We start from the raw sequence: 107106 nt of genomic DNA on the forward strand, positions 1-107106 counted from the left end.
CACCTGCGTCCGTTCAGCCTGACCCCCTTTTGTTGCGGTCCGACCCGCTAACTTCAGCCCCTAATTAACCCAACAGAAACTAATTAAATGCAGCTCCCTCGGACCAGACGCCAGACAAAGGCAGACACGGACATGGGGAAGTCAGCGCTGGAGCGAGAGGAGAGGAAGCCACCGCTGGCGGCCAGGAGCAAGACGGGTATGAAGGATGTAAACACACACACACACACGCATGCATACACACACGCACACACACATATATATGCACACACATTCAAAAACACACATATACACTAACACACAAACAAAAACACAAACACACACACACAACTATACACACACATGTACCACGCATGCACAAATATACACCCAAACACACACACATACACACGCACACACAAACACACACACACACACACACACACACACACACACACACACAGCAACTGACAGTTTAGTGGTTCAGTTGTTCAGTTGACAGTCAGTGACAGCAGAAAATAAGAAATGAAAGAAATGAAGAAAGGATGGAGGAAAAAGGGAAAAAGGAATGAAGGATTTATTTAAGCTTTATTTGAAATGCACCTTTACACACAACGTTAAGGAAGTGCTTTCACACGCACAATATAAATGACTTCAAAGTAAGACAGAAAGAAAGACTTATTTTACCCTTTTTTTTTTTTCATTTCTTAAATGCATGGTGGTGTCATGTCTAACAGTATCAAGGCCCGGTTGCGTATCTCCAACACCCAGACCTTATGCAGATAGACGGTCTACAGTGCCAACTTAAATAATCACACACACTACAGAGTCACATGACGCAACTCAAAGCCCTGAAGACATAGCGGAGAGGGAGAGAGAGCACGAGCCAGAGAACCTCAGAGACGACGAAGACGACGAAGAGGGCGATGACGGCAGTGGAGCAGTTGGGGGAAAAGAAAGCGGGAGGAGAAAAGGTACCTACAGCAGGACAGGGACTCCGAGGAAGAGCAGATATAAATACAGCCATGAACCCAGCCAATTGTCTCTGGCAGGGCGCTGTACGCGCGGCGCAGTCACAGCTCACCGGGCGACGGAGAGTAATTAAGAGGAGCCTGTTCAAGAAGATAGGTCCGCAAAAAGAAGATTTGAAGAGAGGGGGAACTGATTGTGCATGTCTGATTCCAGCTCTTTAGAGAGTTCTCAGCCGCAAGGCTTTAGCTTTCAAATGTCTCTCTCTCTCTCTCTCTCTCTCTCTCTCTCTCTCTCTCTCTCTCTCTCTCTCTCTCTCTCTAGATCTCTCTCTCTCTCTCTTTCTCTCTCTCGATCTCTCTCTCTCTCTATCAGACATGTTTCAAATGAAGCCACCCGTGCCCCCCCCCCAGGTGAAATGTTATTCCATAAGCCTAATATATAATTATACATTATATTAATTAATCATCATCCACGATGCCACAATTGGCATAATATCAATTTAAAACAGCAACAATCATGCATGTCTTTCAATCTGAAGGATTTAGTCAATGCTGTGGATATCCACGTTATCGATCGATGAGAACTATTCTAACTATCTAACTATCTATCTGTCTATCTATCTATCTGTCTATCGATCTATCTGTCTATCTGTCTATCTGTTGATCTATCAGTCTATTGGTCGGCCGGTCTGTCCGTCTGTCTTTTTTTTCTTTCGTTTTTCTGCCTGAACTTGAACGTCGTTACGTCAGATACAGGGCACACGATAGTTCTTGGGAGAGTGACAGTTCGGCACCGAGTAGCTGGAGCTGTTCGTTAATGGTTATAGAGCAACACTGCCCCCTAGGCATTGGCCGTAGCACAGCAGGACGATTGGGTACCAACCATTGTATTATGTCTGGATTACTTTGGGTGGATTGATTTGATTTCGGTGTTGTATATTTAAGGTAATAGAGCTCAGCTTTAAATCAGAATGGTTTTCATTCCATCTATAAAAAGGGTTTCAGTAACAACTTAATTTGAAAAACGGATACCTTACTGGAAGAGTTCACCTTCAATAAAAATTTGATTTTAACAAAAGTGTGGGGTCGGAGGTCCATGTGCAGGGTGTGTGTGTGAGTGTGTGTGTGTGTGTGTGTGTGTGTGGGGGGGGGAGGGGGTACTGCTTAAGAATTCAGTTAACAAGTTGTATCAATCATAGTTGTTTTGCCTCTTTCTCTAGGGCAGCATGTTGTGTGAGCATTTGTGCGTGCGTTATGTGCATGCGTGCATACTTGTGTTTGTTTGTTTTTGTGTGTGTGCATGTCAGTGTGTGTGTGTGTGTGTGAGAGAGAGAGAGCGCGAGTGAGAGAGACAGACAAGAGAGACAGAGAAACAGAGAGAGTTGTATTTGCATGCTAATCTGAAAGACAGCTATACAGCTCACATAATCCTTTCCACCTGCTCTACAAAAACACCCACTCTGGTGACAGGGGACCTCCAGCCCTCTCTTTGTTACTGTGTCACTCGGCTGGGTGCTGGCACCCCCTGCGTCACCCTTAACCTGGGGGTTTCTCAGCCTGCCTCCTCTACACGCCACTCCACATCGCCCAGTCTGCCACCTAGTGGTGGCTTCGGCTTACTTGCTAGCACTGGCTTAAGGCAGAGGAACGATTCAATTTGTCACCAAGTTGGGTAAAAACGATCCCAAACTACACTGAAAATACACAACAGGCCTGTGTTTGCTGCACTGGCGCCATTTGTTTTGTTATGTGTCTTCTTCTTCTCCTACCTGTCTGAAAGATTCCAATACATATCCATCAACAACCACAAATCCCACACCATCCCTGTCTCAGGGAGTCCCCCAAGGCTCAGTGCTTGGCCCCATCCTCTTCATCCTCTACATGCTCCCACTAGGTCACATCATCCGCCGCCATGGTCTTCAATTTCACTGTTACGCCGACGATACCCAATTATACATCCCCACCACAGCCATTACTCCTGCCATCCTATGCACTCACCAACTGTCTCACGGACATCAAAACCTGGATGGACCACAACTTCCTCAAACTCAACAGCAATAAAACTGAAATTATCATCTTCGGCCCAAAAACCATCATCCCCACCTCCCAGAACTTCTCACTTTGCATCGATTGTCCCTCTGTCACTCCCTCCCCCCTGGTTAGAAACCTTGGCATTATCATGGACCCACGCTCTCCTTCAAGTCACGACTATTGCAATAGCATTCTGTATGGCCTCCCCTCCACTATTCTTCAAAAATTGCAATATGTTCAAAACTCCGCTGCCCGACTGCTTACTAACTCCCCCTCCAGAGAACACATTACTCCCATCCTCCGTCAAATTCATTGGCTTCCAATAAAACAACGCATCAATTACAAGATCCTCCTCACCACCTACAAAGCGCTAAACAACTTTGCACCCTCGTACATAACAGATCTCCTCCATCGCCACCCCCCACTCGCCGGCTACTCTCCGCTGATGCCAACCTTCTCACCTCCGTCACCAAGACCAAGTATCGCACCCTGGGGGACAGAGCCTTCGCCATCGCCGCCTCTACCCTCTGGAACTCCCTCCCTCTGGCCATTCGAAACTCTGATACCTTTGTTCATTCAAAAGTCAACTAGGACCACCTACAACATTTGACAAATCATCCTCCGCCATCTTCCACTCTCTCCCGCTCTCTTAATGTGTTGCCTATTGTTGTGGTCTTGTTTATTTATTTGTCCCTTTTGTTTGATTGTCTGTACTGTCTGTATGTATTCCTTTCTCATTTGTAAAGCGTCTTTGAGTACTTAGAAAAGCGCTATAAAAAACTGATCAATTATTATTATTATTCTGTCGCTATTGCTTTCTTTAATTGGTCCATGGTCGCTATCCGCTGATGTGTGGTGCTGAACGAAGGGACTTTCTTCGACATTTAGTGGAAATAGTTCACATACCAGTGTCAAATAAAGCAAGCTTAAAATACCCTGCATAAAAGAGACCTCTAGTGGCTACAATACCACACTATATATAGGTCTGTAAAAAAGATATAGTCGTCGCTCCCGCAATGTCAATTAAAGATAAATTACACAACCTGTTTTTCTTTGTAGATTAAATGGTCAGTTATTCTCGAGATAAACACTACAATACAAAAAAAGATGGTAGGGCGTGGGAATTAGTCTAGTTTGCGAATCGGTATGTTTATGTATTCGTTCCGGCTAGACAAGAACAAATATGGAACTCATAATTAAATAGGATCACATTAAACCATGATTTACGCAATGCATGGCTGGATCAGAATAATGAATTAGAATGACTCTATAATACTGTCAGTAAAAAGGCCCCTAAGCAACTAGTCGGGAGCCTCACCGGCGGCTCCGTATGATGGGTCACCACTGGTGCCGTAAAGCGCTCCGCCTGGTGTCGCAATGGTGTTTGCAGCGACAGCACTTTCCGGCAGCAGGGAAATCGAGGAGAAAGCACTGACAAACGTCGCAAGGGAAACCCTATATTTTCCCGGTAATCGTCGGAGTTACAGGCGGCTCGGCATAGCAACTTTTATCTCGAGTGTAGATGTTTTTACGTGGTGAATGAAATCACATTTGACGTCTTTTCAAGCGTGAATCTCCACCTTAATGCGGTGGGATGGCTACAGTGCCGACCGGGCCTAACAGTTCATTGCCTGCATCCCCGGCTAAAATTACTCCTCTACCCGGGGATCGGAGCCTGGGTCCGGGGGCGGACGCGTGCGGCTGTGGCGCGGTGGATTTGACCATCGGGGAGGATCAGGGGAGGGAGTCGCAGGTCACTGCGGTCAAACGGTCGATCCAGAAAAAGCAGAAAAACATGCTAGCCCACGCTAGCCCGTCAGCGCTGCACCTCAAAGTGCAACACCCGGAGCAGCAGCAGATGAACGGCTTGGTGAGCCCCGCGGGGCCCGCTGACACCCACAGCCCACACCAACACGTAGAGAACCGACCTGACAACCCGAGGCCGTCCGTAGAAAACTGTGACAGCTGCGACGAAGGTACCCCGAGCTACGACAACATCACCGAGCTCTGCCAACACGAAGGCCACAGCCCCTTTTCAAATAACAGCAGCCACCCCCTCTTGAAAAACAGTAGTATGAATGGGATGCCTTCCATCACCCGAACCGGAGCCTGCCCGAACCTCCCTAAGACGATAGATGCCCCCGGGAATCAGAGGAACGAAGGAGAAGACTGCCACCCTTCGACCCCTGGGCCGTCGGCGGACGGGGACGGAGACTACCTGGAGGATGGGACCTGTCCCGGGGGTGGCTCGTCGAGCGAGCCGCCCGTGGCAGAGCTGGCCCGGCTCGATCTGAAAGGGCCACCGTGCCCGGCGATCGAGGACAACCACGGGATTAATTACGTCCGTTACGAGTCCGAGTTACAAATGCCATGGATCATGAGGCTGATCACCAAGGACTTGTCAGAGCCTTATTCCATTTATACATACAGGTACTTCATCCACAACTGGCCGCAGCTTTGTTTTCTGGTGAGTATTTCGCCTAGGTCACTGCTGCCTTGACTTGGCGACTTATTGTGAAATGAGTCGCCATGTTGACACATTGTGTAATAAAGGTTAATATTGTTGAAATGGATGCTTAATGATGTTTAAAATGTGTATTTGCGTACAGTATAACTGCTACAAGGCATTTGGGAATGGCTGTGCGTGCTATAGTTAAAATATAAGCTACACATATACTGGTCACCTGTCATACTGAATCACATGAATCTAGTTATATTACCCGGTCTGGCCACACGTGTTCAAACTTATTTAGCTTGCCCATATTTAAAAATACTCCTGTTAGGACTATTAGGACTACCAGGGAGTTTATAAAGCCTAAAATCTGCTCAGTTGTCAAGATGGTCTCTAAAGGATATGAACCATTTAGGTTCTTTGGAAACCTAAATGGGCACTTTGGAAATAGTTATTTGAATACACTTGGTTCAATGCTTGCTTTGTTGTTCATCCTTGCATTGTGAAGGGTAGCCTCTTCTACCTCTCTTTCTATAACAACATGTGACATCAGAGGAAGTGGCACACGGTATAGATCAGAGAAGGCATTCTCAAAAACAGTTTATCCTCGGTTCTCCCTTGTGTGTGTGTGTGTGTGTGTGTGTGTGTGTGTGTATATTGTGTCCCAATGGCGGTGTTGTCTCTGTGGTTCCCCAGGCCATGGTGGAGCAGGAGTGTGTTGGCGCCATCGTTTGTAAACTGGACATGCACAAGAAGATGTTCCGCCGCGGCTACATCGCCATGCTGGCGGTGGACTCCAAACACAGGAGGAAAAGCATCGGTAAGGCCGCACCATCGTCACCAAAACGTTCAAGGATCTTCTCTCTGGAAGACTCCGCCATAACCCAATGTACAGGGATGGACACAGAATCATGTTGTGGAAATTTCCCATCCCAAAAATGTACACTACAGCCGCCACACTACATTCGGCACACTGTGTGCTTTTCTCAGTTCAAATATTTGTATTATTGAATATTGTGTCGCGCTATATAGGAGGTGGAATCACCCTGCGTATGTTTTCACCTTAAGAATCTTCTTCAGGAGACTCTACACTGCATGAGCATTTGTTTGTACTTTTCCCATTGAATGTTGTCAGGCAAATGTGACGTTTTACATAATGTTGAACACGCCACTCTGCCCGCTTCTCATCTGCCCCTTCTTCCTGATTTAACCGGCCCGCCTTGGCAACCCGTTTCTGCGCCACAGTCCCTTCCCGAAATAGAAAGCGGGAGTTAAAAGTGGAAGTTGACAAACAGGCTTTTTATTATTTTATCCTCCCCTCCCCACTGTCCCACTTAGCGGGCTCCGCTCAGGCTGACTGGTGTCTGATTTGATCGTTCCTCAGGTACCAACCTGGTGAAGAAGGCCATTTACGCCATGGTGGAGGGGGACTGTGACGAGGTAAGACCAGTGGCCTTGGCCATAACGATTCCAAAGAACCCTGATGGCTTTGGCACCGAATGGACACACCAAAAACAGCCTTTATTTTTCTTTGCATGTGAAGGCGGCCAGTCTTATCTATGTTTGTCAGCGATCTTGAGTAAACCGTCAGTAGGCCATTAATTCGCTTTGGGCCGTGTGCCATTCCCCAAATACACACCTAGCTATTATCTGACACGTCCAGTTGCCGCACTTTAAAACTCCCAAATAACTTGTCCACCCAGTTACTCCCCTACGTTTTTAAGTGTAGCGGGGAATCATCAAACGTGTGTGAACGGAGAAGACAGGACTTGGGCGTGATGCAGGCAACAGGCATCGAACCCAGGACCTTTGTGGACCCAGGACCTTTTGAGTGGAACACCATAACCGCTAGACTGAGCCGTCCCCTCACGAAGCGTGCGGTGTCTGTCCTGTCCTGAGCACTGTGACGCGGTACTGAACCTCTGTTCCTCTCCCCCCCCCCCCCCCCCAGGTCGTCCTGGAGACGGAGATCACCAACAAGTCAGCGCTGAAGCTGTACGAGAACCTCGGCTTTGTCCGGGACAAGCGGCTGTTCAGGTACTACCTGAACGGCGTGGACGCTCTGCGGCTCAAACTGTGGCTCCGCTAGACGGACGCTGAGAGGGGGAGAGATGGGGGGGGGGGGGGGGCAGCAGGCATCATTCTTTTTACCGCCTCTCGAAAACCGCGGCCCCACCCGTTCACGTTTAGAACGCACCTACACGCAAGCGCCCCCCCCCTCCGCGCACGGACACACACACACACACACACACACACACACACACACACACACACACACACACACACACACACACACACACACACCGTACATGTACCTGCGTACAGACAGGAATACTATGCACATAGGTATGCATAGATACACGCGCTAGACACACACACACATGCTCTCCCCCCCCCCCCCCCCCCCCCCCCCAGCTGAATTCTTTGTGAACTCGAACTTGTCTGGCGGCCGATCGGACGGAGATCACACGAACGCTTTTTGCCAGAACCGCCCACCGTACCGGCCCCCCAGTACCCCGGCCCTCCCTACCCCGACCCCCCCTAAATAGTTTTTGAACCTTTAAAAAATACAAAAAGGAGAAAAAGGAAGGGGGGTCAAGTTAAAGGGGGTCTGTGACCCAGCCAGGATGGGATATATCCTATATCACTACATGACCTGTGACCCGGAAGAGGAAGTGGGGTGTGTCTGTGTGTGTGTGTGTGTGTGTGTGTGTGTGTGTGTGTGTGTGTGTTTCTGGCACCTTTGGTCTGGAGCGTACAGGACTGGGAGCTGGGGGCGGGGGGGAGGTTCGGCCAAGCTGTGCAACGCCAGAGTCGAACAAACGTCGAAGAACGGGGAAGGAAATAAGTAACGACATCCAGAACACGCAAGGAAGAGGTGGAGGGTAAAATGGCGGACTCAGAATAAAATATTTGGAGTTTATTTTTTGTTGTTTGTTTCGTTTTCTTTTTTCTTTTTTAACCTTGTCCGTTTTAGATGGGTGACTGGAAAGCATTAGTGTGTGTGTGTGCGCGCACTCACTCGTGTGTGTTTATCCATTGTTTTGTTTTTTTTAAAAGAAAGTGTTAACCTGTTGCAGTATGCATCTGTAATGCGTCTGTAATGCGTCACGTGGTTGGCAACACTCTGTGTGCGTGTCCCGGTGAGTATGAGTGTCTATGTACGTACATACGTGCGTGAGTGTGCGTGCGTGCATGCTGGGGTGACTTAACTTTCTCAGTGTATTTCCCAGCCCCCCCCCCCCCCCCCATCTCCCCGTATGATTTCCGAGCTTGTGTTAAACGAGTGCAGCTGTCGCTTGACGGGCTTGGGTTAGGTTGGAGGGGGGGGGGGGGGCGGGGTTGTTGGTCATGTGATCCCGGCCGAACGCGCTCATGCCAGTAAAGATATGCATGCATCTATTTGAACGGTTGGAGAGTGGATGGCTTAAGGGGAAGTATCTACGTATGTTTTAATGTACACAAAGAACAACCACCGCAGCCCTGAATCACAGCTGTGTGTGTGTGTGTGTGTGTGTGTGTGTGTGTGTGTGTGTGTGTGTGTGTGTGTGTGTGTGTGTGTGTGTGTGTGTGTGTGTGTGTCCAGGCTCCGCCCTATGTGCTGCCCTGGCTTCATTCGACTCTGCGGTGGCGTCCTGCTCATATTGTCTCTCAGTAAACCCCCTCCGGTCTCTAAAGCCCCCGTAGGAGTGCGGGTGAGCGGGTTCTCTTATTGTGGTTGGGTTGTTTTCTCCCCAATTGTTCTTTTTTGTCTCTTTTTTTTTCTTCTTTTTTTTTTAAGCTTAAAAATGCACTGCCAGCTCACTGCAGAAATCCTTAGCAGAGGTAAAACAAAATCTGCCGTTTTAGGGTTTGATTTTCGAACGGCGTAGAGAAGTGTGCCCTGGTGATTGGTTCCATCTGATTTATTATTCTGTTGCTCCTGTTGCAAGTGCCACTCAATCAACCCCCCCTCCCCATAGTCCCTCATAGAAACACCGAACCCAGACCTGGACCGGTTCTCTCCTGGTATTACAGTAGCTGGGCTCTTGGAGAAAACCATGCATAGCTAGAGCTCCTCTAGGTCATATTTCGTAGTTTTGTCTTCATTTGCGTTTTTATTCCCACTTAGTTTCGTGGTTGTAAGGACAGCAGTGCGAGCGAACGTCCTCCACAGCGGCTGCCTTGTTTCCCTGGGAGGACGCTCTGCTAACAGTTAACTGCTAATGATCCTCAAGGCCAACATGCTGGCTCAACAGATGCGCCCGGGCGCCCAATCTCAGACCTACGTCGGCTATGGGAGAGAGTTAACATTTTGCAATTCGCTATGTATTTTTTGCAAAGTAACCATGAACAAAAGGCAGTCGCACTTCTCTTGGCTATTGCAGTTAACGTGTATGTGTCCAGGTTCGCACTAAAATGCACTAACTGGGGAGCCATCCTCCCATAGGGTTGTGGGCCCCCTTTACGTGACAATGCCAATAGATTGAATTCCTCATTTATTTTCCAATTGTCTTTGTTTCCCCCGTTGTACGCGCCTGAATGACGATTGGTGCTATAGTATGCAGTTGCGGGACAATCAAGTTTTTTTGTTTTTTTTTGGACAGGAAATGTGTCTTAAGGACACACTAAGGATGCAGTAGGTTCCTTTTTGACACGCGTTCTGCAGGACATGCTTCACCTCGCTTTGGCCCACCTCTCTTAGATGCCTGCTGCTGATTGATAAACAGAGGGATTAACCTTCCTCTATGGGAAGCTCAGGCATGGCATTTTCTTGTTGAAGATGTATAGCCTAGTGAAAGGCAGTATCGAGAGCCCTGCCAGTATCGAGAGCCTCTTGGGTCCCTTGCATGATAGCGGGACACAAAGAGGTGTTAGGTGCAGGCCAATCGTTTTTCAGGGCAGTACTAGTAGGCTTTAGCCCCTGGGTGGTCTGGGGGTCTTAGTGGAGGGTGTGACCTCGCTCGAGACCCTGGTCTCCGCACCGCGTTCCCCAGGCCTACATAGGCTGGATGGATGGCGTGTTGTTGTTGTCATGTCAATGCAGAACCTCTGCTGCCTGCCGGCTTTTGCATTGCTGTCTCGGGAGTTCTCGGTTTTACTAAATTGAGTAAGGTTTAAATTGTGTGTCCAATTATCAGCCCAAAAGCACAGATTTTTCAGCTGAAACACTTTTCCCCTCGTCTCTGAAATCCGCAACCGCAACCTGATTATGCCATACCACGGTACCAGGTGTTGAAAGACCCTTATTTATATCCACGTACAAAGGCAGTGTTGAGCAGGAGATGGCAGGGAAGGAATTGCAGAATAAAGTTTTTGAAGCAGTCTAACCTCTCATCGTTGTTGTGTTGTAGGCCTTTTGGTGTTACCCCTGCTGTGTGTGTGTGTCTGTGTGTGTGTGTGTGTGTGTGTGTGTGTGTGTGTGTGTGTGTGTGTGTGTGTGTGTATGTGTGAAGAAATCAGACCTATTTTAACTTTATCTTTCTCAATTTACTTTTAATTTACCAACCTCAGTAAAAGCGGCAAGTGCATAAACAATTTGACCCGTTAGTCCAGTCATCCAAATGTTAAAGTCAGAATTTCAACTGACTGACTTATTTTCTTTTAGGCTTGTAGTTGGAAGTCGATGCACTTTGATCCTGCCTACATTTCCCATCAAGCACCCTGTTCAAAACAACATGAAAAGTTAAACATGGATGTTTATAGCGGGATGTTTTTGACACACTGTGAAATGGTTTCATTACCTCAAGACGAGTTTAAAAGATGGCATTTTATCCACCTAAAGTAAAATATTAAATAAAACTGTTCAAATTAGTTTTACCTCATTAAACTGTGGTCAATGACCATAGCTTGAAACCCATACAGTAGGTGCATGGACTGAAAATCAGAGTGGATGTTTACTGACCAGCCCATTGAAACCACTGAACAACTCGTCTGACTGTTAGGAGAAAAGAAAGATTGGTTAACTTTTTTAATACCTGATTTTATTATTCTTTGTGTCTTGGTTGTATTGAGCCCTCCTTTTTGTAAGGCTTGAAAATGGGTTTTGGTTTATATTGCTGTGGGTTATATTCCTCCAGCATTGAGGTTTGATTGAGAAGATTTCCAGAAGATGTCTAATTTCAGCAGTGCTCATTTCAAAGCGTTTCCTTTTCAAAAATTCTGTGTTAGTTCACGGCTTCATTGATCCGACTCTTCCTCAGTTTCACGGTGGTTTCCTCCCTAGCTTTTTTCCAATTTTGTTTCCTTCCCCGCTCCTCTTTGTTCCCCATGAGACCCAACCGCTTCCTCGCTCAGTGCAGTTAAATAATTTGAATATCACCTATTGTACCACAAGTTGTGATGTTGGTTAGCCATTATGAGCGAGTTATCAGAATATATATATTAATATATATGTATTTGAGTGTCCACCCAAATGCTAAACAAGGGTTATTTTAATGATGAAGTGAGTTGGCACTGTGTGTTTCATGAGTTCAGTCACGCTTTTATTTTGGTAGCAAAACTTTGAAACTCTTGAAATGAGTTTCAGCATTGGGTGCACACTGTCCATTAAAAAAAAATATATACGCCCGAAGCTAGGCGTGCCAGCTCTGCATTCAGACAAACAAGGGTTCAACACATTGAAGAGGTTTTAAGGCACTTTTTGTTTATGACCATTTACAGCCTTCTTCTTCAGTCGTTTCAGTTGGAATGCCTGACCTGCACGTTTCACCGTCTGCTATTGGCATTAAACAACTACCGCGCCTGATCGGTGGACTGGGATAAGACCAGTTTGGTGTTTGTATCGTCCACTCTGACCCCATGTAGGAAAGCAGCCGTTTCTCTATCTCAGATGGCCAGGAATAAGTTTTGTCTACGATCTGCACTTGTTTTCAGAGACGTTTTTTGATACAGTTTTATCTTGGCCATTCATCTGGATGATGAAAACGTGACGCTATGATGACAGAGGCTAGCTCGCCTTGCGAGTGTGTGTGTGTGTGTGTGCGTCTGTGTGTGTGCGTGCCTGTGAGTGGGTGCGTATTGGGGGGAGGCTTATGTAAAGGTTTGTATTTTCTTTTGTGCATGTTTTAGTTTTCTGTGTTTGTTTCCCATGCCGCTGCGATTCATTTTGATCTGAAGGTTTTCCAGCAACAGGTTTATTTAATGTGGAAAGAACACAGAAATAAATTATTTGATTTTTTTCTATTGTCAAGACGGTGGGTTTTCTTGTCTGCTGGTCGTCTCCCTCCAAGCTGGTTTTCGTGCCAACTGCAAGTTTCAAGAGTCTTTCTTTGCATTTCATCAGACTGGGACTGGAGTAAAGCTTATTACTTCAGTTATATCAGGAAGTGATTTTCACAGCATAGAAATGTAGAATCGAGACAAATATTTATTCAGGATTACATTACTTAGGATATTTGCTGAACAATGAAAAGAAGTCCACTATTTTACAGTACATTCAGGGAAACACGATTGCATTTACACATCCTACGCTTGCTTACAAATCATAAAAGCATTGAAGGAAGTAAAAAAAGAATCCTAAGACTGACATTTATTTGAAATCTGCTGCAAGCAGAACAGAAACCATTTTTGAAGATTCATAGTCCAATATTTATATTTAGTCCCTCAAAAAAACTGAAGCAATTTTCCTCTTGTAAACCTGATCTTTCTGGCAGCAATCTTGCTAACATTTTAGGTCCAATACCCTGTTCTGTGTCACCTCTACTTTGGCAATTGTTTAGGATTACAAAAAACTACAGTTGTTGCTGAAAAGATTTTTATGATGACAAAGCCCAAAGGGATATTTGTAAGTAAATGAAAGACGTTTTTTTTATTTTATTCTCAAGTAAAGACAAACCTTAAAAAATAGGATTAACATTCTTCTTTGCGAACGAAAAATGTGTCTGATATAACATGCGCTGCTGGATGAATTTGAAAGACTTTTTACATAACGTGTACTTGTATGCTTTATCTACACTTATATGCAAAGAAATGCATTGTTTCCTACTGAATCCTATGGAAATCATGGCCGAGAGTGAGGAGATGGAAAGCGTATTCACTAAGTCAACTACTTCGCAATATTTACACTGTTTTGTATGCAGATGGCAGTATGTAATGGATTCTGCTACAGCCCTTCTTGCATGTGATTGACACTCATTGGATAAAATGCTTCCCACACACAGCCTTTTGATTGACAGACAGTGTTTTGGCGCTTCTCTGTGCTAACGAATCTGATCACTGTTCCCCCATCATGAGCTCTTTAGTTTTCATAACACCATCATCTCTAGTTCAGGAAATACTGGGCTTAGCACAGCCTGCATGAACTGGGGCCTACTCAGGTGAAACTAATCTGTAGCTTGGGTGAGTCTTTATGGAGGACAGCCTGGAGTGATGGAAGATGCGGTAGTCATAGCGATGGTGATGCTTTTACTTAGCATTCCGTGACGGGGGAATCGGCTGTCGGGTCAGTGGTTGAGGACATCTCGGGCATGACATCAGAACTCGTCCTCTGAGCTGTCGGCCAATAGCATGGCTTGATCTGGGCGGCCCGGGCCAGTTTCTCTAGGTTGCTAGGGGCAACACAGGGGAGGATCGACACAAGAACAGACGTTGGTGATTGGTAACTGGAGCCACAAAGGAAACACAGGAAATGTCCAACACATCAAATGCATAACTTACATTTTGATGCCTGCAACCATTTGTACTTATTTTGACCTAATTGTAGGTATATCGTATATTTCAGTATTGTTAAATCTATAGTGTAGTCCATAACTTACTTAGAGAATACCCCTTGCAGTTCAGATCCCCCTGACCGTGAAAACGGATTCTCGGTTGTGGTTCAAACACTCTGACAGGAACTCATGAGCCACAGAATAGGAACCAAGATTCACAGACTAACGTGACACACTCCAGCCGTCTCTCCCAATACGACGACTACACTGTTGCGCAGGGGCCTCACATTGGAGCAAGGGGCCCTGCACCGTACGCAGCGATGGATCCAATATTCTTAAATACGACTGATAATAATGCTCAAAGCATCCTTAAAAGTGCAGAGATCTTCACACATTTGATTGTTGTGTTTTTTAAAGCGTTCACAAACCTATTGCTAAGGAAGTGTGACTACTCTAACTGAATAATGTTCGGTACCACTAGCCCGAACTGTACCGAGAATTCGGTACCGATGCTCGGTTTTTGACGGACAAAAACAAAACGATGTGTACGTATATTTATAATCATAGTAACCTGTGTGGGTGTGATATTGACCTCTTGCTGTCGGACCTTCCTCCTCTGGTACTTGAAGCTGTTTCGTCGTCTGCGGTGGATCATGCGGATGCTGTTCAGGGCCCCTACGATCAGGATGGCCCCCGCGATGCCGATTCCCACGGGGACTAGCATCCCCGACACGTATCCCGCCTGGCCGAGGGGGGGGGGGGGGGAGACAGGAGATCAGAGGAACTGAACTTTATAGGAACATAGAAAGACCCCCTCTGGGCTGGGGGAGGTGGCAGCATGTCTGTTCTGTTTGTTAGGGGAAGCAGACATTGATTCAAGTACCATACAACACTGAATAAATGTTGACCATGTAGTTATGTGGCACAGTTGATCAATGAATGAGTTACTTTCCTGCTTAAGTCAAGTACAAGCCAAGGGAACACATGTGGACCATATAGTTTAAATACAATAAAGTATAAATATAATTATACACGTTTTAATGATCAATCAATAAAAAGGACAACTTGGAGAAGGGAACCAATGTTGATTTTGATGTTTGTATTCATCCTGTTTTTGAGGGGAATGTCATATATATCCAGACAGCAGAGGGCAGTGTTACCTTTTCTCTGATCAGCTCCATCCAGCTACGCACTACATTGGAAGAAAGGGGATGACATAGTAAACACTACAGCTTTTGAAATGATACGTGTTTTTTCCTTCAATTTGCATGTAAATATGTAACATATATATATATGGGATCCTCTAGCTGTGGGTTGGTCCATGATTGCGTGCATGTGGGTGAAAATATATGCAAGGGTGTGTTTGTGTGTGTGTGTGTGTGTGCGTGCGTGTCCCTACTCAGGCCCTGGTTCCGCTGGACCCAGACAGGGGGTGGGGGGATCAGGCTGTAGGGGGGCCGGTTGGACGCCGGCGTGTTGGTCTGCTCCTCCTCGCTGTCGTCTTCGTCAGACTCCTCTGTGAGGGAGAGGAAGGAGGCGGTTGAGATTCTACTTCCTGTTGATCCGCCATTCGTAAGAATCCTCCTTCAGGATTACACCGTATTACTTTAATAATAATAATGTTTCCTTTTTGTGTCTTTATTCTTCATGGTCACAATGGTGACAATGCAGAACATATGATGGCACCACGCAGATGTTAAAGGTGATTTATTATACCACCAGGTGTGAGTGTGATTAGCCGTTACAAGCCGTTTCGAAAATCGGCCTCTTCTGACATCACAAGTGGACGTGTCCACCTAGATGTGTGCTTGATAGATGAGCAACGTTTGCTACAGTCCACTGGGCACACTGGTAGGCAGATTTTCAAAACAGCTTGTAAGGACCAATCACACCCACACCTGGTGATATAATATGTCCCCTTTAAGCTACTTTTACTAATTTGCATTGGAAGGGGAAAAGGTAGATTAGCCATTAGTGTCGTATTCCTACTCTAGTCCACGGATTCCACAAAGCCTTACCCTCGGATTCCATCTCCTCTAACCCAGAGGTGGATTTAAAGACATGGTGATGGGTTGCCTTGGTTACCGGTGTTCCAGAGGAGAGGAGGGACGAAGCAGCTTGGCCAGAGATGGAGGAGGGCTCTTCTAGTCTCCCTGCGTTGTCAGAATCTATAGACCAAAACTCAGTCATAATCCAAGTCACATACCAGACACAGGTTATAACCCAAGTCGTAACTTGGGTCAAATCCCAAATCATTAACCAAGATATAGACCAATTTATGACCTATGTCATAACTTAACTGGAGGGGAAAGCAGTGAAATCCAAACTGTGGTTTGACCAATCCCACATAAAGTGACGTCAGGAAGCTGGATCCCCCTCCTCGTCAAGCTCGAGGGCCAAATAGGAGGTTAACGGTCCCATATTATACAACCAGGTGTGAGTGTGATTAGCCTTTACAAGACTTTCTGAAAATCGGCCTCTTCTGACATCACAAGTGGCCGTGTCCACCTAGATGTGCGCTGGATAGATCAGTCTACCAGCCTACCCAGTGGACTGTGGCAAACGTTGCTCGACTATCCGTCATACTCCTTGGTGGACACGCCCACCTAGGATGTCAGAAAAGGCCGATTTTCAAAACGGCTTGTAGCGGCTAATCACGCTCACACCAGTTGGTATAATATGTGACCTTTAACTTATCGTGGTTCCCCGTACCTTTCACGGCGTGATGCTCCAGGGGCCCCACCGGGGAGGTGCTAGGCTCCAGCAGCTCGGTGCCTGACGTCTGCCACGGGGACATCCACTCCCGCGGCAGCATGGGCGGGGAGTGGGAGGGGCCGTCGCCGTCTGTCTCCACGGTGACCGGCCGGTCGAACGCCGCCTCGGACAGGAACGTGCCGCCGGTCGCCACGGCGGTGGCCGACGGCCGGGGCCCACCGGGAGCCGCGGTGGCCCCCTGCGGTGTGACGTCGTCGAAGGGGTCGAAGATGAGGGGGAGGTCCTCTGAAGACATGGTGCCCTCGGTGGACTGGTCCTGGGTCAGGGGGACCTCCGTGTCCGCTGGAATCAGATCCATACGGGCACACTGAGGGACCACGGTTCAACAGCAACATGGAGGTTACATTCTTCTGGATTTCAGTTCAGAATTGGTTTTCGAAAAACAGTTCTGAACTGAATCCGCGAATAATTAGCGTAGAAATTCCAACAGATCAGTTGGAATTATTTTGGATTTCTATGTTAATAATTTTTGGATTCAGTTTGAATTTCATAGAGCTTTAGTTCAAATTTATTTCAAATTAATTTTTGAATCTTGAAATTGTTTTTGGAAATTCTATTGGAATTTCTTCGTAATTCTTTTTTAATTCGCTTGTTCACTAATTCACTTTATTCAACACACAAATGTATTTAGAATTCACGTTGAATTCATTTTGAATCCTTTCGAACCTGGTTTCATGCTAGCATGGTGGGGTCAGACCTTCTAGAAGAGAGACCCAAGGAGAGAGTGTGGCACTTTGGGCTGTCAGTGCTGCTGTCTCCAGCGATGCCACGAGTATCACACTCCATTCCCTATTCAAAGCATCCTTTTCCCTGACACTTAAAATGAAAAATGCATAATCCTTATGCAAGGGACAGAGAGGAGAATGCTGAATATTTATAGTGCTGAAGTATTCATGAAACCGTGCAAGTATCCGGAACGGTTATCTCTTTGGACGTGAAGCCTTCCTCATGAGGAATAGTCCTGGTTGTTCAGAGGATAACAAAGGCAGTTGTAAAACTGCTTTTCTTTTTAGATAAGAGGTAACCACACAATAGCTGTCAGTAGGAGAACCTGTTGGCACATAAAAAGCACATCTTTCCGTATTCGGGTGTCAGAAGACTGAAACCCTTTTACATAATACCCTTTTGGGAAGGACATTTTTTGTGTGTTTCTTTTTTCGTTTGGGGGAGGCTTCATCAAACAGACATTTCACCCGGGATGCTAGGAACACATATTGGCTCAGAAAGAGTTTTTTTTAATCCTGCTCCAGCTACTTATTGCACAGCTCAACACTTGCCTACCTTATTCTGCACTGTGTATGGTTGTGTGTGTGTGTGTCAGTGTGTCAGTCTGGCTTTGCATGTGTGCATCCATCTATCTGTCTGTATGTGTGTGTGCATCTGCATGCATACATCTGCATGCTGGACGTGCATCTGTGTGTGTGTGTGTGTGTGTGTGTGTGTGTGTGTGTGTGTGTGTCTGAATCCTAAACCCAGGCGCCTCTAGTAAGCCCTGCCACCATCTCTCCTGCTGTGCCTGTTACTTTTTCTTCTTACAAATCAGGACAGGAATAGAAAGTAATTAGTCTGCCGCAGCCCCCCCCCCCTCCCCCCCCCCCCCCCCCAGGGGCCAGGAGCCAGGGGCCCCAGGCAGAGTGGGGGAGCGTGCGTCTCGATGTCTCGACGCCGCCGCCCGTCAAACCACATCACAGCCACTTGACATTTGCCCTCCCGCTGCTGCACCTTAAAGGACAAATCCGGTGTAAAATGGATCTGGGATATGTTTAGTATGATAACGAGTTGGGATGTTCGTTTGGGATCCGAAAGGCGCATGTATACGCATTCTTAAGTTATCTGATTTTAGCCGATTCTACCAAAACGCTATAAACTTGGAACGATGGGGGCATGTGTTATGGTAAAAACTAAATTGTTAATTTAAACCACTTAAAAGGCTAGGAGTAGCCTGACACTTCTTTGGTAGTATAATAAGGGTCTTAACATATAAAACGAGACATTGATAACTTTGTAAGTGTACAGATTGTATATTAAAAAGGACATTTTATACACCCAATACCACCAGTAGTTCACCCGTCTACGCCATCTTGTTTTTAAGACTTGATAATTAGATTGACGAACACAGAGATTGTGCCATCCGTCAACAACGCGCAAGCTCTGTGTTCGCCAATCTACTTATCGAGTCTTAAAAACAAGATGGCGTCGACGGTTGAACTACTGATGGTATTTATTGCTCTTGGGACCAGGTCTGGTACTAATCACCTGTTGGCTGGACTCGGGAGGAGGAACCTGCATGAGCTGGGCAACAAGTTCGGTTCTAATAAGAAGCTCAAAACGTCTGTTTGTGGTACCATTAGCACAAACACTTTATATTACCTGCACTGCAGTGGCTGTGGTGTTTGAACCCTGGGTGGGAAGGTTCTGGGTTTCATCCCAAATGACTGCTACCTGTAGGCATCCTTTGGCACGATGCCTAATCCTCGTCCCGTTCCTTAATGGCCTACACCCTTTGGATACAACCTGACTACTAAAATGACTAAATAGTAATGAGTTGGTAATTACATTTAAATTATTTAATTTTGGGCGGGTCCCCAAACTTCGACATTTTCGACCCTACCTTCGCTGTCGCTCGCAGCCTCTGACCAGAGGCTCTCCGGCCCCTCTGGTTTGGGCATCACGTCGGGTCCCGCCTCAGCCAGGAGGAGGTCTGGAACGATGGGGGCGGTCGCTTCATCGGGCCCCCACTCCGCCAGAGGGGGCAACGGAGGGGCCCCCAGAGACGACGCGACAGAAATGGTCGGCCCCGGGACCTGAGGGCTTTGGCCCCCGGCTGAGGCTCCTGGAGGCTCCTGGGAGGACGGGGCCCCTGTGGGGGAGGCGAGGGCGGGGTCCAACGCAGGAGGTCCCGACAGAGTGGATCCCGGTGTGTGGACCACCTCGGCCGGCGCCTCTCCGTCGTCTGGAGACGTGGACGTAGCCCCCCTGGGGATGATCGCCGTCACGTTGAACTCGGTCGCAGGCGAGCCAGGTGTCGTTCTCTCGGAGTCCGGAGAGAGCGTGGTGTACGGCGTCGGTGGGCTTTGATCCTCTCCCGGCTCTGACAGGCTCCCCGGGGTCTCCCCCTCTGCCTCCCCCTCTGCCCACACCTCCCTCCTCTCTCTCCTGAGTACCTCCTCCCTGCCGCCGTTCATCCCCGGCCCAGATCTCCCGGCGCCGAAGACGCCTCCGTTCCTCACACCGCGTGCCTCTCCGGGTCCGGCTTCGCGCACTTCTGGGCCATCGCTGACTCCTCCCCCGACTCCTCCCCCGACTCCTCCTCCGTCTCCTCCTCCACCCGCCGAACCGCCAACCTCCGTAGTGTCCATCACGTGCACCAATGCCCCAGCACCACCACTCGAGGTGACCAACGGCATGTCCGGCACCGGGTCCGGCGTGTCCCGTCGGGGCAGATGGACCGGGCCTCCATCGACGCACCGGCACGCCCCCGCCACCGCCACCAGCAGGGGGAGCAGCAGGCGACGGAGGGTCTGGGGGATCAGCATCTCTCCTCACCAGTGGACACGGGGCGACTGGTCTGCCGACGGGAGGCGGTGGGCGGGCGGGGGCGACGGCGTGAGGAGGCCGGCGAGACGGGTGTAGCGCAGCGTGGGGGTGGGTGGAGGGGAATGGACCTGAGCGGTGTCTGGCAGCCGACTCCTACGCTCCATCAACCGGCAGCCTGCTGTGGGGGGGGGCGACGGGGCTGGTTGTGCCTGCAGGGTTCTGGGTGCTGCGACGCGGCCGTGGGCTGCATTACATTGGCTGAGAGAGCGTCTGAGGGAAAAACCAAAAGGGAAGAGACGAAGGAGTCGTTTGTTTTTTCGTTTTTTTGTTCGTTCAACACCCCCAAGGGGTTTATTATGTAACTTTTGAGGCGAAGCCAGAGGAAATTTTTCATTTGCATTTATGGATGTTCAGCGTTTACTTTAATGGTGTTTGGGAAAATTGTGGTTTTATTGGCATGACGCATTTCCCCTATTCTTATTTTATAAGGAAAATGTTAATAAATGGGTTGCAGCTCAGAGAGAGAGACAGACAGAGAGAGGGAGGGGGGAGAGAGAGAGAGATAGACAGACAGAGAGAGAGGGGTGAGGGGGGAGAGAGGCAGACAGACAGACGGAGAGAGAGAGCGAGAGAGAGAGAGAGAGAGAGGGGGAGAGACAGCAAGCGAATCTGGCAGAGCTATCCGTGCACACTCACGCACTTTCCTAAACTATAAATAGCACCATTGGTTCCTATCTCCCTTCTGTGTTTCTCCAGATAGCAGAATCCAACACTCGAGCAAACAGTTGTTTAATCAACACAAAAAGGTCCACTCCAGGTCACAATCTTATCCGGGAGTATACCTTACATGTTTTAAATCGTATAATCACAATCGTATAATCACAATCTTGTATTAAAATGACACCCACCAAAAAAATGTTACACTAACTTAAAATTTAAAAACATAGCTAGCCCTTATAGTATCCATGATTGATTCAAATAAATTGATCGAAATTGATTATATATTTTTTAATTTTCTATATCTATAGATGACACGTTGAAATGTGACTGCCGCCAAGGGTGACACCCTTCCCTTTTCCCTGAGTCAGACCAGCCTCCCTTCAGAAGCATCAACAAACCCCATCGTCTGGGGCGCGATCGATACCGTGCAACATTGAGCCTGCATACCGTCCTATCACACTTGACGCTATGTGGTGTAGGCGACCACCACTGACGCGCAGTTAACAGTGCCACAGACATGGGTGGCATAGTGCGATCCGTAAACAAAACACACTGCGGTGCTCTGCCTTTTTTTTTTTTTTTTAAGAAACCTAGAAATGGTTGCTCTGTATAGGAAACATTGTGGCAGGCTCCGGCTGGTAGCGGATTCCTCACAACCTGTGGTCAAACGCATCCATCAACGCCATTTAATTTGGGAATAACGCATTTTCCACTAACGCTAAAACATGCATATGTAACTTAGTGATATAAGCTTATTGTCCCGTTACCAGAATGATGTCAGCGTTTCTTACCTGCAGAATGTAACGCATCGCTCCTTTCTGCACATGGAAATAGTGCACAAACGGGAGCTTCGAGTTAGGTAGTGTGTAAAAGCTGTGGAAGACGCTTGTTTTTGTGGTGGAGTCCAACGTCACGGAGAATCAGCAGCAGGCGCACCGTGCACTGAATGCGCGCGCGCGTGCGTGTGTGATCCTGGAGTCCAGTTACCTGATCTTTTATTTATTTATTTATTATTCAGAAAATTGGAGTAGTTGTAATGGAAGCATTTTTTATTTATTATTTGATTTAATTTATTTGCCTAGTAGGCCTAGGTGCTGGTCTGGGCAGCTCCCTTGCAAATAATCTGCACCTGCCTCGCAACTCTATTCATTATATGAATCAGGTTATGAATGTGAATTATACTATATAGTTATTATTTTAATTGTCTTTAGACCCAACAGGTTGTTCCAATAAAATCAATGTCAACTTTTGTATCATGTTCGTGGCAATTAATTTTTTTATTAATGTGAAATGTGAAATTATATGATGAAATATATTGCATAAATTTGAACATACGTTTATTTTATTTATATTGGTAAATGGCTACATTTACCAGGTCAGGTTTCTGAACCAAGTGTAGCTCATTGTTCCACATGTTTGAAATACGTGTTGTGTAATAAAATACATAATTGTGGTTAATTCTTATCAACCTCAAAAGCTCAATGTAGTACTTTATGTATTATGGAGAAAATCACAGATTTCTGTAACGGTAATGCTGGTTCGAGCCTTGGTGGTGGCGGCCTCTACTGGTGAGTAAAGGAATATAACTTTATTTTTCCCAGTCGGAAAAATTAAAGAAAAATACAAATGGAATCGTTCCCACAAAATCTATATCGTTCGGTTTTTCAACTTTGTTCAACTTGATCTTTTAATTGATTCATCGAAAATCAGAAATCAGGGCGACCGGCGGTGACGTCACGGTGTCTGAAGACCCAGCCCGTTCGGTCAAAGGAAATCAACATCTCGTCCGTCAACCACATAACACCACCCAGAGTACAAAACGAGAGATTACTCCTCTCGTTTGCCATAGAAGACAACACAATGCCCTTATTTGAAGGGTTGGGTAGTGGCGGAGAAAAAACTGCGGTCGTCATTGATTTAGGAGCCGCATACACAAAGTAAGTAGCTTTCCCGTTAGCTGTTTGCGCTAACGTGATGCAAGGGTGAGCAGGCTGTCCCTTTATTATGGCTGGCTGCTGCGTTGTTTATTCGCAAAAGCCTCATTTTGTGTACAATTAGTAGTACACCTGTCTATAAGATCAACCCCAACGACAATGTATGCTGTCTCTACATAGATAGTAGAGGAGGGTCGATGCAGTCTGCTGCTGCAGCAGTAGGCTATTAGCTAGTGTTGTGTATAGCCAGAGGAATAGACTAGTCTACTAGTTACTGTAGTTTGAAGCTAGTGCTAGGATACCGCTATCCACCGTGGTGGTTAGCTGCTGCAGCGGTAGATTACTAGCTAGTGTTGGTTTGGCTACTAGTGTAGACTACTAGCTACTGTAGTGTTCATAGCTACTGGGGTAGACTACTAGCTACTGTAGTGTTCATAGCTACTGGTGTAGACTACTAGCTACTGTAGTGTTCATAGCTACTGGTGTAGACTACTAGCTACTGTAGTGTTCATAGCTACTGGTGTAGACCACTAGCTACTGTAGTGTTCATAGCTACTGGTGTAGACCACTAGCTACTGTAGTGTTCATAGCTACTGGTGTAGACCACTAGCTACTGTAGTGTTCATAGCTACTGGTGTAGACCACTAGCTACTGTAGTGTTCATAGCTACTGGTGTAGACTACTAGCTACTGTAGTGTGTATCTAATGTAGTGTGTATCTAATGAAGTGTGTAGTTATGGGAGTAGACTACTAGCTAATGTAGTGTGTAGCTAATGTAGTGTGTAGCTAATGTAGTGTGTATCTAATGTAGTGTGTAGCTATGGGAGTAGACTACTAGCTAATGTAGTGTGTATCTAATGTAGTGTGTAGCTAATGTAGTGTGTATCTACTGTAGTGTCTATCTACTGTAGTGTGTAGCTATGGGAGTAGACTAGGGTGTTATGAATAGAGGTGCTATGCTCTCAGGCTAGAGTCATGTGAACATCAAGTGGTCTGTCTGATTTATTTAATATTTTAAACCAAAACATTATTTCAATAATATATTATATTGGTTTATTTATGTTTTATCTCAGACCTCCAACTATTGTGGAGGTTGATTCCAATGTGTTTTCTTTGTGTGTTGATTTAATAACTTCGTTAGTTATATTATAATGCTGAAATAACTGCCATCAATCACTCTCATGGTGACTTGAAAAATTCACATGTTTTTACCCCCCCTACTGCAACTCATACATATGCCGTGCTGCCTTGTGTTTCAGATGTGGCTTTGCGGGAGAAACGGGGCCAAGGTTTATCATTCCGAGCGAGATCCGGAGAGCAGGCCAGAAACAGGTAGAAACCAGCAGTCTCTCAACGCAAACACAATGTGTGGTATTTACTGGAAGCGACCGCTGACCAGATTTGTGTAATTTCTATAATAATGTGATCTGTTTTAGGCCGTCAAAGTGGTCCAGTACAACATCAACACAGAAGAGCTCTATGTAAACCTCAAAGAGTTTATCCATACACTATACTTCAGGTAAGAAAAATATATACATCTTGGTGTGTATTATATATTGTATATTGTATGTCCGGGCATTTAATGTACGCACTTATTGCATGCTGTACGTCCTTGCACTTAAAAAATTAAAAGAAAGTTAGAAAGTACTTTGTTTTGTGTAGCATCTTATCCTAGCTATCTTTGATGTATGCGGGAATAGATTAACCTAACAATTGTTAGTGCTTGGCACCTGTTTCTATGAACATCATAACTGTACCGACACAGATATATTGTTGTTTCGGTTTCTTCTGACAAATGTACTTATTGTAATTCCCTTTGGAAGTGTCTTCTAAATCCCCTAATATTAAATGTAAATGTGTGTAAGCCAGTCAGCAGCTGATAAATCAACATTTTAAGCCGAATCTGTGTGACTGAGATAACTGGGCTCTTTCTCGTCCAACGAAATGTGATGGATTCCTTTTGTGCAACCAATCAGACACCTGCTGGTGAACCCTCGCGACAGAAGGGTGGTCATCATCGAGTCTGTCCTCTGTCCGTCTAACTTCAGAGAGACCCTGACCAGGGTCTTCTTCAATCAGTTTGAGGTATGGGGAAGACACGCCAATATCACTTCTCATCCACAGAGGACAAAAGTGATATTGTGACTATAATTAAACAATGATGTGATAAGATATTAGAGATCTGCATGTTTACCACTCGTTAACCAATCAAGGTCTCAGTTTCCACTTGAATACATTTCTTAATTACACATTATTGGGTCAATCGTTTCAGTACTGGTGTTTGAGGGATTATTTTGCATCCATTTCGTGTGTTGTATACTAGAAGGATATTAACCAAAATCTCAGCATACTTTTGATTAGTATGCTTAGTGTGTGAGCTCAGGGAGTCTTTACAGTGTGCTGGTTTCGTCCCAGGTGCCTTCAGTGCTGTTTGCCCCCAGTCACCTGATGGCCATCATGACCTTGGGGCTCAGCTCTGCTCTGGTGATGGATTGTGGCTACACAGAGACTCTGGTGCTGCCCGTATCCTTTACCATGGAAAACTGTGACGTCACGCAACAAGACATATTTCATGTTTGAATGGGCTATATTCAGTCACCCACGAAGAGTTGTTGTTGTTTGTCAAAGCGTATGAGCCAGCTTGCATCGCATTTTGACGATGTACTGGAATGAGATGCAAGTGAACATTATACTGAAATATCCATCACTGAATGAAACCCTGACATTACTGAATACATTTTGCTAATTGAAGCAACATTTTTTACTTATTGTTTTCTTTTATTATTATTATTATTATTATTATTATTATTATTATTATTATTATTACTTAACTAAAGCTGGCCTGGTTGTCACTGACCATGTGACTACATGTGACGTCTGCTTTTAAGTCATGGGTTGAAATACTTCTAACAGTAGGCGGTTCATAGTTGTCCTTAAGTAAACAAAGTATATCATGCTACTCATTTAATAGAGAGTACAGCTCATAAATATGAACATCCGAGAGCACGGAACTGTTCTGGAAATCTCCTGACAAATGCTAAGCTAGAGTGTGGACCCTGTTTTAGTTCTACCTTAATTCCCTGGCCAGGTGTATGAGTGTACCCTCATTCTGCCAGCATGGGAGGCCATGCCATTGGGTGGACAGGCCATTCATAAGTAAGTCTGCATCCAGCAATTATATAACGCGGTTGCCAGTGAGGCCTTCGATTGTTGCCAAGTCTCCAACTTATTATTTATGAACATGTTCCCTTTATAGACTTATATTGCTTTTATCATTTTTGTAACGGCTCCAGATTGCTCTTTGAATAACTGCCCACCTCTTTATTAAGTGAGTGTTGTGTGGTTTCCTCTGTAGAGAGTTGGACAGCCTCCTAGTGGATCAGTGCACTGTGGACACAGACTCCGGCGCTGGGCAGAGCTTACCTGCTGTCCTTGGTAAGCCTCTCATCTAACATTGGATTCCCTTAATGTCAACATGAGGGGAATTAATGACTTACTTATTTCTGTATTGTGTATAGAAGATGAATTAACTTATGCACATCTGCCTCGGTGCAGATTGTTTTGAATTAATTATTTGATGAGAGAAAATGTCATTGTAGTATTGACATGATTCATCAAAAGCAACATTGATCAATCGACAATAACAAATAATCAGTAGTTATTAATGACTGATAGCGGATAAATTGCTTTTTCGAGGAAATGATGCCGTGTGTTTGGCTGAGTACTAACTCAACTTGGAAAGTAGAGCCTGCGTGATATTCAGGTCCAAGCCTCTCAGTGTGTGAATTATACATAATGAAGGGGCTTATTTTAGTCTCTGTCCCCCTGCATACCACCGCCTGCAGTATAGTGCGCTATTGCGTATGCTGATTCACGGTTTCCATTAGACCTTTAGCCCCATCAATTATTGACTCGACATACACACCCGACTCTTCTTAACTGTATGGGTGAAGTGGACCTAAGGACTGTGTTTATCTGCACACTCGTCTTGAATTAAATTAATTAAAACGAATGTGAGGGACTTAAATTCTGGTGACTTCAATTTATGTAATGAGTTCATTGATTTATGTCAAAGCATGTGCCACATAAATTCCTTACCAATGAGTTTCCAAACATCTAACTAATGTCTTAACACTAATGTAATGTAACAAAGGCTTGGCAGTCCGTGACTTGTTCCCCGGTCCCTGCACTGTGGCTGCTAGTGATGGGTTACATACTCCTAGTGATGCTAGTGATGGGTTAAATGCTGAAAGTGATGCTAGTGATGGGTTAAATGCTCCTAGTGAGGCTAGTGATGCTAGTGATGGGTTAAATGCTCCTAGTGATGGGTAACATGCTCCTAGTGAGGCTAGTGATGCTAGTGATGGGTTAAATTCTCCTAGTGAGGGGTTAAATGCAGAGTCCTCGGTTTCCTTGGGGATAAAAACAAAGTACAGTAAACAAATAATTAAAAGCAAACCGCCAGCGTTTCTGTTTCAGGAGTGTTTCGCTAGGGCCGCTTTCTTTGTGCCCGCAATGCTGGCAGTGTTTCAAGCTGGAGGTGTTTCATGTCCCCAAGGTGTGACGCAACCTTTTCATAGAAGCAGCGGCTGTGATCACTTCTGTGATTGAAGCGGCTTTGATTTCTGACGGCTAATTAGTGTAAAGCGAAACGTGTTGTGCTCAAGTAAGAGGATGAAGTCTCACTTTATTGTGTTTCTTTTCCTGTACCTCAGGTGCGATCCAAGAGGATATCGTCGAGGACATTAAAGGTGGGTTCAAAGGATCCTTTCAATGAAAGCATTTCTGCTTATTAAAAGCTGTTTTCTCCAGTACCGACTTACGGTTCACACATTGATAAAGAAATCTTGGCAGTGGCAGTGCTACCACACTGCTGAACAACCAGCCCAGTTTTCATGATGACTGGTGGTGGGCTGAGTATCTGTGCGTGCTGAAGTTCTGGTCTTGTGTTTGGCCCGCCGTAGTGAGGACGTGCTTTGTCAGCGACCTGCAGAGAGGCTTCAAGATCCAGGAGGCCAAGTTCAACCTGGAAGGCACGGCGGACGTGAGTGAACTCTGCTCCACATCGCTGTCCAGCACGGCACACAGCACAAAATATACTTCTGTGTGGACGAGCCGCCGTAGGTACAACAAGGGTTTCTACGTCGCCTGTGTGGGCCACTGAGTGCCGCTGTCCTGTCACTACGCGCCAGGGATGGCGGATTAGGCGACGGTTCATTTCGTCGGAGCCACCTTAGCTCAGGAGGTAGAGTGGGTTAGGTTGCGAGTTCAATCCCCGGCTCCTCCCAGCTGAGTGTTGAGGAGTCCCTGAGCAGGGCGCCTAACTCTTACTGTTCCAGACGAGCTGGCTGTCGCCTTCATGGTTGACTCCGCCGTCGGAGTGTGCATGAATGGTTGCAAGTCCCTTTGGATGACGGCGTCTGCTAAATGCCCTGAATGTAAATGTATGATTGACTAGTTGAGGGGGTCACATTCTGTTTAATGGCATGATCTTCACCTTGTAAAGGTCGAAAGATGACCCCGAATCTGAGACCTTTTGCTCTCAGAATCACAGACACAGGGCCATGAATGCAAGCACTGTCGTAGAGACCGACAGTATACCAGCTGTCGGCCACATAAGTATAACCCAGGATTCAGCGCCAGACGTTCTGATTGACACACTGACATACCCTGCCTGCGCAGTGAGGCTGATCCATATATGGTGTTGTGTGTCTGCAGCGCCCCGCCCCTCCCCCTGATGTGGATTACCCATTGGATGGAGAGAAAATTCTGCATATCAAGGGGGCCATCAGGTGTGTATTGGATCAAGCTGGCGGGTGTCTGGGAAAATGCTGTATTAATGTAGGAGGCTTAGGAAAACACAACCAATATGCTTTTTTAGGTCATATATAATCTGGTATTGACCCTAAAGATTCAAATATTATTTTCGTTTCATTATTGTCCTATAAAAAATCTAATAAAATCATCTTTCTTTCCTGTAATCTTTGCATTGAAAACATAATTTCCGGTCTTTAATAAAGTAAATAGTATCTTATGTTCAGTGACTCATTTGTTCAGTAGGGATATTGAGTATAGTCCCCCCTGAGAAGAGAGAGGAGACTGACTCTGTGATGTATTTTGGTACTAAATGGTATCTGGGCTCGTGTTCCTGTCTGTTCCCAGGGACTCTGTGATGGAGATGCTGTTTGAGCAGGACAACGAGGAGAAGAGCATCGCTTCTCTCATCCTGGATACTCTGGTCAAGGTACACCAAACTAGGCCCCGGCTAACCCTCTTATGGATGTGGCTCTGAACTGCATTCCTGCAAAGCAACACCTCATAGGTTCTCTATACTTCGAAATGCAGGAAAGAGAACTTAGTGTATACCATTTAATTAACTACTTTCTCTGTAATTGAAATTGGAATATCACTGACCTGTGTTGCTAGCCGTGTGTATGTCACCGCAACATTCAGAAGCAACTGCAGCAGCCCATAGTGAAACGAGAGCCTGCCAAGCCCTTTAGAGAGACTGCCCCTACTAGACTAGTGCCTACACAATCTAATTAATCTCCCTGGACCTGCCATCTGCCAGGATCCCAAACGCTGCCAACATTGTGTCCGCTCTCTCCGGTCCTATCCGCAAGATTAGCAAATAAACTGCAGTCCAAGCAGTTGCCCCGGCTGCTTGGTGCACCCTCATCGGTCACTTTTATAGTTGTGTTGTTGTTTCCGTTGTTTGTTTTCCCCGTGATTCATGGCACTTCTAGCAAGTAGATCGGTACTTCATCATGAGGGCACCTTTTATAAAACTGTAATGAAGAGATTTTTATAACGGTATGCAGATTGAATGCTGGCAATTTAATTTACTTTTAAATACTACTACTCATTTAAGTAACCGCTTTTCTTTAACGATTTTAGACATACAGTGGGGGCCAGGGTGTCTTGCTCCAAGATACCCGGTGATAGACCCATGGACGTCGGGGACTCGAACCCAGACCCAGCCTCACTCCTGTGTGTCTCCCCCCCCCACCCCCCCCCCCCCCAGTGCCCCATCGACACGAGGAAGGTTCTGTCGGAGAACCTGGTGGTGATCGGAGGCACCGCCATGCTGCCCGGCTTCCAGCACCGGCTGCTGGCCGAGATACGCCACCTGGTGGAGAAGCCCAAGTACAGCGACCTGCTGGCCACCAAGAGCTTCCGGATGCACGCCCCGCCCGCCAAGCCCAACTGCACCGCCTGGCTCGGGGGTAAGGCTCCGGGCCTTAGGCTACAGGCTCGTCTTCATGGGCAGTTGTATACATCAATCCGCATTCTCAGTGCCGTGTTTGATGTGACTGGCTTTGATGTTTGGTCGCTTCACTTGCGTTTTGAAGGTGTTATTCAACCACCAGGTGTGAGTGTGATTAGCCGTTACAAGCCGTTTTGAAAATCCGCCTCTTCTGACATCACAAGTGGGCGTGTCCACCTAGCTGTGTGCTGGATAGATCAGCAGACCAGCCTACCCAGTGGACTGTAGCAAACGTTGCTCGTCTATCCGTCACGCATCTAGGCGGACACGCTTAATTGTGACGCCAGAAGAGGCCGATTTACAAAAACGGCTTGTAGCAGGTAATCACACTCACACCTGGTGGCATAATACGTCTCCTTTTAAAGTGTCTGCGGAATACCATGTAATTGGAACGCCGTTAAGTGTACCCGTCTGTTTCCTGGCCCCTGCTCTGGAGACATGTGGTGCACTACACTAGTATCGGGAGGCGGTTGGCTGCCAGCCTAACTAGACAGACAGACGAGATAACTGGGCACCTGCCAAACATAACTTTAACTGCCTTGTTTATTTTAAATACAGCACGTCGTTATAAATCCTGGAACCCCCCCCCCCCTGATGCACGGAGCTGTTTATTTATCTTCTCGTTTGTTAGTAGAGAGACTGAAATCTGTTTTATTTTCGGTTCGACTGACTTCCTCAAGGCTCAGTTATGGGACCACGCAGACGCTCCGACGCCGTCTTAAACCTGTCTCGGTTCTGCGTCGGGTTTGAGTGAGCGGACCGATCACAGCCCTCGCTGCTGCGTCGCCTCGACGCAAGGTTACCTGTTAATTGTTGGGAGGCGCACGTCAGGCCCTTGCGGCGGACGCAAGGGCGGGTCCGCAGGGACGTCACGGGTCCGTAAACCCCCTTGCGTTACGTCGACGTGGAACCATAGCTAAGCCTTTAAAGAGCTCCGCTCCTTCCGTCCCCTCTTCGCCGGTTCTGTTATCAATTATCAATGTCTGACGGATCCCCCCCCCGCCCCCCAGGTGCCATCTTCGGCTCCCTGCAGGACATCCTGGGCAGTCGCTCGGTGTCCCGGGACCACTACAACCAGACGGGCCGCATCCCTGACTGGTGCTGCCTCAGTACCCCCCCGCCCGAGTCGGTCTACGAGGCCCGCAAGACCCCGCCCCCGCTCATGAAGAGGGCCTTCTCCACCGAGAAGTAGGCCCGGACCCCCGGCCGGCCACTCCGTCACCTCCTGAACCCCCCCCCCGCCCCCCGACTGGGCCAATCAGGACGTCTTAACCACAGTCACATGTTCGAGTGGCTGCCAGGTTGATACTTGCTCCACACAAACTTGAACAGTGCACAAAAGCGTTTAAAATGGAAAACCCATTCCCATCGCGATGAAGCAGCGCTGTTGCATTGACTTTGAATTTAGTCAGCGAACACAACTCTTATTATTGCTGTCTTGCTTGTTTAATTACACTAAATCAAATTAGGACAGTCGCAGATTAGGACAACTGACACAATCCATTTAAAAGCTAATCTGAACTGAAAGTGTTACGGTTAAGCTCTTCTGCATTTATTGAAACCAACAAATGTAATTTCCCAGTTTTGTTTATTTATTGCTTTTCCGTTTCTGTTTGTATATAGTTTGCCCAAATTATGAAGTAATCCCACAGCAAATGCCATCTTTCTGGCCTCACAACTGAAATATTGTAAAAACAAATAAACAGTACTCAAATACTGTTCCATGACGTTTTTTGTGATTGATTTGCAATGAATTCATGAATTCACTGATGAATCAGAAAAGTAAGAAACGTTTTTTATATTTTTCTGATCCACCAAATAAAACAGAATTTGCATCCTACCAATACACATTCACCGATTACACAAAGAGCAACGGATAGTAATTTAACGTAGTTTTTCTTGTTTGTATATTGATGTTGATATGCAAAGCGGGAATGTAAACCATATATACCGAAACCAATAAATCCTTACATTAAAACATCCGTTTTCAGAACGATAATCCTTTTTATCATCCATTCCCTGTTCTTTTTGCGAGATGTATTTTGACTGAAGATGGGGGACTGTTTTTGTTTGGGAAGAAACTGGGTCTCTGTGGGCCGTCGTGCAATCAAACCAATGAGCCGCGAGCCAAGATATATACACATGTTACCGATCACTTCGAAAAGCAGGCGTTTGTTATCATTAACAAGCTCTCTAGGAGTTCCGCTAAAGAAGATCTCATCAAGACAATATTGGTTCAACATTTGAACAAGGGTTTTCTGTGTTATGAGAGCCCTCTGAAGCCTGCCGCAGTTATCAGGATGTGAAAAACCGACTAAAATATAATTCTATATATTGACATTATATAAATGACTTGCGATAGGGGATGATTTTCGTGTGTGTGTGTGCTTGCGTGTTTGCGCGCGCCTTGTGTGTGTGTGAGTGCTTCCAAGATTGGAACAGCAACTGTTTGGCCTGTTGGGTCACATTCATCTCGTTGGTTTCCCCGGATGCTGGACACTTAGGAAACGGTTGCATTACCCACAATGCACCTGGAGCTGCCAACACAAACTTCCAGGTGACTCGAAGGTATACATACACACACACACACACACACACTGGTGTAAACATTCAGTGGCATGAATAACAATGGCCGTGGCCGGCCAGACCCACATCGCTGCCCGCCCCCCGCCAGTGGTATCTCCGACTCAGGCCTGCTATGTCTGAGTTAATAGCTTTTATTCCAGCAGTTCTCCGCAGGGGCTCAAAGGATCAGGCTAAGGCTAGCGATATATCAGCCTTTGAGAAGCATAGGCCCAAATAACCTCAAGTACTACTTTGATCTAAAAAAAAAATACACTCTTAAGGCTTCCCGTTAAGCTTAACTATAGTCTGCAAATGGAAAAGCAGGGTCGGCCGGTCTAACGTTGTGAATTGTACTCAATACAGAGTTTCAATCACATGGACTCCCCCGAGCTGGCCTGGATTCAGGAACCGGCCCCAGGGGGCCCAGAGGGCTAAAGCTCAAGAACCGAAACCGAGGTCAAGGCACTACTTGTATCGGTCTGTGTGTGTAAGTACAGGGAGCCGGGGGGGCCCTTGGGTGTTCTTATCAGGCCAAGGGCCCAGAAGGCTCATGGACTCATGATTGCATTATCTCAACCCTTGACAGATTTACTTTCTTTTTTCTCAGCAGTCAGAGAGCAAAAGGTCTGCTGGATGGTGAAGACGCACACAAATACAAGCACGTATACACACACACACACGCAGACACACATACACGCGGACATACAAATACACACAGACACACAAGTATACACACACACAGACATACACACACAGACATGCAAATACACACACATACATATACACACACGGTTATACACATGCATACACACATACACACACATACATACAAATACACAGACATACACAAACACACACATCCGTACACACACATATACACAAGCTTACACATCCGTACGCACACAAACACACACACACACACACACACACACACACAGGCCGCGCTGTGGCCACCTGTGGCTGCTGGGACAGAGCGGGGGGGAGTGGGACTGGAGCCGGAGAGAGGTTCCCAGAAGCAGGAAACAGCAGCTGTCCGTCTGTCCATCTGACCTCTGTGTGTGTGTGTGTGTGAGTGGGCAGGCAGGGGGACCCCCTGGCCTCCAAAAGGAGGGAGCCGACCCCCCCGGTCCAAAGGAAATGTTTTATTTAGCAGGCTGTTCCTGGAGAGATGGATAGAGAAACAGAGACAAAAACGGAGATGGTCCACACTGCAGGTTAGTGTGTCAACTTGCAAAGGTCCGAGTGTGCACGTGTTCTGTTCACAACGGTTGGGTTGTTGGTGGTAGGATATTGTGTTAATATTAAAGACATGAAAACAGTAGTTCACCACCAGTGTCCCTTTACGCAGGGAGTGATAGTCCTCTATGGTCACCATTCCCACCATGATAGTCCTCTATTGGTCTATATGTCGTCCTCCTGGCTGGAACACACTGGAAGGATATCACAGACAGAACTACAATGTCGGAGAAAATAAGTCATTTCAAATATGTTCTCATATAAGTATGCTGCTGCAGCTCCAAAAGCAGTGAAAACAATTAGAGCACTAATGATAATATTGGTAGTGCCCAATATTTCATAAACATTTATCTGCGTATAAACAGGAGAAAGCCAGAGGAATGAGGAGGAACACACAGAGAGACCGGCCCTCTGCTCCGGTTACCAAAGCAGTTCAGGAGACGAATCGTTAAATCCGCCATCGGTTCGAGATCACAGGGAGTCACGGAGAGGTTGTGTGGGTAAACAAACCAATTGACCATAAACTAGCAGAAGGACACCAAATTTGGCCCTGGAGGAGAATAATGGTGTTAATAGCATGGACCCGACCCCTTCGTCGCATATTAAATCATCTTATTCACTTAAGTGTGCTAAGTGCTCACACAGGCCACAGTGATAGCATCCCTGCATTCCCTAACAAGGAGCCGGAGGAACTCGAAGGCGGCTGGTGTTTGAGATGAACCGACGTCGCAGCTCAATTAGCCTAATCAAATTAGCCTGATAAACGGGTTAGGGCAAGCGTTTACAGAGAGTTTTTGTAGATGGGGTGGTGGGCCCCTGACTCTGACTACGGCCTCTGACCTGAGCACCAGAGGGAGCAAGATAAGCAAACAAATGAGCTGTATTATTCTGTTCTAATGATATTGTACTTTATTCTATTCGTATCTGGATAACTGCCTTCTGACATTGAATGTAATTTAATCGTATATGGGCCTAATGGATGGAGGAATGGGAGGAGAGAGAGAACGAGACTGATGGACTGACAGACAGAGAAAGAGAGAGGGGGAGAGAAAGAGAGAGGGAGTTAACTCCCTCTCTCTTTCTCTTTATGTTTCTCTCTTTATATTTCTCTCTCTGTGTCAAACTCCCTAATTAGAGCGTTTAATGAGGGGGAGAAATAGCTAGAAAAAAGAGAGAGGGAGAGAGGTTGATGAGTGGAAGAAATAGCAAGAGAAAGAGAGGGAGAAATAGCAGGAGACAGAGCGAGAGGGGTAATGAGGGGGAGATATAGCAAGAACGAACGAGAGTGAGAGAGAGGGAGATGTGGGGGAGATAGCAAGAGAGAGAGAGAGAGAGAGAGAGAACAAGGGGGATCTCCCAAATCAGGAGTGGGGATTGGTTATAATAGTATCCCCAGATGAGAGTTCGCCCATCCTCTAAGTTCCGCTCACCAGGCGACAACTCTTTTTTTTTGCGCTCTTTAATTGAAGTGCGGAGTTCGCGTTGACGCAGGCGACGGTTTCACTTCGTAAAATGCAACCTTTCCGCGCTTCGCGTCTCCTGCTGATTCTTCTGATGCAGATACCTGTGCAGGTAACACTTTGTCTCTACGTTTCTGTAGATAGATTGATCGATTGTTCAGTTGTTCGGTTGAAAAATGATATGAAGAAAGGCTACAAATGGTGATTATTAATTAATATAAGTAAAAAATAATACGGAGAAGAAATAAACACTAAGGAATTCTGTTGTTGTTTAACAATACAGCGTATTGACTGTTCTTAATAATCCACTACTCCAATTACTGACCGTGATGGAAAATGACGGCCAGACCAAATCGTTTCTGACGTTACGTTTACAAATATAGGCTATATCAAACACAACGGCCTGCAGGGAAGCCATTGCAACTTTCTAGGGCATTCCTGTTGAAGAAATTAAATAACCGTTTAAATCCGATACTCAGCATTCTGTGTATTTGTTGGGGATGTTGTTGATGTTGTTGTTCATGATGTTGTTTTTGTTTTGTAGTTTCCCTGACATTAATTGTGATTTCGCTAAGCCTCAATTAGCCTTTTATCTTTGTACAAGTAGCTTTGGATTAGTACTATTTAAAATTACAAATTGAAAATGCTAATGTCTTCCTGTCACTTAACCTTGTTATTTATTTATATATTGACTCATTTATTTATTCTTCAATATTAGCGCCACGCCCTTTCAGGACCTCGTGTGTGTACACTGCGCCATGTGCAGAGTATAATCAATCATGCACGGGCCCAGCAGGGGCGGATACAGCCTGTTACTTAGACCCAATTAGACATAACGAGGTCTACTTACCAACGTGCATATCTGAAATCGAAAGCCTGACTGTCTCCAATAGCGAGACTGAGTAAACTCTGCGGAGGCCTCATCAGGGCAGCTTTACAGCATCAATACATTTACAGCCTGCCACTAGCTGAAAAGAACGTAGTGGTCCATGTCGGTAGAAAAAACCCAATGCAATGATTTTATATCATTCACATCGGTCTCGGTTTCTGGTCCATTGGGTGCAATGTGCACACAGTAGCAGTTATTACATTTGACCGTCGTTGCATATTTATCTTTTATGCCTATAGCCCCTGGAGGGATTAAACTAAAGACAGGGCAGTGATGGAAACACACTGTTTAGGCTCCATTGAACCCAGGGGATTCATGTTTGAACCGTGTTGCTGGGTGTAGTGGGCTTAGAAAGCCTGTAGTTACAAGCCTCTATAGGGATACATCTTCGGTGTTTATATTTAGTCCATGGTTCACGAATACCTTCCTGAGTGTTTTAAAGGTTATAAGTTGATTTACATTACATAGGTCTTCATTCATTGATCGCTCTATACATCTAAGTGTGTATAATGTATGCTGTGATTCCAGTACATTTGTATTGATGCATTGACATTTTGTAGATAGGATGTATTGATAGTGCACTAGAGAGAAGGGGAGGCTAATTCCAAGACAGGTTCACCTCGAAATGCTTATAAATTAACATTGCTGTTAAGTGTCAGCAGAGCGATAATCAATTCAGTGAAGAATTAACGTCCGAGAATTAATTTTCAGTTAATTTATGTCAAGTTCTCCAGACAACGCGTGGCAGAATTTCACATTCGTCTTAATTAGAGACCGTGTGAGACAAAGCCAGAGGAGATGCCTGCTTAGCAGAGATTTGAAACCCTAGGAACTATATTATAGCCCAACTTCCGGCACCAACATGAATCATCACTGACAAAGGATTAAAAAACATTGAAAGAACGAGGTGAAACAGTGGGGGGGAGACAGACAGCGTGCGGAGCGACAGATGAGAAAGACTGCAGAGAAGAAAGGAACGGATTCTAGTTGTTTTTTTCAATCTGAAAATAGCCTTGTTCGAAACTTTATTATCCCTGACTTTGTGACAATGGACTCCCCTTGGGGGAATTGCACTTTTTTAACCAATAATAGAAATGCTGTTCGACGAAAATCTCCAACCACATTCTCCGGAAAAGTAGTGTAAGCACATTTCGTTCCGAGTTTTATTGGGTAACCTGTTTTGCAGTTTTTACTCAAATTGGCTAAAAAAAACTACTTTTAGTGAAATACTACATAAAAATATTTTTGGATTGAGAAGACATTGCATCACTCTAAATGCAAGGTGAAATTCGAAATCTGCTTTCCCTGCCACTAGAGGGGGCTCTAGTCTTACGGTATTACTGAACTATAATAAATAACTTCTTTGCCACAAGATGTAATGTGGAGTAGCCAGTACAACACATTACAAAATCGACCCTATGGTTACATTCCACGGTTGAGTGTCCCTGTTGGTGGATGGATCAGCAAACCAGTTTGACCAGACCACCATGACTGGTTGATTGGTGTATTTATCATCTGGGTGGACAATGCCATAGTGATGCTAAAAAGGACCCCTTTAAATGTCAGTTTCAATAAAATGATCGGTCACCAATGAAATTTGTTTACAGCTGCCCCCTAACGTCATGGCTTATCATCATATGTCTGCAATAACAATTCACCTGTATAATCTAAATGAACATTTCCTATTCCCATATCATTATCTTTGCAGAGTTCACAGGCTGAACCCCATCCGAAGGGTGAGAGACACTTTCAACACTACACATGCATGCACGGACACACACGCACACAAGCACACACACACACACACACAAACACAAGCACACACACACACCCATGCACGCACACTCGCACACATTCACACAAACACACACACCCAATGCATACGCATACATACACACACACAGGCACCCACACGCACACACCCATGCACACAAACACAAGCACACACACACACCCATGCACGCACACTCGCACACATTCACACAAACACACACACCCAACGCATACGCATACATACACAGGCACCCACACGCACACACCCATACACATAAACACACACACTGCACGCAAACACGCCACAGACACGCACAAAAGCACACACACACACACACACAAACACACATCCAAGCACACATACACACACACCCATGCAAACCAACACACAAACACACACACACACACCACACACTTAAAACCACATGAACACAACAACTTCCCCTGATCTGACGACGTGTGGCGGGTCCCATTCTGTTTGTGCTGCAGTGCTGTTCCTGGATCTGTGGAACCGGAGCTTGTGTCACCTGATGGAGCAGCTGGTGGAGGTGGGCCAGGAGCACCCAGCCACAGGGATGGGCTACATCTACCACCCCGCCTGCGTCCCGCTCTGGAGGTGCGCCGGTTGCTGTAGCGACGAGAACCTGGAATGTCACCCCTTGGTCACTCAGAACACCACCCTGCAGGTTTGGTCTCCGCCCATGTACTTTGTAATCATTGTTTTGATGGGCATTTTCTCTTAATATTTTTTTTTTATGGTGGTGCTATGTAAATTTACGTTGTTATCGTTAAGATTTGTTTTATGTGAGGGAATAACCGACGAACATTCTTAGTAATTAATTATCGTTTTGTAGCCTATTACACACTTTAGTGCTTATTTCAACATTTAATTTCCCTCTTCAGATGAAATATAGCATTTGCTTCGAGAAATATGCGTAGATACAGGGTTGGTTCAAATAAAATGTTAATGATGATGACACTGGTGTTTCAGCTTTAGCCACAGTGAAATTAAAACGATTTTATTAAATCTCCAACCCAGTTGTTGAGGATTTCTCCCTCAGAGAAAAGCTGGCAGTATGTGGGTCTTTCGTTTACCGAACACCTCCAATGTGAATGCAGGTGAGTCATTAAATACAATGAGGTCACCGTATACAGTATACAGTAGATGAGTTTCCAAAAAATGTGAAAACCAGCTCCCAAATGTTTACCTATTTTTTTCTCACATTTTTAGACCACGCCCGAAGGAACGACACGACAACAGGTGAGTCGACGCCCACTTACTTGGATGTCCTAGAACTGGTGTGCTCCAGCTGTTCAGCACTCTCACTCTATTGGTCCACAGCTACAGTCAATCAATCGTGAGTAGAAGCAGAGGGAGGAAGAAGCGGAAGAGAGCAAAGACCTGCGGCTGGTAAGAGTATTTATTGACCCATCCATCCATCCATCCATCCATCTATACATCCATCCATCCAGCCTTTCAATCCCTCCCTCCCTCCCTCCATCCATCCATCCATCCATCCATCTATACATCCATCCATCCATCCATCCAGCCTTCTTTCAATCCCTCCCTCCCTCCCTCTGTCCATCCGTCCATCCATCCGTCCATCCATCCATCCATCCAGCCTTCTTTCAATCCCTCCCTCCCTCTGTTCATCCATCCATCCATCCATCCATCCGTCCATCCATCCATCCATCCATCCATCCAGCCTTCTTTCAATCCCTCCCTCCCTCCCTCCCTCTGTCCATCCATCCATCCATCCATCCATCCGTCCATCCATCCATCCATCCATCAAGCCTTCTTTCAATCCCTCCCTCCCTCTGTCCATCCATCCATCCATCCATCCATCCATCCATCCAGCCTTCTTTCAATCCCTCCCTCCCTCCCTCTGTCCATCCATCCATCCATCCACCCATCCATCTATCCATCCATCTATACATCCATCCATCCATCCATCCAGCCTTCTTTCAATCCCTCCCTCCATCCATCCATCCATCCATCCATCCATCTAGGGTAAGACTGTGTTCTACCTATGGCGGTTCAACTCTCAGCCAAAAGGGTTCTGGGTTCGATCCCCAATGCAGCTTCGAAATAAAGCACCTGCAAAACGACAAAACACTACTATAGCGATGTCCAATCCATCCATCCATCCATCTAACAGCCCAGAATAGGTTTCCAAGTCAACGCGTGTTGGCACAGCTTGATCCCCAGCCTGAGGGAGCCTCTCACCGGTGAAACAGGACACCGGCGGATTGATCCATGCGGGGAAGGAGTTGGGAGAGCTCCACTCAGCGGCAGCACTCCCAACCCGGAGGGGAACTCGATAGGCTGCGTTGTTTGACACGGTATCGACAGAATAGGCATTTGACACGAAGCACACACACAGGTCACGTCTCTCTGCGCATATAGAGGAGACTGCGTGTCAAACGTTGACCTCTAAACTCGCTGATATGGACGGTTTGGGAATTTAAAATGATCAGCCCGTGCAGGGCGACTGAAATGGTTTTGGTTGTTGTTGTTGTTGTTGTAAAATGGTTATTGTTTTTTTTACTTGTACAAAGAGACAAGCAGAAGATGCATAACAAGCACACATAAACACAAAGTGCATGCATATTCAGTGAGTACATAAATATTTATCATACTTTCTGGTCCAAACGGTATGCGTGGATACGCTTTAGCTGTGACTCTGAAACTCGTGAAGGGCTGTAAACCAGGGGCGATTCTAGGTTCTGACTTTTCGGGGGGCTCAGCCCCAGGAAGCTACGGGGGTATATGAAGTATATAAAGGGGGAATATGAGTTCAACTCATAATCGTTGGTATTATGAGTTAAACTCATAACACCAATGAGTATTTCATCCCAGAGGCATCCCAGTTACTATGCTGTTGCATGTCTAAGCCAGGGTCAGCTAAATAATGCAGTTCTGAACCACTAAAGTGATGAAAGGAAAGAAGGCTGTTTAGATGAGGGAGTAATCAAATGGATGTGAACTGTAATAAGAAATTTTAGTTATATTAAATTTCCTTTGGGTAATTTTCACTCAGATGACCATATATTTTTTTTTCTTTTGTATTTACACAGTTACTGAAACACATTGATTTTTCAAAGTAAACTATACATGATAAATATGGAGAATGGATAATAAAATTGTGGAGACAAAGTAAAATGCAAACTTCCAAAAAAAATATTGTTTCATTGATATCAGATTACTGTATCAACCTAGATTTTTAGAAGACTTGTGATGCAAGAAAATCAACTAGTACAACATGTACTAGATTAATTCTATGAGAAACAGACCACTATTTCGGGAGCACTAAACTATGTCGCCTCACTTTCAGGGACCCATACATTTTTATAAATTGTATCAACATACATTTTTATAAACCTTGTGATGCAAAAAAGTCCACAAGTACAACATGTAGGCCTACTAGCCTAATTCTATGAGAAACAGACTACTATTTTGGGAGCACTAAACTGCGTCGCCTCACTTTCAGTGACCCATACATTGTTATATATCTGAGGGCGTTTTCAGGGCGAGTCTCATAGTATTAGTCTACAACATGTTGTAGGCCTACTTGTTGATTAGCTCACGTTGTTATGGCAATGAAAACGCCCTCAGCTGATAAATCAATGCCAGCGTTTTTTTTAACTGAAAATTAGCACCCATGTCAAGTTTTTCTGCTCCTTGCGCCTTATCATGCTTATCATGCTACGCACCATTATAAGCCTCTGCCGACTGAAACATGAAGCAATTCAAGAAGAGGCATAGATAGAATCCCCTTGTGGTCAACTGTCATTTAATAGACATCTGACAGATTATGTCAAGGTTTTTAAATGAATTACTACCTGGTCATGTTATAACACAGCTGGAAATCGTGGATTTTCTGATAAAGACTAGCTAGCCTCTTTGGCAGACGAAACAGCAGAAACTATGTTAGGTGCGCTGGTGCTGCATTTTTGTTTTGTCAAACAGGAGACGCCCACCCACCAATCAGAGGTTAGAGATTCCTGCAGGAAGGTTGCACTCGATTTCACAAGCCCATTTGAGCCTGTTCATTAGTGTACAGCACCCATCCTCCCATTGCTTGTGTAAAAAAAAAGGAAGAATATAAGATTTGAGGACGAAACGATAGGGTGGGCTTAGGCAAGTTTTGGGTGGGCTTGAGCCCACCCAAAAAAGGTCTAGCTTCGCCACTGCTTTAAATCATCTTGCTCAAGGACCACAAAGCAGTCATAGACTCTCCAGTTCAATGATGACCTCCCTGACCCCTTTGCTGATCTTTCCCCCACAAGAAAAAGCACATAGCAACAGCCACTAGCTAACCTATGGCCTAATGGCTATTGGACACTGGGTGCCAACTAGGTAGTAAAGATATTTCTGTGTGTGCGTGTGTGTGTGAGTCTGTGTCTGGGTGTGTGTGTGTTTGTGAATGTTTGAGTGTGCGTGTGTTTGGTGTGTGTGTGTGTGTGTGTGTGTGCGTGTGCGCGCGCGCACATGCGTCTGTGTGTGTATAGATGGTTTGGGGTGTGTGTGTGTGTGAGTCTGCGTTTGTGTGCGTGTGCATGTGTGTGACCTTGAGGCCATCTCTCTCCCTCTCGTTTGAGAGCCGACCCTGTATGTAGGCGGCGACACTGCCACCGTTCTCCCATCTGAAATCCTCCCACATCCGTGCGCCGAGAAACCGTTTTAATTGCTCCTGTATTTGGATACATGTCTCTATACTTTACATTCCTGGAGCTATGTCCCCACGTGGGAGGGTCCTGTGTTCCACTGCCGTAGTGCCTTCGAGCGACAGACATTCTTATGGTCTGCGAGGGAGCTAGCCGTCCCTATGGTCCTACCAAACACATTCCGGTGACACATGTATTAGCGGTAGAGAGAAGGAGCTGTGGTTTTCTGGAAACGTCACTAAAATATTTGTATTATTCACATATATCGTTTGTATTACACTGTATATCACATCCATTCTAAAAAATCTTTAGAAAAAATGTGATTAGCTCCATACTAGGGGTCAATACCACCGTTACTTTCAAATATTTTTAAATAATTTACGATACTAACAGTTAAATTACAAAAAGCGTAACATTTGTTTGATGAATAGAAACTGATATGGAACGATCGGGATTTTCCAATATCGTTCATCCTGTAGTCTCCGGTATCAACCACAGCAAAGTGTTCAAAGTACATTAAGATTCAGTTCACATTGATTTTCAAACCATTCCTCTGAAAGCACTATTTGCTAAGCCCTGAGAGGAATCTCATCAACACTTCAGTGCAGGGACCGGAGATTCATCTCAGACCGGCGCTATGGAGCTACTACAGTATGTGTGATAAGGAAGATGACAGAAATCACAGTGCGGTTTTATCCGACATTGGGAGAAGAGCTATTTCGCGCGGAGCGATTTCTCGTTTTTGCGATGAACGGTTCTTTTTTTGGATGGACGCTCTGTTTCTGAGATGGGCGCTGTGTCTGTGTCTTCATCAGGTGTCAGGAGGGGAACGAATAGCCCGTCTGCAGTCCTGGGGAACACAGGAATCGACCGGCCCGAGTCAGATTCATCACCTTATATTTCTACTATTGTAAAAAAAACTCTGTAAAGGTTTTGTTAAACATTTTTTACACGTTTTATTTCTGTTCCTTTAGATATTTCCACAGTTTTCACTGTAAAGCTTTTGTTTTACTGTATTTTAATTATTTCTAATGATGGTGTAGGCCTATGCCTTGATGGAAAATAATACATTGCAAATAATGTGTGAGTAAAAACATCAACCCTTATGACCAATAGCCTACAGTTATTTGAGTTGACTGATTAAGCATTAAGAGGAACTAATAGGAGTTAAGAATAAACACAAATATGATGGCAGAAATCTTCCATTGGTCCGGAAACATGATTCCCCTATTATCCGTTGTGTTGAGTTTCCTGTAATCTCCTGCATAGGTCAGTTTATCTGGGTGACGCACTCTGTGACATAAATAACATGAAACTCACTGTTACATCTTCAGTCACATTTTTCCTGTTCGGAGCAAATCAAAAATCACAACCGCGATGTGGGCAGATGATAAATAACGGTTTTCTTATACATACAATTGTTGGTTGTATACTTTGGTTAAGGCTTTATTTAAACTTTACACAGGCCTATCTTCATATACGCCTAACTAAGTGAAGCGTTTAGCCTACATCAAATGAACTACGATTGACCTTTTCCAATGCAATGTGAGCTTATGCTTTTCAGTATCCACACATGTGACAACAATCAGAACACACTACGCCTGTGATGAACATATTTCACTGAAAAACAGCCAACGTGGGCCTAGGGGGGCCGGCGTTTAGTTTCAGCACAGAGTCACACTATTATGTAATCATGTAATGCACGAGTAGGGCTACATTGTGATCGCCAGGGCCCCCGAATTCCCCGACGGTACATCCGAGATGCCTGTGCTCACAGTCTACACACACCTCTGTGTGCCTCTTCCAGCGAACACAATGTCCTCAACTTGCCACACATACGACCGCGGTCACGTTTCTAGGCCTTGTGCCAGCTCGACGGCCAATCAGGAAGGACGGAATCTAAAGGGGGCGGGTACGACGCGCCTAAAGAAAGCAGCGGTTCTACTACTACACCACAAGCCCCGCCCATTGTTTTCCAAATATGGCAAGATAAACTACAAAGCGTCTGGAGCCCGGTGTGTTTCCTCCTGCGATTCTGCGCCCGGAAACATTGTTTGACTGTGTTTTAGAGAGACACATGAAAGCCACAGTCGCTTCTTGGTTCCGACACTGTTACTAAAGGTAGCATTGAGTCGGGTGCACCTCGGGTCGCGATCCGGTGTCACCGGTGGTGTGTGCTGGGGGTCTCGTGGACCGCGCCGCGGAACAACGAGTCCTAGCAGCTGAATGAGAGCGAGCACGGCTGGGATAACAAGGAAGAGAGTTTGCGACGGAAAGGTGTTCTCTTCTGCAACTCCCAAGTAGACATTGGTGTGTAGTGTACCAACCCGTTACATCGGAAGGGCCTTGTAAGTGTTCCGACGTTTCCGTTTGAGCTGTTTTTGAGAGACGTGTTTTGTTTTAACTTTTGCTATTCAGCATTTATATCCGATAATAGTGTGTAGGACGATAGCAAAAACTGTCAATGGAAGTTGAAATTAGACTGGGCAAATTAAGATACCTTTTTCCCCCTATGCATGCTTTTGTTTAAATGTAAAAATATAACTTTCTCATTCAAAGTCGCATTCTAATCTAAAAGTAATTGCATGGCGTGTTTTTGTTACTGCTTGAGCAAACACAACAGCGTAGTCTGTGTCTTGGTATTAGAATTCCAGACTTGACGTGCAAAGATACCAACTCTGACCTGTTTTCTTATCAGGTGTAGCCGTGGGAAACACTGATGTATATCAGTGGTGACCTTTCAAGTGAGTAAAGGAACAGCTGGGCGACAGATCACAGCATGAGCACCAGACGGAAGACGCAAAGCAACCACAGGGCCATCAACAAACTCCGAACCATGTCCGGTAGTTCCCGGGCGGAATCCGAAAGAGACTCGGGATTCTCCGGTATGTGTGGATCTGCTTCTTTAATGACTAATTCCGGGCGTAATACAAAACGCACACCTGCTCACTGTGCACATTTTCTACTGCAGCTGTTTATAGACCACTGTGTGTGTTCATTCTGTTGTCTATGTGATTTTCCTACCGATGTCCGACCTGCTATGTTCCTGTTATGTGCTGTATGTAAATGTGACGTGTGATGTGCGTTGTTCCTTTTTATGTGCTGCAGAACAAGAACCTGCTGGAAATCAGCTCTATGCTGTTACTTTTTTGAACCCTTCTTTGAACCTTTTAATACTTTCCTGTATGATAAATACGACATCATCAGACATCAAAACATTTCTGAACGAGAACGTTTCTAAACACACCGTGTCAACCCACATAGGGAATCTCTCTGCATAAACCCTTTCATCGGTTTGGTCCACTTTTGCAAAGCATATAACTATCAGCCCCTAGAGTCAGCTAATGGGGAAAACTTGCATAGTGTGCAGGTCTAGGCAACACAGATTGCTATAAGCTAACACTTTGCCACTTCCCGATGTGTAGATACGAGCTCCGAGCCCACCAGCACCAGGGGAACCACAGACTCTGAGGACTCGACTCATTGTGCCCCACAGCAAGGGGCAAAGCTTGGGTCGGGCTCTGTGATCTCACAGCTGGCACTGGTGGGAGGGTCGTCCTACCCTAACATGTCCCCCATGATCATCATGAACAACGTCTTGCTCAAGCAGGTAGGCCTACAGCACAACGTCGCCTATAGACAAACCAGTTTTCTGTACAATTATTTCTAATTGAATTGCTGCCTTGCTTTTAAACAGGACTGCGACTACACTGTGGTACATTCTTAAGGAATAATTACATAATGATTTCATCTGAGGGATTATGTGTATCTTTCTGAAAATGGAAATAACTAATAACACGGTCCTAAATGCATGGGTCCAGTCTTTAATTAGTGATGCTATTAATTAGTAAAGGGATTTCTTTTTTTTAATTCAGAATACTTCATATAAAGTTTGAACCCACCCTGTGAGATCAGTGGGGCGCTTTGGGGGCATTATCAAATTAATTAATTAATTAATTTATTAATCTTATTAATCTTAATTAATAATTAATCTGTTTCTCTGGCCCTTGCAGTCTAGCGACGCACCGAAGCCTCTGAAGCCCTGGGGGTTCATGCCCGCGGTGGAGGGGGTCCAGCCGGTGGTCCCGCCCCCCCAGGTGGTCTTCATCCAACCGGTGCTCTCCCACCCAAAGCCCCCTCCCCATAAAGACCCCCACTCCTCCAGACACAGGCGCCCCAAGAAGTACCTCCCCGTTCTCAAGCCCTACCCCAGGATAGCCCCCCACCCTGGAGACAGCAGCTCCAGCTCCTTGGGTAGTAGTGGCACTGCTTCCTCTTCGTCGTCCGCCTCTTCCATGTCTTTGTCATCCTCCTCTTCCTCAAGGTCAAAAAGAGGCACTAAAACGACCTCCGGCCACCGGGAGCACTCTCACCGAGGTAAGCGTCACCATCAGAAGAAGAAGAGCCAGTCTGGAGGTGGCTCTTCCCCGTCGGGGAGCGCCGCTATCCCGCCCGCGTCCTCTAGCGCCCTATCACAGAAGCCCCTCCCCTCGGTGGAGAGCGAGCGACTTGCGCCGGTGGTGACCGTCCCGCCCACCTCAGAGCCCAGGGAGTCACCGCCGGTCGCCCCGACGCCACTCCATGCGCAGACGGTGACCAGCTGCGACCCGAAGCCCACGGGCCCGGGCGCAGACCCGGACCCCGAGACCAAGAGGATGCGCTTCTGCAACACGTACAACATCCTGAGCAAGTCGGGCCTGCTGGACATCACCCTGAAGACTAAGGAGCTGCTGCAGCAGAACCGGCGCACGCAGGGCGAGCTGGACCGCCTCAAGGAGCACACGGAGCTCTTCGTCCAGGCGCTGCTGAGCGGCGACCCCGGAGTCTTCCTCAAGCTGCAGACCCGCCTGCAGGAGGAGGAGGAAGAGGACGCAGAGAGGGGGGGAGACACCGGGGAGCGAGACGCCGCGAAGGACGACTAAGGATTAAGGGGGCTGGGGGGGGGGGGGGGGGGGGAGTAATCCACTAGACAACATGAGAGAGTGGTTGGCTTCACAAGGGAAACAGCTGGACTGGAATAAACGTGTCCCGCGATCCAACACCCGCCCCGTGGCACCTCTGTATACCCCAGACTGCTGTGACCTACATATGGTCGCCCACTGGCTGTTGGAGTGCCGGACGGCTGGAGCCCGTGTTCAAGCTTTGGCACCAATAATTGTTCAAGTGAGGCCTGGAGGGTTTGTGTCACGGGGACCAAAAGATCAAAGAGCACATGAGACTGCACTTATTTCGTTCGACATTGAGCATAGATATAGTCATTAGCATTATGCTATTTCTAAAGGGTTGCCTGTGATCGTGACAAAGTAAGGTAATACGTATTGTAAGATCGGTTTACTGTTGTCGATATGAAGCTCTTGTGTGCTAGTCAATGTAGCTTCCGGATACATTCACCTGTTGACACCAAGACTAACTGTAAAATGTAGGTCAGGTCCTTTTTTGCAGGCCTAATATTTTTTAAATGCCTCAATTCATATTTATATAATAGATGTGTACATTTTTATATCGATCTTGCTGCTGTTTTCAGTGATGAGTCCAGCCTATGCCTTAGTGACTGACTGATGGGATCAGTGACGACTCCAACATCTCTAAACGAGAGCAATGTGTGTCTGTGTGTCTATTTCGTTGCTCTATTTTTGACAGAGTACTTTGTGTGATTAACTGACAATTTGGTGTATAATTTGAATTTTCTTCGTGTTAGGACGGCAGATGCAATACCAGAAAATGGAAACCAGAAAATATCCTTGAGCTCTGAACATACAGTCCCAGGGTTCCTCCATGTGAGATAACATTCAACAATTCATACAGGTCCACAGCTTGTTTTATTCATTCAGTCATAGATCAATGGTGTGAATGAGAGTGTGATTCTACAATCTTTTTTTGAGGTTCGATTTTTGTTGTAGCAACTTGTTTTAGTACTGTATTTTTCCGGTTTCGAGTACATCTTGAAAATGCAAAGAGAATATAACTCCAGGAGGAAATGGCTGCCAAGACAGACAGCTCCGTTGTACTTTGATTTAAAAAATCGGGTTTCATTGCTCACAACAACCATCCATCTGCAAAATGAACTAATCTCAGTTTTGTCTCACAAACAAAGGCTATACTTCCAGAAGGTTGTGGTGTTCTGGCTGAGACCTTTTTATTTTGTTATATTTCAGTATGTGGATTTATCATATCTTATTAACTGGAATAATGTATATGCAAAGCTAATACAAGGAGGATGAACTGCCATATAAGTGTCCATCCCCAAGCAACATCTTCATAGGTATTTGAAATACACTGGGTCCGTAGAGTCTGCAAACCCACAGCTTCAAATACGTAGATATTGAATTATCTTTTGCGCTTCCACGAACATTGAATTTGTCTCTTTTCTTAGATTAAAAGGCTGCGTAGCACCTAGGTCCTTAATGTCCCGGTGATAAAAGAAAGACAGGCTCTATCTTTCTTCTAACCCATGGGCTGGCATTTAGAATAGATTTATAATGATATAATTTACAATGCTATAGTATTAAGGGGTGCTTTGAGGTCTGAAGACCCGGTTTGAAACAGAAGATCTGTGTGAAGGATCATCATGCACATAAGAATTCCTCTAGCACGGACAATCATTTAATTACACCCATTATAATCTAATGTAGATGCTCAATGGATACCCCTCATCCCCTCCTCGATCCTGGAGGACATGTGACTAATCATATGGACAAAAAGACATGAGCAGTAATTATTGGAATGGGACAAATAGATAATGAAGATCATGTGACCCTTCATAAGGCTTTATGTGTACAGTCGTTGCCATACATGAACTATTTTCAAGGTCTTTTTAAATTAATTTTGTGTGTTTGGATAACAAGGTTTTTGTGATATGTGCAGTGCGTATTATGCATTTTGGATAATACTAATGGCTCTATAAAGACTACAAGTAGTAGTTAATTTTTCTATTTATTTTTCATTGTCTAAACTAATGCAATGTGTTTGTGCCTCGAATAAATGGTCCAGATAAACAACTCATTCATCCATAAGGATTGTGGCCTCACTTAAACGTTTGTGCTTTGTTTTTGGTTTATTAGATGAACCCTTCCTATTTCTTATGTACTGTTACTAATGTACTGAAAATTATTTGATTTTGTTTACAGGAATTTCTTAGCTGTCCCCATACAATTCAAAGCCTTGTTTTATGAATATGGCTGTCAAAGAGTCTACCAACTGATCTGCTCAAGAGCCAGATACGTTGCAGATTTCTACTTGTCTATGCAATTTTTCTGTATACTATGTACCTATGTACATTCTTTACTATGTCAAGATGCTGTGTGTGTGTGTGTCTGTTTGTGTCTGTCTGTCTGTCTGTCTGTCTGTCTGTCTGTCTGTCCGTCTGTGCCTACTACTACTTTCAACTCAATATGAAATATTTAAGTCTGATATTCAGAGTAGGACACGAATAAAACAAAAGCATTTTATAACATACAGTACATCGGCAATATCTATCATTGTCCGCTTGTATCATTCTCAACCATTCCGGTTGAATTTTAGCTTCATGAGGATGTTGAAGCTAGGGTACACTGTCTAGACTGGGAGGTGGGGTGGAGGTGCTTTTGATAAGCATTGGCAGACCTTCTGGTTTATTTGCCTATTTTCAGTCTGCCTTTCTTGCCTTTAGAAATACAAGGTTTTGTGTCTTTTTCATGGACACCGGCATTCTAGTGATGATCATTATTATTCCAAAATACATTATGTACCAAATGTGGTGGTGCCTTTTTTATTCTTTAATTTGACTGGTGAGTGGTAGTTACAATTGATTGAAAATCAACATGAAATAGTCATATAAAAAATGTAATAGTAGTGATGTAATAGTAGGATTACGAATTCAGCCCACGCTAATACATTTTTTAAAAGTATTATTATAATGTCATTCTCAGAATATTACAATTACTTAAGCAGGCAATGACACTCAAGCAATGCATACATGTAAAACAAAGGAGAGGCGTGTACGCGTGCAGCCATACTCTCTTCGAGTTAATATAGGTCACACCACTAGATGGCAACAACGTACCCCTTCGACCCGAATTATACACACACGGAAGTGGTATCAAATGTGGACCTTCAGGACTTCCGTAGAACAATTTTGGTCGACTGGTGTTTTGATAAATTTATGTTTTGAATGTTGAAGTTAAACAATTCAAGGTAAGCCGTCCACCCGTTATTTTTTCTATTGATGATATCGATCTAGACACTGGTTTCACCCGGGTTCGAAGCGAGGTGGTGTTGATTCTAGTTCAGGTTTGGATTGCAGCAAGCTAACATCTGACCGGTGGGCTAACCACACTGGTGGGGCTGATAATCAACTAAAACCAGCTCTCTGGAGAGCGGAATCCAGCCTGCTTTGGACAGCTGACACTATGTTATGCGCGGTCTTTGAATGGCAATATCTCGACTCGAAACTATGCATTTAGAGTGAGTTACTATACTGGTGAAATGACATATCATATAATGTGTATTTATGTATATATAGGTCAGTCGTTTATACATTTTAAAACCCAACGTGTGTTCTTACTGTAACGTTAGACGAGACCCTGTACATCCCTCACACATGACCCACTGAGAAGCTATAACCAGAGCCATAACTCTGCAGGAGAAACTTGGGGTAAGGGTATTGTCTGCTGCGAGTTTGTTTGCCTTCCTCATACACCGTTTGGCTCAATACATGTGTTGTTCATTGTCCCTGTTCTAATGGACGTCTTGTTTTTCTAGCTTTCACAAAGTGTGACCCATGCTTTCTGATGAGCTCGACTCCAAACCCGAGGTAAACTCGACGTTACTTTATTAACGTCACAACGATTACTTTTCGCGAGAATCGGTTGAATCCCTCTATGAGCTTTTAAGTACTGTGTAAGTAGTGCTGTAGCGATGAATAATTGGATCCTAGTTCTGATCTGACCCCATTGTTGATCTAAATGTAAGCTCCAACCCACATTGTATAGGCTCTATAAGCTCATTGTCCATGGAGGAGGTATGGTAGCCTCATTGCTATTCTGCTGTCGGTTTCTTCTCAAGCTTTGCTAGATAAATATAACTCCTGCAACGGATCACAATAATTTACCATAATGTTCTCTTGTGGTCTGAACAAATCCTTCAGACCTTTCTTCAGTCGTTTCTGCTCTCTCTTAAGATGTGTGTTTTTCCCATCTCTTTGATCAGCTGCTGGTGCAGTTTGTACAGAACGCATCCATCCCACTGGTCCAAGGTCTGGAGGACTCAGAATCCAAGCACTGCCTTTCCCTGTTGGCGCCCACTGATGTCTCTCTGTGTGGCCCACTGGAGCTCACAGGTCAGCAGTCGGTCGTCTCCTCGGGCTAAAGCGCCGCCGCGCTTTAGTCGGCTGCTGTTATTATCCTGTAGAGTGGGTTCAGCATTAATTTGCTGTGTAACTCGACTAAACGCTAAGGCTGCAATGTGCAAGAGTTGCTGTTTCCGTGCCAGCTTCAGTCAAAATTTGGAAGAAGGAAAAAAAAAAAGTGCTCCTCTCATCATCCCCTCCCGCTGATTTCGCTCGCCCCACCCCGCCCACCCTGAGAGAGAGAGAGAGAGAGAGAGAGAGAGAGAGAGAGAGAGAGAGAGAGAGAGAGAGAGAGAGAGAGAGAGAGAGAGAGAGAGAGAGAGAGAGACTCGCTGAGATTCCTCTATGCTGCTGCCGAGTCTGAGCAATTAACCTAGATCCCCGTTATGTGAGCGTCTACGTGACAGAATGTACTTTAGAGCACATCTCAAACCAATACCATTAGCATATTGTGCCACTAACTTTGATGTGCTTCTTTGATGTGATTAAGAGGTTGTTTCACAATGTTTATTTTTAATTAACACTTGAGTCGTACAAATCTCCCAATTGTGCGTCACACGTGGCGGTGTGTTTAGAAAACGGCCACATCAATAAAGTTTGACCCGACTTGTTGTCGCAGATGGCCGCCTCAGCCACGAACCCGCGCGGTCCCCCACGCTGTCCGACTTCGGGGCCGCGTCGGGTCCCCTGGGGGTCCAGAGCCCACTGGGGGTCCATAGTCCCCTGGGGGTCCGGTCCCACGGCTCCCAGAGTCCCCCTCCCATCCTCCACGAGCTCCAGCAGTCGGACACCCCGTCCTACGTGCTTCTGAACCTCGCTAAAGGTAAGGGCCCAGCCGACCGCGGCCGCCAGACATCACCATTCAGCTGACGCCTTCAAAGGCTGGGGGGGGTTTGAGATGCAAGACGAGAAGGGGCAGGCTGGGGTTAGGCGACCTTCTCACTCACTCAGTCAAGCACGCACACCTCTCTGCCACAACGGTTGGGCGGCATGTATCTCCGGAGGAAGAGCGGGTTGGCTGGTAACTGCAAGGTTGCTAGATCGATCCCCGGCTTGAGTGTCAAGGTGTGCCTGAGCAAGGCACCTAACCCTTACTGCTCCCGACGGGCTGGTTGTCGCCCTGTGTTTCTGATGCCGCCGCCGGCGTGCGAATGTGTGAATGAACGGGGGAATGCTAGGGCAATGTTGTAAAGCGCTTTGGGTGGCCTCTGGTTACAAAGAAGCGCCATATAAATTAGGGCTGAACGATGTGGGGTAATAATCTAATTGCGATTATTTTGACCAATATTGCGATTTAATGCGCGATTCTTATAATTCATTAAGTTCCTCGTGTTGTGTATTATTCACTAAAAAAAAAATAAATCATTCTTTAGTATGACCAACACAACATTGGAAGCAGTCAACATAAAAACTGCTCTTTCCTTTAGGCCAGGCTGATTAATTGATATTATAAACTTCTTTATTTAACTATTGAATTGTTAAATAAAAATAAATATAAATGAATCGTACTGATTTCCAGTCAGTAACGGTAACAAATCACTTTTTTTTTTCTTTTAAATCGCAGCCTTTGCGATATGCATACCGCGTTCTACTACATTGGGATTTCGATTTGAATTCGATTAATCGCTCAGCCCTAATATAAACGCAGTCCGTTCATCCAATGGCCTCTAGAACCGTGCTCTGGTTCCAATGTTTGATCTTGATCTTGCTCCCTCCCTCCCCCCCACCCAGGCCTCTCGGCCTCCTCCGAGCCGCTCATCTTCTCGGCGGACGGGGCGGGCGAGGACGACGACGAGGGCGTGTCGTCGGGGGACTACGGCATCGACGGCAGTGCGCCCTGGTACCTGCGGGTGCAGGAGCTGGCCCACGACAGCCTGATCGCCGCCACGCGCGCCCAGCTGGCCCGGGACGCCAAGGCCAGCCAGGAGGCCAGGGCCGCGGACGTCTTTCACAGTGAGGACCTTTTGGCCCTCATCTCCTCCACCGTTTTCTGTCGTCACGCCCTCTCCCACATCCTATAGAGGGTGATATTAGGGTCCCACCCTCTCCCTCGTAGTTTGCTATAGAGGGTCATATTAGGGTCCCACCCTCTCCCTCGTAGTTTTCTATAGAGGGTGATATTAGGGTCCCACCCTCTCCCTCGTAGTTTGCTATAGAGGGTCATATTAGGGTCCCAACCTCTCCCTTATAGATTTCCAGAGAGGGTGGTGTAATGTTCCCACGGTCCCACCTCCCCAACCTCCCCCTCATCATTTTCTAGAGAGGGAAATATTAGGGTCACCTCCTCCCCCTGAAAGATTTCTAGAGATTGGGGTCCCACCCTCTCCCTGGTCGTTTTCTAGAGAGTATGATATTGGGCTCCCGCCCTCCTCCTCATGGTTTTCTAGAGAAGTCGATATTAGGGTCCAACCGTCTATCTCGTAGTTTTCTAGGGAAGTCGATATTAGGGTCCAACCGTCTATCTCGTAGTTTTCTAGAAAAGTCGATATTAGGGTCCAACTGTCTATCTCGTAGTTTTCTAGGGAAGTCGATATTAGGGTCCAACCGTCTATCTCGTAGTTTTCTAGGGAAGTCGATATTAGGGTCCAACCGTCTATCTCGTAGTTTTCTAGAGAAGTCGATATTAGGGTCCAACCGTCTATCTCGTAGTTTTCTAGAGAGGGCGATATTAAGGTCCCACCCTCTCCCTCGTAGTTTTCTAGAGAGGGAGATATTAGGGTTACACCCTCTCCCCTCGTAGTTTTCTAGAGAGTGAGATATTAGGGTTACACCCTCTCCCCTCGTAGTTTTCTAGAGAGGGAGATATTAGGGTTACACCCTCTCCCCTCGTAGTTTTCTAGAGAGGGCGATATTAAGGTCCCACCCTCTCCCTCGTAGTTTTCTAGAGAGGGAGATGTAAGGGTTACACCCTCTCCCCTCGTAGTTTTCTAGAGAGGGAGATGTAAGGGTCCCAACCTCCCCCTCATACTTTTCTAGAGAGGGCAATATTAGGGTCCCCTCATAGTCTGCTTGAGACGGGGACGTCAGCGTCCCACCCTCCCCCCTCTTGGTTTTCTAGTGGGCGGGTGGGAGATAGTTGGTGTGTCTTTAACTGAATTAGGTTTCCTTACCAGTAATGCCTCATCGTTATCCGGGGTCGGGTCGGGGGGGCAGCAGCCCAGGCAGGTGGCCCCAGACTTCCCTTTCCCGGGCCACATTGTTTCCGTACCGGTAATGCCTTTAACGGTTAATGTTCCCCCACCTCGTTTCCTAGAGGTTTCAATGCCCTAACGTTTTCTAGAGTGGTTGATGCCAGTGTGCCCAAAGCATTAATACTATGCCCGTTTCTCTGTGTTTAATACCCCAGAATCCTGTACTTAGTAAGTCATTGTTAAAAAGATGCATTGGTTTCATATCATTGAAGGACATTTGTTTTAACAAGGACAAACCTTGAAAGCGGCGTAATTTGACGTGAGTCATTGAGAATTTATTGACGTTAATATTCTGAAGTTAATATTTTACCTCTAATTCACGTCAAAGCGGCTGTGTGGTTTCATCCTTCATCCAACTGCAATATCTGACCACTCCAACTCCTCATCAACACTGGAACAAAGTGGGATATTAGGGTCCCACTCCATCCCTTTCAGTTTTCTAGAGAGGTTTATATAAGGTTCACCACTCATTGTTTTCTAGAGCGATGTAAGGGCCAAACCCTCCTTATAGTCTTCTAGAGAAGGTGGTTTTAGTTTGTCTTTAACTGAAATGAGCTCTCCTTAACAGTAATGCCTTTAATAGTAATGATCTCCCACATAGTTTCCTAGAGGTGGTGATATTTAAGGGAAATGATTTGTCTTTTCAATCCCCTAACGTTTTCTAGAGAGATTGATGCCAGTGTGCCCTGAGCGGTAATACTAAGTCAGTTTCTTTGTGTTTCATACCCCAGACTCCTGAAGTAATAACGTCATTGTTAAAAAGATGTATTGGCTTCATATCGTTGAAGGACATTGGTTTGAACAAAGAAAAATCTTGAAAGTAGCGAAATGCGATGCGAATCATTGAGAATTTATTAACGTTAATATTATGAAGCCATTATCTTACCTCTAATTCACATCAAAACGGCTGTGTGTCTTCATCCATCATCCAACTGCAATATCTGACCACTCCAGTCTCCTCATCAACACTGGAACAAAGTTTGCCACGTCTCAGCTCAACCCTCAGTGAGTCCCACTGTGTCGGGTTACAATCTGAAAAGAGCCATAATTGCCCTCCCATTATACTTCATTAGGTTATACACGGTCCATTTAGCCGCGGGGGGGGGGGGGTCGCTCAGAGACACATTAACGGAGTACGTGCCCCTCTCGTCGCACGGAGGCCGACAAATGCCTTGGCGGCAGGGGGTCCGGGGCAGGTTAAAGCGGGGACTGATTGCATTCAAATGCGTTTATGAGTGTGAGTCACAACCCCCCCGTTCATAGCCAAGCCATCAGACCGGACCCAAGGCCGCTGATTAACCTCCACGCCGCCACAAGGGCCTGCTCCAATTCCCGCCCCTAACACTCGTTCTCTCCATCCCTCCCCCTCTCTCATTTTCCTCCCTCTCCCTCTCCACCTCGTTTTCTCCCTCTCCCCCTCGCCGTTTTTTTCGTGCGTTCCATCGCTCCATAATTTCTTCCCTCGTTCCCTCTCTCGTTCTCTCCCTATCCCTCTCTTTCTCTCTCACTTCTCCTCTCCCCTCCCCCCCCCCGTCTCCCCATCGTACCTCTGTTGCCTAGGCGACCACGCGCACAGCTTCGCGTCGGACGAGGAGCAGCGGGAGGCGGCGTCGCTCCGCCCATCGCTCTCCAAGCAGATGCTGCGCTGCTCGTTCGAGGGCTGCTGCCGCACCTTCACCTGGCCCGCGCACCTCAAGTACCACCTCAAGACCCACAGGTGAGGGGCCGTCTGGGGGGTACAAATAAAAAAAGGTTGGAAATTAATGTACAAATATGAACCCAGCTGTTCTGCAATTTCTATAAAACGTTTCATGAATCCATGCCCCACACCCCTCTTACACAGTTATTGTATGTTGTACGTCCTGGCACTTAATGTACGATCTTATTGTATGTTTATTAACCGATTAACCGATGTAAGTCGCTTTGGATAAAAGCGTCTGCTAAATGCCCTAATTGTAATTGTAATTGTTTTACTTCCTGGCACTTAATGTACGCTCTTATTGTATGTTTTACGTCCTGGCACTTAATGTATGCTCTTATTGTATGTTTTACGTCCTGGCACTTAAAAATAGTACTTAGCATTGTGTAGCATCTTATCCTAGCTATCTTTTTTTGTGTACGGAGAAGGGGTTAACCTGGCGAATGTGAGTGATTGACACTTGTTTCTTTGAACATCCTACGCACAGCGATATATATTGTTGTTTCTCGTTCTTCTGACCAATGTACTTAAAGTAAGTTGCTTTGGATAAAAGCGTCTGCTAAATGCCCTAAATGGAAATGCCTCGTCGCCACCCCAGGGTTCCACTGTTACCTGTGATCCCTTGCTGTGAAGCGTATGTCTTTCCTCTCCCTCTGTATACCGACTCTCCTCTCGTGTCTCTGTACGCTCAGACCCCGCATGTGCTTTAAAAAAAAAAAACTTCTTATCTTTTCATTAAAATTACTGTGTCGCATCAAATTAAATCGAGAGTGACACGGCTATTTGGAAAGCCATGTTTTATGAAATTGTTTCAGGATTGCTCTTGCAAGCCTTCCTGCTTCGGGTTTCCCCGGTGTCAGTGTTGATTTTTACAGACGTCGTCGTGATCCTCTGTTAATACAGACGAAACGGCGGTATTAACACTTTTCCTGAATAGCTCGAGGTGGGGTAGGTGTTAGTGCACGGATCCGCAGTGTTATGTTGGAAGGAGCTTTGGTATGGATCAGCATTAGGCCTCACCTCGATGCCATGTAAACCCAGGAACAAATGAAACAAGCGCTGTGCCTGAAGTTTTGCACTTGTTCACTCCTTCCCTAATCCCCCAAAAGTGAAAATATCGCACATTATTTAGGTAGCACAGCGCCGCCGGGGAGTAAGGGTAATACTGACACTAATTATGCGCCTTTTGTCTTTGTGGTGCGTCTTGGTGACACTAACAAGCCGCCGCGCGTTGGAACCCGATTAAAATAAAAACTGCTCTGCGTCATTGCGATTAAAGTGCAGCTCAGGAGTACACCTCTTCCACGGCAATGTGGGTCTGAAGTACTGCCCTATAGTACTATAGTGGTGTAACCTCCTTCGTGCACTCATCGTTCAAACGGCACTACACATAAAACGGCGGTAACACTTAAATCACCTAAACACTGCACTACACAGAGGGAACGCGTGACTAACTTCAGTCGCAGGGTTTGGTCTAGGGCTCCACGTCGACTCAACGCAATGGGGTTTACGGACCCATTACGTCCTTGCGGACCCCCATTGCGTCCACCGCAAGGGCCTGACGTGCGCCTCCCAAAAAAATGTAACCTTGCGTCGAGGCGACGCAGCAGCGAGGGCTGTGATTGGTCCGCTAAAGGCGGGATTATGGCGCCACGTTGACGCAACGCAAGGGGGGTTTACGGACCCGTTACATCCTTGCTGAGTCTGACCCTCCTTGCGTCCACCGCAAGGGCCTGACGTGCCCCCCCAAATAACATTCCGTGCGTGGTGTTCATTGGCGCTTTTGTGGTTCCCCCCCCCCCCCCCCCCCCCCCCCCGGCCAGGAACGACCGGACGTTCCGGTGCGGCGCGGAGGGCTGCGGGAAGAGCTTCTACGTGCTGCAGCGGCTGCAGGTCCACCAGCGCACCCACAGCGGGGACAAGCCCTTCATCTGCAAGGACTGCGGCAAGAAGTTCAGCACGGCCGGCAACCTCAAGAACCACCGCCGCACGCACACCGGTAAGGGGGCCGGCGGACAATAGGCAGGACACACTGATTATGTCATGATGTTTAGGAGAATAACAGTAGGAACAGGGCGAGGGTGATATCATTATGTTTATTAGAATTATAGTAGGAACACACTAAGGATGATGTCAGGATGTTTATTAGAATTATAGTAGGAACACATTGATGATGATGTCATGATGTTTATTAGAATTATTGTAGGAACACACTAAGGATGATGTCATGATGTTTATTAGAATTATAGTAGGAACACATTGATGATGATGTCATGATGTTTATTAGAATTATAGTAGGAACACACTGAAGATGATGTCATGATGTTTATTAGAATTATAGTAGGAACACGATGATGTTTAGAAGACTTATAGTGAAGATGATGATGTGATGGTAAGGATGTTTAGAATGATTGTAAGGACACATTGATCATGATGTCGTATGATTTCATGATGATGACGCTCATGGATAACGAAAGAATAAAACACAATAATGACCGTGTTGACAATTATACATTTTAATTGTTAATGACGATACATTATCTGAATAATAGAACGATAATAATAAGGATCTGGTCATTATAATAATAATTATAATTCATATCACAGAACAATTGAACGATCTGATGTTTCTGTCACGCACGGGCTACATCGCCTGCCTCTCTCGGGCCATCCCATAATACGAAAGTGATGTCTACTGTACCCCTGTTTTCACAGGCAATGATCTTGCCGCTGCATTACGTGTTCAAATGAGCCTTTCATCATTGTGTTTAGGACCACCGCCTCCGTCGCATAGTGGACACAATCCCACCGCAGTCTGAGCAGTTCAGCCAAGTGGCTCCTCCCCAGAGCTTTAGAGCGCTCCTTTATCGGGTTCCAGGCAGATGTAACAGGGCCGGACCGAGCCGCGCGCGTCGGTTGGGCGGCCATTAAAACTATAAAAGTTGTTTGTGCAAGCGGTGCAACTCTGCCTAAATCAGCACATTCCCTCCCCAAAAGACACCTCCCACGTTCATGTAAATGTTGGGATCTGGGGGGGAGGGCGGGGGGGCTGAAGGAAGGGAAAGAAAACAAACATGTGTCTCTCTTCGTTTGTGTGCGGCTCTCTGCGTGTGTGTGTGTGTGTGAATGTGTCTCTCTGCGTGTTTTTCTCTCTGCGCTCGTGTCACTCTGTCGCTGCGTGTGTGTATGTGCTTGTGTCTGTTTGTGCGCATCTCTGTTTGTGTGTGTGTGTCTGTCTGTGTGTGTGTGTGTTTGTGTGCGTGTCTCTTTGTGTGCGTGTCTCTCCGTGTGTGTGTGTGTGTCTGTTTGTGTCCGTGTCTGTGTGTGTGCGTGTGCGTGTGTTTGTGTGTGTGTCTCTGTGTGTGTGTGTGTCTCTCTGTGTGTGTGTGTCTCTGTGTGTGTGTGTGTGTGTGTGTGTGTGGTGGGCGGTGGCGGGCTGTCAGGGGAGAAGCCGTTCCTGTGTGAAGCAGATGGCTGCGGGCGGTCCTTCGCCGAATACTCCAGCCTCCGGAAGCATATGCTGGTGCACTCAGGTGAGCGGCGTCCAGGCACCACCAACCCAAACACTCCGACGACGGCCTCCTCGTTACCACGGCGGCCGGCCCTCACCGTGTGTGTGTGTGTGTGTACCAGGTGAGAAGCCCCATCAGTGTGGGATCTGTGGGAAGATGTTCTCCCAGTCGGGAAGCCGGAACGTCCACATGCGGAAGAGACACGGCGAGGAAGGGCCCCCCTGTGAAGGAACGGAAACAGGTCTGCTTCCCCTCCCTCCGTCTCTCTCACCCCCCTCGTGTTGAGTTGTCTCTCTCCCCCCCGGTCTCTTCCTCAGCTTCTGCCTCTCTCTCTTTGCTCTCCCTCCCTCCATCTCTCCCTTCTTCCCCATCTCTCTTTCTCACTATCTAGCTTTCTCCCTCCCTTCCTCCCCCGTCTCTCCCTCCCTCACTCTCTCTACCCTCCCACCCTCTGTCTCTCTCTCTTCCTCATGGCTTCTCCCTTGCCATTGCGTTGTTATCTGCTAGTTGTTGCCTCTTCACAGCTCTGTTCAGAGAGGATTCATGGGGCTCACACATACACGTGAATATATGACACTATTGGTTGGTATTGCTTGGACTCTATACATGTGAAATCAGAGATTCAGGGACAAAAGTTTTTTGTGGAATAACTCGCACACAATATGCGCTAACCTCAATCTCCTAATGTAATATTTTTTTTATTTGACACGGTGATGTTATACACAGACTACGCCAAAAAATGAAATCAATTTCATTTGAAGTTTTACATTAATTGGAACGGTTCCACAACCTCTCAAGCTTTAAGGTAAACAAACCCAGCCTTGAGGCTAGTTCATTATCCAAGGATCAAATCACGCTTTCTATCAGCGTCTTCACACGGCGAAGCATCGAACAACAGACCTAATCCACACCTTTCGCCTGCTATCTTTAACCTGCCGATTGCCTGGTCTCTATCTCGCCACATCTGTGCTTATTCCTGCTAATGGTGAAGGTCACATCCGAGCCGGAACCCTCGGCTGCCGCTCCGGTTCCTTTTTGGATTCGCCCTTTGGTGGTTCAAAAGTGTTCCTTCGCCACCCGAGTGACCTTTCCGGCTGCGCTCGCAGGAAGCTACAAATGTAGGAGCGGTGTACCCCTGACGGCTCCGTCTGCTACGACGGGGGACGTAATTGAGGCGCGTGTGTGTGCGTGTGACCGACAGGCGAGGCGCTGACCCACAGCAGCCTGCTGGAGGCCGACAGCGAGACCGGCAACGGCATGGTCCCCATGACGACGGCGACAGCGGGGAACCTCCATCACCACGCCATGCTGAGAGCTCAAGGTATCTGGGGGGGTTGGGTGCACCTTACCCGTGTCTGGTAGCGGAGACCGTAGCAGTCTTTGATGACTGTGTTATACCTGGGAGCGAGTCAAAACTCTGTCCCTTCTTAAAGGTTACGAATTTTTCACCGTCCCGTCTTTAAAAGTGATGAAAGGAAGAAGTAGAAAATAAAACGTCCACCTTCTACTTGGGGATGGTTTGGCCGTGACCGTTGCAGTGATTGCCTCCGCTGATGGACCCTCCAGAGGTCGTTCCTGGCTGGCGACGGTCCACTGCTTGCCGCCAGCCTGAGTGTATGTTTGTCCGGTTCCCGCTCTGCTGTTTGCTTCTGCTGCGCCGTAAATCCTTAGATCCTTCACTTGCTCGTTTTATAGGCAATTTTATGGAGCGATCGCCGCGCTAAGATTCACGCACCGGAAAATTGGGGATCCGATAGGTGAACGCGTCATATCTGAATACGCGGCATCACAGCAGGTGTACTGCTGTGATGGGTCCATAGACCTGTTGTATTAATACATTTATTTGCATAATACCGGGGGAAATTACCTTGGGGGAGGGTCACACACACACACACACTAATTCCATCCCCCTTCTTTTCCAGCCTCCGCAGACTCTGTGGTGGTTCTGACCCAACCACATGACCTGGTGACCATGACAACGGCGGGGCATCCATACCCCGAAGATGTGGTCGCGTTGCTATAGATAGTGGGGGGCTCTTTCGTTATTTTTCTATCCTCGAGAATTCCCCTAACGGTTTACCGCCCACTTGTCTTTGCAAACAGGACTGGACTCAATGAATAAATCTATATTTTTTGTAAATATGCTAATAACCCATGGCTGTAGATATTTGTAACTCACCTGACCTGGTGTTTTTTTGGTTGTTTTTTTTTGTGCAAAGGAAGAAGTGTGAATGCAAGAAGTTTATACAACCGATTTTTCCTCAAGTTCTGACTTTTGTTTTTCTTCAAAGACTCCCCAAAGATAGACTGGACACGGATGTAGTAGCCATGACTGATCTTTATGAGGACTCTGTCGTGGTCGTTGGACATTTTCAGTACAGAGGTCCACTGAACCAATGTTTTTATTTTTTACAACTTTAAATGACCCCAGCATCATTGCTCCGGAACAACTTTCAATAACGGGGTATGTGTTACAAAAGAACGCCAACAGTTTAAAAACCAACCTCTATATGCCAAGCTCCGACGTGACATTTCAGAAAAGGTGATGAGATTTTCTGGAGAAAATGAATTACGTTTTGCTCTTTGAAAGGAATATCTGATTCAATACCGTTTTCAGATTGCATCTGCCCTCGGTATCAGACAACGTTTAGTCGCTTCAATCGGCTTTGGCGGGTGAAACAAATAGAATCAGTGCTTTTTCTAATTTACATAAAGACAAAAGTGTGTCCCCAGACACCTCCGATTTCCTCCTCCACTCTTTAACTCAAATATAATGCTACAAACTGAAAAAGGCACACATTAGGGTAATCGAATTCTAGCATGGAAAAACATGTTCAAAACAGACCAGCTCAGATTCCTTTGGCAGTCTACCCTGAGAGAGCGGGGGGGGGGGGGGCGCTCCCCTGAACGACTCGGGGCTCGTGCACAGCGGAGTGTCCGCGGTCAGGCAGGGGGAGCCCGGCACACGCGGGGGGCAACGGGTCCTGCATTTACCGCTCGATATGTTAACACGAGTCATTTCTGGTAAAAAGCCATTAAGGAACGCTCTGGAGGTCGGCAACGCCACTTAGGAAATAAAATAAAGCAAAGCACAGACGTCTGGACGGTCGACCACCACCACTCGTACTCCTGTACATTAGTTACCAAACACCACCGCCAGCTCAAGAGGCTGGGGGTGGGGAGAGGAGAGGCTCCTGGTCCCTGCAGGCCCCTCTCTCACACACACACACACACACACACACACACACACACACACCTCAGCGTATCTTCAGGTTGTAGAAGTGGTCCAACATGGCGCCCAGAGACCAGCTGGCCTCAGCGTGGTTCACCTTCTTGGTCAGCTAGGAGGGAGGAGGGATGCAAACAGAGACCAAATCACACATTTGCCTTTTTCTATCTACTGTAATAAAACATTAGAGGTGACGTGATTCGTTTGTCTTTTGGTGTCATTCTTTACTCTTGCAGAACAGCATACGGTTTGTTACTATATCTCTTAACAAACCATCCATGATGACTATTGACACCTTTTTAAGGTGCAAAAAAGAAATCTATGTTTATATAACAATAGGCCTTTTTTATTTTTTTTATTTTTTTACACACAAACCATAACCTGCTAGAGCAGAGCGAACGAGCCTGGGAACATTTCATTGTTCGCTCTCTCTCTCTCATTACGGCTGTATTAAACCCCCTCGCCCGCCCTGGCTCTTACAAGAGCGGTAATGGAGGCTGCAAATGGAAGGCACTCACGCCTTAATCCTCCCCATTCAACGGCCGAGGTACACGGTGCAAGTGCAAAATGATTCAGAGTGCGCCCGGCATTGATTTTCCAAACCCAGATCTTGGTTCTTGTTTACAGTGCGCAGAGTTAACCGCGGCCGCCTCACCTGTAGCACGGTGCTCTCCTTGAAGCCGAAGCCCTCCTTCAGCAGGCAGGTGATGTAGGTCAGGTCCAGGCACAGGAAGGGCCTGGCAACGCCCGGGCCCCCGTCAGCCATCTTGTTGCACACTGAGAAAGAAAAAACACCTTTGAGGGCCGTGTTCCTTGTTAGCCGAGCTAATAGGTCTATCTGCATGCAGCTGTGGGGAATGAGGCAGGGGTAGTGGGGGTGGCCCGATTGAGATGCAGGGGGGCGTCTCTGGAGCAGCTGCGGAGAGCTGGTTGTGTAATAAGGTGTCGACCGGGGGCGTTCCACTCACCCTCCTTAGCGCGCTTCTTGAAGTCTCTGACCTCCAGCGTGCCCCCGCGAACACCGTCTGTGGGGGAGGGGGGGAGAGAGAGAGAGGAGAGGGAAGGGAGAAGGATGGAAGGAAGGAAGGAATGAGGGGCAATAGAGGGAGAGGGATGGGAGGAAGAGAGGCAATAGAGGGAGAGGTATGGGAGGAAGAGAGGCAATAGAGGGAGAGGGATGGGAGGAAGAGAGGCAATAGAGGGAGAGGGATGGGAGGAAGAGAGGCATTAGAGGGAGAGAGAATAGATGGATGGGAGGGAGGGGGGAATGGAGGCAAGCAGGATGAAGAGAGGCAATGGAGGGATTGTGAGGGAAGGGGGGGTGGGCGGAGAGGGAGGGAAGATGAAGAGATGGCAGGGAGGAGGGAATGAGCGGGAAGGGAATAAGGAGAGAGGCGGGGGAAGAGCAAAGAGAACGGCGGTGAGAATGGGGTGAACTGGGTGGGGGGGGGGGGGGTGTCCTACGACTCAGCCCGACCGCTGCCCCCCTTCATCATAATGAGAGGCGCGGCCGTTGCGTGTGCGGATCTCCATAATTCCAAGAATAGCTGTGTGGCCTTTCAGCCTCGGCCGGGCCGCTAGCACGAGAGTGGCCATTTCTCTAATAACTACACACACCTATATCTTGTCGACTCCCCCCCCCCCCCCCCCCCGCCCTACACCCCTGTGAGACGGGGGCTTGTGACTCACACATCTCCCGTCTCGATTTAGAAGCGAGAGCCGCAGCGCCCTGCTGGGTGGCTGTAATTATGTAAGGCTGGCGCGAGCGCACGTGTGCGCGCGCGAGTACTCTCACGGTTTGTGTGGGCGTGCGCGCACCCACACACAGCACCCACCGATGAGGCCGGCGTCCACGGCGCGGTCGAAGTAGTAGGAGAAGGCGTAGAAGGCGGTGCCGTCGCAGCGCTCCGAGGGCTGGTGGACCACTCCCTTCACCACCTTCAGCACCTCCTGGTGGCACGGCCGGTAGCCCACGTTGCCTGGGAAACACAAGGCTGTATTTACTTATATATATATATATATATATATATGCACATGGGTTGTGCAGTCCATATTGAACGATTGACTGCCGAGGGATTCGTCCGTCGCTTTGGACCCTAGGGACTCCCAGTGGATTTAGATTACTGGTCTTCAAGGAGCCCGGTGGTGGTGGGGCTTAGTGGGGGGCTTACTTTGCTCAAGGGCGCCTTTGTACGGCAGGCAGCGGACGTCGGCGATCGAACCCTGAACCTTTCGTCCGGGAGTCGGACGCACTGGCCACTACCCCACCCCCCACTCTAGTCTACGCTCCGATTATGTTCATTTTTTGATACAATTTAGTAAATCATTATACAATTTAGAAAATAATGTGTTCGTGAGTGGAATGATAAATAAAACGGTCCTTGGAAAGCCAGAAAAAATATTCTGGTAAAAAATAAATAAATATGAATTCCATCATAGCTCGGGGCCCTCTCACCGTCTTGGGCCCCTCGGAGGTGGTAGGTGAGCCCCCCGAAGCTCCACTGGTCGCTGAACCGGTTGGGCAGACAGGCGCTGGTGAAGACCTTCCCCTCCAGCCCTGCAGGGAGCCCCACACCCGGGGGTACCAGGAGAGGATTGAGGAGATCAGTCCGTGATTAAACCAGCGCCGCTCATGCCCGTGGGACACTCACTCCAGGTTTTCAATCAAAAGCCCAAATTCGCCTTGAGCATTTGATCTATTTTTTTCCACCAGCCAGAGTGGGATAATCGACTAGCCATTCAATTGTTTTCAGTACGCACGCCTGCATTTATTTAACCGGCCAGATGGTCAACCTCATCCGCTATCGGCTGCTGGCAGGTGTTCATTATGGGCCCTTGTGGTTCATTTGTTTCCCCCTACCCCCCCCCCCCTCATTCAACCCTCGGATTAATGTGTTAACATAACAGCTACACTTACGAATCCGCATTCCTCCCTCCCTCCCTCCCTCCCTCCCTCTCCCTCCTCCTCCTCCCTAATCAACAAAACAACAACAACAACCCCAGCGCCCGCTCCGCCCTGAAGGTGTCGAGGGCGGACATTTTGAACGTGTACCTTCAGCCCCCAGGGCCCCCAGCGTCGCCAGTCGTCCTGCCATCAGACCATTCCCCAGGTAACTGCGGGGGGGGTCAGAGAAAAGTCGTCACATGGTGCTTACAGAACAAGGCAGTGTGGGCGCCCAGGGACCGCCCTATAGCTGGCGGCCCCCCTTCCGAAAAGTAGGCCAAACGAGCGCCAGATCCGAAGCTGCGCTTCCAGCGTCCGCGTTCTGGGTGAACACACAAAAGGCGTTTTTTCGCAGCGTGAAAATTTGATATTTCAAAAGAGCAGGACTATTGGAAACTATTGGGGCTTTTTCGTTTTTTTTTTTTTTTTGGTTGTTGCTGAAACTAGTGCAGGGAACTAGGTCAGTTGGCTCCGAATAGAGTCTGTTTTCAAATTGTACGTGTGATCCAAGTGGTTGGCTGGGAAGAGAGAGATATGGTGCTAGTGTCTTGGCCACTCTCGGCCATCTATTTTAATCAGGGACTGAGGGACGAACGGCTGCACGTCAACAGCGCCTCAAGTATGGCATTTAGTCTTTAGTGAAGCTGTGAAGTGAGACAGAGAGCCAGAGAACGGGAAACAACACGTCTTGAGAGTGCGGCCTTTCATGTGCATCCACCAGCAGAACATACCTGTGACTGTACAGCTGGTGCGACGAGTTGAACACCTCGAACTGGGCGACATAGTCCACACCGGGGGAGCTTTCAATGGTCTTCTAACACACAGAGCGGGAGAACATCTGCCCATCAATGGTCTTCAAAATCAACACCAAGCTTAAAATAAACATGTTATTATGCACACAATATGCCAAGTGCCTACCCGGAGATTTGGCAGGAAGGTGATCTGAGTGGATCCTCCCCCAAGATCCAGGATTCCCACGGTGTTCTGAGTGTTTGCGTACAGGTGACCTAGAAAAAGATCTACTCTTTACTGTGTCCCTATGCACGGGGGGGGGGGGGGGGGGGGGGGGGGGGGGTCTAGCGTCTAGTTAGAGACGAGCTCTGATCTTATGGAGATACGGGACCTGGGCTGTTTGAACTAGGTTTGAAAGGAAGGAGAAATATAGGGAGAATCCGTAGACAGGCGGCACAGTATCTATTAGTCCTTTCAGTGGTTTTTACAAGGATGCCAGAATTCACAATATGGTGGCACTAACTTTGATGTCGCACGGGATAGGAAGGTGGAATGTGGCGAGCTTCGAGAATTATCTTTATAGGCATGCACGGGTATTGATCGTGTAATTTATCTCGTCTCTTTTATGTTGTTTGGGGCGATAAAAATTATCTGTACTGGCAGGTGCCCAAGAGTGGGAAGGGAGCGGAATCAGAAAGTCAGGAAAAATCAATCGGTGTCTGTGCATCTGCAATTGTAATAGATCAGCTAGACATGGCCTTTGCCAACAGCCTTGCCAGCGGTTATATTTTATGCTGTATTTATTCAAGGCATAAACAGCAAGGCACAATATAAACTCTCTCGATTGAGTGATACCAACATTGCATGTCCTCTCATAATGTTCACACAGGCAAGATGAAACATTTGGTCACCGTCTCCGTTTGGAAGTATAGCCGACTGAAAGTCCAGTCAAACCAGTCTGGTTTGTTGTATATTATAAGAACACACATCATTTGTGATTGCCTGTGGGCTAAATATAATTAATTGAGGTAACATCAATTGATTAAAAGATTCATAGTTGCGATCTATTGCTATCTGTGATGCTAACACTAGATCTGAAAAAATACGAATACTTGGCCAACGTCTCTTCTATACGTGTCTTTTCGTTTTATGATGTGGTCCTCCTTGACTGCCAAAATGTTTACTCATTTGTTTTGTTTGATTATCTTTTAATCAGCATGTTCATCATGGCTTGGCAGAACCTTATTGGTTTATATGGAAATGTGCATACTGGCATGGATATTTCAAAATCAAAATCCTTGTGTTTCAGGGAGGGCTTGCCATGCATCAATGCATCGGGGAAGCCAGCCGAACGCCCAATGTTCATGTGTCCCATCTTCCTGATGGTTATTCCACCTCGGAATGTACCAGTGTAGCAGAAAACCTGTGTTTGCGTGGAGAGCGTGGTGGCAGGCAGGGACCTTTCAGATGTCCTTAAAAACCCACCTGTCAGGAAGTTGATGGTAATCCAGGCCAGCACACCTATTGTACGAGGCAGAGGAAAACAAACAGAGGCGACGTGATTTCAGGATGAACACGCGAGCACGTTGCGGCCGCCCTAAACCGGTGAACTGGCACAACGCCGTCTTGAGTATAATAATTACGGTGTACAACGCGGGCCCTTGAACGAGCGCAGACACTCGACCTCGCAGAAATGTTTCGGAAAAAGCGCTGACAAATAAATTACACTGTGGCACAACCCCCCGAAAAAGACATAATTACAGCCTTGAGTGGGTCATCACAGCACCGCCGCAGGGCCAACACACTCCCATCTTTCCCCCTTAATCGTTATTCCGAGAGAACGCAATAATCCCCCCCCTGCGGTTTCTGTGAAATCCGTCTTGGGTAAACAAGCGGGAATGAAATTGCGTAGCGCTGGGCGAAAATGGAAGGGAGAGTCAAGAGTCCTGAATGGGGGGGAGGGGGAGAGGCTGTACCTTCACTGGTGCCGTCCATCACGCCCACGCCGTCATCAGGCAACAGGAAGGGAGAGTCCTCCAGCGCGTCTTCCACCTGGAGGGAGACGACCAACACACGGTTCAATGCTCAGCGTTGGCGGGCGACCCGCTGAAAGGGATTCTGGGTTTGAGCCCCGATGTCCACCCGACACCTCGACAGTCTGCTACGAGTCGTCCCTGATCAAGGCGGCCCTCAGCCCCCACTGTCTCCTTAATAACATGTATCTTGAATTCGCCGCCGTTGGCTTTGGAAAGTGTTTGCTTGAGATGACTAAATAGTAAAAGAGGGGGTGAGGGGGTGGAGGAGAATGGCGGTAAGTGCTCTTAAGAAAACCGAGTAAACGGAGCGAATGCGAAGAGCGCTGTGTAAAAAGGGGGAGGAAAGGATAAGCCTTATCCGTCATCTTTGATTAGTTATCTCTAATGGTAGCCCCGGTCGAGGTATCCTCCCCACCAGGGAGAGGGAGACTTAATTAATTCTCCCGTGCAGAGATGATTTTTATTAAAAAGTACCTCTCATCTCCCATGATGCCCCAGGGCCCGCCCTTTTGGAGCCCGGTTTCCCCCCCCCCCCCCCCCCCCCCTCGCTCTGCGCGCAGCCAGCCTTCGACTCCCCGCTCTCCCTCCGCCCCCGCTACAGTCACCGACGCTCTCCCTAACTCCTACCTCAGAAGAACCTGTCAGAACGATTCAGACAGGCTCTCCCTGCTTCCTCCTCCTCCTCCACTCTGCCCGCTCCCTTCGCCGCGCTCCACTGAGCAACGGCACTCTCCCCGTCTCCGGTGCTCCCCGCTAACAGAGCGGGACACCGCGGCCCAGTTCAATCGGTTCGGCTGCCGCACTACCTGCTCCAGCAGCGCCTGGGCTTTCTCCGGGGCCAGGAGCCGGAGGCCGGCCGTGGCCCTCAGGATCACCGGGGTCCGCTTCCACTCCAGCCTAGGGACCGTCTTCTTGGCTACCTTCAGCAGCATCTTCACCGTGTGGGCGGCCTGCTCGCCCCCGCATGTGGTGCACAGGAGTTTGGTTAAAATGAGGATACCCTTTGGTTAAAATGAGGATACCCTTTGGTTAAAATGAGGATACCCTTTGGTTAAAATGAGGACACCCTTTGGTTAAAATGAGGACACCCTTTGGTTAAAATGAGGACACCCTTTGGTTAAAATGAGGATACCCTTTGGTTAAAATGAGGACACCCTTTGGTTAAAATGAGGATACCCTTTGGTTAAAATGTGGATATCTTTTGGTTAAAATGTGGACACCTTTCTGTTAAAATGTGGGTACCTTTGGCTAAAATATGGATCCCATTTGGTTAAAATGTGGATACCCTTTGTTATAATGTGGATTCCTTTCTGTTATAATAGGAATATATTTGGTTAGAAATGTCGTAAACATTGGTGAATGCAGCAGAATAAATCTGTTCATGTTTTCGGGGCATTTTGTATAAAAATGACAAATATGTAGTGAAAGAAATCTACTACAATAAAAAAACTCAGATTTCTTTTGTAGATTTTGATATAAACATAAACACTGACGGTGTAACACGTTTGTCGATACTTATACTGCCCGTCAAACTTGTTGTTTTTTATAAACCCTTGAAACTCACTAATGTATTCTCCCTGGCAAACTATTTTTCAATCATCAAAGCGAGTCTCTGAGAAGTGTTTCTTTGCACAGTGTAGAGGCAGCTGGCTCGTTATTTGGTCTGTATTATTTCAGATCAATAGTATCGACCGCATTTGATGAGCCACTCACCGTTTCTGGCGAGTCAGCATAAGCAGACAGGCCCGGTTTTATGGAATGGAACATCTCATTGTCCAACACAGGCAGCGCTTGTGGAGCGAAACACAAAAACAGGAAGGCACCCAATCAACCAAAGGCTAATAAAAGACAAAAAACATAATATTCAACATATGCTCTCTAGAAATAAAATTAGCAGTTTCTACAAAGGTGTCGGATTTCGGCAAGAGAGAGTGTGCGAGAGAGACAGTGTGAGAGAGTGAGTGTGAGAGAAGACGGAAAAAGTGAAGTAGAAGATTTGTCCAAAACGCCCCGAAAGGCAAACTGCCAATTAGTGGTGCTTTTCTCCTGTCTCCCCCGGTGCTGCGTCGGCTAAGTGTTGTGGAGGAACTCGCATCCTTGTTGCTCTCTCTGTCTACTCCGTCTCATCATCGACCGCTGTGTGTTTTAGCTCAAAGTCACAACGTCGCGGCTCCAGACTCCAGGCCTGTCGCTACGGCTCACGGATACGACGAACTAGAACAATGTGACGCAACGTGTCACCAAAGGAAGACCGAGCCGAAACGAGAACAACAGGCCGTTGCCTTGTTTTAGTCAACACATCTATTTTCAAAATAAGTTTGTTGGAGAACGGCAACAGGCCTTGTTGCGTCCTGAAGGCTGAAGGTGAAGACGAGGATGCAGACCTACCTGTGTCCTGATGGATGAAGGTGTAGACGTGGATGCAGACCTACCTGTGTCCTGATGGATGAAGGTGAAGACGAGGATGCAGACCTACCTGTGTCCTGATGGATGAAGGTGAAGACGAGGATGCAGACCTACCTGTGTCCTGATGGATGAAGGTGAAGACGAGGATGCAGACCTACCTGTGTCCTGATGGATGAAGGTGTAGACGTGGATGCGGGTGCCCGTGCTGCCCGCGTCGAACATCACGCCGTAGAAGATGCGGCTGGAGTTTGCCGGTCGGCTCAGGCCCATGAGGAAACCGGCGGCGCTGCCGTAGGCGGCGTCCGGGTCGGAGGTCCGTCCGGTCCAGGCGTGAGGCGGCGCCGTCAGCAGCAGCAGCAGCAGCAGCACCAGCAGGGGCGGCGTCGGCACGGTGTCGGCCCTCATCCTCGCTCCGGAGTCCCACGAGAGAGACGACACACGGTTCAGCTCCTGGCGCCGCGGTGCCACCGTGACGGGGGTGTTAAGAGCTGTTGTGGACAAACCTGTGAGTTTCGACCCACATGTGAGAGCTTCCACACTACACACACCTGAGAGCTTCCACACTACACACACCTGAGAGCTTCCACACTACACACACCTGAGAGCTTCCACACTACACACACCACTACACGCCTGAGAGCTTCCACAGTGCACACCTGGGAGCGTCCACACTACAGTACACACACCTGTGAGCTTCCACCCTGCACACTTGTTGTGGTGCCCGCGGATAGCCTTCCAATGGGGCGGGGCTAACACACACACATGGAGGTAATGGGGAGTAATTATGTTCAGGTCAATACCACACACCCATCCTGGGCACGCCCTTTGTAGTCATTCTAGCCAACCACGGTAAAGTACTTCACTACAATCTGCTGAGAGAGGCACAGACATGACCCCATCAGGACTCGTTTCAGGCTCAACACTAATCTATAATTGACGGGGAATTATTCATTGAAATTTTTCATATATAATTTATTGAGAAATGATATCAACCTTGTTCATATCATTACTAATATATGGTAAAGCCCTTTGTATACATTCGACTTTACACCTAGGAGGTAGCTTCCTTTCCACCTCTCTATTTTAAAAGGTGTTGAGGTGGTTTGCATTCGCATTGCCACACTGTCGTCACGGCGTCTGGTGCTCGGCCCAAGCCAATCTTCTGCCTCCTTTGTATTGTAAATTTCTTTGGCTTGCAGCCATGCAGACGTATCCGTTCTTCCTAGAATAGTGCAGGTTAACATTGTCACTCCGGCCACGGCCGACTTCAGCCCTGGCCAACCCTAAACTCTCCACAATGCTCACATCCCCTCACTCTTTTACCCTTTGTTGTTAGTGCGTTTCCCAATAAGAATCATGTCCATCCAATGTCTCACTGAATGCATGCTTGGTAAATGGCTGCCTGCATCTTCCCTTGATCTTGCTCCAAGAATGAAATCAAATATTTTGTGGTCAAGGGGTGTCCTTATAAGTTATTCTTTATAATATAAGTTTACTGATAAAAAGTTAATAATTACAATAAATCATTTTAACCCTACACCCAAATCTCCACAATCTACCTGTAGGCCTGAAGAGAGATGCCCCTCCCTAATCATTAATGGCCCACATTAAATAAATCGCTGTATGCTAAATTAATAACCTGCACTCAACAAAAGTGTTGCTTCAAGGCAGTCACTAATTGCGGACTTATGTTAAGTGACTTTTATGGATGAGGAACCCTTGCAATTCCAGGTTTGATATTAATACAATATATAGTCTATTTAGCTGGTAGGAGACGTTTGCATTTAGTCAGGGCTTGTTGTCAAACACGCCCTATAAGAGAGCAAGCTTCAGCAGATCAGAGAGGCTGCCTCATGGTAAACCAGAGCATGGCGCTTCTGAGACTTGTAATGAGATCATACACAGTATGATCTCACCATAACAACAAGCATATGTCGTCAACAATTTTAACAAGATCCCACTAGTTCAGTTGGTGCTTGTCGACCGCGATATGAAACAACAATTCCATAATCACGTGATACCTTTCCAGAACACAAAATGCATAAGAGCTCATTTGCTTATTAGTGGAAAAAAACGTTGCTTAAATGAGCTGGCAGAGTAGAATGGTACTGCCCTTGTTTGAAGTAACTGGCTGTAACTCGCTGGTGCCTATTGCCCTGAAGACATCATTTCGGGCGCCAAGCGATCAGCTCTGAATAATGACTTTGATTTAGAAGTTGCGTAATAGAAGTTTGCTACCGCCTAATGCGAGGCAAGCGAGCCGGAACGCGTTGCGTGACTGTCATAAGGACACTTCAATTGAAGGCGTAATCATGTGCATTGCCTAATTACAATATACTTAATTAACTAGACTAAACTATATCCCACTTAGATCACGTTCGAGAGGGACTATTCGGAGTAGGGATTGTGCTGCGGCATGATGAAAATAGCAACAACAAAAAAAACCAACCTCTTGCCTAACCGTAATGATAAGACTTTCCAATAAGGGAGATCTTTGAGAAAACGCAGAGGTCAACCACTGGGCTTATATAGTTGCATTCAATAAAAGCATTCAAGAGAACCATTTAGGCTACCAAATGCCAGACACTGTGAATACTGCGCTTTTCTATTCGTCCGAGAGTAACGATGTACTGTTCTTTGGGATTTTTATATGGTCACTTTTCTGCTTAGTTTGAACCAAGGAATCAAACCTTGGTCACACTGTTACACAACAGGTGAATGGTATGATCATGGACAGTACGCAGTCTATACAAATACATCCGATATCGTCTTGGTTTTAGTTTGTTAGCAACTCCCTCAGATTGTAGAATTGACTTATGAGCTACAAGATGAGAGGTCATCTGTCCATATTAACCTGAAAGCCGACGTGTCTGAATAAATGTATATTTAAATAAAGTTAGAAATGAATTTGGACCCAGAAACAGTGTAGTAGCCACAGAAACCCATGAAACAGTATGTTGTAGCCCCAGAACCCAATGAAACATTTTGTAGTATCTACCTAAACCCATGAAACAGAATGTAGTATATACATAAACCCATGAAACAGTATGTAGTATCTACATAAACCCATGAAACATTAACCCCTAGCCAGTCTAACGTTAGCGTGTAGCCCGTAGCCCATAGACCGTGGCTCTATGACAAAGATAGCTTAGACAAACTTTGAGGAGCACTTGTCGGCGTAACCCCCCTAAACACAGTTTTTGGGTAAATAACAAAGTTCGTGATCATATCTGAAATCGTATAAAATATGAATGTTAACAGAATGGGTTTGTTTGCAGAGTTTGTCGGCGTTACAAACTACTCTCACCATGGTCAGCTCTCGAGCAGCAGATTTGTTTGGAGCCGCAGCTGAGCACACAACTACGTCACTGGCGGTGCTCACCGTACAGCCAATGGGTGGAGCTTGCCCTAGTCCAGCCCAGAGCCACTCTGGTCCAGCCTCGGGCAAACTCCACCTCTCGGTCCAGCTCCACCTCTAGGCCCAGCTCCACCTCTAGGCCCAGCTCCACCTCTTGGTCCTTTGACGGACATTCCTTCAAGGAAACCATAATTGCTCGACTAGGTCAAGCTCCACCTATTTGGGTCTGCACTGAGCACCACTTTTAAGTTGCACAACCAACAAAAATGAATATGCATTATTAAATTCAAACTATCGAGTATTACAACAAAAATGTTTAAATTCTCGACCAAATGCCATAGCATGCAATACAAACATACCACCACCAATTTCCGGCAAACATTGCTTCAAATAAAATAAACGTTTGTTTCAAGCTCAACTACTAAATTAAATCCAGCTATTTAAATGTTCTAACATTTATCTCGATAGATTTGTCGTAAAAGTATTCCTCAATGACTAAAGATAAACAAGTACAAGGACGGTGTGCATTCGTTTATTCAAACATCACACTCAAAATCCAATTGCAACGTAGTAAATCCACACAGCATCTTGCAATATATATGGACCTCACATCACTCCCCGATCGATAAATCAATATCACAGTCCACACAAGTCTCCAAGTTCAATCAAATCGAAAAACCTTGCAGTAAGAACCTCCACATCAAACACAAATTGCCATAAACTGAAGGCATCAATGTTCTATCAAGCGTTCGGATAACGATATGACAAACATCAAATACACAGGGGACAGACAAATTCAGACAGTTTTCCGTTAAAGAACAACCCTACATTTAATTTCCCTGGAGTGTTGGGCAGTGGGTTTGTCAGTATTGATGCGAGTTGTTAACATATGCAAAGCTAATATCTTGCTGTCACAGTTAGTATTTTTGGGATTGCTCCAATATTTCAAGGAAGACATGACTAACCATGGGATCAAAAGATTTGATCAAGACTTTATCTCTTCATGGAAACTAATGAGATGGAATTCAAATCTGTTTAGTTACAAGTACATGCTGTACATATTTTCACATGTTCAAACAGAGGTCCTTTCCCCCCCCAGAAAGAGGTAGAAATGTAGCGTAGTTTAAATGGAGTGACACATCAATGTGTAATACTCTCGGCTAGATAACATAAAAATGACAGCGTCCTTCAAAGTCACTCACAACGTCTACCAAAATAATCAGCCAGCAATGACACAAAAGGAACAGTACCTATTCGCCCCCTTCCCCCTCTCTTTCTATGAAAAATAACTAAACCTTCAACTGTAAGGCATAGTTGTGGTGGATGTTCATCCTGTTAGTAGTACTAGTATTGGGTTCTCTTCATCATCACGGGCCTTTCTGCTCAGGTGTTAGCGTATCGTTGGCATGGTAACGGCGGGGCTACTGACTCCGGCGTCCTCTGCCTTCCACTGCGACGTGACGGTCTTGATCTGGGTGTAGAACTGGATGCCCTGGTGACGCACGACAACAAAGAAGAGAATCAACAGCCGAAACAGAGGCAGCAAGTAAACCGCTTGTTTAAAATGTGTGGTGGTGGTGTACCGTCGCGCACGCACGCACGCACGCACACACGCACACACACTTTTCAAAAGGTTTATGTCCAATGTTGGTCTGCAACGACTTCATTCCGCGGTGATCATGCCCTGTATTCAATACAAATTACTGTCGAAAACGTTGTGACACGATCAATATTTGCTGAAATGGTAAACGCCCACTGGCACCAACAGAGTGAACAAGTTACTTACTAATACAACCACAGGCTGCTAATTGGTCCATACACTTTTCTATTCTGGTGTTCGGTCATCCAGAACAGTGCATTTATTCGCACGCTCTTCAATGGTGCTAGTGCTGCTGTGCAATTTCATTGGAACTGCGGCCTTTATACAGGTTTGTTTTTAAGCCTTTGCTGCTTATGAACGATGCGGTCTACATGCATGATAGTTTGTATGGTTATTTACCTGTTTGCCGTAGAAGTTTGTGTCTCCTCTGAAGGAGCCTCTAGATCCGGTGAAAGAGAACATTGGGAGAGGGACTGGGATAGGAACATTCACTCCAATCTGCAGGAAAAAACAAAAAGTACAACATGACTTTATGCTTTATTCCACTGCAAAACATCAGGTACAACCTCAAGCATCGTTAACAAAATAAAAGCGTCCTAAGATCAGTTGTTTGGTTTTATTTATGCAAATATCAACCGCAAAAAATAAATACATAATCTTCCATCTCCCCAATCCGTTGAGGTGGGGTCAACCATGTTTAGAAAATAAAATAATAATAATAAATGAAAATATGAATAATAATAATAATTTTGAGTAAGGAAGCTGAATTACAATGAGATATGGAGAAGGGATAGGATTAAAAAAGTGTGAACTTCTTCCCACTCATTTTCGAAGTTGTTATTCCGATCTGCAAGTGTTTGTCATTTATGTTTCTAATTTAGTCATGCTTTCTATTTGGTGTAACGTCATTATTTTCTCTATGAAAATCTCAGATTTTCAAAATAAAATAAAGATTTTAAATCAATCAAATGAATCAATCAAGGGTGGGGCCCCTAGTGGCCCCCTGCTGACTACATCCCCAGACAACCAGGCGCGTGCGTTACCTGGCCCACGTCCACCTCGTGTGTGTATTTGCGGGCGGTGGCGCCGTTGTTGGTGAAGATGGCAGTGCCGTTGCCGTACGGGTTGCTGTTGATGAGTGCGATGGCCTCGTCGAGGTCAGCCGCCTCCAGCACCACCAGCACTGGGCCGAAGATCTCCTCCTTGTAGCAGGTCATGTCGGGCTGCCGGCGGGAACGGGAACACACACAGTACTATCAGTAATGACACAAAAGGAACAGTACCTATCCGCCCCCACCCCCACCACTTTCTGTGGAAAACAACTAAACTTTTAATTGTAAGGCATACAAGTCAATGAAAGTTGTGCATGATGTTCATCATATTGTGAGTATTACTAGTTTTTTTGATTATTTGATTTGATTATCATTATTATTGCTTTTCCGCTCAGGTTTTGGTTCCTATAGTGCACGCACGCACAAGCACACAAAAGTTATACAGGGCCGTATTATTTATTTACATTCTACTTACGTTAGCTTATCGCCTACTCCCTAAATAAATGCGGTTATCCTTTTTTTTTTTTCAAGCAAAACGAGTTAGGATAAACACCATCCATCCAATGTCAGACGCAAATTGCACAATGAAACAACTTCCATGAAAAAAAGAAAGGACGCATTACCCTGAAGGCTACGAATAACAAAGTGGCTCTGCAGCTGCAGCTTATTGAAATGTATTTAAAGTCAAGTAATAGGTTGCAATACTGGCAACCATGGTCAGCTATTGGAAACCAGAGCAGCACTGGGACAGTTTCAGTATCAGGGAGGAGAGCACTGGTGGAGAACGGCACAGTATTTGCACCTTCAGTAACCACTGTCAAAGAGTGATGAATTATGGACCTACAATGAATAAGACCAACAGGATCACGTAAGCAATTCTCCAAGAACGAAATACAATCCTTAAAGTGAGTTGACTCAAAATTGAATTTGGAGTATTACATTTGGGCAAGAGTGAATAATTAAACAGAGCTAATTTTTTTTAATAAGAAGCTCATGGGAAGATAGAAAATTAGAATTCTAAAATGCATTAACGCAAAAAGACGCTGATCATTGGGGCGGGGGGACCCCGACATTTGGACCGTAATGGAGCCCGCGGAGAGCCCGTGCTGCCCAAGTCTGACCAATCACAGCGCTCCGCTCACTCGCCTGTCATTCTGACCTTTGCTAGGTTTGTAACGTCTACAAATATAAACATGCGTGTCAGGGATTTCCAACTGTAAAAAAAAAAGGCCGTAAATGCCCCAATGAAAAAAAAGTCAAGGTAGTTGAAAGCAGGCGATGAGGTTCTCCCGACCTTGACGTTGCTGATGATGGTGGGCCCTACGAAGTTCCCGTTCTCGTAACCTTTGACGTTGACCGCCCTGCCGTCGAGCAGCAGGGTGGCGCCCTCGTCCAGCCCGCTCTGGATCAGCGAGTTCACCCGTAGCTTGGCCTCAGGGGAGATCAGGGGCCCCACGTCAGCCCCTGGCTGGTCGCCTGAGGGACAGAGGCGAGGAGCGAGACGCACACGCTTAGGGGTTTTCTCCGTGACGCATTACAAAGAGATCCCTGAGACACATTCAAACCATCCATCTACATCATGAAAGAGATCATAACATTTTTCGGTGAGACTGAATCAAAAAGGACTGCATTAAAATCCCTTAAGATGACAGACATCAAAACCTCATAACAGTAAAAACAAATCAAAAGAAGAAACCTGTAAAAGGAGCAACAGAGAAAAGGCGGGATCTCCCCTGTTCCAAAAATAGGTCGCATCGGTCGGTTTGTTGGTTACACAATCAAGACGAACCTGCGTTGACGCGCAGTGCCTTCGAGCGTTCCACCAGCTCCGGCAGCCAATCGCGGGCCTCCCCCACCAGAATGGCGGTGGAGAGAGCCATACAGCGCTGGCCGGCAGCCCCGAAGGCGGCACCCACCAGCTGGTTCAGCGTGCTCTCCTTGTTGGCGTCGGGCATCACCACACCGTGGTTCTTGGCACCCTAGAATTGAATAAATGAAACCCAAGTAGGCCACAGTCATTTCATTCATGCATTTTGTAGAACAGCGACACAAGTAAAAAAAAAAAAGGCAAATCATTCTCTTTAAAGACGAAGTAAACTCATTCTGTTACTTCAGCATATTCTTCAAACACTGTCTCAAGGAAATGGCAAGATAAAAGAATAGAAAGAAAACAAAAAAAGGAAGGCCAGCAAGAAGCAGATTAAATGCTTGAACAGTTTTAAGTAGTTTTTTTTACAAAGACATTCTTGCCAACAGGGAAACAAACATCCAGACCTCACAGGAATAAGAAAGGAAGGTCTCTGTGTGCAATCTGCAAGAGGTGTTCATGTAGGACCACTAACAGCATCGTGTCTCCTGTACGCACCATGTTGGACTGCACCCTCTTGCCGTTCATGGAGCCGCGGTTGTAGATGTATTCTCCAGCTTGGTTGGAGCCCACGAAGCTGATGGCCTTGATGGCCGGGTTGTCACAGATGAAGTTCACCGCTAGACCGCAACATGCAAAACAGACCGTGCATCAGAATGCTCCTGGTAATATGAAAAAGTGAAAAAGAAGCCCTTCACCGTTTAAAAAAAACGGAATAAATAAAGAGTAAGAGGGGCCAAGAAAACTGCTTAAGCACCAGACACCCAGACACCCACCCACCCCCCACCCACAACTTTTGTGGCTATCATTTAATAAATAAAAATCCTACCCCATTTATTTTTCCAAAGCGACAGACCAAAACCCGTCCCACTTTCCGAATACCTCCCGAGCATTACGCAACGAATAAATAACAAATGAGGAAAGAGGGACCCTCAGTGGGCTCACCGGCGTGCTGCCCGTGGATGATGTTGAGCGTGCCGTCGGGCGCGCCGGCGTCCTGCAGCAGCTTGGCGAGGAGCATGGTGCAGCCGGGCACCCGCTCCGACGGCTTCATCAGGTAGGTGTTGCCGCACACCATGCCGATGGGGAACATCCACAGCGGGATCATGGCGGGGAAGTTGAAGGGGGCGATGCCGGCACACACGCCGATGGGCAGGCGGAAGGTGTACGTGTCCATGTCCTTGGTGATGGAGGGCAGTGTCTCGCCCAGCATCAGGGAGGTGATGCTGCAGGCGTGCTCCACCACCTCTAGGGGGCAGACATGAGCAAAGGGGGCGGGGGGGGGGGGGGAGAGAGGGGATGAGGAGGTCGCAAAGACACGTGGGCAAAGGGGGTGGGGTATAATGGCTGTACGGGGTATACAGTCCGAAGAAAAGGCTTTTAAGACTGATTGGATCTCAAGAAGTAAATCATTAATGACGAAGCACTTTAGTCTTTTTTTTTTTTTCTAGTTTTTTTCTTTATGAAACGTAGTCTTGCCATGGGTACTCATTGGCCAGGCTTCAACCAATGGTAGGGAGTCTTGGTCACACAAGAAGTCAGAAGGTCAATAGTAATCACCTTGTAGGTGACTGATATCTGCAAAGTCTGAACTAACTTCTTCTGAATGACTCCACATAAGCACACAAGCAACAACAAACCAAAATGCAACATTTGCTAGAAAGTTCACGGTACAACTCATTCAGACAACAAGCAGCATGTTCATCTCAAATTATTTGGAGGACAGCTGTTGGGGGTGAGGGATCAGTATTATTATGCCTTCTATGGAACAACATTACCATCTTCCTAGTTTTAAATGAGCAGCTGCTTCCAGAGACATCAAAGAAATAAAAAAATAGCAACAGCAAATCTTCCCCAGACAAAGGCCCATTTCAGTTTTTTATTCCTTCCTTTGTTATCGAGACCCAGTTGGCCTCTTCTTCTTCAACTATAGCACCCCGGCTATCAAGATCCTTTTACAAAGATGGACCCCTTTCACTTTGAGTGTTAAGGCCCACAAATTGACAAGAACCTCTGCCACAAGGTTAACTCATTCAATACTCATTAAACCACTTTTCCCCCGGAGGAGCACGGAATTGAGTGTTTACTCAAGAGCGGCTTCAAGAATACCGATGAAGGCACCAAAGAGTGGATTTCGAGGGAGCAAAGTACAAAACCACCAAAACTCCACCCGGGTCTGAGCAACAAGAGAAGCGACACCATTATAGCCCTTCCGTGGTCTAAAGTGGCATAATAATACTAATAATACTAATAATAATAGGCCACTACTTACGCAGTCCCCTGAAGACGTCCCCCTCGGCGTCGGCCAGGGTCTTGCCCTGCTCCAGAGTGATCAGCCGGGCCAGTTCTTTCTGAAAGACCACATTTGAACCAACTGCTCATCAAGAAACACGTCAAGTCTTTGTTCTGCAATAAAATGCCTGGAATGATGAACCAAGTGCAAGCATCCAACTTACCGTGCAACGTGCCAACTATCAAACACTCCTACTCAAATCCATACCGTAAATATTCCATTATGGAAAACAAATATGCCAGGTTAAATGGGGCCGGATAGTCAACTGGTGTTGGGTGAACAAAAGGTTCTGGGTTCAAACGCTGTTGCCTCCTGCCATAAGGTAGACACGGCCACAAGCATTCTATAGCAAAATCCTTAACCCATGACCTGTGCACGAATGACATGCACCTAAACGGCCCTCTAATCCTCTTGGTTAAAACCGTGTGCCAAGGGACTAAACAAAAGGGGTACGTACGATGTTGTCCTTGATGAGCTGCTGGTAGCGGAGGAACACCTGCTGCCTGCTGAGGACAGAGGTCTCCGCCCACGGGTGGAAGGCCCTGGAGCACGAGTCTGCCGCGGCCTGCATCTCCTCCTGGGTGGCTTTGGGGACGCGGCTCACCACCTCGTTGGTGGCCTGAGAGGAAGCATGACGATAGTTTCATGGGCGGTTGAGTCCGTTTATGCGATTTGTGTTCCGTGCGATGCGACACCGGTGGTTGTGGAGTTGGGGACAGTAATCAAAATCGAATCCAATTTATATTAATAGCGCATTCTTCATGTTACTGGTGCAAGAATCACTCGAGTGTGATTTTGTTTTAATTCCGGTAGGATTTGATCATTACTTTGGTAGAGGCAAACTCTGAATAGTAACAGGGCTGGAGAGTGCAGGAAGGCATTAACAAGCCACGGTTGAACAAGTCTGAAGCCTTTCTGTCGTTCTCAGATTGTAAATTCCCCAGAAATCCAATTATATTGACATTTATTTGAATTCAAGACGTTCCACAAGCTCGACCCTCGTTCATTTGTTTACCAAAACAGGTAATGTATTGTCTGGGGAATTACTAGGCTTAATTGGAATTATTTTCAAGTAGGCCTACGTGAGGGTTTAGTTCAAGTTGTACTTACGGGATTGTGAATGTCAATCCATTCTGTGGTCTGCGAGTCCACAAACTTGCCGTCTATGAACAGCTTGGTGGTGGGCTGCGGTAGGGAAATATATTACATTTAAATCCAATATGATTCTTTGCATAATAATAATAATTGTCATATACAAACAATTACGGAGTCAGGAATTGAACGTCTTACCACTGATGACGAGTACCACATACGACTGAGTTGGAGTGGTGTCTGCAAGGGAGATCAATGGAGTAAAGTTTAAAGAAGATCAAAACAAACAAGTTAACTCGTTGGTGTCCGACATTGATTTGCAGCAACATCGATGCGATGCAAAGCACGCTCTGTTGCGTTTTAATTGTATACAACTTAATAAATACTACATTCCTGCAACGTGGGGTAACAAAACAAGACACCCAATCCCCAAAAAGACGGCTAACACTGGTTAGCCAATGGGCTGCATTGTGCGTCCGACCGAATAACTAGTGTGAAAGTAGTCGAGCATGAACAAGGCTTTAACCTTTGTGTTGAAAATCGTCCTGCTGAGTATTCCTGCCATGGCTGCTGAGATGTGCGCTTCAGTGCTCCCTCCAAAGCCCTTGCAATGACCCAAAAGACAAGCTACAGCGGGCAGCAAACTTGAGCTAGCGGTGCAGCAGAGTCAAGCGATAGAGGACAAGACGCGGAGCAGCCTACGTGCACTTTGGCCGATCTACAACCATGACGGATCAGACTGGCGCTGTGTGTGTGGACGAGCGATGGACCTAACGCGATGTTTGTGAATCTGCGAAAGCGGCGAGCAGCCACGTTCCCTTTGCGTAAGCTAAAGTGGGCGGGGCCGACTCGCTTCAACAACCTATCAACTCGCTCGCAATTAGAGCCGCCCCTGAGTTTTTTTATTTTAATGATTGTCACCTAGTAACCCCCGGTTCCGCTTTGTAAAACGTCTCTCCTCTTAATCTTTTATCTGTTCTATTAGCAGTAGCCATATTTTTTAATTTCAGCTTTCCATTTCAGAAGAGAGGCGAGGCTCTAATAAATCGTGATAGATACATTGCGCATCCATCTACTTTTTGAGCTGTTTTTAGATTACTGTCGGCTGGGATTTATTTACACTTTCTCACTTGGGTCAGAAAAAGCCCCGGCGGCGGGTGACTGTTTCCATGGAAACCTACACAGGAACCATGGAGTTCCTGGACTGGAGTTGCCATGACGTCGCGTGCTGGATCGAATCTTTAGGATACCCTCAGTATAAAGTAGGATGCATTCGAGGCTGCACTATGGATGGATAGATAACTCATACAGTAACTTATAAATAACTACTTGTGCTCAAACTTTCTCTTTGGCAGGAGTGTTTCACGGACAACTTCATCACAGGCAGAAAGCTGATTTTTGTAAACTGTCGCTACCTTCCAAGAATGGGAATCACCGACTTTAAAGACATGCAGGTAAGTGAATGTTCCTCCACCCATCCAACCATGATAGACAGTAGGCTTTTGTTCTGCAGGCTACAACACGTCAGGCAACACTGAAACCCAATGGTTTGTATCCAGTAACCGCCCTGTGAGATCCTTTGGGCCTGTCGTTGCCAATTCTCCAAAACCTGATAACCCTATACCTCAAGTTACCAAGAGAGTGGGAAAGTTAGATTGGGCTTGCTGGCTGGTAAACACAGAAGCTATCGGTGTTAAATGCTGTATTCATGTAGGCCTTAATGCAAGAGTGTGGGGCAAGGAGGTGCATTGATATTTTCAGCACACTCCACAAATCAAAGACAACGAACAACAAGACAAGTGAAATTACAAGTCAATTAGGACAAATCTTTGATTCGATTTGTCTTTTGTGGTGCATAAGAAAACCGATAGCAGTCACAGACACACAGTGGGGAGATGCTCTCATCAGTCACATTGCAAAATGTTGCCCAGCATGATTCAGACACAGTCTGGTTTCATGCTGAGCCATATTTTTGGCAGACATAACTTATGTCAATGAGCATGTGCATGTGTTGGGGTTGGCCACTTCAGAGTACCTCTTTGGTCTGGGAAGTGAGTAGTAGATTGCCTGATGCTCAAACTTGAGTGCCTATTTACCTAATTGGGAATGGGCCAGGCCTCTCTTGGAAAATAGATTCTCAATGAGACTTTTATCTGCTAAAGGTTTAATAAAAAAAACAAAAAAATCAGGAATAAGACAGTGTGGGGAGGGATAGTTGGACTTATAAAGGTTTGGTGACAAAATGTGGTTGTCAATCAGTCACGTTTGGCACCTGAAGTGCAACAGCATTTAAATGCTCTCACCTAACATCAAGGTGAGAACATTTCAAAACTCCCTCTAACGTGCACCTGCTTCCTCCACACACTGCGGCAAGTCCACCGATCCCCCTCAATAGTTGTTGTATCTCACTCTGTAGTTTTATTTTTGCTTGTTTGCAAATCAAGCCAGACGCCCAAAATACCTCTCACTACCTTTCTCCGAGCCCAGAATGTCCAGCCTCCAGTGGAAACGTTTTTTCCCCAGCGCTGCTAAATCGACCACCCCCCCAGAGAATTCCTCCATTGAATTATAACTCTCCCTCTGTTTACCTAACCCCCCCACCCCCCCCCCGGCCAGGTCATTGCTGCCCACGTGCACGCCCTCCTGGGAACATCCGAGGTCCGCTGGACCCGAGGCCTGACCCTGACCCCCAGGGACGACATGGCTGCCTTCCTGGGGGTCAAGAGCCGGACGGGACAGGGCCCCAACGCCCTCACCTACAAGCGCTTCCTGCTGGACTGCCGTCGGTGACGGATGGTCCCGTGCGGCACGAGAGCGATATAAACAGGAAAGAAAGTCGATCCATCACGTGGCAATTAAACGGAGAACGTCAGCGACGAGGAGACGGAGAGTGTTGTGATGTGTCCGTGTCTTGTCTCCCCTGACGGCTGTGACAGTCGGAGGGTGTTTGTAGTTATTTGCGTTGATACGTAGACATTACAAAGAGGGCTTGCCGGCGTAAAAAGGATCATTATGGGAACCGACAGTGGCTCGGCTCTGCTCATTCATCCCCTTTTCAGTTTTAATGTAAACATGAACGACAACCGTTGTTGAACAGCCATTCTCTTTATAACTTAGTTTGCCTAAGAACCCTGTTTCAAAGACCCTGCGAGTCGAAGCCTCGAGGCCCCTGCGTTTGAAACACTTTATACAAGAACGCAGGAAATAAGTCAGCAAAGCATTGTTATGGACGACACTAGCGAGCCATCGGACCATTAAAGAGACTGAAATGGTGTGTTTCCGAGGGGGGGCCCGCCCCATCTATTTCCTCCCCCATGGATGGGCTGTAAATGTTCAAAAGCACTCGCACAATAGCTGTTTGCCCATTGATCTCGAGCGCGGTGCTGGTCACCAAATTGAGCTATCGATCGGGGAAAACAAATCCTAGGGGAAATTCTGCCTCTTGACAACTAACACCTATTATAAAGTGTGTGAGAAGACACAGGAGGAGCACTGCAGGGCACCATTGTTCTCCGGGAATACAAGAGAAGGACTGACTGCGCAGGTATCTCTTCCCAGATAGGCTGTTGCTGTGCGGACCTTGTAATGGACTCGGGGCCATCCGTCACAGCCTTGTGCGCATCCGGCCCTAAACCCAGGCACTATGTGACCCTCTCTGGTAGATTAGTGATGCGCTTATAAGGGCCTAGATCTGTGCAATTTAGGACAACTCTAAAGGTTTAGGATTTGAACTCTCCAAAAGGTCTTATGTGATTGTTGAGGAATGCCCAACAGATTTTTGTTTGTTTTTAAGGAATTCTGCGTAACATCAATAAACTCATCATTTGATATCAATGTCCTTGTATCAAAACTCTTTTACAATTCCCAAAAAGTTAGAGATAATGACAACAGATCGTCTCCTAAACGAGCCTTTTCCCTCACATGGCCGTGCCTAAACGACGCCTGATTGATCCACTCTGAATCTAGGTTACTGCAATGTCGTGCAAGTAGTCGAGTTAAATCCAGCCCACATTAATAAATGATGTTTCCTGCCTGCGAGAGAGAGGGACTGGGAGGCATCGCATCTGTCTATATGCACAAGTGGTCTCTCTGTGCCTCGAAGCACACCGATTACCATTCCGCGCACAACACCTCTGCTCACCCGCGAAATGGAGCTCGGTCGGTGGCGGCGGCAGTGAGCGAGGGGTTGACAGCAAAGAGAGTCCCGCTACTTATGAGACGCCCTGGCCGTGTTTGGGGGGCAAGGCGAGGGGTGGTGATAGTGGTGGAGGTGGGTACGTGGATGTGAAGCAGCGGCAGCGGCGGCAGCGGCAACAGAAGCAGCAAAACCCTTTCAGTCAATCTGGATTAACTAACTCAGGGGCTGAGGCTGCGTCACTACCACAAGAGAGAGAGGGAGAGAGAGAAGGAGAGAGCGAGAGGGAGAGAGAGGGAGAAAGCGAGAGAGCGAAAACAACTGGTGAAAACGATACACGGAACATCTGGGCTGCAGTAATGCGATCCCGAGTGGAGGGGACGCGCACAAGCCCCACTCAGAGAGGTGAGCCGCTGCCCGTCCGCTTCAAAGGCGTTTTCTCCTCCACCGAAGGTGCACGCGGCGGGGCAAATCCGCAGTAGAGGCGATCCTGTGCAGCTGCAGCCGCCACTCTAAAGCCACCGCGTACTATCCATCTATCGGGGACTTTGTTGCTTTGCTTTGCTTCTTTTTTTTTTTTCTTTTTTTTTTGGAGATCAGCGACATTAGCGCTATCTCTATCTCTTCTCCACTGGCGATGTAATCGGAAGGGGCGGATTTGAAAACGGGTGGATTTTCCCTCTCTTTTTAATCTCTCTAGTCTCATTTATCCGCTGCCCATGGATTTCTCGAAGGGCACCGTCGGTGTGGAAGGCCGTCGAGAGCTGTGGTAGCGGGCGGGACACCTGAATCAACCCGAAGCGATCCTCCGTCGGGTCCCGTTTTAGACCCCCGGCTCAGCTCCGCCCAGCCGCCACAGCTCAGGACTCTGGCGACCGTCCGGGAGGGAATATTTAGCCTATACTCTCCCCCCTCTGGAATCTGGATCGGATGTACCATCATCTGCCAGGTAATTCAATACTCTGTGTCCCGTGTGCACATGATGTCATCTATAGATTGTGAACTCTCTTATGTGTGTGTGTGTGTGTGTGTGTGGGGGGGGGGGGGGGGGGGGGGGGGGGGAAACTGCCCTTCACTATTGGCTATGCGTTATGTGGGCTTGTGCTGCTGGCGACTCGGGGCAGCAGTTCGCCTAGGAACTCTATGGGAAGCAGCTTGGGAAGGACTGTAATGACTGTAGGGAAGGAGAGGAGCAGGCAGGGGGGCTGAGGGGTGGGGTATGGGGGGAGTGAAGGGGTTACGTATAAAGGCTATAAGCCACTAGCCCATGCAGGACCTGTTCCGCAAGGTCAAAAACATCCTCAATTGCTCAAGGAACGCGGACATACAGCCGTTTTATTTTTAGACACCTCCCCCCCCCCCACCCTCTCTACCTCCATTTAGCTTCATGTCGTTTTCTACAGGTGAAACGACGGGGGGGGGGGGGGGGGGGGGGGCATGTCCCACATGCATGTTTCCCTGTTTTTTTCCCCTACTCACAATGGAAAAGGGATTGATTTCAGAGGCTCTATTAGCCCATGTACTGGCTGGCTCGTAGGCTGCTTATCAGCCCAGGCGTGGTGCACGGGAACACGGGGTAGGGTACAAGCCGGCTGGTGTTATGAGGTGTGCCCTGGTGACAAGTGGAATGCTCATTAAACGTGATTAACGCTGTCAGGGTACAAGTTGCTCTGCCACCAAATGGGACACTATTAAAAAAACGTGTTTGTTAGATAATGCAATCACATCTTCGTGTTTAGGTGTAGGTGATTGATTGCAGCCACACGGATGGAAAAAAAAATCACCACCACGTGATTTATAGATCGTTATAACGGTCCGTGTGAGTCAGCCTACCACAAGTATATCTCATTATCTTATTGTTCTGGAGGTCTCTCTCTAGGCACCATCCCACAGCAGCCACCAGGCCCACTCCTCTTTTTGCTGTCCCCCATATCGTTTTGCTGGCTTCTATACATCTCTGTTGGATGGAGGCTTTACGACATGGTGTATTGCACAGGTTTACAGTAAAACATAGACTTTATATTGTGCATGGTTCGCTGAAAATAGATTTTTTTTGTTGACAGGATGGCCTTTGTGCTAAAGAGGTTATTGACCCGATGGTATCTCGCTAACACGTTGTGACAGTGACATTTCAGACAGAGGGAGTCATTCATGCATTTATTAAATCATGCATTCCGTTTAAAAAATAACCGCTTTGTGCAGCATCACATGCACACACAGGCACAGGCAAACAGAGAGACCGACAAACACCCACACAGGCGCACACACACCCACACACCAACACACGCTGTATGTGTGTGTGTGTGTGTGTTTGTGTGTGTGTGTGTGTGAATCCTTGTGTGGCCATATGTGTGTGTGTGTGTGTGTGTGTGTGTGTGTGTGTTTGTGTGTGTGTGTGTGTGTGTGTGTGTGCATGTGTGTGTGTGTGTGTGTATGTGTGCACAAATGTATGCATGTTTTTCCGTGTGTGTGTGTGTGTGCGTGCAGGGAGCTCAGTGCATGGCTATGACTGTGAGTGCTGTTCACTTGATTACACAACACAACAAGGGGAAGAGGCCATCATGCATTATTTAAGTATTTCGCAAACTGCGTGAGAAAAGAAGGCAGCGGCAGAGCAGATGTTCTCTTGGGGTCTTTGGTAAAAACAAAAGACTTTGTGATGATCGCATCCACAGTTTTTATTACAAATAACTGAAAGAAAAAAACTAAATTCAACAGCCCTGTCTTGATCCTGAATCGATATGAAGCAGGACCGAAATATTTGGGCAATACTTGCGGCTTGCTGTCTCTATTAGGCACACACGGTAGATCTGACTAACTCCTGTAATTCTACCCAGTCCAGCAGAGCCCTCTTAGACAGCTCTGTAATTTGTACTTTCATCGTATGGGTCTGGGCCCGAGCGTGTATGGTGTATAGTGGGAAATCAGCGTTTGCTTTGAAAGTTAATTTATCTCCCTTCCTACAGCCCAGGCCTCAGCATGTGCTGAATGTTTTCCTAAGGAGGTCGCAGTTTTATTTAAGAGATTCAACGGTGCTCGTCTCTGTGCCAAAACCCCAAGGTTCTAATCTCCCCTCTCCTGGGTTCCCGGTCTTGCTGAGCAAATATTTCTCATGGTTCAGAACCTCATAAATATGGAGACATAAGATGGAGATTTCTCACCCTGCAGCGGGCACATACCATACTCCCCGATATGTTTAACATACAATGGGGTACCTTAATGATGTGTGCTGTGTTTCCTCTCTCTGTGCATTGATGCGATGATGTGTGCTGTAGTCTGGGAGGACCCAGGCCGCAGCAGAGAATCTCTGGATTTCCTCTGATACCTTAGACTCTTCTGATAGGCAAACACTTTGGATCTACAAGGGCCTGTTGTAAATGCTGATGAACAGCACTTCTATTGATGCAGTGGGCTCTGCTTAGTATGCTATCCCCTGACATGCACACAAACACACAGACACACACACACACACACACACACACACACACACACACACACACACACACAAAGGCACGCAGTCGCACCCACACATACATGGACGAACATGTTCACACCCGCCCACACACGTGCAGCAGAACACATACACATCCATAACCCACACTCATGCGTGCAGACGTGCGCACAAAACACATACATGCACGCTTGCACAAATTCACGCACTTTGCAGAAAGACACTTTGCACATAACCCACACGTACAGGCGCACACATTCCAACACAGCGGCACATGCACGCATGCAAAGGCCAACACACGCATACAGACCACATAAACACACTTAAACGACATCAGAGGGCTCCATCTGGTTATTGGTCTCTTTTAGTGAGGTGAAAGACTCAAGCGATGGCAGAGATTCACTCGTTCCAAAAGCAGAATCCAATACTGAATTAGCTGACAGGACGATCTTCACTATGCCATTTATTCCGAGCTATGTGGACGTCAAAAGCGGTGGAGTGAATCACTCATAGTTTTCCACCAGCAAATGAAAGAAGTCGAGGATCACTCTCTCTCTCTCTCTGTCTCTCTCTCTCTCTCTCTCTCTCTCTCTCTCTCTCTGTCTGTCTCATTCCCCTCCGCAACAGCCGATGTTGTGCATATTATTAGTGTGTGAAAAAACGAGCGAACAAGATTTTCAATCTCCACCTCAACCCATGTTTTCTGTTGCCATGGCGTCAAGGCTTGTCACCTCTGCATGCTCACATGTAGCCCCGCTGGCAGGTAGTTGGGCAGAACTGTGTACAGAACAGAGAGAGGTGGTGGGGGAGAGTGCAAGGTGTGGGGGGGGGTGTTGATGGTGTCACCGCCACCTCCACCTCATATGGCGACACACGACACACAGGCAAGCACACGCACACACATACGCACAGTCGTGCTAGATTTCGACCGAACAAAATGGCATCTGGGGTTTGTTTCAGGGTAGGGTGGGGGGGGAGGGGGGGTGGGAGGGGGGTTGTTTTTTAATGTTCTCCCGGCGTTCTCCTTCTTCGTTCTGCTCCGCGCTCATCAGACACGCGATAGAATTTCAAACCATCTCAGTCTCCATTGAATCCACTCCCGCGGCACGCGCCGGCTCCATTTGCTCTCATTAACTGGACAGGTTGAGCACCCGTTTCACTGGTTCGTCAATACTCCTATGCGCCCCGTGTATTACAGTATCGCTCTGCCTCCGTCGAGACGTCAACAGCCCTGCTGTTTTCCCCTTGTTGCTGTTGTTGTCTCTGCTCTTCACCGGACGACTCCTGCGTCTCTTGAACCTGGCCTCTGCCTTTCTGCCCCCCCCCCCTCCCCGTCCTGGTAACACGGCTGGGGGCCCACTGCCCCGCCCCGCCCCACCCCGCCGGGGAGGGCGGCTCGCCTTCGGTGTCCGGGTTCCGGGCACGGCAGAACAGACCGCAGCTCGTTAACCCCTCCTCACGGGGGGGCTGCCCTTCCAGACCCCCCCACCACAGCCCTGCTGCAGACCCATCTCTCCCCGCCTTTTGGCCGAATGCGGAGGATCCGTAGTCACTGTGTCTCGATCTCTCTGTGTCTGCTTCTCTCTCCCTCTTCTGCGCTCTCTCTTTCCCTGCCCCTGTCTCCGTCTCTTCCTCCCCCTGTCTCCGTCTCTTCCTCCCTCTCTCTCTCTCTCTGTCTCCTTCTCCGTCGATATCCCTTCCTCCATTGCTGACTTTCTATCTCCCTCACCCTCCCTCCCCCTGTCTCCGTCTCTTCCCCCTTCTCTGTCTGTCTCTTCCTCCATCTCTCTCTCTCCCTCCCTCTCTCTCTGACTATCCCTTCCTCCATGGCTGACTCTCTCTCTGTCTCTGCCTCCCCGTCTTCCGCTCTTCCTCCCTCTCTGTCTGTCTCTTCCTCCATCCTTCTCTCTCTACCTCTCTCCCCCTCTCTCTGTCCCTCCCTCTCTCCCTCCCTCCCTCCCCCTCTCTCTGTCCCTCCCTCTCTCTGTCCCTCCCTCCCTCTCTCTCTGTCTCTCCCTCCCTCTCTCTGTCTCTCCCTCTCTCTGTCCCTCCCTCCCTCTCTCTCTGTCTCTCCCTCTCTCTGTCCCTCCCTCCCTCTCTCTCTGTCTCTCCCTCTCTCTGTCCCTCCCTCCCTCTCTCTCTGTTTCTCCCTCTCTCTGTCCCTCCCTCCCTCTCTCTCTGTCTCTCCCTCTCTCTGTCCCTCCCTCCCTCTCTCTCTGTCTCTCCCTCCCTCTTTCTCTGTCTCTATCCCTTCCTCCATTGCTGTCTCCCTCTCTCTGTCTCTCTCCCTCTCCCTCTCCCTCATCCCAGCATAAGCTAAACCATCTGAAACCGACACATGGTAAAACATGACCTCGCGGGCCGGCTGCAGACGGCTCCACTATTCTCCCAGGCGCTCACCGCCCCAGGGGGAGCCGAGATACCCTCTGTTACGCTCTGCGCCGCGCCGCGGCCGTCTCCATCGCTTCAGGCCGTGTTGCCGGGGCGATGTTGCAGAAGAGCTTCCACTTTGTGGGTTTTTTTCCGTGGGCTTTTCGGTTGTATGTTTATTATGAACCTGCCGGTGCAGATAAGACAGGTAGGGGTTTGGAAAGAGAGAGAGGGGGGCAGAGAGAGAGAGAGAGGGGGGCAGAGAGAGAGAGCGATACCTGGCATAGCGCGGCAGGTCAGACTCGGATTTGAACCTGGGGCGTATTGCCTACGTGGTTAGCATTCTGCTAGGGCTCTGAGCTACAAAGCAGGGAGAGCTGGCTCAGACATGCACGGCTCCACCGCCCTGAGGTGCAGGTGTGTGTGTGTGTGTGTGTGTGTCTGTGTGCGTGTGTTTGTCAAAGTCTGTGTGTGTGTGTTTGCGGATGTGTTTGTGGATGTGTGTGTTTGTGTGTGTGTGTATGTGTGCATATTTGTGTGTGTGTGTGCATGTGTGAGCATGAATGTGTGTGTGTGCGGGTGTGTGTTGATTTGTGTGTGTGTGTGTGTGTGTGTCTGTGTGCGTGCGTGTGTCTGTGTATTTGTGCATATGTGCTTATGCCTGTGCGCGTGCCTGTGTTTGTGTGTGTGTGTGTATTTGTGTATATGTGCTTATGCCTGTGTGCCTGTGCCTGTGTTTTTGTGTGTGTGTGTGTGTGCGCGTATTCATGTGTGCCTGTGCCTGTGTGTGTGCGTGTGTGTGTGTGCGTATTCGCGTGCGTGTGTTTGTGTGTGGATGTGTTTATGCCTGTCGTCGTTCTCCGCGCGAGCTGGCGACGGGACGCACAACGGGGGTAGTAAACGCTAAATGTGAGTGACTAAAAAGTAAATTGTCATGGGCACGTCGTTAAATCAGCCGCTGTCTCCCCCCCCATCCCAGGCAGCCCCTCATAACGAACGGCCCGATCCGCTGCGTAATAATTTTCAGAAGGAATGACATTTTAAAGATGACGCGCGTGATGGATGAGGTCGCCGATTGATGTTCTACTTATTTGTTTTCGTGCACTTGATGAGTGTGACCTGTTATGCAAATCACCCGTGGAAACGGACCATAATTAAATGCAAATTAGGACGAGCAGGGTGGGTTTGGGGGTGGGTGGAAGGAGGGCTATTTACAGCCCCCCCCCCCCCCCCCCCCCCCCCCCCACAACCCACCCACAGATCTCGTGGGCACAGTGACGCGATCGAGTGGAACTTTTGTCCCACCAGCACCACCACTACCCCCACCCCGACCACCACCTCCACCCTCACCACGGCACAAAATAGGGGGCATTTCACTGGGATTACCGTGGCGGGCATTCTCTTCATGTTTGGCTGAGTTTTCACCGGCAGAGCGTTATAAAAGTAAAAAAAAGCCCCGTCTCCGCAGAGTGAATCAATATCTCGTCTTGAGCGGCGTACGGGCGGGAAGTAGCCGGTCTGCGCCGCCTCATTGCACATCCAGAGGCCGTGCCATTCAGAGCGGAGCCCAGCGCTGGTTCAGCACACACTCACACACACGGGAACACACACACACACACACACACATATGAAAACACACATAGACACACGCATGGAAGGACAAACACACAACCACACACGCATGAGAAGACATACACACACCCACGCACGCATGAAACGACATACACACACACCCACACACATATATGAAAACACATGCACACACCCACACACATATATGAAAACACACAACCACACACTTAGATGAAAACACATACACACACACACACACACTCACACACGCCCACACATGAAAATACAGATACATGAAAGAAACATGACACACACATATACATGAAAATACACATGCGCCCACACATGAATATACACACACAAGAGGAAAAAACACATGACACACACATACATATGAAAATACACACGTTACACACAAGCATACGCATGAAAAGAACCACACCAAACACACACACACACATACCGATATACCTTTTCAGACAAGCCCACACAGACCGATTTTTTTGCAGACCCATTGTGGGCACACAGGTGCACATTGTGTTACACATGCACTCATCCTTCTACATGCATGCATGCATGCACACACACAGACACACACACTCACATTACTCACAACATACTCATTTACACACATCCAGGCACACTGTTTCATGCATACATATACTCTTACAAAAATCCTTTTACACACACAAACACACACACACACAACTGTTTATCATGCATACATACTCTTTCAAAAACAAACAGAAACACATACATAGACACACTCAGACACACTCTTTGACAAAGAAATGTCCCTTTACACACACACACACACACACACACACACACACACACACACACACACACACACACACACACACACACACACACAACTGTTTATGGCTCGCCCCCGCTCGTTTACATCGGATTCCGGAGTGCATATCCCACACCTACGCCAAGTGGCTTTTAATTGCCGCGTGACACTGCAGTTACACCGGCGCACATAATCTGTAATTACTCCAGCATCCATTTTAACCCGGACCTCCAGCTCCTCCTCCTCCTCCTCCCCGCCCTCACAGTGAAGGCCCCCAACGCCGGCGACTCGTGGCGACCGGGGCCCCCACCATCGTGACAAGTGTAAATGTGGCCGCGGGGTTGTCCCTCATCAGGAAAGGGGTCAGAGGAGACACTGATTCATGGCTGCTCCTGGAGGAGCGATGCATCAGCGCTGCTGGAGAAGCATGGGGCCGGGTGCTCTGCCCCCGCAGATGCTATCGCCATGCCTCTTCTTCTCTCCACTACTACGGGTCACTCTAAAAGTCGATCTATGGTCTCTCTCTCTCCCTTGCGCTCTCGGCCGCCCTCCTAATCTCTCACTCACCTCTTCTTCTCCTGCTCCTTCTTCCTGTCCTCTCAGGGAGCCATTTTATACACCTGTCAAGACGGCAGGCATTCCTCACTGCGGATGCCACTGCGTTTCCCCTCCCTTTTTTTTTACAGAGAAAAATAGAAAGTAGGAAATAAAAAAAACTAGGCGCCGCCTTTCCGCAGTGGCCCGGCTGTCACTCACGCTCAGACTGAAGTATTCTTCCGCCCTCTGACGTTTGCTCCATCCTCTGCTTGTCAGGGTTATTATAAAGAGTCCCCTCATGTCAACTTCACTAGTTCCTGATGGGACTTTCTTGGCTGTAAGGTTGGCTCATGTGCTGCGCCAAGGTTTTTCACCGCTGCGTTCTCTGTGTGGCATGCGGTCGATCGACGACTGATCGACACCACGTCAAGTGATTTTTCCATGTTTGAGAATAGCTCGAGTGTGAATACAAATGTGTGACACGTTTGCGTCTTTCCCCCCCCCCCCACTCAGACATGAACATATCTGGTTCCTTTATTTAATCACTTGCAGATCATTTTGAACATGTTTGTCGAGTCGACCGGGATGACCAGACAAACGTTTCAACGTTTTCTCATGAAAGGATGAAAACATTAAAGATGAATTATTGAGTAGATGAGTCAACAATGATAAAAATAGGTAGCCGCAGCCCCAATAGTTAGCACAGCCAAATACCAAGCAAGGGTTACCAGAAGCAAAACCAACGATGACTACCCCCCGGTGTACACGCCTTGCCCTTGTCTCGTCTAATGCAGTTGTCGTACATTCGATCTTGTGTTCTCCTGTGTCTGACCCGATCCCTGTTTCTTCCTGTGATCTGTAACACAACACCCAGAGTGGCCCAATACTGCAAGTAGAACAGAAATGTCCATGAGTTTCCTGACACGAAAAACCCTGGACTAGATTCACACAACAGAACAGAACCAGTGCTGTGTGTTGTGATGCATAGCACCGGTGCATGGTTGCGCCTCTGCATTCTGCAGTGCAGGCATGGTGTTACCCTCCCTCTCTCCTCCTCTACTCTCCTCCTCTCCCCCAGCCACAGCCAAAGGTCTAAAGATTCCTCAAACGGATCTCTTCTTATCCGCCCCATCGCGGTCGCGTCACAAGTAAGAGTAGCAGCGCTTGGAAGCCAAGAAAACATCGATAGGCAGATGTAGTGTGTCCGCGTTGCAGCCGCAAGGCCGATCGTTTCAGTCAGTCCCCTGTTGATCTGAGCCTCCGATACATCAGCCTGATCCCAATGAGGTCGGCCCCTGGAGGGGGGCCATTCACTGGCCCCTCCATCTCCTGGAGGCATCCTGTCCGAACACGAAGGCGTGAGCAAGCAAAAAACGATTTATTAACATTTTGATGCAGGAAATAAAAAACATGAAGATCAAACGGGAAAGGCTGTCAAAAGGTTAGTTATTTGAGTACCAAATTTGTAGGAGCACACGTATCTCTGTATGGAATCAAAACCGTATTTGTAGTCTGTTCATAATGTGGTTGGGCCCCTGCTGGGTTTGGATCGTCTGAAGAACTTTTTAAGGATGGCCTGCGATCAGATTAAAAATGTAGCTCAAGCTACTATCATCCTCATCGCTCTTTCCAGAGCAGAATCCCTTAGCCCCGTTTTAAGGACACATTTTTCTCAGTATACATTCTCTGTGACACAACTAATGAAAAGACTGCATTTTAATAATTCCCCTTACTCTGTACCTCTCTCTCCCTCTCTCCCTCTCTCCCCCCCCTCTCTCTCTCTCCCTCTTCTCTCCCTATCTCTCCCTCTCTCCCTCTCTCTCTCCTTTTCCCTCTCCCTCTCTCTCTCTCCTTCTCCCTCTATCCTCTCACTCTCCCGCTCATCCTCTCTCCCTCTTGTCTCTCCCTCTCCCTCATCTCTCTCCCTCTCTCCCTCCCTCTCCCTCCCTCCCTCCCTCCCTCTCCCTCATCTCTCTCCCTCTCTCCCTCTCTCTCCCTCCCTCTCTCCCTCTCCCTCTCTCTCTCGCTCCCCTCTTTAATCTCCACAGCTCTGCACCTCGCATCCTCGCGCCCTCAATGGTTCTTCCAGGTGGTCTGACCTGACAAGGAATCCAAATGGAGTTTCTGCTGGTGTACCTGGTCATCATCGGCGTGGCGGCCAAGTCCCACAAGGTGCAGGTGTGCCCCAAGCGCTGCGTCTGCCAGATGCTCAACCCCAACCTGGCCACGCTCTGCGACAAGAAGGGCCTGCTCTTCGTGCCGCCCAACATCGACCGGCACACCGTGGAGATGCGCATGGGCGACAACTTCGTGACGGGCATCAAGCGCAAGGATTTCGCCAACATGACGCGTCTGGTGGACCTGACGCTGTCGCGCAACACCATCGGCTCCATCGCCCCGCACGCCTTCAAGGACCTGGAGAACCTGCGGGCGCTGCACCTGGACAGCAACCGGCTGACGCGGCTCACCAACGACACCTTCAGCGGCATGTCCAAGCTGCACCACCTCATCCTGAACAACAACCAGCTGATGCACATCCACAGCGGCGCCTTCAACGACCTGACGGCGCTGGAGGAGCTGGACCTATCCTACAACAACCTGGAGGGCGCGCCCTGGGTGGCCATCCAGAGGATGTCCAGCCTGCACACGCTCAACATGGACCACAACATGCTCAGCCACATCCCCGAGGGCACCTTCTCAGGGCTGCAGAAGCTGAAGCGGCTGGACGTGACGTCCAACAAGCTGCAGAAGCTGCCGCCGGACCCCGTGTTCCAGCGGGCGGGCGTGCTGGCCACCTCGGGGAGCATGGGACCCACGTCGTTCGCGCTGAGCTTCGGCGGGAACCCGCTGAGGTGCAACTGCGAGCTGCTGTGGCTACGGAGGCTGAGGAGGGAGGACGACCTGGAGACCTGCGCCTCGCCGCAGCACCTGGCCGGGAGGTACTTCTGGACCGTGTCGGAGGAGGAGTTCCTGTGCGAGCCGCCGCTCATCACCAGGCACTCGCAGGTAACGGCATTGGGGCGGGTGGGAGGGTGCATTGTGGGAGTTGTAGTCTTTGGGTTGGGTGTTGTGAAGAGAGGGTTTTTATGCGCTTTTGATTTTGAGGATTGATTTTATGAGGTATTTTTGTTACAATATGGTAAAATGTCTAAATATACAAACTTAATATGCTTCATTAAAACGTCTGATATGAGACAACTGTTTGATTACACATTGTTTGATGTGCTAATCCTCTTTTTAACCATATCCATGCGCTAGATACTTTTGCTAAAGACAGAATATTTCTTGGATGCTTTCAACCCGTGGCAAAATATGTTTTGCAAAATACTGTTAAATCATTTCTTAATTATCCCGTACACTTAAGATAATTGAAGGCACCCTAAATGTTCAATGAAGCCATTTATTTGTGCAAGCATCCATCCATAATGATTGGCTGTGGTGTTGGTTACCCTGATCATAATCGACGACTAATTACATTCCTACTGAAGCTTTACAGGAAAACTTTGCAAATATTGATCAGCACAAACGGCGGTAATCCCACCAAATCACAACACACATTCTAATTACGGCACACTTGGCTCACACTCTTCCTCGTGTTTCTGCATAATACTGCGTGTCAAAACTTCTCTCCCAGCAGGGGGGGGGGAGACTCTAAACTCACCCTCTACTTTTGGGATCCAAAAGCGCTTCTGTCAAAACAGAGAGAGCGTCGGTGCAAATTATGCAGAGAAATCGTCCTATCTGCTGATTGGTGCTCTCCTCGTTAACCCCCCCCCCCCCCCACCCACAGGAGCTGCGGGCATTAGAGGGGCAGAGCGTGACGCTGCGCTGCAAGGCCAGGGGGGACCCGGACCCCATCATTCACTGGATCGCCCCCGACGGGCGGCTGATGTCCAACTCGTCCAGAGCGGCGGTGCACGCGGACGGCACCCTGGACATCCTCATCAGCACCGTCAAGGACTCGGGTTCGTTCACACGCGCACATCAAGAGACGCGCACACGCAGGCATGCACATGCACACACACAAGCACGCACACACGCACAGAAACACACGCACGCACACACAAAAATACACAACTACTTGCACACACAAGCACCAAACACAAGTACACGCACACACAGACAGGCGCACACTCACACACACACACACACACACACGCACAAGTACACACGCACACAGACAGACAGACACACATGCACATATGGGGTCGGAACAGTCTCAGTAATAATGAATGCACAGAGAAGGTGTCACAAATGTATTTGGTGATTTATATATAAATGACTCTCTTCTCACAAATACATTTCAATGCACACACAAATGGATATCGGTATGTATAAATGTAAAATAAATCCATAAACAAAAATAAGTTTCACAAACACATTTCTGATCCACACACAAATGTGTCTTGTTTTAAATAAATGTAAGATAAATCCATAAATATATTAATTTAAAAAATATTTGCAATTTTCATCAAAAATGTATTTGGATGTTGTTTCATTTATATACAAACTGTTAAACTTGAATTAACAAGACGCTTTTCATTTGTGAACTTGTTTGCATTTGAGTGTGAACTGGTCTGTATTTATATGCGGATTTTTGAGACTCCTGACGTGGCTGGATTCACAAATGCATTTTTTTCAACAAGGAACTATCTGTAGCCAAACAGATGCCTCCCTCGTTTTCAGCCAATCACAAGACTGCAGTGACTGGGTTTTTAGATTGTCGGTGCCGTTTACTACTTTAACGGCACCGACAATCCCAAACCCAGTCGAAACTAGGTGGAAAAAGTGTGTAGTTCAGAACGTGACGCAGCTTTGACTTCTGCGCCACCTAGAGATTGTTATGTAAGATCATTCCAAAACCCCGTTATTTCCCATAGACATTTGACCGAGGGAACCGGGAGGCTCGGAGGCCGGACTTATTCTTCAGAGGTCGGGACTGCAGTCATGTGATTGGCTGAAAACGAGGGAGGCATCTGATTGGCTACAGAGAGTTCCTTGTTGAAAAAAATGCATTTGTGAATCCTGCCACGCCAGGAGAGTCTCAAAAATCCACATATAAATACAGACCAGTTCACACACAAATGCAAACAAGTTCACAAATGAAAAGCGTCTTGCTAATTCAAGTTTAACAGTTTGTATATAAATGTAACAACATCCAAATACATTTTTGATGAAAATTGCAAATATTTTTTTGATTAATATATTTATGGATTTATATTACATTTATTTAAAACAAGACACATTTGTGTGTGGATCAGAAATGTGTTTGTGAAACTTATTTTTGTTTATGGATTTATTTTACATTTATACATACCGACATCCATTTGTGTGTGCATTGAAATGTATTTGTGAGAAGAGAGTAATTTATATATAAATCACAAAAAGCATTTTCGAATCCTTCTCTGTGCATTCATTATTAATGAGACTGTTCTGACCCCATATACACATGCACACAGACACAAACACATAGATAAGCGCACATGCATGCACGCACATACACACACACCCACACAGACGCACACACACACACACACATTTACACACACCGTAATCACAAACACACAGACACACACGCATACACACACACACACACAAAGAAACACACACCGTAGGCTCCACTCCTACTCTGGATTGGCAAGTTTTGTTGTTGTTGTTTGGTTGTTGATTAGAAGAAATAGCCTGAAAGCTTACAAGCTAAAATAAGATAGCATTTGCTTCCAAGCTTGTATGAGCTGTACCAGCCCACAAGCTAAAATTATCTTGTCTATGCTCTCCCCGCTAATTTCAGCTGATTTAAACTCTTAAGTGTTAAGTTAGTCATAGCTCACATGCTAATATAATCAACTTGGCATATTGTCATCTATGTATATATATATATATTTATATATATATGATACAACGCCAGGAGAATGAACCATGGTTCACGGTTTTCCACCCAGCCTCCCTCAACTGCATCAGCCTGTAAGGTGCTAACAGATGGGGGTTAGGGGAAGGTATACATTGACGGCACGCATGCGTTGTACGTGACGTACACATGTGTGCACAACGTGATGTAAATGTGTGTAGTTGTGTACACAACATGATGTATATGTGTGTAGTTGTGTACACAGCGTGATGTACATGTGTGTAGTTGTGTAAACAACGTATGGTACACATGTGAGATGCATGACCCCCGGTTCACGGCCCCTCCAGGCTCCTTCAACCGCATCAGCCTGTAACGTGCTCACAGATAGGTGTCCGGGGGGGGGTATACATTGACGGTACCTATACGTTGTACGTGATGTACGATGTACGATGGGTGAGCTCATGCGTTCACGGTTCACGTTCCTCCAGGCTCCTTCACCTGCGTGGCCTCCAACCCGGCGGGCGAGGCTCAGCAGACAATGGACCTGGTGATCGCCAAGCTGCCCCACATCACCAACAGCACCCTGGTGGACCAGGAGCCCGACCCGGGCTCGTCCGACATCGCCACGGTGACCAAGACGGGGGCGGCGGCGGCGGGGGACGACGACGGGGGCGTGGCCCTGGGGAACGCCAAGACCAGCCCGGAGAAGAAGGTGGTGATCTCCGAGGCCACGTCCAACTCGGCGCTGGTGAAGTTCAACTTCCAGCGGAGCATCCCCGGAATCCGCATGTTCCAGATCCAGTACAACGGCAGCTACGACGACTCGTTGGTCTACAGGTACGGCGAGAGAGCAAAGAAAGGAAAACAACGATCTAGCATGAAAAGATAATGTCGTTTGACACCTGGGGTTGATTTTAATTAGCGACGATGAGGTAGATTTCACACCTCTAACTATACGTTCTTTTTCATTGAAGGTAATGGAGCGCTGCGAGTCATATCATATCGTACTCGTGTTGTTTTCCTCGAGCAACTTATTCTGCTCTTTTTTTTTTCAAAACTCTAGTGGCGGGTAGCAATTTGTCCTTTCAGGAGAAATCCCTGCAGAGGAGTTGTAACCTCTAATTTGTGACTGATAATCATCCTCCTCATCGCAGTGTTGCACTGTTTACCGAACCTTGATAGTGCTTGATCAACAAAATCAAACCGCCACTAAGCTGAGGATTGATACGAAGATCAAAGAAAAGTCAGCCAGCGTGGAAAAATAATAATGTGAAATCTTCAGAGGCTTCCCGCCGTCCTCCATCAAAAGAGGAAAAAAAGAAAAGATACAAAAAAGATGTACACACACACACACACACACGCACCCACACACACACACACAGCTAGTCCGCTTTCATGTTTGCCCTATTTCGCGGCGTATTTAGCGCTGTTATGGTCGTGATAAGATCGAAAGACGAGGGAACAAACACAGTGTTATCCAACACAGTTTCCCTACCCAATGTTATCCTGTGTTCCCACTACACATGGCATTCGGTAGTTGACACCCAACATGCCGGAAAACTATAGCGGAATCAACCCCCCCCCCCCCTGTAATCCGGTTACTGTCGAATCAACCTCTTATCAGGAACAACGTTGTGTGGGGGGGCGGGGGGGGGGAGAAAAGACAAATAAATGCTCGCAGAAGATAGTATGTCACACACAGATGGTAAATAACAGCATTCCCCCGAGAGCCAGGATGATTGTCATTTCATTTCTACAAAGAATCATATTTTATCACCGCCTCCCGGGTGGTGTAATCTCCTGCTCTGAAGTCTAAATCACAACTACGGCAGTGTCTCTGACAGGAGATACGATAAGATAAGGGTGTACTTTGCTAATCCCGGACGGGAAATAAAGGTGGTCACAGCGGAAACTACCGGGCCGTAATTCGGATTTAAAGAGAGTGAAAAATGTATATGTATAAATGTATGGCACCCATTGCACTCCTGAACATCCCTGGAAGGAGGGATCCCCCACTCTGCGTTCCTCCTCAAGACTTCTTCCTTGCTGATTAAGGGAGTTTTTTCTTGCCCTCTTCGGGGGCTTTGGTCAGGGGGGGTGTCATAATTATTTGGCCTGTCAAGCCCTTTGAGACTGTACCTGTAATCAAGGGCTATACAAATCAAATTCAATAAAATTGAATTGAAAACAAGAGACAACAACAGAAATGGAATGACTTCAACAAGAAGCGAAAAAACAAACGCGTCCCTCTCTTCTTACAGGATGATCGCGCCGACCAGTAAGAAGATCCTGGTGAACAACCTGGCGGCGGGGACGCACTACGACCTCTGCGTCCTCGCCATCTACGATGACCAGGTGACGGCGTTGACGGCCACGCGCGTGGTGGGCTGCGCGCACTTCACCACCGAGCAACAGTACCTGCGCTGCCACTTCATGCAGTCGCAGTTCCTGGGCGGCACCATCGTGGTCATCATCGGGGGCGTCATCGTGGCGTCCGTCCTGGCCTTCATCATCTTCCTCATAGTGCGCTACCGCGTCTGCGCCCAGGGCGAGGTGGATAAGGTGGGTGTGTGGAGGAGGAGCGGGGGGGGGGGGGGGGGGAAAGAGAGTGGAACACACGACCATAGTGTAAAACACCTTTTACAACACAAGCCTTTCCAGCCGTTTTGTCGCACGTAAATCGGTGAAGCTGTCTTGTAACCGCTATTACCGTTTTTACTGTTTTACGGCCCGTACGAAAAAACGATCTTAAAATCGATAAACCATTCAAGCCATCCGTCTCTTATTTCGTACAGATTCTTTCATTTATTTCGTCTATTAAAGTCAGTTCTTAAATCACAATGCTCTATCTATCTGTCTGTCTGTCTGTCTGTCCATCTGTCTGTCTGTCTTTGTCTCTCTCTCTCTCTCTCTCTCTCTCTATCTATCTATCTATCTATCTATCTATCTGTCTATCATCTGTCTGTCTGTCTGTCTGTCTGTCTTTGTCTCTCTCTCTCTCTATCTATCTATCTATCTATCTATCTATCTATCTATCTATCTATCTATCTATCTATCATCTATTGTCCTGTCTGTCTGTCTATCTATCTAACCCTCTCTCTCTCCTCCTCTCTCTCCCCCCCCCCCCCCCCCCCCCCCCCCGTGTCCGACCGTCTGTCCGGCCCCAGGCGTTGGAGATGGGGGACATCCGTTCTCTGAGCAGCGACGGGCAGCTCCAGGGCTGCGGTCTCCCCAAGTCCCTCTCCAAGCAGGTCCTGCGGCCCGAGAAGAACGAGAAGAACGACTGCCTGAAGGTGGCCCTCCCGCCGGGCCCCCGGGGAGCCCGCCAAGCAGCAGAAGCAGCAGAGGCTCCCGTCGGCGTCGGCGGCGGCAGTGGCGACCGGAGGGGCCGCGTCGACGGCCAATGGCAAGCCCTCTCTCCCCGACTGCACCGTCTCTACCTCGGCGGCCAGCCACAGCTGGCACCCGGCCTCCCCCGGCTCCCTGCGGCCCAAGCGGCCCCGGGCCCCCTCCAAAGCCTCCGACATGAACCGCGGCGAGATCCAGTCCGACGCCCGCTGCGGGAACGCCAACCGGAATAACTCCTTTGAGGTGAAGATGGCCGTGGCGTACGCCGCCGCCGCCGCCGCCCAGGCCCAGGCCGACCGGTGGACCGGGGGCCCGCGGGTCCCACAGCGACGCCCGCACCACGTCTCCCGCCACTACATGACTGTGCCCGCGGGCGGCGCGTGCGGGTGAACCGCAGGCACTCCCTGAACGTGGACACGTACGAGCCCAGCGGCTACGTGTCCTACCCCAGGCCGGGGGGCAGTCTGCGCTCCAAACGGAGCCTGTCGCTGAGTGGGGGGCTGCCCCAGGCCGGGGCCCCCATGAACGTTCGCGGGGCACGGGACGGGCGGTCCAGGTCCGAGTGGCTCCTGGAGAGCGCTTTATGATCGGGGATTTACGGACTCGGTTATCGTGTTTTTCTCTCTCTCTGGACGGGATTCATGGCCTGGCATCGGAGCGGCGCATTGGGGGTTTTTATGTCTGTCTTTTTGAGCTTTTATGCTGGCTACTGAAGGACAAGGGAGCCCCTGTCGTATATCCCGGGACCAGGCAGGCGTCGACAGGGTTTTTACGGGCAGATTTCAACCCCCTACCCCACCCCAAGCCCAAACACCCCAATCCCGAGTTTGTTTTTCTACCTTATAACCTATCAAATTGTTCTTTACAGCGATCCAACTTTGGGGAAAGGCACAACAATGTATAAAAGCAACAAATGTACAAAGGAAAAAAAAAGATGTAAAGCTGTGTGAAATAGGACTGTGGACTCGGTCCAACGTTGCGTCGTCATGGACACGGCGTGGAATGCGGCCACCTTTTTTTCGTAGTTCCTGCGGTGGACTATGTACCAAGGAGACGGACGAGGCTGTTGGCGTTTACTTCTAAAAAACAGACAGCGAGAGAGAGACAGAGAGAGAGACGGAGGGAGGGAGAGAAAGAAGGCGAAAGAGAGCGAGAGCGATACAATCTCTGCAGACTTCGACCACGATTCTTGTCTCCGACTCCACCGACAGCTGGTGACAAGTCTTAATTACCTAGGCGGGGGTGCTGGGAGATTACCAACGTGCCGCTCATCCCCAAGGTGTCGGTACAGAATGTAGTAGACAGAAACACAATCTTCTCACGGTGACACACCAGACACTGCACAATGCAGGCATTAGTGGCCCCGACGCCACACAGCCTAATACTGCCCTCTGGTTTGAATCGATCAATTTTTTATCACTTAATAACATTACAAGACTCAACAACAACAGAATTCCTGTCAAGGCGGATTTGATCGACGGCCACAGGACCGATACCCCAGCGAGGGCGGGTGAATCGGGGGCAATCGAAACGTACGAAAGACGTGCGGATTCGGACGCGAATAAGGGAGGACCTTGTCCGTTTTCATGTTTTCTACTGTTATGATGATATTGTGTCGGGGGGGCGTCAAGGCAACCGTTGTAAATTAGCTCGTCAATGTAAGAAGAAACGATAATCACTTGAGTATGGGAGTGTGGTCCATCCTTGAGTTTGCTGTTGTTTCTGTTTGATGTTTACCAGTATTAATAAACCAATGATGAAAGGGAAAGCACTGTGCGACGTTTGTGAGCCATACAACACCGGACAGCTGTCCATCTTTCCTCCGTTTG

At 47.4% G+C, this 107106-nt stretch overlaps 8 protein-coding genes across 9 annotated transcripts; 6 read left to right on the forward strand and 2 right to left on the reverse strand.

Moving 5' to 3' along the window:
* The first annotated feature begins 4395 nt into the window (after positions 1-4395).
* On the forward strand, positions 4396-7816 carry naa30 (N-alpha-acetyltransferase 30, NatC catalytic subunit). The gene is made up of 4 exons (XM_079753653.1): positions 4396-5445; positions 6127-6250; positions 6815-6870; positions 7382-7816. Exons 1-4 carry the CDS (start codon positions 4573-4575, stop codon positions 7517-7519), a joined length of 1191 nt encoding a protein of 396 aa, XP_079609779.1. The 5' UTR covers positions 4396-4572; the 3' UTR covers positions 7520-7816.
* Positions 7817-22852: 15036 nt separating this feature from the next.
* actr10 (actin related protein 10) lies at positions 22853-32244 on the forward strand. Its single transcript, XM_079753652.1, has 13 exons — positions 22853-23029; positions 24286-24358; positions 24463-24545; positions 25003-25111; positions 25442-25549; positions 26115-26182; positions 26382-26461; positions 27742-27777; positions 27991-28070; positions 28745-28818; positions 29189-29270; positions 30051-30252; positions 31304-32244. The coding sequence occupies exons 1-13, from the start codon at positions 22953-22955 to the stop codon at positions 31483-31485; spliced, it is 1254 nt and encodes a 417-aa protein (XP_079609778.1). The 5' UTR covers positions 22853-22952; the 3' UTR covers positions 31486-32244.
* A 3295-nt stretch (positions 32245-35539) lies between these two features.
* Positions 35540-43775, forward strand: LOC307087957 (snake venom vascular endothelial growth factor toxin-like). The gene is made up of 7 exons (XM_079753658.1): positions 35540-35666; positions 38152-38179; positions 38706-38902; positions 39256-39335; positions 39448-39477; positions 39559-39627; positions 43700-43775. Exons 1-7 carry the CDS (start codon positions 35607-35609, stop codon positions 43719-43721), a joined length of 486 nt encoding a protein of 161 aa, XP_079609784.1. The 5' UTR covers positions 35540-35606; the 3' UTR covers positions 43722-43775.
* A 1204-nt stretch (positions 43776-44979) lies between these two features.
* On the forward strand, positions 44980-47806 carry cipcb (CLOCK-interacting pacemaker b; the record flags this gene model as incomplete). Its single annotated transcript, XM_079754226.1, has 4 exons — positions 44980-45232; positions 45583-45769; positions 46310-46494; positions 46898-47806. Exons 2-4 carry the CDS (start codon positions 45664-45666, stop codon positions 47804-47806), a joined length of 1200 nt encoding a protein of 399 aa, XP_079610352.1. The 5' UTR covers positions 44980-45232; positions 45583-45663.
* A 3169-nt stretch (positions 47807-50975) lies between these two features.
* Positions 50976-63984, forward strand: znf410 (zinc finger protein 410). Its single transcript, XM_079753649.1, has 12 exons — positions 50976-51056; positions 51438-51516; positions 51624-51675; positions 52071-52200; positions 52829-53032; positions 53941-54162; positions 56961-57117; positions 58923-59098; positions 60543-60632; positions 60733-60852; positions 61813-61932; positions 62534-63984. Exons 3-12 carry the CDS (start codon positions 51643-51645, stop codon positions 62632-62634), a joined length of 1353 nt encoding a protein of 450 aa, XP_079609775.1. The 5' UTR covers positions 50976-51056; positions 51438-51516; positions 51624-51642; the 3' UTR covers positions 62635-63984.
* LOC307087951 (ectonucleoside triphosphate diphosphohydrolase 5-like) lies at positions 63813-75294 on the reverse strand. Of its 2 annotated transcripts, none has more exons than XM_079753651.1 (14): positions 75266-75294; positions 72117-72446; positions 71266-71342; positions 70359-70502; positions 69493-69568; positions 69002-69037; positions 67703-67791; positions 67516-67595; positions 66893-66954; positions 66296-66397; positions 65676-65819; positions 64809-64865; positions 64496-64617; positions 63813-63952 (listed from the first exon to the last, which is right to left on the reverse strand). In XM_079753651.1, exons 2-14 carry the CDS (start codon positions 72361-72363, stop codon positions 63869-63871), a joined length of 1320 nt encoding a protein of 439 aa, XP_079609777.1. In that variant the 5' UTR covers positions 72364-72446; positions 75266-75294; the 3' UTR covers positions 63813-63868. The 2 variants fall into 2 exon arrangements, with proteins under 2 accessions (XP_079609777.1, XP_079609776.1); XM_079753650.1 differs by having other exon boundaries at positions 67516-67598.
* Positions 75295-75852: 558 nt separating this feature from the next.
* On the reverse strand, positions 75853-83874 carry LOC307087949 (methylmalonate-semialdehyde/malonate-semialdehyde dehydrogenase [acylating], mitochondrial-like). The gene is made up of 12 exons (XM_079753648.1): positions 83747-83874; positions 83419-83460; positions 83239-83313; positions 82586-82747; positions 82108-82186; positions 80781-81083; positions 80334-80455; positions 79758-79947; positions 79263-79444; positions 77960-78139; positions 77316-77414; positions 75853-76808 (listed from the first exon to the last, which is right to left on the reverse strand). The coding sequence occupies exons 1-12, from the start codon at positions 83783-83785 to the stop codon at positions 76707-76709; spliced, it is 1575 nt and encodes a 524-aa protein (XP_079609774.1). The 5' UTR covers positions 83786-83874; the 3' UTR covers positions 75853-76706.
* Positions 83875-98196: 14322 nt separating this feature from the next.
* lrfn5b (leucine rich repeat and fibronectin type III domain containing 5b) lies at positions 98197-105864 on the forward strand (the record flags this gene model as incomplete). The annotated part of the gene is given in 7 exon segments (XM_079753647.1): positions 98197-99087; positions 99872-100046; positions 102418-102766; positions 104191-104491; positions 105097-105246; positions 105248-105655; positions 105658-105864. Coding segments are annotated over 7 exon segments (2481 nt in total).
* Between the last annotated feature and the right edge of the window lie 1242 nt (positions 105865-107106).

This window comes from Pollachius pollachius (assembly GCF_949987615.1).
Source record: "Pollachius pollachius genome assembly, chromosome: 16".
Lineage (NCBI taxonomy): Eukaryota > Metazoa > Chordata > Actinopteri > Gadiformes > Gadidae > Pollachius > Pollachius pollachius.

Bases quoted from the DNA above. Each gene is read 5' to 3' on its own strand.
- naa30 (XM_079753653.1), top strand. From the start codon at position 4,573: ATGGCTACAGTGCCGACCGGGCCTAACAGTTCATTGCCTGCATCCCCG. The intron at 6,251-6,814 runs GTAAGGCCGCAC...ATCGTTCCTCAG, and splicing joins ACACAGGAGGAAAAGCATCG to GTACCAACCTGGTGAAGAAG. The intron at 6,871-7,381 runs GTAAGACCAGTG...CCCCCCCCCCAG, and splicing joins TGGAGGGGGACTGTGACGAG to GTCGTCCTGGAGACGGAGAT.
- actr10 (XM_079753652.1), top strand. From the start codon at position 22,953: ATGCCCTTATTTGAAGGGTTGGGTAGTGGCGGAGAAAAAACTGCGGTC. The intron at 24,546-25,002 runs GTAAGAAAAATA...GCAACCAATCAG, and splicing joins ATCCATACACTATACTTCAG to ACACCTGCTGGTGAACCCTC. The intron at 25,112-25,441 runs GTATGGGGAAGA...GTTTCGTCCCAG, and splicing joins TCTTCTTCAATCAGTTTGAG to GTGCCTTCAGTGCTGTTTGC.
- LOC307087957 (XM_079753658.1), top strand. From the start codon at position 35,607: ATGCAACCTTTCCGCGCTTCGCGTCTCCTGCTGATTCTTCTGATGCAG. The intron at 38,180-38,705 runs GTGAGAGACACT...TTTGTGCTGCAG, and splicing joins GGCTGAACCCCATCCGAAGG to TGCTGTTCCTGGATCTGTGG. The intron at 39,628-43,699 runs GTAAGAGTATTT...TGTCTTCATCAG, and splicing joins AGAGCAAAGACCTGCGGCTG to GTGTCAGGAGGGGAACGAAT.
- znf410 (XM_079753649.1), top strand. From the start codon at position 51,643: ATGCTTTCTGATGAGCTCGACTCCAAACCCGAG. The intron at 52,201-52,828 runs GTCAGCAGTCGG...TTGTTGTCGCAG, and splicing joins TGGCCCACTGGAGCTCACAG to ATGGCCGCCTCAGCCACGAA. The intron at 57,118-58,922 runs GTGAGGGGCCGT...CCCCCCGGCCAG, and splicing joins TACCACCTCAAGACCCACAG to GAACGACCGGACGTTCCGGT.
- LOC307087951 (XM_079753650.1), bottom strand. From the start codon at position 72,363: ATGAGGGCCGACACCGTGCCGACGCCGCCCCTGCTGGTGCTGCTGCTG. The intron at 67,792-69,001 runs GTGGGTTTTTAA...ATCTTTTTCTAG, and splicing joins TACCATCAACTTCCTGACAG to GTCACCTGTACGCAAACACT. The intron at 64,866-65,675 runs GTGGGTGCTGTG...CCTCCCCCACAG, and splicing joins CGTGGACGCCGGCCTCATCG to ACGGTGTTCGCGGGGGCACG.
- LOC307087949 (XM_079753648.1), bottom strand. From the start codon at position 83,785: ATGGCAGGAATACTCAGCAGGACGATTTTCAACACAAAG. The intron at 83,461-83,746 runs GTTAAAGCCTTG...TCTCCCTTGCAG, and splicing joins GGACGATTTTCAACACAAAG to ACACCACTCCAACTCAGTCG. The intron at 82,187-82,585 runs GTACGTACCCCT...GTGGTCTTTCAG, and splicing joins AGCTCATCAAGGACAACATC to AAAGAACTGGCCCGGCTGAT.